Raw genomic sequence first — 144179 nt, forward strand, 5'->3', positions numbered from 1 at the left:
GCCTACTTCTCCAGGAAGTTTTCGCCCACTGAGAGTAACTATGATATTGGCAACCGCGAACTCTTAGCCATTAAATGGGCATTTGAAGAGTGGCGCCACTTCTTGGAGGGGGCTAGGCACCAGGTAACGGTCCTTACCAACCACAAGAATCTGGTTTTCCTAGATACTGCCCGGAGGCTAAACCCTAGACAAGCTCGATGGGCGTTGTTTTTTACCAGATTCAACTTTTTGGTCACCTATAGGGCTGGGTCTAAAAATATTAAGGCTGATGCACTGTCGCGTAGCTTCATGGCCAGCCCTCCTTCGGAGGAAGATCCTAGTTGCGTTTTGCCTCCAGGTATAATCATTTCCTCTATCGATTCTGATTTAGTCTCTGAAATTGCGACTGATCAAGGTTCAGCTCCCGGGAACCTTCCTGAGAACAAGCTGTTTGTTCCCTTGCAATTCCGGCTAAGGGTACTTAGGGAAAATCATGACTCCGCACTATCTGGTCATCCAGGCATCCTTGGTACCAAGCACCTCATTGCCAGAAACTATTGGTGGCCTGGGTTGCCTAAAGAGGTAAAGGCCTACGTCGCCACTTGTGAAGTTTGTGCTAGGTCCAAGACTCCCAGGTCCCGACCAGTGGGCTTACTACGTTCTTTGCCCATTCCCCAGAAACCTTGGACCCATATCTCCATGGATTTTATCACCGATTTGCCTCCATCTCAAGGCAAGTCGGTGGTGTGGGTTGTAGTAGACCGCTTCAGTAAGATGTGCCACTTTCTGCCCCTCAAGAAACTACCCAATGCTAAGACGTTAGCTACCTTGTTTGTCAAACACATCCTGCGTCTCCATGGGGTCCCTGTCAATATTGTTTCTGACAGAGGGGTACAATTTGTTTCATTGTTTTGGAGAGCCTTCTGTAAAAAGTTGGAGATTGATCTGTCCTTCTCCTCTGCCTTCCATCTTGAAACTAATGGCCAAACTGAGAGGACTAATCAGTCTCTAGAACAATATTTAAGGTGTTTTATCTCTGACTGTCAATATGATTGGGTCTCATTCATTCCCCTCGCCGAATTTTCCCTTAATAACCGGGTCAGTAACTCGTCAAGGGTCTCCCCCTTTTTCTGTAATTTTGGGTTTAATCCACGGTTCTCCTCCGTTTCACCTGGTAGTTCCAACAATCCCGAGGTAGAGGTCGTTCATCGGGAACTGTGCACGGTCTGGGCCCAGGTTCAGAAGAACCTAGAGGCGTCCCAGAGTATACAAAAAACTCAGGCAGATAGAAGACGTTCTGCTAACCCCTTGTTTATGGTCGGGATCTGGTGTGGCTATCGTCAAAAAATTTGCACTTTAAAGTCCCGTCCAAGAAGTTTGCTCCCCGGTTTATAGGGCCGTACAAGGTCATTGAAGTCCTCAATCCTGTCTCCTTCCGACTGGAGTTGCCCCCATCTTTTCGAGTACACGACGTGTTTCATGCCTCCCTCCTTAAACGCTGCTCCCCGTCCTTGGCTCCCTCGAGGAAACCTCCGGTCCCTGTTCTCACCCCTTAGGGGGTAGAATTCGAGGTGGCCAAGATTGTGGACAGCAAGATGGTCCAAGGCTCCCTCCAGTACCTGGTCCATTGGAGAGGATACGGGCCTGAGGAGAGGACTTGGGTACCCGCCCGAGATTTTTACGCTGGGGTAATGGTGACCTTCGTTACCCCAATAAACCAGGTCCACCTAGAAAGGGTCCGGTGGCCCCTCATAAAGGGGGGGTACTATAAAGGATCTGCCAGGCACAGCTTCTGTGTCAACGCCCATAGGTAATCAGTCTGCACCTGCTTCTATGTCTGTGAGACTGACTCCATCTTCCACCACTCAGGATGGCAGGCTTAGGAGTGGGAGAGCCTATCACAGCCTGGCCAGACGGAGCTAGCTCCCGCCCTCTGTCTATTTATACCTGCCTTTCCTGTTCCTCCTTGCTTGTGATTCTTCTCTGTTGGTTTCCTGGCCCTGCTGCAGCTTCTTGAACTACTTATCCTCTGCTTGTGATTGACCTTGGCTTTTCTGACCACTCTTCTGCTCTGCGTATTTGTACCTCGCTCATCTCCTGGTTTGACTCGGCTCGTTCACCTTGCTTGTTGCTCACGGTGTTCCGTGGGCAACGTCCCTATTTCCCTTGCTTCTTTGTACCCTTGTCTGTTTGTCTGTCGTGCACCTATTGAGTGTAGGGACCGTCGCCCAGTTGTACCCCGTCGCCTAGGGCGGGTCGTTGCAAGTAGGCAGGGACTGAGTGGCGGGTAGATTAGGGCTCACTTGTAGGTTTCCCTATCCCCATCATTACAGTAGTATTGTTATAGTAATGTAGTATTATTATAGTATTGTAGTATTATTGTTATAGTAATGTAGTATTATTATAGTAATTTAGTGTTATGGTAATGTAGTAGTGTTATTATAGTAATGTAGTATTGTAGTAATGTAGTATTGTTATAGTAATGTAGTATTATTATAGTAATGTAGTATTGTTATAGTAATGTAGTAATGTAGTATTATGGTAATGTAGTATTATTATAGTAATGTAGTATTGTTATAGTAATGTACTCTTTCTTGCCATGATTAAGAACGCAGACCGCGTTTGAAACGCGTAGGCTTGGGGCATATACCCTAACTACTTGCACTTTGGGACTGCGTCTCCCGTTCTATTTTTACTAAAATTTTCTCCAATAAACATGGGACTCTCATTTCCCTTTTAAACTAACATCAGCGCTGGATCACTTTTCCTCTACATTAATGTACTATTGTTATAGTAGTGTAGTATTATTACAATAATGTAGTATTATTATAGTAATGTAGTATTATTATAGTAATGTAGTATGTTTATGGTAATGTAGTATTATAGGTATGTAGTGTTATTATGGTAGTTCAAATGACTAATTGATTAACAATAATCTTGTATTGTATCAAATTTGAAAGTAATGCGGCCCGTCAACTTCACATTTTTTATATATGTGGCCCACTTACCCGGCCGAGTTTGAGACCCCTGATCTATGACAACCAGGATGGTATTCATTCCTTTGGAAGGAGATAGGTCAACCACAAAATCCATTGCAACTGACCCCCGTGGGTGAGATGAAATGGGGAGTGGCTTAGCAAACCTAAAGGAGAAGAGCGTAGAGTTCTTTTTTGAGCAGAAACGGCACATGAAGAAACATATTTTTGGACATCCTTTTTAAAGTTTGACCACCAACAGGAATGGAAAATAAGTTCTCGAGTCTATTAAATGCCTAAGGGTCCAGCCTGCTTAAAATCATGCACTAATTTTAGAACACCAAGTTGTGCTGTTACAGGTACATAGAAGAGAATATTAAAATGTATTGCTAACTATGACAATCACAGAATAAAACATCTGCAACTTACACAATGGAAAATGAAGAAGATCAAACAATCAAAACAGTACATACAAATAATGATGTCGCATCCAGAATCCATCTTTGTAGGATAGGTTGCCATTCCTTGGAGAATTATTGAGCAATGAGTCATGTTCATATGAATCCTTAAGTAGATTCAGTATTTCTTTTAAATTAGCAGCCCCTACGTAGTTATTTTCAGATATAATTTTGCTGTCATGCTTGTCTTTCTGTGTGGATTTGGCCTCAGCTTTACCATTCTTTGATCCAGGTCTATAAGTAATCACAAAATTTAATTGAGAAAATAATAAACACCATCTTACTTGTCTGGAGAATAATCTTCTGGCATCGCTCCTCCCTTTCTAAAGGCTTAGATATTGTGGTCGCTATTGACCGCGGCATCTAAGGGGTTAAACTAGCGGGATCCCGCTCGTTGCAGTGAAGTGTCGGCTGTAACATGTAGCGGACCCCTCCTAGTATGGAGCGTGCTGTATGGAGTGTACGTCAAATGTCAGCAAGGGGTTAATGGGCATAGCACCTGTGAAACCCACACTTCCAATCTCATCTCCTTAATTTAAAACACCTTTTGGCAATTAGTTCTTGGAGAAGTGATTAACACAGCATATTACTTATTTTCTCTTCCTGCACTGTGGATTTTTACCCAATGTCCTTAATAAAAGACATGAACAGTACAACTGTTTGTGTTATTAGTTTAGTTAGATTGTGTTTGTTATCTAAGTCACAATTATAGACAAACAGACCACATTTTATTAGTAATGGATCTAGGTAATGCCAAAGGGTTCACTGTGTTTTTCTTGCAACTGTAGAACCTAATGCTAATAGTGTGAATAAATATAATGTACACTATATGGCCAAAGATATGTGGAATACCCTCCTAATATTTAAGTCCATGTGTTTCAGCCACACCCATTGCAAATAGGTGCATAAAATCAAGCACACAGCTATTTAATCTCCATAGACAAATATTGCTAGTAGTATGGGTCATATCGAAGAGCTGAGGAACTTCAAAATAGGATCTGTCATATTATGGCACCTTTTTCCTAAGTCAGTTCATAAAATTTCTGATTTGCCCCCGCTCAACTATAAGTGCTTCTATTGTGAAGTGGAAGCATCAAGTACTAACAACAGCTCAGCCATGAAGAAGTAGCCTAGGAAAACTCACAGAGCGGGACACGGACTGCTAAAGCAAAAGCCTATCCTCTATTGCATGTATCCTCTGTATGCTGCAGCATACAAAGATATTCTGGTCAATTGTATGCGTTCAAGTTTGTGGTAACAGTTTAGGGAAAGACCTTTTGTATTCCAGCATGACTGTGCCACAGTGCACAAAGCAAGGCCCAAAAAGTCATGATTTGGCGAGTTTGGTGTGGAAGAACTTGAGTAGTCTACACAGAGCCTTGACAACATCCCCATCGAACACCTTTGGGGTGAATTGGAACGCCAAATGCAATTTAGTTGATGTCGCACACAATGCACGACGGGTCTTCAGAACTGTATATTTTTATGAAATGATAAATAACAAAACAATACTAAGAATGTGTAATATGTTTTATTTTACTTATTCAACTGTCATATATGATATATTAAATATGTTGCCGAATTGTGTGTGGTAACTTCAAAAGAGAGATGTCCATTGGAATGTTTGCTCATGCAGCTTTCCTATGGCATTTACACTGCTCCTTCCCCATGTGGACCCTATAGAAAACATTTGCCCTATTGCAATACAAAGAAAAGTATTACTATTATTGCACAAAAGTAGATTTGTATATGTTTAAGTTAGCACTCATAACGCCACAAATTCCTAACCACCTGATTGTAGGCAGATTTGCTCCTTTTCACATGCAAGATATACTTTCTTGTCACCAACATGCACATATTTTACCATGCAAAAGAGTAATGGGGCTTTAGATTTCAGGATTGAGCTCATTTTGGCCTTCAGGACCAGCCCCATTTTTTCAAATCTGACGTGTCATTTTATGTGGTAATAACTCTGGACTGCTTTTACCTATCCAAGCAATTCTGAGATTGTTCTCTTGTGACATATTGTACTTTATGTGAGTTGAAAAATGTGGTCAATATTCATTGCTTATTTGTGAAATTTGCAAAAATTATGATTTTTATCATTTTAAATGTATCTGCTTGTAAAATAGATAGTCATACCACACAAAATAGTTACTATTTCACATATTCCACATGTCTGCTTTATGCTTGCATCATTTTTTGAACATTCTGTTATTTTTCTAGGACGTTACAAGACTTAGAACTTTAGCAGCAATTTTTCACATTTTCAAGAAAATTTAAAAAGGCTATTTTTTCAAGGACCAGTTCAGTTCTGAAGTGGCTTTGAGGGCCTTATATATTAGATATACCCCATAAATCACCCCATTTTAAAAAACTCCACCCCTCAAAGTATTCAAAACAGCATTCAGAAAGTTTCTTAACCCTTTAGGCGTTTCACAGGAATTAAAGCAATGTAGAGGGGGAATTTACAAATGTAATTTTTTTTTCCCGTAATTAATTTGTAATACAGTTTTTTCTGTAACACAGAAAGTTTTACCAGAGAAACGCAACTAAATATTTATTGCCCAGATTCTTCAGTTTTTATAAATATCCGCCTTAATGCGCTAATGGACTGAAACACAGGCCTCAGAAGCAAAGGAGCACCAAGTGGATTTTGGGGCCTCCTTTTTTTAGAATATATTTTAGGCACCATGTGAGGTTTAAAGAGGTCTTGAGTGGTGCCAAAACAGTGGAAACTCCCCAAAAGTGACACTGTTTTGGAAACTACACCCCTCAAAGAATTTATCTAGGGGTATAGTTAGCATCTTGACCCCACAGGACTTTTGCAATATATATTGGAGTTAGTCTGTGACAATGCAAATTTCCTGTTTTTCTGAAAAAATATAGAAGTGTTGAATTTTTACAATGAATAAAGAAGAAAAAATTTGTAACGTAACTTCTCGTAATAACAGCAATACGCCATATGTGGTAATAAACTGCTGTTTGGACCCATGGCAAAGCTCAGAAGGGAAAGAGCGCTATTTGGCTTTTGCAGCTCAAATTTAGCTGGAATGGTTTTCGGGTGCCATTTTGCATTTGCAAAGCCCCTGAGGTACCAAAACAATGGAAACACTCCAAAACTGACCCCATTGAGGAAAGTACACCCCTAAAGGTAACCTGTCACCAGCATTTCACCTATTGAACTCTCCTCACCCCTCACTGGCCGCTGCTATCAAAAGTTCATTGCCGTTATCCCCTCTCCTAAACTCCTCCTCCAACTGTAAATAACGGTCTGCAAACATTTCGTGCCTTATATTGTAATAATCCAGTGTCCACCCAAGAAGAGGACATCAATGCCAAAGCGCAGGATTTTGTGTGCTGGGGGAAGGCGAGGAGATGTCACTCAAAAGTAAGGAGGCGGGGTAAACTGTGAAAGACTTGAGAAACGAAGATTTGACTCTTTTCAAATGAAGATCTGACTCTTTTATGCTCATTAGCCTACGTGTGGGAACACTAAAAAGCTGAATACTAAAGCTACAGAGCCGACTAAGAAGACAATTATAGGTTATATAGAAATGATTTTTCACCCACTATCACCAGGTATTGCTGGTTTAATAGGTGAAATGCTGGTGGCAGGTTCTCTTTAAGGAATGTTTCTAGGTGTATCGTGAGCATTTAGACCCCACAGGTCTTTTGCAGAATTTATTAGAATTAGATTTTCACGCGCCTTGCACGGACCTATGTTAGTCAATGGGGCCTTTCAGACAGTCAGTGATTTTTACGCACCGTGTGTCCGCTGCGTAAAACTCACGACATGTCCTATATTTGTGCGCTTTTCGCGCATCACGCACCCATTGAAGTCAATGGGTGCGTGAAAATCACGCGCAGCACACGGAAGCACTTCCGTGTGACGCGTGTGATTCGCGCAAGAGCAGTAAAAAGTATGAATGAAAACAGAAAAGCACCACATGCTTTTTTGTTTAGAAACATACAAACAGTGTCATTATGATGGCGGCTGCACGAAAATCACGCAGCCACGCATCATATGCTGCTGACACACGGACCTGTTAAGTGCCTTTTGCGCGTGCAAAACGACGCGTTTTTTTTTGTGCACAAAACGCAGACGCTCGTGTGAATCCGGCCTTAGGCCGTGAAAATTAATATCAAAACTTTTTCCACTAAAATGTTGCATTTTTTCATTTCACAAAGGATAAAGGAGAAAAAGCCCCCTGAACGTTTCATAAATGTTTTTTCATTAGAAATTAATTAACCCTGTCAGGACATTTTTTGCTTTTTCATTTTAGTTTTTCCCTCCCTGCTTTCCAAGAGCCATAAAGTTTTTACTTTTTCTGTCAATAGAGTGGTGTGAGGGCTTATTTTTTTGCGGGAGGAGTTGTAGTTTCTAGTGACACCATTTAAAGTACCATTTAATGTACTGGGAAACTGAAAATAAAATTCTTTGCAGGCTGAAATTGGGAAAAGCTGCGATACCTCCATTGTTTTTGGGTTTCGTTTTTACGGCTTTCACCATACGGTAAAAACGACAACTTAAATTTTAAAAGCTAAAGTGACCAAAAAAACTGCAATTTTGGCGTTTTCAATTCTTTGTTTTTTACGGCGTTCACTGTTAAATAATGGTATATTATAATAGTTTTCAGATGCTGCGATACCAATTGTGTTTATTTGTTTTAATTTTTACATCACTTTAGTGGAAAAATTGGAAAGTGTTTTTTTTTGGACTTTAAATATATCTAGTTTTTTTTTCACTAATAACTTTATTTACTTTTTTTTTCGCACATTTTATTAGTCCCCCTAGGGGACTTGAACCAGCGATCATTACTGGTATTTCAGTTTAGAATATGGGGGCGTATGTAAGCTGGGTGGAGTGCATCAGGGTATAATAAGAGGGTATAATAATGGGGTAAATAAATAATAATTCATAGATATGTGGCCGGTGTCGCACTGATAAATGGTGCCCAACCTTATCCGCTTTTGGAACGCTCACAATTTCTGTCGCTATATTCTGAGAGACAGAACTTTTTTCTTTTTTCTCCACCAGAGCTGTGTGAGTGCTTATTTTTTTCCGGACAATCTGTAGTTTTCATTGTTACAATTTTAGGGTACATGCGATTTTTTTTATCACTTTTTATTCCATTTTTTGGCAAGCAAGGTGATAAAAAAAACATCAATTCTGACAAGGATTTTTGTCCTTTTTTTTGTTTTTACAGTTTTCACCATGCACTATAAATGACATTTTATTTTATTCTGCAGGTCGGTACGATTACGGTGATACCATATGTATATAGTCTTTTTATGTTTTGTGGCATTTGCGCAATAAAATCACTTTTCTCTCAAATAATTTATGTTTTCTGCCAACATATTGAGAACAATAACTTTTTTATTTTTCAGTCAAAAAAGCTGTGTAAGGATTTGTTTTTTTGCGGGACAGGTTATAGTTTTTATTGGTACTATTTGGCTATGTTCACACGGAGTATTTTGGGGGAGGAATATCTGCCTCAAAGCTCCAAACGGAATTTTGAGGCAGATATTCCTCCCCCAAAATACTCCGTGTGAATAGCAATGATCGCGCCGTTTTTCGCCCGCGGCCATTGAGCGCCGCGGGCAGAAAACACGCTTTCTCCTGCCTCCCATTGAAGTCAATGGGAGGTCGGAGGCGGAAGCGCCCGAAGATAGGGCATGTCGCTTCTTTTTCCCGCGAGGCAGTTTTACTGCTCGCGGGAAAAAGACGCCGACGCCTCCCATTGAAATCAATGGGAGGCGTTCTCGGGCCGTTTCTGCCGAGTTTTGCGACGCGGTTTCCGCGTCAAAAAACTCGGCAAAAGACCCCGTGTGAACATAGCCTTTTAGTGTACATGTGACTTTTTGATCACTTTTTATTCTATATTTTGGGAGGAGTGGTGACCAAAAAACGAGTGATTCACACATTGTTTTTTACTTATTTTTCTTGCGGTGTTGACCGTGCGGGAAAAATAACTTTATATTTTGGGTCGTTACAAACGCGGTGATACAAAATACGTGTACTTTTTTTAACGTTTTTATTTTTTTCCTATAATAAAAGACTTATTATAGGAAAAAAAGGTCGTGTAATGTATTATAAACTGTCAGTGTGATGTGTCACTCTGATAGGAAGCCTATGAGGACCATTGCCTATGAGGCCATTTCCATGACAACCAACGGCAACACCCGCAATCGGTCCCCTGGAAAGTTTGTTATAGCAACTTTCCAGTTGCATGTGATCACAGGATCGGGACCTGAACCAATCAGGTCCCGATCATGTCTCCGGGACCATAGGCAGGTGTTAAGAGCGCGATCCGGGTGTCAGCGCTATTCTGAGACACTTGATTGCTCTGTTAACACCCACCATGAATTCACGTCAGAGCCCAGAAAATGCCGACGTGAATTTACAGTGAGCGGTCGGGAACCGTTTAAAGAGACACCGTCACCAGTTTATCAATTCCCTATCTCCTTAATATTCTAATAGGCGCTTTGTTACTAATAACTACAGTAAGATTTGTTTTAAAAAACGTCTATTCTTTGCCAAGTTATGAGCATTTTACCAAATATGCTAATGTGGCTCTAATAGCCAAATAGAAGGTGACTCTTTCTTTTCACTCTGGGCGGTGTAATCTTTTCTGTATGACGCTGACCAATCAGCTTCTCCCCCTTCCCTGCCCAGCAACACAGTGTGATCATATAGTATACAGCTTCCATTCCCGAATGTGTTTTCAACTGGCTATTTTTCCCGTTCTGTCACACCTAGAACTGCGATCCCGGTGTCATATGGCCTCTTTCATATACCACCAGAACCGCGGTTCTAGGTGGTCCACAGCCCGAGATATGGCTGTTTGAAGTGATCCCCCTTCCCTCTAGAATGTGTCTCATACTGTGTGAAGCAGCTTCATGCTGATAGGACAGCGTCAGAGGTTATGAGGAGGCTCCACCTCAGGGGAATCGCTGCTGTTACCTCCCACTTGTCTAAAAAAAAGGCTTATTTACATATTTAGAAAAATTCTCATAACTGCAAATAATAAACGTTTTATAAAACAAATCACACTGTAGTTCTCAGCAGCAAAGCGCCTATTAGGTTAGTAGCGGCTATTCGATTAGTTAGGAGATAGTGAATTGATAAACTGGTGAGAGTCTCATTCACATCTGCGCCAGGGTCCCTTTCCGACGTTCCATCTGAGTTTTCCGTCGGAACGGGACCCTGACTGACACAAACGGAAACCATAGGTTTCAATGGTGACGGATCTGGTGCCCAATGGTTTCTGTTTGTCTCCGTTGTGCAAGGCTTCCATCGTTTTGACAGAATCAATAAGCGGCCGGTGCAGCGAGCGCCGATCAGTGAGACATAGTTGATCGGCACTCATTTGCTCCTGTCACACGGAGCTATGGATGGGGACGAGCGGTTGTTACTCCGATCGCTCGTCCCCATACATTATTATTATGTCGGCAGCTATGGATGGGGACGAGCGGTCATTACTCCGATCGCTCGTCCCCACACATTATTATTATGTCGGCAGCGCGTCCCCTTGTTTACACAGGGAGATGTGCTGCTGACATCGATAATATTTAACTTTTTTAAAACGATAAAAACAGCAGATGATCGAGTGTTTGCTCGTTCATCTGCTGATCATTCCCCTGTTTACACAGGGCAATAATCGGTAACGAGTGTTATATTAACGCTACTCTGCCCGATAATCATCCTGTGTAAAAAACCCTTTACACTTTCTATCCTTCCAGAGATACGAAAGACATGCTGAACAGACATCAGCCCTACTGTGGCATCCTCTGCCCCACCACTAATTCCCCCAATTTTCCGCGATTTTGGATATCTCACTGGCCTTCTTTACGGCACAGGTAGCAGCCACCTGTGCGTGCCTGCGCTGTAGCACGTGGGTGCTACTTTCCTATAACTCCCAGGCTGCACCAGGTCTGTGATGCAGAGAGGAGCTGAGAGGTGGCGTGGCGATCTGGAGCCAGCTCTGTGCTGCAGCACAGGTGAAGACAGTGAGGCAGAGTGGAGATGGGAGTTCAGAGTAACAGGGAGGAATTAGATGCAGGGCACGTAGAGCTGTAGTTCTCTGGAAGTTGGGGATTGACTCCAAGTGAATACATTAACTGCAGCAGATATTGTGGAGTCAGAGTGCAGGGTCACATGACCTGTCAAGCAGAAAAGGATTACAGATTACAAAACCTGCAGGAAACAGAATACAAATAAAAACCGCTTTCCATAAATGTTAGTTAGGCTTCGTTCACATCTGCGTCAGGGCTCCGTTCCATATGAGCTTTCTGTCAGAATTGAGCCCTGACTGACACAAACGGAAACCATAGGTTTCTGTTTCCATCACCTTTGATATCAATGGTGACGGATCCGGTGCCAGTGGTTTCCATTTGTCCCCGTTGTGGAAGGGTTCCGTCGTTTTGAGGCCTAACAATGGCCTCCTGCTCTGCCATTACGGAAGCCGATTAGGCCCCATCCGGAGGCTAATCGGCTTTCTGTCAGTGAATGACTGACAGATCTAATACATTGCACTACTATCTTAAAGTCCCCCAGTGGGACTAAAAATAAAGTGTAAAAAAACATTTAAAAAAAATACAAAAAACGTTTCAAGTAATAAAATAAAACACAATCGCCCTTTTTCACTTATCAAGTCCTCTATTGTTGAAAAAAATAAATAAACCATACATATTTGGTATCACCGCGACTGTAACTGAACTATAACAATATTATGCTATTTATTCCACGCGGTGAGCGGCGTATAAAAAAAAAACAATGCCAGAATTTCTGTTTGTTTGGTCGCTTTGCCTTACAGAAATTGGAATAAAAAGTGATCAAAAAGTCGCATGTATCCATAACATGTAATTTATAACGCATGGTAAACGCAGTATAAAAGAAACCTAAGAAACTATGCCAGAATTGCTGTTTTTTAGTCACCTTGCCTCCCAAAAAATAGGATAAAACGTGATCAAAAAGTCGCATGTAACCCAAAATGGTACCAATAAAAACTACAGCTCGTCCCGCAAAAAAAACAGCCATCATACCACTACGTCTATGAAAAAATCAAATAAATTAAGGCTCCAATAAGTCAGGAAAAAAATGCAGTTGTGCATCCCTGAGGAGAAAGTTTTTTCTGTTTCAAGAGGCGAATTATCAATGTCCTAAAATTAGGGAACCAGGAAGGGTAGGGCCCAAACATACCTGCTGGAAGCGAGGGTGCCCGTATTATACCAGGACAACACTTCCCAGCAAAATTCCCCAAACTGCAAAGGTGCGGAGTGTGGACCAAAAGGGTGATAAGGAAGGACATTCATCAGTGCGACACTGGCCTGTGCAGAAAGGATTGCTTCACAGCGTAACACACATCTATGGATAATATTATTGTTTTTTTTACACCCCATTATTATACCACCAGACTATGCCTCTGATGTGCTCAGCCTGGTTTACATATGCCCCACATTATAAACTAAAATACCAGTAAAACTCCAAACAAAACTACTACCAAGCAATATCCACGCTCCAAAAGACAAATGGCGCTCGCTCCCTCCTGAGCCCCACAATGTGCCCAAACAGCTGTTTACTTCCACATATATGGCATCACCATACCCGGGAGAACAATTTTTGGTGTGATTGTCTCCAGTGGCACAAGCTGGGCACAACATATTTGCCACTGAAATGGCATATCTAGGGAAAAATTAAAATTTTTACTTTGCACCATCCGCAGTGCATTCACTTCACCTGTGGGGTGAAAATGCTCACAACTCCCCTTAATAAATGCCTTGAGGGGTGTAGTTTCCAAAATGGGGTCAATTCTCAGGGGTTTCTTTTATTATTTCACATCAGAGCCTCTACATTTGTGAACCAATACTTTGTAAATCGCCAAATTAGGCCTCAATTTCACATGGTACTCATTCAATCCTGAGCCCTGTCGATAGTCCAGGCAAAAGATTAGCACCACGTGTGGGGTGTTTCTAAAACAGGCAAACACAGCATAATAATTAGAGAGCTGCTTTGTTATGGTGGCACCAGCCGGGCACCACATATTGCTATATCTATGGAAAAATTCCCATTTTCACACTGCAACATTGAGTGCACACTAATTTCTGAAAAACACCTGCGGGGTTAACATGTTCACTACACCCCTAGGTGAATACCGTGAAGGGTGTAGTTTCCACAATGAGGTCACCTCTGGGGTGGTTTCCACTGTTTTGTTTGCACAGGGGCTCTGCAAATGCGACATAGGGCCCAGAAACTAATCCAGCAAAATCTGCACTCCAAAAGCCAAATGGCGCTCCTTCCCTTCTGAACCCTACTGTGTGCCCAAACAGCAGTTTATGAGCACATATGGGGTATTTCCGTACTCCGGAGAAGTTGCTTTACTAAAATTGGGGGCTTTTTATTCTTTATTCCTTGTGGACATTGTTGTTTTTAGTTTAGCTAAAACTACATCTTATTGGAAAAAAATTAAATGTTTCATTTTCACGTCTAAATTCTAATAAAATGTATGAAACCTGTGGGGTCAATATGCTCACTACACCCCTAGATGAATTCCTTGTGGGTGTAGTTTCCAAAATGGGGTATTTTTTGGGGTGTTTCCTTTGTTTTGGCATCGCAAGACCTCTTCTAACCTGACATGGTGCCTAAAATATAATTAATAAAAAGAAGGCCCCAAAATCCTCTCAATGCTCCTTTGCTTCCGTTGGCCTGTGATTCAGTCCATTACCACACTAAGGCCACATGTGGGATATTTCTAAGAACTGAAGAATCAGGGCAATAAATATTGAGTTGTGTTTCTCTGGTAAAACCTTCTGTGTTACAGATTCTTTTTTTATTAAATATGAATTTCTGCAAAAAGAATTAAATTTGTAAATTTCACCTCCACTTTGCTTTATTTCTTGTTAAACGCCTAAGGGTAAGGCCACACACTTTATTTCTTGTTAAACGCCTAAGGGTAAGGCCACACGGTGCGTCGTTGATGCGGTTTTGTTGCGTTTGAAAACCGCATGCGTCTCTGTAATGCTGCAGTGCTGTTGCGTTTTTAAAGGAAATAATGGATGGACATAGTTTTCACCCGTGTTGAAGTTTGTTAGGGACTTCCAGTATATAGTTCATTATAAAGCATTGCAGAACTGTTAGCAAAAACGCAAGCAGTTCAGCAACAACTTTGGCAGCGCGGTCATTAACTGCATGCGGTCGGACATTAACTGCACTAAAAACACATTGTAATATAATAGCAGCAGTCTGTCCATAACCAAATTTTCACCATTGACTTTTATTGAAAAATGACTTGCTGCAGTTTAAAAACGCAACATAAACGCACCGTCACCGCACCGTGTGGCCTTACCCTCAAGAGTTAAGAAACTTTCTAAATGCTGTTTTGAATACTTTGAGGGGTGCCGTTTGTATTGTATAGGCCCCTCAAAGCCACTTCACAATTGAACTGGTACCTGTAAAAATAGCCTTTTGACATTTTCTTGAAAATGTGAGAAATTGCTGCTAAAGTTCTAAGCCTTGTAATGGTCTAGAAAAAATAAATAAAAGGATGTTCAAAAAACGATACCAATCTAAAGTGCACATATGGGAAATGTTAATTAGCAACAATTTTGTGTGGTGTAATTGCCTGTCTTACAAGCAGATACATTGAAATTTAGAAAAATGCAAGTTTTTGAATTTTTTACAAAATTTTGCTGTTTTTCACAATTAAATACTGAATGTATCGACCAAATTTTACCACTAACTTAAAGTCCAAGGTGTCACGAGAAAACAATCTCAGAATAGTTTGGATAGGTAAAAACATTCCAAAGTTATTACCAGATAAAGTGACACATGTCAAATTTGAAAAATAAGGCTCTATCAGGAAGGTCAAAAGTGGCCAAAGTGGGAATGGGTTAAAGATCCTGCAATGAAATGACAACAAGTTACAGTGCAATATGAACAGCGGGCCGTCCTTCTGGTATGGAGTCTCAGGCAGTGCCCGAATGCCAGAGAAATCTCGAAATACCTTTTACATATAGTATCGGATTACATCTCAGAAGCCTGTAGTCAGTAGACTCAACCCATCAAGTAGGACACCTTTATGGCTTTAAAATGTTTGACTTCTCTTACAAAACAAAGCAGAATATGGCGGCACAACATCTAGCACCCTCTTCGGTCTTTCCCTTGTCTCTCTCTGGGTGTACTCCTTTCACCCCCCCCCCCCTAGAGCACTGTGCGTGCCTAATTAACCAATAAATACCCACAATTTACATAGACATACAAAATGTTTAGTGTATTCATATGTATGGTTTCCCTTCAGCAGGTGCTCTTCTCCCAGGAAAGCCTTTAGAGACAGGCCTACTGTGCCTATTGGTAAATTTGTTGCTGGTTACATCTATCAATTATTTTTAGTACTGCAAAGGTGAAATACCTACATATAATCTATTTAATAGGATATCATTTAAAAAGAATCACTACTGTACCAGGTTTATATCCCGAATAGTTAGGGAGGAGACCACTGTTGGTTCTGTATATCAATTTCCCTTGTCTTCTTTGTAGATAATCATTTGTATGAGGTAAATTTGTAGAAGGATTTTTTTCCGTCAGTTCTTCTCTAAGAATTTTTTTAATCTTTTCATTTTTGTAGGGAAGACCTGACATTTCACCTGTCTTTATAAAGAAAAACATATGCATGACTGACACAAGGATAATATATAACACACAGAACAACACATTGGTCCACATGTTTCAAAAGTGACTTCATTTTAGTCAAGTTAAAGAAATAAAAACACATTGGCCCAAAAATAGATATAGTCGCGCCATTTCAGCTTGGCTAATTTAATGTTGGCGACACATTTATGACTACATGTACTTTCTTTGATAAATTTGTCAAAAAATACGTCACTGCAGCCTTTTTCTTATTTGAAACTTTTTTGCAAGTTTTTAAAATGTCATTTTTTATAAATTCTGGACAAGCAGTAAGCTATGCCCACTTTTCACTACACAGTAACAAACTGACAGGAATGGTGCAAATCATACTCAATTCTGACGCAAATGATTAATAAATATGTCACACAGCAGATTAGACACATTTTGGAGCAAAATGTGCCAAAAAAAGTCGAAAATACATTGAGAATTGTGACCCAATATGTTTTTTGCCCACAGCATTTGGTTATCGTATTTTAAAGTCTAATTTTACGGATGCAATTCACATATGTTTGCAAATATTGCTCGAAATATAAAAGACTGTGTATACTAAGACTAAATCCACATGCTGCAGAATATTTCTGCCTCAGATTTCGCAAAAAATCAGCGTTGAAATACGCATGTTACACGTGGGTTTTGGTGCAGAATTCACCCTATGCATTGCAAAGAGGGAAATCCGCGGTGAAAATCCGCAACAAATCTGCAATAGAATTGACATGCTGCAGATTGGATGGGGATACAGTTGAATACTTCATCAGCTTCCTCTTTTACCATTCACTTTGCAGTTGGCGGGTCGGTGCACGCAGGCCGGCGCAGTGACATCATCACGCCTGCCTGCGCCAAACTGCAGACTACACAGGCTAGAAGAGGCCTGATACTGCTCTGCTCCGTTCGTTCGTTGTGGAAACGATGCTTAGGTGAGTATAAATTTTATTATTTGAAGGGGCACTAATGGGGCACCAATATTGTAAGTGGGACAATAAGGCCTTAGGCCTTATTTACTCAAGCATTGCGCATCTCGGACATGAAAAACTGCAGTTTTTCACGTCTGAGGTGCATCCGAGCTCTGCGCTGCGGGACGCGATGTCTCGCATCCCCCATAGATGAGAGTCTATGGAGGGATGCGTGAAGCGTGAAAAAATAGGACATGTCCTATTTTCTCACGGACCCTTCACATGGCCCGTTGAAACAATGGCTGTGTGAACGGCCACATTGAATTACAAAGGTCCGTGGGACGGCCGTTGTTTCAACGGCCATCACACGGAGGTTTAACACGCTCGTGTAAATAAGGCCTAAGGGTCATAATTACTGTGAGGGGCAATTATGGGGGCACTAATACAGTGTGGGGAGCACTTATTACAGTGGGGGCACTATTACTGTGTAGGGAGCACTATTACAGTGGGGTTCATTATTACATTGTGGGGGACACTAAAGGGAGCACTAAGTGGGGTACTATTACTAACTGGGTTATTATCAAGTTGTGACCAAAAGAAGTAGTCATGGCAGTATGGACCGACTGGAGAAGAAAAGGGAAACTAAAAGAATGCAAATTTTATTGAACAAATCTCCTAATGATAACAGATTTTTTTTTAGAAGTCAAAAACTCAAAATGCACTGTTTCAAATTATTATGCACAACAGAGATCAAAACATTTTAAAGGTTGTAAAGAGAACTAAAATGGTAATTTGTTGAATTTGCAGCATCAGGAGGTCATATTTACAGAAATCAAAAGCTCTTTCAATCAAAAAAAACTTAGCAGGCCAAGTTACATGTTAACATAGGACCCCTTCTTTGATATCACCTTCACAATTCTTGCATCCATTAAATTTGTGAGTATTTGGACAGTTTCTGCTTGAATATCTTTGCAGGATGTCAGAATAGCCTCCCAGAGCTTCTGTTTTGATGTGAACTGCCTCCCACCCTCATAGATATTTTGCTTGAGGATGCTCCAAAGGTTCTCAATAGGGTTGAGGTCAGGGGAACATGTGGGCCCACACCATGAGTTTCTCTCCTTTTATGCCCATAGCAGCCAATGACAAAGAGGTATTCTTTGCAGCATGAGATGATGCATTGTCATGCATGAAGATAATTTTGCTACGGAAGGCACGGTTCTTCTTTTTGTACCACTGAAGAAAGTGGTCAGTCATAAACTCTACGTACTTTGCAATGGTCATTTTCACACCGCCAGGGACCCTAAAGGGGCCTACCAGCTCTCTCCCCATGAATCCAGTCAAAAAGATGTCTCCGCCACCTCCTTGCTGATGTCGCAGCCTTGTTTGGACATGGTGGCGATTCACCAACCATCCACTACTCCATCCATCTGGACCATCCAGGGTTGCACGGCACTCATCAGTAAATAACACGGTTTGAAAATTGGTCTTCATGTATTTCTGAGCCCACTGCAGCCATTTCTGCTTGTTAGCATTGTTTAGGGGGGGCCGAATAATAGCTTTATGCACACTTGCAAACCTCTGGAGGATCCTACACCTTGAGGTTCGCGGGACTCCAGAGGCACCAGGGGCTTCAACTACCTGTTTGCTGCTTTGCAATGGCATTAGAGCAGCTGCTCTCCTAATCCTATTCATTTGTCTGGCAGAAACCTTCCTCATTATGCCTTTATCTGAACGAACCCGTCTGTGCTCTGAATCAGCCACAAATCTTTTCACAGTACGATGATCACGCTTAAGTTTTCTTGATATATCCAATCGTTTCATACCTTGTCCAAGGTATTTTCACTATTTCACGCTTTTCGGCAGCAGAGAGATCCTTTTTCTTTCCCATATTGCTTGAAACCTGTGGCCTGCTTAATAATGTGGAACGTCCTTCTTAAGTAGTTTTCCTTTGATTGGGCACACCTGGCAAACTAATTATCACAGGTGTCTGAGATTGATTACAATGATCCAAAGAGCCCTAAGGGCCTGTTCACATCACCGTTTATTTCTGTTCCGGGGTTCCGTCGGTGGGTTCCGTCGGGTGAACCCCGCAACGGAAAGTGAAACTGACAGCACAGCTTCCGTTTCAGTCACCATTGATCTCAATGGTGACGGAAACATCGCTAATGCTTTCCGTTCGTCACCATTCTGGCTGGTTTCCGGTTTTCTGACTGAATCAATAGCGTAGTCGACTATGAGTTTAATTGAAAAACTAATAATTAAATGTTTATGACACTTAAATCCAATGTGCATAATAATTTGGAACACGGTGTATAAAATACAGTAACTAATCACAGTACAGTATAAACACGGTATTACAATCATAATCTATACCACCACCCACTTATCTAAACATACATAGAAGTTACATTGCAATACAATACACATAAGTTACTTGTAATTCTCACACGCTCACTATCTCTGTTCCACTCCCTCCTAATATAACTGTCCCTGTACGCTAAGGGTTAATCAGGTAAAGGATTAACAGTGGGAAGGGTTAAACGTTTTAAGGGTTAACCAGGGATACAACAGGGGATGGACTCAGGGACAAACAGGGAGAGGGGGAGAGTTAAAGTGTAGCCGTGGCTACACTGATACTTATCGTTTTCGTTGGTGGAGCAGGGGAGCAGAGGCAGGAGCCGGAGCAAGAGCAGGTCATTGGTGGTGTGGTGAGGTCCCAGCTGGAGAGTTTCATTGGTGGTGTGGTGGCAGGTCCCAGCTAGCTTCAGCTTCTGAGCGTACAGACGCAGGGCTATTTAACCCTGTCGGTATGCTCGCAGCGGGAGACGAGTGGCGCTCACCCCCGGCTAACATGGGTCGGCATGGTGATAACATATCACCAGCCGACTCATGAGCACCCGTGCGTACTCCCGTGAGATCGCACGCGTGCGCGCGCCAGACCGTTCGTGCGCGCGGGAAATTTGAAATGGAGACAGGAGATCAAACAGTATCTCCTGTCCATGCTTTCCAAACAAAGCAGGGCAATACTAATTGTCCTGCTTTGTTTATACTGTATTCATAACCAGCCCTGGCTCATGAGACACATGTGTGTATATATATATGTATATATATATACACACACACATAAAATATATATATATATATATATATATATATATATATATATATATATATATATATATAGGGACACTTCCCTTTCCACTGTGTATAGGTGATAATTGTCGATTTTGTGAATACCCCTTTAACCCCTTAATGACCGCCGATACGTCTTTTCACAGCGGTCATTAAGGGGTCTTATTCTAGGCCACCACCTTTACACGGCGGCTTAATGAATGTCCTGGACGGATTTCCTGTGCAGGCTGGAGCAGGTCCTTGGCTGTCTCACTACCGTTGGACTATCCGGGCTCCTGGTCCAACGGTAGAGATCTAAGTTTTCTTCCATCGCGACTGTTTAACCCTCAGATGCCGTGGTCATTAGCGACCACTGCATCTAAGTAGGTTACAGAGGGAGGGAGCTCCCTCTGTCACCCATCGGCGGCCCGTAAATGTGATCGGGCGGCGATGTGTTGCCATGGCAGCCGGGGGCCTAACAAAGCTATATGCCTATTAACCCTTGCCAGAGGCATTACACTGACAGGCATGCTTTTGTATACAAAGTATACCAAAGCATTATATAAGCGATCAAAAGATCGCACAGTGAAGTCCCCTAGTAGGACTCACAAAATAATTAATGTGAAATAAAAATTCTTAATAAATGTACACAGAAAAAAAAAATATATTTTTTTTTTCATGAAAAAGTGTTTTTATTTAGTAAAAGTGTAAAAAATAAATAAAAACGACACATATATGGTATCGCCGCGAGCGTAATGACTAAACAATAAAGTTACCATATTATTTAAACCGCAATGTGAATGCCGTAAAAAAGAAACACAAAAAACAACAGCAAAATTACTATTTTTTCCCATTTCCCTCCCAAAAAATTAAATAATAAATGTTAATCAAGAAGTCCCATGTACCCCAAAATGGTAGAAATGAAGTCCCACGAAAAACAAGCCCTCATATGGCGACATCGACGAAAAAATAAAAAAGTTATGGCTCTTGGAAAGCGGCGATGCAAAATAAAATTATTCTAGTTCAAAAGTGTTTTTATTCTGCAAAAGTAGTTAAACATATAAAAACTATGCATATTTGGTATTGCCGTAATCGGATCGTCCCAGAGAATAAAGGTAGCATAAATTTAAAATGCATGTAACAATGGCTAAATTGTTGTTTTTTTTATATCCCCCCCAAAAGAAAAACAAGTTAATGAAAGTTAATAAAAAAATTCTATATACCCCAAAATGGTGCCATTCAAAAATACAAATCATCCCGCAAAAAACAAGTCCTCACACAGACATGACTACGGAAAAATAAAAAAATTATAGCACTTTGAATGTGACGATGGAAACATTTAAAATATTGCTTGGTCATTAAGGCCCAGAATGTATGCAGGGAGAAAGGGTTAATTATAAACCTGTATCCATATAGATACGCACATACAAAATAATTTTGTAAAATAATGCAAGAACAAACCTGTTCAGTTCTCCCATTACACCTTGGCCCCTCTCTGTTACCGTCTTTTAATGAAGCCCATCTGTCCATTTCAGATGAAGTACACTTTGCAGGTGAGCTCAGCTCATACTTTATTTCTTCTATTGCTTTTATTGCAGATGAGGTCTGAGGATTTCCGTCATAAGTGTGGTTTAGGCGAGTATAAAGATACTTCTCGCTGGATGGATGAAAGTGTCCTTGAAGTGAGAGAGAGATTTGTAAGTAACAATGACTGTGAGTTGTATTCATGATGTACTGTACAACAAATTATAGTCTGGTACCATGTCAGCCAGTAAAAAGTGATGTTATGTACTTTTGTGTCAAAAGAGAAAAATACTTCTAACTTTACTACCCAGAAAACTTATAATTAAAAGCTTTCAAAGCACAGATGCTTCTTCATCAGTAAACTTTACAAATGAATTACAGAGAAGAGCACATTTAACCCCTTTGCTTCCAGAAGTTTCTGGATATTTTGCACCTTTGCTAGGTGGGACAATTTTTTACACTTTTGAAATGTACAAATAAAACCAGAAATATAAAATAAAAAAATTCATACATATTGTTTGTGTTTATTCCTAGGCTGTGTTCTATTGCAACAATACGATTTGTTTTCATTTATAAGCTTTGCTTTTTGATGACAGTAGACTGTGTCTTTATTTATAAGCTATCCTTTATTGCGCTGAATGCACGAAAGCGTTTGTCTTTTATCCTAGGTTTTCTTCTATTTTGATGACGCCTATTTTGCTTTATTGTGATCATATCAAAATAGAGTCTATGTTTATTACTAGGCTGTGCGCTATTGATATGTCACAATAACCTATGTTCCATTTATAAGCTGTGTTCTATGTTGATGTTGTCACAATTGTCATTGTTTACTTTTATAAGCAGTGCTCTTTTGTGAATATGTTAACCCCTTGCCTCTTTGGCCACTTTTGACCTTTCTGACAGAGCCTCATTTTTCTTCGGAATGCTTTTACTTATCCAAGTGATTCTGAGATTTTCTCGTGACACATTGGACTTTATGTTACTGGCAAAATTTGCTCGATATATTCAGTATTTAATTGTGAAAAAACACCAAAATTTAGCGAAAAATAAAGAAAATTAGCATTTTTCTCAATTTAAATGTACCGTATTTTTCAGGCTATGAGACGCACCTGACTATAAGACGCACCCAGGTTTTAGACAACAGAAAATAGGAAAACATTTCATATTTTACTTCTTTTACAAAGAAAAAACTATTGGTTAAAAAAAATTATTTGTTCAGTTTTACTACATCTGAGAGCCATAACTTACATTTTTCCATCGTTTGAGCGATGTGAGGGCTTATTTTTTGCGGGACGAGCTGTAGTTTTTATTAGCACCAGTTTTTTGGCACATACGATTTTTTTATCGCTTTTTATTTCATTCTTTTTAGCGCTATGGTGACCAAAAGACAACGATTTTGGGGTTTTCAATTTTATTTTTTTTAAGTCGCTCACTGTGTGAGTCAAATAAATCTATATTGTAATAGTTTCAGAGTTTTACGGACGCAGCGATACCAATTTTTTAATTATTTTTTTTATTTTTACATTGTGCTTGGAGAAAAATGGGAAATGGTTTTTTATTCTATCTTTTAAAAAAAATTTACACTCCTGAAAATGTATCAAACTTTTTTTTTTTTACACATTTTATTAGTTCCCCTAGGGGACTTGAACGAGCGATCATTGGGTTGCTGGTACAATACACTGCAATACAAGGATGAGTTGCGGAAACAGCGTGACTCGCTGAGCTACGCTGTTTCTGTAACTCCCATAGTAGTGAATGGCAGTTACAGAAGCACCGTAACTACTATTCAGTTGCATGGGAGTTAGCGAAACTGCATAGCTCAACGAGTTACACTGTTTGCATGACTCGCCCTTGTAACCAGGAAGTGAAGTGGCCGGAAGACAGTGGTTTAGGGGGCCCCGTTCTAGAGATAGATGTGGGTCCCAGAGTTGGGACCCGCATCTATCTGACATTTATGAAATATCCTGTGGATATGTCATAAATGTCCTTCATGGGAAAACCACTATAAATGCTGCGGTCGCTATTGACCGCGGCATTTAACTAGTTAAACGACCAGGAACAGTGCGATCGCTGTTCCTGGCCATTAGGGCAGCGTGTCAGAAGCTGACACCTGCAGTGTATGGAGCGTGCTCATCGCGTGAGCCCCGTTACATACATCACAAAAAAGCAAATTGTGACCCTGGGCAGTCAGCAGGTACAATATATATAATCAAAAGAAGGAATGCCTGCAGGCAAACAGAACCCTTTTCCTGACTACCCAATTTAGAAATAGAAAATAAATTATAAACACTTTAACATTTTTATTAAGCTACGTATAGCAAGAAAACAGACCACATATATGGTTTAAAATTGTCACTGCCTAATGCCGATGTGAAGTGGATTCAAAAGCTGGCAGAGCACAGCATGATGTGCACGGCTAAAGGTAAATGCTGACTGACATCAACAGGACAGTCACAGAGCAATGCTAAATGGTCCCAGGCTATGCCCGGATTCTCAAAGCAGTGTGATCGGCTACAGCAGGAATTAAAAACAACTGTTAGATCCCCCCCGACATGTTTCGCTACCTAGTAGCGTCCTCAGGGGTACACGGGGCTAATGGCGGCGCGACGAAAATTCACTCCTCTTAAGGAGGTATAGAGTGACGTACATGAGAGGTAGGCGTGAGGTCAAACCGCCAATAGAGCGGAGCAACACACAGCAAGCGCCAGACAGAAAGAAACAGCCAATAAATGGCAACGTATCAAGCAGCCAGTAACAGACACCCAGCCGCGCAGGCGCCTAGTGAGGACTGCAGAGACAATGCAGAGTACGGGCGCCTGCGCAGCAGGGCAAATAAAGAACTTAGAGTAATGCCGAGTGACAGATCGGCGCAAGCGCCGTAGAAGTCACTTCGGACATAGTGCAGAAGCCAAAGGACCCAACACTGAAACAAGTCAGTGTGGCATCTGAGCCTGCATAGTGGGGCAATCAGACGGCCCAGGCTAACACTAGGTGGAATCAGGGGGAGAGAGAAAAGTGGACAGTAAAGGCACAACAGATCTAGACTCAATGCAGGGAATAGTATACATGTCCCATCATTATAAACCAGTAAGGCTACAGTCAACACTGCAGGAACATCCCAGAGCCAGAAAATGTGCCCAACGCCAGTAACAACAATGTCCCCCTAAGCTTGACTCCCAGAACGATATTAACTACCACTGCGGCAGGGACATAAACGCATGTATATGTCGCCAGCTGTATATACAGTCACACGCAAAAACCCAAAAACAATAATAATAAAACAAAAAGTATATGTTAACAGACATCAAATAATCATAATGGAAGCCGCCATACTAAAAGATAAATATATGGTCAGATATTAAATTAGTAGATGAAAGAAGTAGAGTATCAATGTAAAACCGCTCCGTTGGGAGAGGACATGACATGGTAAGTATAAGTAGAGACAATCAAACAGGCCAGAGAGCGACATATGAAAAATAGTAAAAATAAATATACAGTAAATTAAAAATGTCCACAGAATACGGGAAGAACGGGGGCAGAAAACCAAATCAATCACAAGAACGCACTATACGTGAAACCCTCATTGAGCCCCTGAGGGGTCATAGAGCCAAGACGGTGGATCCATCGTGCTTCCTCCTGTAGAAGTTTACAATCCAGATTACCAGCCCTAGGTCCCAATTTTAGCTGTACAATACCCCAAAATTGAAGCAATTTGGGATTATCGGAGTGAAACCTATGCATGTGTCTGGAGAGAGTGGTGTCTTCCTTGAGGTTGATGGTACTGAGATGTCTAGATACTCTCCTCCTCAATTCCTGCAGAGTCTTGCCCACATATAATTTTGGGCAAGGGCATCTGGCCAGATACACGACCCCACTACTCTGACAGTTGAGAAATTGTTTTATCTGATAGGATCTCCCGTCCAAAGGATTAGTAAAACTCTTAACCCTGGGCATAAGGGGGCAGAAGGAACACCTACCACAGGGGTGAAAACCCGTGACAGGTGACTTCAGCCAGGTGGATGAGGTTTTGGAAGGCGTCGTTGAATAATGGCTGTGTACCAAAAGATCACGTAGATTTTTCCCCCTGCGGTAGGTAATGGCGGGGTTGGCAGGAATGACATCTTTTAGATCAGGGTCGGCAGTAAGGATAGACCAGTGTTTTTTCAAAACACTAATCACCTGTGAAGAACATACATCGAAAGTACCAATGCAACGAATAACACTGGACGATGTTGGCATAGCAGACTCAATACCGCGGTCAGAGAGTAGATCAGATCTATGGGACGCCCTAGCCCTGGCATAGGCCCTATGTAGCCATTTTTTGGGGTATCCCCGTGCCCGAAATTTTAGATAGAGTCCATCACATTCTCTCTGAAAGGATGACTCGTCAGAGCAATTACGTTTGGCTCGCAAATATTGTCCGATGGGTATCCCTCGTTTAAGGGCAGGGGGATGATAGCTATCCCAGTGCAGAAAGCTATTGGTGGCTGTGGCTTTACGGAAAATGTCAGTTTGGACACCTCCACCAGGGTCCAGAGAGATCTTAAGGTCAAGAAAATCGATAACTCGGTCATTAATTTCATAAGTGAATTTCATACCAATGGTGTTGTTATTGAGCATGGACATGAAGTCAATAAATGTGTTGGCATCCCCATCCCACAGGATGAGAATGTCATCAATATATCTTCCCCAAAAGGAGATATGTGACGTGAAAAAGAGAAGGTCTTCAGTGAAGACAATGGTGTCTTCCCACCACCCAAGAAAAAGATTCGCGTAGGTAGGTGCACAAACAGTGCCCATGGCTGTGCCTTTTATCTGATGATAATATTTGGCATCAAAGGTGAAAAAATTATGAGTGAGTAGAAACCGTAATAGTGACAAAACAAAATTGTTATGCCGTTGAAATTGAGTGCCTTTTGTGCTCAGAAAATATTTGACTGCTGTGAGACCTAAATCGTGTTGGTTTTTCGAAGAGAATACCTACCCTACCAAAACAGCCCTCCACTGAATTTCTGAGTAGAAATAGACCATGTCCACCTGTGGTTTCCAATTCATCATCTATTTTGTCCATGCCTGTTCCTACTTATGCTCAAAATGCTATGGGAATGGTGGGCAATTCACAGCTGCCCACCCCAGGTGCTGTCCTGAGTGGCACGAATGGAACTACCAACACTGTTATGGGATCTTCCACTACTTTTCCTTTTTTAGGTCCACTCAATCTGCATTGGGGACAAAAGTCATAACCCCAAGTACACCAATAATTCCTAATGATAATATGCAGATATTTAATCTTTCTTCACATGTACTGAATCCCTATCAGCTTAATCTGCTACAAAGGGGACTCTCATACACCCCTGCACCTCCTTTTGACGAATTTACATGGGCGAAGGATATTAATCTTTTTGCCAGAAAACTGGCCCTACATAAACATTTTAGGGGCTCTATACAGGATGGCATTCGCCAAGATCATCAGGAACAAAATACCTTGAGGGCTCTTGAGAGTCTCCTTCATGAGAACCAATTTGGAGTCACTGAGGCAGTGGGTCCTTTTTCTTCGTTGCGTCCTAAGTCCAAACTTACTCCCCCCTTTTCCCAGTATGGGCATATTGATGTGTTTGTAAAAATGGTCTGTAAAGACCTTAAGAAGGTCAGAAGTGTCGAGCGTGTTCCATTTGGGAATCTCAACAATGAGGAAAAGTTGGCACTGGACGATCTGTGTGGCAATGCGGAGTTAGTACTTAAACCCTCCGATAAGGGGGGGAATATTGTAATCATGAACCGTGTGGACTATGTTGATATGGTCCATAGGTTATTGGATGATCATGCAACCTATGTCATTCTAAGAAGTAACCCTACCATCAGTTACCTGTCAGAACTATATGATCTTCTCACTGACGCTAAGAGTAATGATCTTATCACTTTGGACGAATTTAAACGTCTATATAATTCCACTCCTACTCTAGCCACTTTTTATGCACTACCAAAGGTGCATAAGAATAAACGCCCTATCCCTGGCAGACCCATAGTGTCGGGAAACGACAACCTCACACAGGGGATAAGCCTTTACGTTGATCAGATCTTGTCCCCCTTTGTCTCTGCTTTGTCGTCCCACCTTAGGGACACTAAGGACACCGTCACCAGGATCCAGGAGATCAATGTCACTTCTACCACTATGTTGGCGAGCATAGACGTGGAGTCACTCTACACCAATATCCAACACGATTTAGGTCTCACAGCAGTCAAATATTTTCTGAGCACAAAAGGCACTCAATTTCAACGGCATAACAATTTTGTTTTGTCACTATTACGGTTTCTACTCACTCATAATTTTTTCACCTTTGATGCCAAATATTATCATCAGATAAAAGGCACAGCCATGGGCACTGTTTGTGCACCTACCTACGCGAATCTTTTTCTTGGGTGGTGGGAAGACACCATTGTCTTCACTGAAGACCTTCTCTTTTTCACGTCACATATCTCCTTTTGGGGAAGATATATTGATGACATTCTCATCCTGTGGGATGGGGATGCCAACACATTTATTGACTTCATGTCCATGCTCAATAACAACACCATTGGTATGAAATTCACTTATGAAATTAATGACCGAGTTATCGATTTTCTTGACCTTAAGATCTCTCTGGACCCTGGTGGAGGTGTCCAAACTGACATTTTCCGTAAAGCCACAGCCACCAATAGCTTTCTGCACTGGGATAGCTATCATCCCCCTGCCCTTAAACGAGGGATACCCATCGGACAATATTTGCGAGCCAAACGTAATTGCTCTGACGAGTCATCCTTTCAGAGAGAATGTGATGGACTCTATCTAAAATTTCGGGCACGGGGATACCCCAAAAAATGGCTACATAGGGCCTATGCCAGGGCTAGGGCGTCCCATAGATCTGATCTACTCTCTGACCGCGGTATTGAGTCTGCTATGCCAACATCGTCCAGTGTTATTCGTTGCATTGGTACTTTCGATGTATGTTCTTCACAGGTGATTAGTGTTTTGAAAAAACACTGGTCTATCCTTACTGCCGACCCTGATCTAAAAGATGTCATTCCTGCCAACCCCGCCATTACCTACCGCAGGGGGAAAAATCTACGTGATCTTTTGGTACACAGCCATTATTCAACGACGCCTTCCAAAACCTCATCCACCTGGCTGAAGTCACCTGTCACGGGTTTTCACCCCTGTGGTAGGTGTTCCTTCTGCCCCCTTATGCCCAGGGTTAAGAGTTTTACTAATCCTTTGGACGGGAGATCCTATCAGATAAAACAATTTCTCAACTGTCAGAGTAGTGGGGTCGTGTATCTGGCCAGATGCCCTTGCCCAAAATTATATGTGGGCAAGACTCTGCAGGAATTGAGGAGGAGAGTATCTAGACATCTCAGTACCATCAACCTCAAGGAAGACACCACTCTCTCCAGACACATGCATAGGTTTCACTCCGATAATCCCAAGTTGCTTCAATTTTGGGGTATTGTACAGCTAAAATTGGGACCTAGGGCTGGTAATCTGGATTGTAAACTTCTACAGGAGGAAGCACGATGGATCCACCGTCTTGGCTCTATGACCCCTCAGGGGCTCAATGAGGGTTTCACGTATAGTGCGTTCTTGTGATTGATTTGGTTTTCTGCCCCCGTTCTTCCCGTATTCTGTGGACATTTTTAATTTACTGTATATTTATTTTTACTATTTTTCATATGTCGCTCTCTGGCCTGTTTGATTGTCTCTACTTATACTTACCATGTCATGTCCTCTCCCAACGGAGCGGTTTTACATTGATACTCTACTTCTTTCATCTACTAATTTAATATCTGACCATATATTTATCTTTTAGTATGGCGGCTTCCATTATGATTATTTGATGTCTGTTAACATATACTTTTTGTTTTATTATTATTGTTTTTGGGTTTTTGCGTGTGACTGTATACACAGCTGGCGACATATACATGCGTTTATGTCCCTGCCGCAGTGGTAGTTAATATCGTTCTGGGAGTCAAGCTTAGGGGGACATTGTTGTTACTGGCGTTGGGCACATTTTCTGGCTCTGGGCTGTTCCTGCAGTGTTGACTGTAGCCTTACTGGTTTATAATGATGGGACATGTATACTATTCCCTGCATTGAGTCTAGATCTGTTGTGCCTTTACTGTCCACTTTTCTCTCTCCCCCTGATTCCACCTAGTGTTAGCCTGGGCCGTCTGATTGCCCCACTATGCAGGCTCAGATGCCACACTGACTTGTTTCAGTGTTGGGTCCTTTGGCTTCTGCACTATGTCCGAAGTGACTTCTACGGCGCTTGCGCCGATCTGTCACTCGGCATTACTCTAAGTTCTTTATTTGCCCTGCTGCGCAGGCGCCCGTACTCTGCATTGTCTCTGCAGTCCTCACTAGGCGCCTGCGCGGCTGGGTGTCTGTTACTGGCTGCTTGATACGTTGCCATTTATTGGCTGTTTCTTTCTGTCTGGCGCTTGCTGTGTGTTGCTCCGCTCTATTGGCGGTTTGACCTCACGCCTACCTCTCATGTACGTCACTCTATACCTCCTTAAGAGGAGTGAATTTTCGTCGCGCCGCCATTAGCCCCGTGTACCCCTGAGGACGCTACTAGGTAGCGAAACATGTCGGGGGGGATCTAACAGTTGTTTTTAATTCCTGCTGTAGCCGATCACACTGCTTTGAGAATCCGGGCATAGCCTGGGACCATTTAGCATTGCTCTGTGACTGTCCTGTTGATGTCAGTCAGCATTTACCTTTAGCCGTGCACATCATGCTGTGCTCTGCCAGCTTTTGAATCCACTTCACATCGGCATTAGGCAGTGACAATTTTAAACCATATATGTGGTCTGTTTTCTTGCTATACGTAGCTTAATAAAAATGTTAAAGTGTTTATAATTTATTTTCTATTTCTAAATTGGGTAGTCAGGAAAAGGGTTCTGTTTGCCTGCAGGCATTCCTTCTTTTGACCGTTACATACATCATCCCCTCCCCGCTCCATGATGTGCCGGCACATCACGGGTGTCGGGTCCCTTGACTGCCAACTATAAGACGCAGGGACTTTTTAGCAAGATTTATTCTTGCTAAAAACTTCATCTTATAGTCCGAAATACAGTATCTGCTTGTAAGACAGGCAGTTATACTACACAAAATTTTTGCTAATTAACATCCCCCATGTGTCTACTTTAGATTGACGTTTTTTTAACAATCCTTTTAATTTTCTAGGACGTTACAAGGCTTAGAACTTTAGCAGCAATTTCTCACATTTTCAAGAAAATTTCAAAAGGCTATTTTTTCACAGACCAGTTCAGTAGTGAAGTGGCTTTGAGGGTCTTATATATTGGAAAACCCCAATAAGTCACCCGATTTTAAAAACTTCACCCCTCAAAGTATTCAAGACAGCATTTAGAAAGTTTCTTAACCCTTTAGACGTTTCACAGGAATTAGAGCAAAGTAGAGGAGAAATCTTTTTTTTGCAGAAATTCATTTTTAATCCATTTTTCTTGTAACACAAAGTTTTACCAGAGAAATGCAACTCAATATTTATTGCCCAGAGTCTGCAGTTTTAGGAAATATCCCACATGTGGCCCTAGTGTGGTAATGGACTGAAACACAGGCCTCAGAAGCAAAGGAGCACCTAGAGGATTTTGGGGCCTTCTTTTTATTAGAATATATTTTAGGCACCATGTCAGGTTTGTAGGGCTCTTGCGGTGCCAAAAGAGTGGAAATCCCCCAAAAGTGACCCCATTTGGGAAACTACACACCTCAAGGAAATTATCTAGGGGTATAGTGAGCATTTTGACTCCACAGGTTTATTGCAGAAATTATTGGAATTAGGTCGTAAAAATTTAAACCTACATTTTTTCAAAGAAAATGTAGGTTTAGCTAATTTTTTTTCATTTCCACAAGGACTAAAGGGGAAAAAGCACTACAACATATGTAAAGCAATTTCTCCCGAGTAAAACAATATCCCATATGTGGTCATAAACGGCTGTTTGGACACACGGCAGGGCTTAGATGGGAAAGAGCGCCATTTGGCTTTTGGTGCTCAAATTTAGTAGGAATATTTTGTGGAGGCCATATCACATTTGCAAAGCCCCTGAGGGGACAAAACAGTGGAAACCCCCACAAGTGACCCAATTTTGGAAACTACACCCATTGAGGAAATTTTCTAGGGGTATAGTGAGCATTTTGACCGCACAGGTTTTTTGCAGAAATTATTGGAATTAGGCCGTGAAAATTAAAAGAAAATGTTGGTTTAGCTAATTTTTAGCCTTTCAGCTATGACAGCACCCCCTGGAGAGACATCCCATTCGCTGGACAGGAAGCCTGACGATATAAAAAAGGACACACCTCTCCACACACCCAGTCAGGTTTCCTATCCTCCGGATGGGATTGTCCTGATGGCAAGACACTCTCTCCAGGATTGCAGACCCTCCAGCAGGTACTCACCTTTGTTCCTGGAGGTGTTCTGAGGGTATAAGTCTCTTAGGGAGCAACCCGTAGTCTGGGGCTGGTATCTCCCTCCTCTCCCGGTCAACGCTTCCCTCTACGGAGGTGGAAGATTCCTGCCGTGGGTGGGGTCTCCTCTGGGGGGAGACGCTTGCCTGGCTTCGGTACATGCGGTACTTTAAGGCGCAAGTTCTTAGACGATAGCCACACCAGATCCCCGACCATAAACAAGGGGTTAGCAGAACGTCTTCTATCTGCCTGAGTTTTTTGTATGCTCTGGGACGCCTCTAGGTTCTTCTGAACCTGGGCCCAGACTGTGCACAGTTCCCGATGAACGACCTCTACCTCGGGATTGTTGGAACTACCAGGTGAAACGGAGGAGAACCGTGGATTAAACCCAAAATTACAGAAAAAGGGGGAGACCCCTGACGAGTTACTGACCCGGTTATTAAGGGAAAATTCGGTGAGGGGAATGAATGAGACCCAATCATATTGACAGTCAGAGATAAAACACCTTAAATATTGTTCTAGAGACTGATTAGTCCTCTCAGTTTGGCCATTAGTTTCAGGATGGAAAGCAAAGGAGGACAGATCAATCTCCAACTTTTTACAGAAGGCTCTCCAAAACAAAAAAACAAATTGTATCCCTCTGTCAGAAACAATATTGACAGGGACCCCATGGAGACGCAGGATGTGTTTGACAAACAAGGTAGCTAACGTCTTAGCATTGGGTAGTTTCTTGAGGGGCACAAAGTGGCACATCTTACTGAAGCGGTCTACTACAACCCACACCACCGACTTGCCTTGAGATGGAGGCAAATCGGTGATAAAATCCATGGAGATGGGGGCATGGCCTGATGAGCATGGAGTAAGACGTGTTTGCCTTAGCTCCATTACACCAGGCATCAAAGCGGCTCTAATTTACACTTTCCAGGACGATATTTTAGTCCAGGAGTAGTACAAGCTTTGCAGGATCAAAGTTTATCACAGTTTATAATGAGGAAGGCAAAGAAGAAAGAGAGCTCAGCGAGACTCACTGAGTTCTTCCCGTCCACGAGGTCACAAGATGGCGCCGGCACCAGACGAGATACAGAGTCAGGAGACAGATTTACTCCGTCGCCTGCATCTTCACTGACCAGTGCACCTGGCTGCAATCAATCTCCCCACATGTCCTCCTCCACGCTTGACAGAGAGACTTTCAGTAGCAATGTGAGTAACTGTGTGGGGATTCCTCATATGTCTCCCACGCTGCAGTTAGATAACGGGACGCCATGTGCTTCACAGTCCCTGCTTCCTGCTTCTCGGCCGTTTCAGCCTGTTACAGAAGACATGATCAAAGGTATGTTGGAAAGTCTGAGATCTTCTTTGCAGAAGGACATACAGTCAGCTTTTATGAATATTCAAGCTGAATTTAATGCATTGGGGGAACGTACGTCCCACATGGAGACAAAAATGGCGGAATTTTCTGGCGCCCATAATGAGTCGGTAGACCTTAACTCCTCCCTGGAAGAAGAAGTGGGGCTCATGCGGTTAAAAATCGCAGATATGGAAGATCGTTCTAGGCGCAACAACGTTAGGTTCAGAGGTATTCCTGAATCTATTAAACCTGAACAGTTGGGGGAGTTTCTCACTGACTTCTTCGTTGCTTTACTGCCTGATTCACCTGCACCGGATCTACTTCTTGATAGAGTTCACCATATTCCGAAACCTAAAGAGCTTTCTGCCGCCATTCCCAGAGATGTGATAGCTCGGCTGCACTTTTTTCACTTTAAAGAAAAGATGATGCAAGCTGCCAGAAATCCAGTGGATTTACCTTAAAGATTTCAAGAGGTGTCAGTTTTCACTGACCTATCTGCAGTAACTTTGGCTAAAAGAAAGGAATTTCAAGAAGTTGCAAAGATCCTGAGAATGCACAATGTCCGCCAGGAAAAGTGATGCAATTACTTAAAGAATGGCAGTTACTCCCGTCTGCTTCTTCAAGTTATTCTCCGAGACAGAAATCTACACCTCGGCTGGAAGAAGAGTGGGTAACTAAATCTTCACATTGACTGAACTGTGATGGCTCTGCTGCAAAGATATGATGGTATAGGGTCTGCTTGGCAGGCCTTGGAAGTTATGTCATGTTCCTGGACTACTTCTGTTGTTTATTTCTGAAGATGGAGCTACATGTGTATGCCTTGGTACGGTTCATGCTGAAACACTGCAAGTGATGTGTTTATTTTTCCCCCCTTTGCATCCTCCAGATGGATGTGAAGTTTCACTGGTTTGTAACTTGTTCACTGACTGTTTGTCAGCTGTAATTTCTGTTCTGTTTTTTGGTCTATATCAGGCGTATCTACATTGCTATGTATTTCATATTGTCATGGCTTTTCATTTGTCAGTGGGATGTCTAACTGTTGGGAAGTTAGCGGGCAGTAACTGTGCACTAAGATGGTGATACAATTAGTTTCCATTAATGTGAAGGGTCTTAACAGTCCCTTTAAAAGATCTATGCTGTGGAAAGAAGCCCTTAGGTGTCATGTGGATATTATCTGTGTTCAAGAAGCGCATTTAAATCAGGCGGATATATGTAGATTACATCACAAGCAATTTCCACATATCTTTGTCTCTCCTGCCCTGAATAAGAAGAGGGGAGTGGCTATTGCAATTTAAAAATCGGTGGCCTTCACGCTACGATCGTCTCATATAGATCCGTATGGGCGCTATGTTATGCTGATCTGCGATATTAATAATGTTACTTATACTTTGGTGTCCATTTATGCTCCGAACCAGAAGCAGACCAAATTTTTCCAGTCCATTTTTAAAATCATTACCAAACATAAACTGGGCTCAGTATTGATTCTAGGGGATTTTAAAAAAGTGATGTGGTCCTCGTTGGATACTACGGGTCCTGGTGGGGCCGATAGACCCTCTGAGCTATTTAACCTTACTCATAAGGAGGCCTTAGTGGATGTATGGAGGTTGCAACACCCATCAGAACGAGATTATACTTTCTTCTCCCATCCACACAAGACTTACTCTTGTATAGATTTGATCCTTACTGATGCTGTGTTGTTCCAACGTGTTTTGTCATCTGGTATTGGAAATATAGATTGGTCCGATCACGCTCCAATATGTATTTCTATAGCGGAACAATATAATTCTACGCCAACATCCTTGTGGCGTCTAAATAATTATTTCTTACAGTCCACTAAACATGGAGATAGCCTGGAAAAGTTATTACATACCTTTTATTCGGAGAATAACACTGGGGATGTCACTCATAATACATTGTGGTGTGCGCATAAAGCGTATATGAGAGGTCACTTTATTAAGATTCCATCCAGGGATAAGAGACAGAGGGCTGAGATGCGTTTTCATTTATCCTCTACCATTACTCAACTCAGTGGGGATAATAAACGGGTTTATTGTCCTTTGAGGGCAGATATGATTAAGAACTTGCAGCATCAGTTACATCAACTGGACTTATACAAATATGAACAAGCCTTGAGGAAGGTTAGAGCGAGATACTATGGCTATAATAATAAAGCTAGTGCGTTGTTAGCATCACACCTTAAACAGCGTTCCTCCTAATCCAGAATCCCTTTTTTGTATAACACTAAAAATGAGAGAGTTTTTAATCCCCAAGATATAGCTAATGTGATGGCGGACTATTATGCTGATTTATACAATCTTAAAAATCAAGTGGGGTTCGTTAAAGGCAGGCTGTCCTCGGATGGCACTAGGAGACTCGTGAACTTATTGTGTTCAATTGAGGAGGATCGGACGCCTTCTCTGCTTCTTTCCCTTGATGCAGAGAAGGCTTTCGACAGGGTTCATTGGGGTTATTTGGGTGAAATCTTAACTAAATTCGGTATTACTGGGATGGCTCATCATAGTATTATGGCCCTATACACTTTTCCATCAGCAATGGTATATACGTCTGGATGCTCATCTTTGCGTTTTGGGATTACTAGCTATGAAGAGGTGAGCAGAAGCCTAGACAGAGGGGCCGCTGTGGATTTAGTGTTTTTGGACTTTGCAAAGGCATTTGACCCTGTCCCCCATAGACGCCTAATGGGTAAATTAAGGACTATAGGTTTAGAAAATATAGTTTGTAATTGGATTGAGAATTGGCTCAAGGACCGTATCCAGAGAGTTGTGGTCAATGATTCCTACTCTGAATGGTCCCCGGTAATAAGTGGTGTACCCCAGGGTTCAGTGCTGGGACCACTATTATTCAACTTATTTATTAATGATATAGAAGATGGGATTAATAGCACTATTTCTATTTTTGCAGATGACACCAAGCTATGTAATATAGTTCAGTCTATGGAAGATGTTCATGAATTGCAGGCAGATTTAAACAAACTAAGTGTTTGGGCGTCCACTTGGCAGATGTAGTTTAATGTAGATAAATGTAAAGTTATGCATCTGGGTACCAACACCCTGCATGCATCATATGACCTAGGGGGAGCTACACTGGCGGATTCACTTGTTGAGAAGGATCTGGGTGTACTTGTAAATCATAAACTCAATAACAGCATGCAGTGTCAATCAGCTGCTTCAAAGGCCAGCAGGATATTGTCGTGTATTAAAAGAGGCATGGACTCACGGGACAGGGATGTAATATTGCCATTTTACAAAGCATTAGTGAGGCCTCATCTAGAATATGCAGTTCAGTTCTGGGCTCCAGTTTATAGAAAGGATGCCCTGGAGTTGGAAAAAATACAAAGAAGAGCAACGAAGCTAATTAGGGGCATGGAGAATTTAAGTTATGAGGAAAGATTAAAAGAATTAAACCTATTTAGCCTTGAAAAAAGACGACTAAGGGGGGACATGATTAACTTATATAAATATATTGATGGCACATACAAAAAAAATTGTGAAATCCTGTTCCTTGTAAAACCCCCTCAAAAAACAAGGGGGCACTCCCTCCGTCTGGAGAAAAAAAGGTTCAACCTGCAGAGGCGACAAGCCTTCTTTACCGTGAGAACTGTGAATCTATGGAATAGCCTACCGCAGGAGCTGGTCACAGCAGGGACAGTAGATGGCTTTAAAAAAGGGTTAGATAATTTCCTAGAACAAAAAAGTATTAACTCCTGTGTGTAGAAATTTTTCCTTCCCTTTTCCCGTCCCTTGGTTGAACTTGATGGACATGTGTCTTTTTTCAGCCGTACTAACTATGTAACTATGTAACTATGTAACAAATGAAACTAGGCAGGGGTGTCCCCTATCCCCACTTATCTTTACTTTAGTCATGGAACCCCTAGCAGCCTTAATTCGTTCCTGTCCAGAGATCAGTGGTATTAAAGTTGGGAACACGGAACACAAGACTGGTTTATTCGCGGACAATGTGATTATTGCGATATCTAATCCCACGGTCTCAGTATCTGCAGTTGCTAAGATTTTGGAACAGTTTAGTCAGGTTTCCTATTACAAGCTGAATGTGAGTAAGTCTGTAATACTAGGTATGAATCTATCACATGAACTTAAGATGTCTTTGCAAAACGCATATTCCTTTGTATGGGCAGTTGACTCTATTCCATACTTGGGTATACAGCTGACTTATCCTACTTCCCTTTTCCATAAATATAATTACCTTCTACTATTACAACAGGTTGAGAAAGAATTAGCTACTTATGTAATGATGGGGGTAGGGAAACGGACAAGTGAGCCCTAATCTACCCGCCACTCTGTCCCTGCCTACTTGCAACGACCCGCCCTAGGCGACGGGGTACAACTGGGCGGCGGTCCCTACGCTCAGTAAGTGCACGAGACAAACAGACAAGGGTACACAAAGCTAAGGGAAAGGGGCAGTTGCCCACGGCAACACCGTGAGCAACAAGAGTGGTGAACGAGCCGAGTCAAACCAGGAGTGAACTAGGTACCAAACGCAGGGCAGGAGAGTAGTCAGTATGCCAGGGTCAGTATGGAGCAGGATCAAATAGATAGAAGCTGTAGCTGGGCCAGGAAACCACACGAGAAGAATCACAAGCAAAGGAGGAACAGGAAAGGCAGGTATAAATAGACAGAGGGCGGGAGCTAGCTCCGTCTGACCAGGCTGCGATAGGCTCTCCCACTCCTAAGCCTGCCATCCTGAGTGGTGGAAGATGGAGTCAGTCTCAGAGACATAGACTCAGGTGCAGACTGATTACCTATGGGCGTATACACAGAAGTTGTGCCTGGCAGATCCTTTACAGTACCCCCCTTTTATGAGGGGCCACCGGACACTTTCTAAGTGGACCTGGTTTATTGGGGAAACGAAGGTGGAACTTCCTGATCAATACCCCAGCGTGAACATCCCGGGCGGGTACCCAAGTCCTCTCCTCAGGCCCGTATCCTCTCCAATGGACCAGGTACTGGAGGGAGCCTTGGACCATCTTGCTGTCCACAATCTTGGCCACCTCGAATTCCACCCCCTCAGGGGTGAGAACGGGAACAGGAGGTTTCGAGGGAGCCAAGGACGGGGAGCAGCGTTTAAGGAGGGAGGCATGAAACACATCGTGTATTCGAAAAGATGGGGGCAACTCCAGTCAGAAGGAGACAGGATTGAGGACTTCAATGACCTTATACGGCCCAGTAAACCGGGGAGCAAACTGCTTGGACGGGACCTCAAGGCGCAAGTTCCTAGACGATAACCACACCAGATCCCCGACCATAAACAAGGGGTTAGCAGAACGTCTTCTATCAGCCTGAGTTTTTTGTACGCTCTGGGACGCCTCTAGGTTCTTCTGAACCTGGGCCCAGACTGTGCACAGTTCCCGATGAACGACCTCTACCTCGGGATTGTTGGAACTACCAGGTGAAACGGAGGAGAACCGTGGATTAAACCCAAAATTACAGAAAAAGGGGGAGACCCCTGATGAGTTACTGACCCGGTTATTAAGGGAAAATTCGGCGAGGGGAATGAATGAGACCCAATCATATTGACAGTCAGAGATAAAACACCTTAAATATTGTTCTAGAGATTGATTAGTCCTCTCAGTTTGGCCATTAGTTTCAGGATGGAAGGCAGAGGAGAAGGACAGATCAATCTCCAACTTTTTACAGAAGGCTCTCCAAAACAATGAAACAAATTGTACCCCTCTGTCCGAAACAATATTGACAGGGACCCCATGGAGACGCAGGATGTGTTTGACAAACAAGGTAGCTAACGTCTTGGCATTGGGTAGTTTCTTGAGGGGCACAAAGTGGCACATCTTACTGAAGCGGTCTACTACAACCCACACCACTGACTTGCCTTGAGATGGAGGCAAATCGGTGATAAAATCCATGGAGATATGGGTCCAAGGTCTCTGGGGAATGGGCAAAGAACATAGTAAGCCCGCTGATCGGGACCTGGGAGTCTTGGACCTAGCACAAACCTCACAAGCGGCGACGTAGGCCTTAATGTCTTTAGGCAACCCAGGCCACCAATAGTTTCTGGCAATGAAGTGTTTGGTACCCAGGACGCCTGGATGACCAGATAGTGCGGAGTCATGATTTTCCCTAAGTACCCTTAGCTGGAATTGCAGGGGAACAAACAGCTTGTCCTCAGGAAGGTTCCCGGGAGCTGAACCTTGATCAGCCGCAATTTCAGAGACTAAATCAGAATCAATAGAAGAAATGATTATACCAGGAGGCAAAATACAAGCAGGATCTTCCTCCGAAGGAGGGCTGGCCATGAAGCTACGCGACAGTGCATCGGCCTTAATATTTTTAGACCCAGCCCTATAGGTAACCAAAAAGTTGAATCTGGTAAAAAATAGCGCCCATCGAGCTTGTCTCGGGTTTAGCCTCCGGGCAGATTCTAGGAAAACCAGATTCTTGTGGTCGGTAAGGACCGTTACCTGGTGCCTAGCCCCCTCCAGGAAGTGGCGTCACTCTTCAAATGCCCATTTAATGGCTAAGAGTTCGCGGTTGCCAATATCATAGTTACTCTCAGTGGGCGAAAACTTCCTGGAGAAGTAGGCACAGGGACGGAGATGGGTGAGGGAACTGGTACCCTGGGACAAGACAGCCCCTACTACCACCTCGGACGCGTCAACCTCCACGACAAATGGCTCCATTTGGTTGGGGTGAACCAGCACCGGGGCCGAGATAAAGCACTTCTTAAGGACCTCAAAAGCCTGGACAGCCTCAGGAGGCCAGTGGAGGAGATCAGCACCTTTGCGAGTGAGGTCCGTAAGAGGCTTAGCGATGACCGAGAAGTTAGCAATAAATCTCCTGTAATAATTAGCGAACCCCAAGAAGCACTGTAACGCCTTCAGGGAGGCAGGTTGGACCCATTCCGCCACAGCCTGGACCTTGGCGGGGTCCATGCGGAATTCATGAGGAGTGAGGATTTGACCCAAAAATGGTATCTCCTGCACCCCAAACACACATTTTTCGGTCTTCGCAAACAGTTTGTTTTCCCGAAGGACCTGGAGCACCTTCCTGACATGCTCAATGTGGGAGGACCAGTCCTTGGAAAACACAAGTATGTCATCAAGTTACACTACAAGAAATACCCCCAGGTAATGTCTTAAAATCTCATTTATGAAATTCTGGAAGACCGCGGGAGCATTACACAACCCAAAGGGCATGACGAGGTATTCGAAATGACCTTCGGGCGTGTTAAACGCAGTCTTCCACTCATCCCCCTCTTTGATGCGGATAAGGTTATACGCCCCCCGTAGATCAAACTTAGAGAACCATTGGGCCCCCTGAACTTGATTAAAGAGATCAGGAATCAAAGGAAGGGGATACTGGTTCCTTACAGTGACCTTATTCAAGTTATGGTAGTAAATGCATGGCCTAAGACCACCATCCTTCTTCCCTACGAAGAAGAAGCCAGCACCTACCGGAGAAGTAGAGGGGCGAATGTAACCCTTGGCCAGGCATTCCTGGATATACTCTCTCATGGCTTCACGTTCGGGACAAGAGAGATTAAATATCCTACCCTTAGGGAGCTTAGCTCCTGGTACAAAATCGATGGAGCAATCGTATTCTCTATGAGGAGGTAACACCTCGGAGGCCGCCTTAGAGAAAACATCAGCGAAGTCCTGAACAAACTCAGGTAGCGTGTTCACCTCCTCAGGGGGAGAAATAGAATTAACAGAAAAACATGACGTCAAGCATCCATTACCCCATTTGGTAAGCTCCCCAGTATTCCAGTCAAACGTGGGATTATGCAACTGCAACCAGGGAAGGCCTAAAACCAAATCGGACGATAATCCCTGCATCAACAGTACAGAGCACTGCTCCAAATTCATGGAGCCAACAAGGAGTTCAAAAACAGGGGTATGCTGTGTAAAATAACCATTAGCAAGAGGAGTGGAGTCGATACCCACTACCGGGACAGGTTTAGGCAAATCAAACAAAGGCATAGCTAGAGACATAGCAAATTCCACAGACATGATATTAGCAGAAGACCCTGAATCCACGAAGGCACTGCCGGTAGCAGACCTACCACCAAAAGAGACCTGAAAAGGAAGCAAGATTTTATTACGTTTCATATTTACGGGAAATACCTGTGCGCCCAAGTGACCTCCCCGATGATCACTTAGGCGCAGAAGTTTTCCGGCTGCTTATTCTTACGCCTAGGACAGGTGTTCACTTGATGCTTGTCATCCCCACAATAGAAGCAGAGACCATTCTTCCTGCGGAACTCTCTACGTTGTCGGGGGGACGCGGAGGCCCCGAGTTGCATAGGTACCTCCGAGTCTTCCGTGGAAGAGCGAAGCAACGGAACCTCGGGAGGCATCATGGGGGAGTCAGAGGGGAAAACACAAAAACGTTCAAGTTGTCGTTCCCTGAGACGTCGGTCAAGTCGTACCGCTAAAGCCATAGCCTGGTCTAGGGAGTCAGAAGAGGGATAACTAACTAGCAGGTCTTTCAGGGCGTTCGACAGACCCCACCTAAACTGGCACCTTAAGGCAGGATCATTCCACCGAGAAGCTACGCACCACTTCCTAAAGTCAGAACAATACTCCTCCACTGGTCTCTTACCCTGACGTAAGGTCACCAGCTGACTCTCGGCAAAGGCAGTCCTGTCAGTCTCGTTATAAATGAGTCCGAGAGCAGAAAAGAAAAGATCAACGGAGGAAAGTTCCGGGGCGTCAGGAGCCAAGGAGAAGGCCCATTCTTGGGGCCCTTCCTGGAGCCAGGATATAATTATACCCACCCGCTGGCTCTCAGAACCTGAGGAGTGGGGCTTTAAGCGAAAATAGAGCCTACAACTCTCCCGAAAGGAGAAAAAAGTCTTCCGGTCCCCTGAGAACCGGTCAGGCAACTTGAGGTGGGGTTCAAGAGGTGAGGTGAGGGGCACTACCATGGTAGCATCAGGCTGGTTGACCCTCTGAGCCAGGGCCTGGACCTGTAGGGAGAGACCCTGCATTTGCTGAGCCAGGGTCTCAAGGGGGTCCATAGTAGTGTGAGGGACCAGGGTAGACTAGGTAAAGGGCTTGTGATTATGTAATGATGGGGGTAGGGAAACAGACAGGTGAGCCCTAATCTACCCGCCACTCAGTCCCTGCCTACTTGCAACGACCCGCCCTAGGCGACGGGGTACAACTGGGCGACGGTCCCTACGCTCAATAAGTGCACGACAGACAAACAGACAAGGTTACACAGAAGCAAAGGGAAATGGGGCAGTTGCCCACTTCAACACCGTGAACAACAAGAGTGGTGAACGAGCCGAGTCAAACCAGGAGTGTACGAGGTACAAAACGCAGAGCAGGAGAGTAGTGAACAAGCCGAGTCAAACCAGGAGTGTACGACGTACCAAACGCAGAGCAGGAGAGTAGTCAGTAAGCCAGGGTCATATGAAGCAGGGTCAAATAGTACAGAAGCTACAGCAGGGCTAGGAAACCAAACAGAAGAATCACAAGCAAGGAGGAACAGGAAAGGCAGGTATAAATAGACAGAGGGCAGGAGCTAGCTCCGTCTGGCCAGGCTGTGATAGGCTCTCCCACTCCTAAGCCTGCCATCCTGAGTGGTGGAAGATGGAGTCAGTCTCACAGACATAGAAGCAGGTGCAGACTGATTACCTATGGGCGTATACACAGAAGCTGTGCCTGGCAGATCCTTAACATAGGACAGACCTTTTATTCATATTATTAACTCTGTCCTTCCTTGTGTATTGCATGTTTTCCTAGGTCAGAGAGGGTCCCAGGAAGAGAGTGGACAAGGCTCGCAACAAAGAATGTGCCGTGTGTAGTAGGAAGCTGGCAGCCTCTTATCAAAAACGGTTATGCCAACCTTGTTTGGATAAGATCCTGGCAGAAGAATCCCCTAGCCTTGCATCTAGCATAAGGGATATAGTACCTACAGAGGTTAAGAGCTCCCTTAGATCCCTCAGAAGGAATCATGATCGTCCTAGCGCCTCGTCTGGCAAGACTCGGCAGGTTCTAGATGTTTCTAATTCCTCTAGCAAGGAGGCATTTGAGGAGGAAGGGGAGCTGGGCTCCTCTGAGTTTTAAGGAATTAGAAACATCTAGAACCATTTTTGATAAGAGGCTGCCAGCTTCCTACTACACATGGCATATTCTTTGTTTGCGAGCCTTGTCCACTCTCTTCCTGGGACCCTCTCTGATCAATTTAGAGGATGGGGGAGGGAAGAACTTGTTCCCAGCAGAGGACGTGGACCAACTCCTTAAGGCAATACGGGCCACGATGAATATCGATGACCACAAGGAACCCCGGTCTGTTCAGGACATTATGTTTGAGGGCCTGGGTCCCAGGAAACAGAGGACTTTTCCTGTTCACGGGAATATATCCAGCCTCATTAAGAGGGAATGGAAGAACCCTGACAGGAAATTAGGCATTCCCAAGATCTTAAAGAGAAAATATCCCTTTGAGGAGGGCTTAAGTAAGGACTGGGATAGTTTTCCCAGACTGGATGCTCCAGTAGTGAAGATATCCAGGAAGAATGCCTTACTGTTTGAGGATCTGGGGTCTCTCCCTGATCCTATGGACAGGAAGGCGGACTATTACCTTAAGAGAACCTGGGAAGCCCCTGTGTGGGCCTTTAAGCCGGGTATTGCGGCTATGTGTGTAGCCAGGTCTTTAAAGGTCTGGATAGCCCAGTTGGAGCTTCATCTCAGGGACAAAACTCCTAGGGATCAGATATTGGCTTTCCTTCCGGTTTTGTCTAAAGCCACAGATTTTTTGGCTGATGCCTCAGTGGACTCAGTCCGTCTGGCAGCCAGATCCGCAGCCTTATTCAATTCAGCCAGAAGGGCAATATGGCTGAAAACATGGAAAGGTGATGCAGGCTCCAAAGGGAGACTTTGTTCTATCCCTTGTTCAGGTGATTTTTTTTTGTTTGGGGCCCCACTGGATGATCTCCTGGACAAAGCATCCGATAGGAGGAAGGGGTTTCCTACCCAGGGCAAACCAGACTCCTTTTGTCCCAGGAAATTTAATAGAAAACCCATTTCCAAAAGACAGGATTTTAGATCCTCTAAGTTCCCTAGGAAGAACAGGGGTTTCCTGTTTAAGCCTCAGGGTGATCCCAAAAACAAGGATCACCAACAATGATGCCAGGGGGAGCAGGGTAAAAGGTCGCTTATCCCCTTTCTATCAAGAATGGGAAGGGATCTCCTCAAACAAGTGGGTTCTAGATATCATAAAAACTGGGTACAAGCTAGAATTCATGTCCCCTCCTCCAGACAGATTCCTCCCCACAAAGAGGCAGAAGGATTCAGAAAAACAGCAGGCCCTAGAGTCGGAAGTTATTGCTCTTATCAGGAAAGGGGTTCTGGTACCAGTCCTGAGACCAGAGATAGGGAAGGAGTACCATTCCCCCCTTTCTCTGGTAAAGAAGCAGGAGGGCTGATTCAGGGTCATAATAAATTGAAAGCAGCTAAACTCCTTCCTGATTTACAAATCTTCTTTTCGATTGTATGATGGCATCTATAGACCTGGAGGATGCTTATTACCATGTCCCTGTTTGCATCACTCACCAGAAGTATCTAAGGGTGGCAGTAGTTTTAAACGACTCCCTAGTCTACCTCCAATACAGAGCGCTCCTGTTTGGTATCTCTCAGGCACCGAGAGTCTTTACCAAACTTATATCAGAAATGATGTCATACATACAGACAAAGGACATTCTGATCATTCCCTACCAGGACGACTTTCTGATAGTGGCAGACACCGCCCAGACCTTGACACACCATCTACGGTCAGTACATTCGACTTTCATAGATCTGGGTTGGAATATAAACATGAACAAGTCAGTCTTAACCCCATCAAAAAGATGCATTTTTTTGGGGATCCTTCTAGACTCCTCCAAACAGATGTCCTTTCTCCCTCAGGGAAAGATCAAGCCTTTGATAGAAAGAGTCTCTGTCCTCTTTTTAGATCGTTTGACTTCCTTCAGAAAGGCTATGTCTGTCCTGGGCCTTTTGACCTCCTGTATCCCGGCCATAATGTGGGCTCAGTTCAGGTCCAGATCTTTGCAGAGGGACATACTAGAAAAGTGGGACAAGAACAAGCGCTCTCTAGATCACTCCTTGATCCTTTCCTCAGTAGCCAGACTCTCGCTCAGGTGGTGGATGAAAGTACAGAACGTCAGGGAGGGTGTTTCATGGGAAATGTCCACAACCCTGAACATCACAGCAGATGCCAGCCCCTGGGGATGGGGTGCCCATGGCGAATCCTTCTGCCTACAGGGTCAGTGGGATGCCCAGACCTCCATAAGGTCTTCCAATTACAGGGAGCTGGAGGCAGTACTTCAGTCAATAAGGAGCACAATCCCTATACTTTCTGGAAAGAGAGTGAAGGTTTTTTCAGATAACACGACTGCAGTAGCATACATAAACCATCAGGGAGGTACAAAATCAGGGCTTCTGATGAAGTTAGCTACAGAGATCTTTTCCCTAGCCGAGCTGCATCTATCCTCCCTTTCAGCTGTCCATCTAAGGGGAAGGGACAATCAGGTAGTAGACTTCGTGAGCAGAAGACAGTTGCTGCAGTCGGAGTGGTTCCTGAATTGGGAAGTCTTCCAGATGATAGTGGCCAGGTGGGGGAATCCTTCCATAGACCTGTTCGCTACCAGGGAGAACAGGAAGGTGCCCAGATTATTTTCCCTAGATCCCCGGCAAGATCCAGTAGCAGTAGATGCTCTTTCTCTCAGAGTTGGAGCCTGGAACTAGGTTATGCCTCTTCCCCTCGCTGTCTACTTCCGAGGGTTTTAAAAAAGATCAGAGAAGACAGCCTAGGTGATCCGGATCGCTCCATTTTGGCTAAAGAGGCCGTGGTTCACCTGGTTGAGGAAGTTGTCCGTAACCTGACCATGGATCCTTCCAGACAGCCTAGATCTCCTGTCCCAGGGCCCAGTAGTTCATCCAGACATCTCCAGGCTGCATCTTACAGCATGGAGACTGAGACGGTAATCCTCAGGAAAAGAGTTATCTCTGAGACGGTCATCTCTACTTTAATGTCAAGTAGGAAGCAGGTTACCTCTAAGATATATTAATGGGTCTGGAAAGCCTTTCTCTCCTTTTCTGGCATTGATATAGATTCATTAACAGATTCAGATATTTCCCTGATTTTAGACTTTCTTCAGGCAGGGCTAGACAAAGGCCTCAAGCCCAGTACATTAAACGTACAGGTTTCTGCCATAAGCTCCTTTTATGATTCCAGATTAGCAGAACACCCCTGGATTAGAATTTTCCTGATTGCGGCCTCCAGGATAAGACCCCAAGTAAGGTCTTCAGTCCCACCTTGGGACTTAAAGTTAGTCCTTAATGCTTTGATGGGCTCATCCTTTGAGCCTTTGGACTCCCTGTCCATTAAGTTTCTCACTCTAAAATTTACTTTGATACTAGCAGTTACCACCGCACGAAGGGTAAGTGAAATTCAGGCCTTTTCTCCTTACACTTTAATATTGAACGATAGGGTGATCATGAAAACCTTACTAGGTTTTTTGCCGAAGGTAATTTCCCCTTTTCATGACTCCCCGAAAAATCCAAGGGAACAGGAGTTTAATTGTTTAGATGTAAGGAGATGCTTAGTGCACTACCTGGAGGTCACGAAGGACTGGAAGTCTTCAGAGAATCTCCTTGTTCAGTTCCAGGGTCTAAATAGAGGGTCGGCAGCTAGCAGACCAACAATAGCAAGGTGGATTAAACAGGCCATACACTTGGCCTATCTGGGCCAGAACACTAATCCCACAGAGTTCTTAGGAGCTCATTCCACCAGAACTGTAGCTACTTCTTGGCCTGAAAGAGCCAACGCATCTCTAGACCATATTTGCAAGGCGGCTACACGGAGTTCACCCCACACCTTTATTAAGCATTATAGATTACAGTTGCATTCAGTCACTGACTTAGCCTTCGGTAGGAAAGTTCTACAAGCTGTAGTCCCACCCTAAAACTGGGGTTCTATTTTACATCTATTTTACATCTCCTATGCTGACATAGGTGAAAGGGTAAAAGATGGATTACTTACCGGTAATCTGTTTTTCATGAACCTATGACAGCACACCCTAGTTTCCCCCCCTTCAGTAGACTTTCTTGATATCTGTTGTATATAGTATATATATATGTGTTTAAATATATATTTATGGTGTGGGGTGTCTTTTCACTAAGGTGGCGCAAAAATAAATAAAAATAAAATAAAAAATTAAATAAATATGAGTAATAAAAGCGGCTGTGTGTCCATACTCATACAGTGTATATATGAATAAAAGATAACTAATTCTCATCCTGAGTACTTTCTAAAGACTGGGTGTGTGGAGAGGTGTGTCCTTTTTTATATCGTCAGGCTTCCTGTCCAGCGAATGGGATGTCTCTCCAGGGGTGCTGTCATAGGTTCATGAAAAACAGATTACCGGTAAGTAATCCATCTTTTTTTCACTTCCACAATGACTAAAGGGGAAGAACTACCACAAAATGTGTAAAGCAATTTCTCCCGAGTAAAACAATACCCCACATGTGGTCATAAACGGCTGTCTGGACACACGGCAGGGCTCAGAAGGGAAAGAGCGCTACTTGGCTTTTGGAGATCCCATTTAGCAGGAATGGTTTGCAGAGGCCATGTTCGATTGAAGAGCCCCTGAGGGGACAAAACAATGAAAACGCCCAAAAAGTGACTCTATTTAGGAAACTACACCCCTTGAGTAATTTATCCAGGGGTGTAGTGAGCATTTTGACCCCACAGGTGTTTCATAGAATTTATTAGAATTGGGCAGTGAAAATAAAAACAATACCTTTTCTTCAATAAGACGTAGGTTTAGCTCAAAATTTTTCATTTTCTCAACAAATAAAGGATAAAAATAACCCCAGCATTTGTAAAGCAATTTCTCCTGAGTACGGCAATACCCCACACATGGTCATAAACTGCTGTTTGGGCAGACGGCAGGGAAGGCTTTTGGAGTGCAAATTTTGCTGAATTGGTTTATGGTCGCTATGTCGCATTTGCAAAGCCCCTGTGGGACCAAAACAGTGGAAAACCCCATTTTGGAAACTACACCCCTCAAGGTATTCAACTAGGGGTGTAGTGGGCATGTTAACCCCGCAGGTGTTTTGCAGAAATTAGTGTGCCTTCGATGTTGCAGAGTGAAAATGAGATTTTTTTCCATAGATATGCCAATATGTGGTGCCCAGCTTGTGCCACCATAACAAGACAGCTCTCTAACTATTATGCTGTGTTTCCCGATTTTAGAAACACCCTAGACGTGGCCCTAATACCATGTAACATTGAGGCCTAATTTGGCGATTTACAAACTATTGGTTCACAATTGCAGAGGCTCTGATGTGAAATAATAAAAGAAACCCCTGAGAAGTGATCCCATTTTGGAAACTACACCCCTCCATGCATTTATTGAGGGGTGTAGTGAGCATTTTCACCCTACAGGACTTTTCCATAAATGATTGCGCTGCGGATGGTGCAAAGTCAAAATTAAAATTTATCCCTAGGTATGCTATTTCAGTGGCAAATATGTCGTGCCCAGCTAGTGCCACTGGAGACACACATCCCAAAATTTTTTAAAAGGGTTCTCCCGGGTATGGCGATGCCATATATGTGGAAGTAAACAGCTGTTTGGACACGCTGTAGGGTTCAGAGAGGAGGGAGCACCATTTGGCTTTTGGAGTGTGGATTTGCTTGGTAGTAATTTTGTTTGAGTATTGCTGGTGTTTCCGTTTATAATGTGGGGGATATGTAAGCTGGGCAGAGTACATCAGGGGCATAGTCAGGTGGTATAATAATTGGGTTAAAAAAAACCTGTAAAATAATCCATAGATGTGTGCTACGCTGTGAAGCAATCCTTTCTGCACAGGCCAGTGTCGTGCTGATAAATGTCCTTCCTTATCCCCCTTCTGGTCTACACTTCGCACCTTTGCAGATAGGGGGAATTTTGCTGGGAAGTGTTGTCCTGGTATATTACGGGCACTCTCGCTTCCAGCAGATATGTTTGGGCCCTACCCTTCCTGGTTCCTTAATTTTAAGGCCTTGATAATTCGCCTCTTGAAACAGAAAAAACGTTCTCCTCAGGGATGCACAACTGCATTTTTTTTTTCTGACTTATTGGAGCCTTAATTTATTTAATTTTTTCATAGACATAGTGGCATGAGGGTTGTTTTTTTGCGGGACAAGCTGTAGTTATTATTGGTACCATTTTGGGTTATATGCGACTTTTTGATCACGTTTTACACTCTCGCTTCCAGCAGATATGTTTGGGCCCTCCCTTTCCTGGTTCCCTAATTTTAGGGCATTGATAAACCGCCTCTTGAAACAGAAGAAATGTTCCCCTCGGGCTGCACAACTGCATATTTTTTATTTCCTGACTTATGGAAGCCTTAACTAATTTAATTTTTTCATAGACGTAGTGGTATGAGGGCTGTTTTTTTGTGAGACGAGCTGTAGTTTTTATTGGTACCATTTTGGGGTACATGCAACTTTTTGATTTTATCCTATTTTTTGGGAGGCAAGGTGACCAAAAAACTGCAATTCTGGCATCGTTTTTTTGGTTTTTTTTATACAGCGTCCACCATGCGTTATAAACTACATGTTAACTTCATTCTGCGGGTCAGTCTAATTCCGGCGATACCTAATTTATAGCACTTTTTTATGTTTTACAACTTTAAAATTACAATAAAATTACTTTTGTAAAAAGAATGTATATTTTCTGTCACAAGTTTTGAGTACCATAACGTTTTAATTTTTTTGTCGACAGAGCTGTATGAGGGCTTGTTTTTTGCAAGACGAGCTATAGTTTATATAGTTACCATTTTTGGATACATGCGACTTTTTGATCACTTTTTATTCCAATATTTGTAGGGCAAAGTGACCAAAAAACTGAAATTCTGGCATCGTTGTTTACGAGGTTATTTTTTTTTTACGCCGTTCACCGCGTGGAATAAATAACATAATATTTTTATAGCTCAGGCCATTACCGACACGGCAATACCAAATATTTATGGTTTATTTCGTTTTTTTCAATAATAAAGGACTTCATAAGTGAACAGGGCGATTGTGTTTTATTTTATTACTTGAAACTTTTATTATTCAAGTCCCACTAGGGGACTTGAAGGTCCAACTATCAGATTTTTTTTTTCTAATACATTGCACTACCGGCTTCCGTAATGGCAGAGCAGGAGGCCATTGTTAGGTCTCCTGTTGCCATAGCAGCAATCGCCAGTCCTGATTGCATGGCAGGGCAGGCAATCTGCAAGTAACCTTTAAGATGCAGCGATCGCTTCCGATCGCTGCATCTCAGAGGTTAATGGCAGGGATCGGAGCTAGCTCCGGTTCCTGCCGTTACAGGGGTATGTCAGCTGTAACATACAGCGTACATCCACCGCTGATGACGCCGGCTCAGCTCCTGAGCCGGCGCCATCTTGCCGTCGGCTACGGAAGCCTTCTGTCCTCGGGCGGGTCCTGGAAGGCTTCCGTGTTAAGAATACCGGGAGGCAAGTATTAGGCCTCCGGTTGCCATTGCAGCCACCGGGACTCCTGCAGGGGTTCCAATGAGCTGCAAACAACTTAAATGCAGCGATCGCTTTTGACAGCTGCATTTAAGGGGATCGGAGCAAACTTCGGCCCTCGCCATTACCCCAGGGTGTCAGCTATAAGATGCATCCGAAACCCGGGGATGGTGGCACCGACTCAGCTTCTGAGCCGGTGTTCACCATTTGTCGTATGGATACGGCAAAATGCGGGAAGCACTAGCTTTCCATGACGTATCCATATGACAAATGTTGGGAAGGGGTTAACATAATGTTTGCATTTTACCCAGGCTATGTTGTGATGATCTCACAATAGTATTTGTCTTATTCAAAGGCGATTTTCTATGGTGATGCTGACAGAATAGTGTTTGTCTTTACTTCTAGACTGTGCGACATTGTGGTGATGAGTGTTTTTTTTTCACAATGGTGACAAACGGAAACCTTTAGCAACATTTCCGTCACCATGGAGATCAATTGTGAGGAAAACGGAAGCTGAGGTTTCAGTTTGGCTTTCCGTTGAGGGGTTACCCAATGGAAAACTCTGACGGAAGGGCAGCGGTGATGTGAACAGGCCCTTACTAATGTTATTTTTTTTGTGTTTGTGTTTTTTTAAAGGTTCGGTCGTTGGACTACGTTGGATTCAAGAACTACTTCGATGACTGCTTTTTTTATTATCAATAAAATGGTTAATGAGGGATGTGTGTTTTTTTTTTATTTCAATAAACCTGTTTTTTCTGTCTTTGTATTTTTTTTTAAATTTTATTACTACTGCCTTATTAATAGCTGCTGGCTGATTGACAGCATCTATTACTAAGGTGGGGCCTAGTATTAGCCGGTGCAGAGGCTAACACTAACCCCCATTATTACCCCCGAACCCACCGCCACCAGGGGTGCCGGGAAGAGCCGGGTACGATCCAATACCCGACTATCTGTAGTGATGGTCGGGCACTGGGGCGGCCGCAGGCTGGTAGTATGAGGCTGGGAAAGGCCAAACACAGTGGCTATCTGGCTATTTATGAAAAACGGGGGGACCCCACGTCATCTTTTAAAAAAAATAAAATAATAATAATTGGAAAGAACGATGTGGGGTTCCCCCATATTTATAACCAGCCAGATACAATATGGCAGCAGCAGACAGAAAAAGTATTTTATTGAAATAAAAATCCCACATAATCCTCGTTATCCATTTTATTTAGAATAAAAAAACGCAGTTATCGAAGTAGTCCTCGAATCTGAAGTAGTCCAACAACCGAACTTGTAAAATAACACAAACACTCAAAAATAATTAGTAACACCTAAAAAAGCAAAACTATTATTATTCTTAACTTTCCTGGGTCCAGCGCTGGAGCCGCAATGTCAGCGAGCTGAGCCCTATATCTAATCCTATCATGTGTGATACTGTCTGCTGAACCACTGTATCTAATCCCATCATGTGTTATACTGTCTGCTGGGCCTTATATCTAATCCTATCATGTGTGATACTGTCTGCTGGGCCTTATATCTAATCCTATCATGTGTGATACTGTCTGCTGAGCCACTGTATCTAATCCTATCATGTGTGATACTGTCTGCTGGGCCACTGTATCTAATTCCATAATGTGTGATACTGTCTTCGGAGCCACTGTATCTAATCCTATCATGTGTGATACTGTCTGCTGGGACTTATATCTAATCCTATCATGTGTGATACTGTCTGCTGAGCTATAGATATGCTGTCTCCTATATACACATATACATACACGTACACACATTTTTTGGGGGTGCACATATGTATTGGGTCTATTTCCCCTGGCATTTCAAGAACTCAGAGACGCCCCTGGCTGCTAGTTTGTGGGGGGGGCCAAAGAGGAACCTTTGCATCGGGCCCATGGGCCTTTAGCTACGCTCCTGGGTGGCACCAATGCATTTAATTAAAAATATAACATCTTTTCTATCCCTGGAAATATCCAGTATTGAAGCCTGCTCCTTAAAATTCTGAATAGATGCAACTATTTACCTTGTAAGTCATATGTAATTCTAAGGTTTCTAGCAAGGTGTGTAAGTACTCGTTTCTGCACTTGTTCCGTTACTGTCTTTTTCATAATGTTATTTGAAGAAAAAAAATAAGAAATTAGATATTTATAAGGCCTGATTTACACGAGCGTGTGCGTTTTGCGCACGCAAAAATCGCGGCGTTTTGCGTGTGCAAAAGGCACTTAACAGCTGGGAGTGTCATCAGTTTATGATGCGCGGCTGCATGATTTTCGCGCAGCCGCCATCATTATGACACTCCGTTTGGGTGTTTGTAAACAGAAAAGCACGTGGTGCTTTTCTGTTTACATTCAGAGTTTGACAGCTGTTGCGCGAATCACGCAGTTCGCACGGAAGTGCTTCCGTGCGGAATGCGTGGTTTTCACGCACCCATTGACTTCAATGGGTGCGTGATGCGCGAACAGCGCACAAAGATAGGACATGTCGTGAGTTTTACGCAACGCACTCGCGCTGCGCAAAATTCACGCAGTGTCTGCACTGCCCCATAGACTAATATAGGTGCGTACGACACGCGTGAAAAGCACGCGCGTATATTACGCTCGTGTAAATGATGCCATAATGTGAAGTTCCGGAGTATACCATACTTTTACTAGCTGAATCTCTCCTATCGAAGTGGTTTGAACACAAGGATATAGGGCAGCTGCAAGAAATGTATAATCCCCAAAGTTGTTAATAATATCTATCAACAAACGAAAATTTGCACTATTTTCACTTTTATCTGTGTTTAAAAAAAATGTGTCTTAAAATATGTCCCCTTGGAGACGATACCCACTTTTCTCATAACTTTGAAAATTTGGTGAGTGATGAGAAAATTCTGAAATGTTATCACAAATTTGTCACAAGTCACTGTTTGTAATTTTTTTATGCATAGTTTACTCCAACTGTTTAGTAAATGTTGGCCGTTGTGTTTATGAACTTTCATAAAAATCTATGGTTTGTTTTATGGGTTTCAGCAAAGCTGGTTTCCCCACTGCTTATCTACTATAGATTCAAAATTTCCAAAAATATACCTGATGTATAAATAACATCAATTCACAATAAAGTAACAAAATGTAAATCTTTATTATCCCTTTAGGGAGAAATTACCCACAGAATACATACAGTTAAAACACGAAAAATTAAAAACACCCCGGATTGGAATGTCCACCATAATCCATAATAATAACCATGTGATAACATGTAAATTGTTACAGAGTAATGTAAGTTATCATCTAAAGATCAGGAGTCTAGAATATGATCTACTAAATATGGCATAAGTACATTGCATGACACATGTGTAAAGACATAAAGATATAGAGTATTGCAAATCGCATAATTACCTATAAGCAGGGGCGTAACTAGGAAAGACTGGGCCCCATAGCAAACTTTTGACTGGGGCCCCCCTCCCCTGGGTGTCACACAACCCCCCCCCTTGTAGATAGTGCCTTTTTTACAGCCCCCCCTGTAGATAGCGCCATACAGTCCCCCCTGTAGATAACTCCATACAGCCCCCTCTGTAGATATCTACAAAGGGGGCTGTATGGCGCTATCTACAGAGGGGGCTGTATGGCGCTATCTACAGAGGGGGCTGTATGGCGCTATCTACAAAGGGGGCTGTATGGCGTTATCTACAGGGGGCTGTATGGCGCTATCTACAGAGGGGGCTGTATGGCGTTATCTACAGGGGGGCTGTATGGCGCTATCTACAGAGGGGGCTGTATGGCGCTATCTACAGAGGGGGCTTTATGGCGCTATCTACAGGGGGGGCTGTATGGCGTTATCTACAGGGGGCTGTATGGCACTATCTACAGAGGGGGCTGTATGGCGTTATCTACAGGGGGGCTGTATGGCGCTATCTACAGGGGGGTCTGTATGGCGTTATCTACAGGGGGCTGTATGGCGCTATCTACAGAGGGGGCTGTATGGCGTTATCTACAGGGGGGCTGTACGGTGCTATCTACAGAGGGGGCTGTATGGCACTATCTACAGGGGGGGCTATATGGCGTTATCTACAGGGGGCTGTATGGCACTATCTACAGAGGGGGCTGTATGGCGTTATCTACAGAGGGGGCTGTATGGCGTTATCTACAGGGGGGGCTGTATGGCGCTATCTACAGGGGGCTGTATGGCGTTATCTACAGGGGGCTGTATGGCGTTATCTACAGGGGGCTGTATGGCGTTATCTACAGGGGGTCTGTATGGCGTTGCCTACAGGGGGGTCTGTAGGGAACGCCATACAGCCCCCCCTGTAGGGAACACCATACAGCCCCCTGTAGGGAACGCCATACAGCCCCCCTGTAGGGAACGCCCTACAGCCCCCCCTGTAGGGAACGCCATACAGCCCCCCCCTGTAGGGAACGCCATACAGCCCCCCTGTAGGGAACGCCATACAGCCCCCCCTGTAGGTAACGCCTTACAGCCCCCCCCTGAAGGGAATGCCATACAGCCCCCCCTGTAGGGAACGCCATACAGCCCCCCTGTAGGGAACGCCATACAGCCCCCCCTGTAGGGAACGCTATACAGCCCCCCTGTAGGGAAAGCCATACAGCCCCCCCTGTAGGGAACGCTATACAGCCCCCCTGTAGGGAACGCCATACAGCCCCCCCTGTAGGGAACGCTATACAGCCCCCCACTGTAGGGAACGCCATACGGCGTCCCCAACCCCCCCAAAAAAATTTGACCTACACTGTGAAAAGACAAAAGACATGTATCCCCTATCCACAGGGGATACATGTGTGATCGCTGGCAGGGAAAGTCCCCCCAAGTTCTCCATGACTAACCTCTGACTTCCGGCGTCTACGCAGCTCAATAAAAATGAAAGGAGCGCTGGTCACGCATGCGCACAAGCGTGACCGGCGCTCCATTCATTTCTACGGAGCTGCCGACACAGACCCCGGAAGTCCGAGGTTTGTGATGGAGAACTTCAGGGGACTTTCAGTCCCCCGTTCTCCCTATCAGTGCCAGCGATCACACATGTATCCCCTATCCTGTGGATAGGGGATACATGTCTTTTGTTTAATGGCAGAGCGGGGAGATTCCTCCCTGCTCTGCCGTAATGTTCAATGGCGTCACGCTGTAGCAGCCATAGCGGCTGCTAGAGGAGCCTCCGGCCATGCTGGGGGCCTGTGCCGGCGGGCGACACGGGCCCCCTCATGCCGCGGGCCCCGTAGCAGCCGCTATGGCTGCTATAGCGGTAGTTATAAGGGTATAAGGTGCCTATAAGGGTAGAAAACAGGGGAGAAAACAGCTCCGTAATTTCAGACGTAATTGCTCGTCCTCGCATTCTGCAAGGCGTCTTTGACAGCCGTAATTTAGAGCTGAATTCAATGAAAAACGGCTCAAATTACGTCCAAAGAAATGTCCTGCACTTCTTTGACGAGCAGTCATTTTACGCGTCGTCGTTTGACAGCTGTCAAACGACCACACGTAAATGACAGGTCGTCGGCACAGTACGTCGGCAAACCCATTCAAATGAATGGGCAGATGTTTTCCGACGTATTGGAGCCGTATTTTCAGGCGTAAATCGAGGCATAATACGGCTCGTTTACGCCTGAAAATAGGTCGTGTGAACCCAGCCTAATGATTTTTTATTTATTTATTTACCTGTGGTGGACATGAGGACATATACCCGATCCGAGGATCACCTCAAGTGGCGGAACAGAGGAGAGATACTGGCGCAACACTCACACAATGCGCTAGGATTAATATATCTCCCCCATTATGTCATCTTAAGACTGGAGCTACACTCCTATAGGTGACTGTCATCTGATTTTTTTTCTAGATACACGTTGACAGGATACTTCAACTATTTGAAAATGTTGTAGAATTTTCTTAACCTTTTAGAGTAACATGAAAAAGTCTAGTAGATAATAGTTTAATACTGCTACTGCTCAACAAGACAATTATTTTCTATAGAAAAGAAGGAAGAAAGACTGGATGTTAAAACGGTGCTACAAGATGTAATTTAAAAGTGAAACTGTATACATGCATACATAATGCTCCCACTAAGCCCCCCCCCCCCCCACAAATGCAGTTTACAACTAACTAGCACACAATGTGAACACTTTCATTGTATAATGATGGCGTATAGTTAACTACAGAAGTAAACATACCATGCTTATTGTTCCACTTTTCAGTATCTCCTCTTGCAATATTAGAAACTTTTTCACCCAACTCTATATTAAAAGGATGAATGTGATCGCTACCACATCTCTGGAGGCCAGGTTCATAGTTGGCTGATCTTAAAGTAGCATTTCCATATATTTTACCTTGTTCACTTCGGAGCTTTGGAGCGTAGCCTGTGTAACTAAAGGAAAACATTAAATATGAATAAATATTTATTATACGAAAGGGGGAAGGAGTTCACATTTCTTATAGATTTCATGTCAGAGCATCAGCAGAAACTGTTGTTTAACAGTCTTTGTCTGAAGAGTCATAGGCAGAATATAGTTGTATATATCTGTTTGTATTTTCTGTAGTCTCATTTTTCTGGGGTAGAATTGGAACTTATAGTGGGCCTTTGTTTGGGTTTATTATTTGGCAAGTATGATGAATTCCCTAATGCTGAATAGTAAAACACAGTAAAAAATTAGGATTGTGGGACCTGTCACTAAATAGTGCTGCCCGCCGTTACGCCTCATGCACACGACCAAGTGTGCCGTCCGAGTCCCGTCAGTGATCCGAGGAAAGATAGGACATGTTCTATCTTTCCTCGGATCGGAGACTCGGACCATTTTTCATGGACCCGATTCACCCGCTAAAGTCAATAGGTCCGTGAAGACTATCGGGTGCCACTCGGATGCCGTCAAAAATGGCCTGAGTGGCACAACGGTCGTGTGCATGAGGCATTAGGTCAACATGTTCTTAATGACAGGTTCTCGTTAAAATGTTGGCAGTTACATACAGTATAAAGAGCAGCTCGTGTTATTCTAAAATGTAGTTTGGAACCAGTTTTAAGCCTCTGCTGCATTTTTTTTTTTTTTAATGCAACGTAGTTGTCATGTCCCTCTTTTACACAGTTGGTCTTCCATCGGGTAATCGTCGCACAGAAAGAAGAAGATTTAAAAAAGCATCATGCGACCCAACTAAAAATATGAAAAAGAGCCAGCAGTTTGGTTGTCTAGGAAACTGCTCAACTCTCAAAGGCTCTCTCCCCCCGCTGTCCCTTTTAAACCTTTGTTGGGAGGCGCTGCATCAGTCATAACTGAAAGTGCACTTTATGATGCCTTTCATGTATGTGAATAGTGTTTCATTTTGATATGAACTGGACTTATGATGTGGATACAACAAAGTATTTGGTTGTGCCTGCCTTTTATCTGGCTCCCCTACTTGTTTTAGTTTTCTAGAAATTGGCTTCCAGTCCAAATTTGAACATAATAGATGAATATAACTAATCTAAGGTTACCATAAATATAGAATAACTGTTTGCCAAATAATCCCTTAGCTGGCCATACACCTAAGGCCTCAAGCACACATCCGTGGCAATTTATACGGCCACAAATGACAGATCCGCAAAACACAGACCGCACACGGGTGGCTTCCGTGTGCTGTCCGTAGTTTTAAAGGACCAATGAATAGAATGGCCGAGATTCATCCGCAAAAACAGACTGGAAGAGGACCTATTCTATTTTTTGCGGAACGTCATACACGTTAAATTCTTACCAGCATTAATCAAATGAGTCTAATAATGGGTCCATTTAATAGGCTAGTGACAAAGTGTCCCCCTGCAGGGACCCCAGTGATCAGTTGTAATCTATAGGGAAACCTGGCAGTAAGTGTTACAAATAAAACTCTTTGGTTCTAAGGCTATGTTCACACGGAGTATTTTGGGGGAGGAATATCTGCCTCAAAATTCCGTTTGGAACTTTGAGTCAGATATTCCTCTCCCTGCACGCCGATTTTCGCGGCGATTATCGCGCCGTTTTTCGCCCGCGGCCATTGAGCGCCGCGGGCATAAAACAGCGAGAAATACCCTTTCTCCTGCCTCCCATTGAAGTCAATGGGAGGTCAGAGGCGGAAGCGCCCGAAGATAGGGCATGTCGCTTCTTTTTCCCGCGAGGCAGTTTTACTGCTCGCGGGAAAAAGACGCCGACGCCTCCCATTGAAATCAATGGGAGGCGTTCTCGGGCCGTTTTTGCCGAGTTTTGCGACGCGGTTTCCGCGTCAAAAAACTCTGCAAAATACCCCGTGTGAACATAGCCTTACTGTGGTTTTTCAAGGTGACAGCTATATTTGTACATACTGTGCTGTGCTTACCTTATTACCTTGTGCTATGAATTAGTTTTTCTACTAATTTATTTAGTTTGCTTCTTTTCAAATCTTTCTTAGAGCGTAGATTTAGTCTCATCTTGCCAGTTAAATTGCCACATGCCAGTTAACTTCTGGTACTTTTTGCTGTATTTTTAAAAGACTACTAAACACTATAAATAAATATGCATAGATGCTGAATCTACTTACAATAGTGAGATTCTTAGCTCGCATTTTGATCAAATTGTGTGAGCCCACCCGCCACGACAAGGCAACCTCTATAAGGTGGGTCCCTACACTGCACATACACCCAGAGCCAGAAAAAAAGCTGGATGTTGGAGAGGTGTAACGTTTTTAATTTTTTCTCTTCTTACTTCATATTACTTTAAAGGGGTTATCTTTTTTGGATAATTCCTACTTGTTAAAAGGGTCCCTTAACATGAAGTTGCTCACAAAGTGTCCCACTCTTGGGACCCAAAGTGATGAGCTGTTATTTCCCTGCAGCGCCATCACAGGGGAAATTAAGCATTACATAGTGCCCATTCATATCAATGGGTTGTCTGCGAAATGCAGGAGAGGTCCTGCAGAGAGAGACGCTCTTTGTAACCGCTGTCCACTTTGTCCTAGAAATGAGGAACCTGAACAGAGGACACCTTTCTTAGCTCAGAATTCCCTAATGGGGTATATAAAACTGGGTTTTCTAAACTAGACAACCCCTTTAATATGCCTATTTGGCTGGCCTGTGATTTTGCCAGGATCCACCATGAAAAAATCGAATGGCTACAGATAGCTAATGATGGTTATTTATAAAAAACGAATAAACTATGAACAGTGGTTTTGCTCAAAACAACATTTCAGGTTCTAACTGCTATTATACAAGTCAAGGTTGTAAAATAAAGGCAAACATTGAACTGGTTGCCATAAGCAACACATTTGTCATTTTCTACTAGAGTTTTCCTTAGAATGCCTTTGTGCTTTTTATACGTACAATAATCTTGCTTTCACCTACGAATCATGTTTATATAGCCATTTAATTAATGTAGCTTGTCTATGAGGTCAAACCACAGAAAAACCTTTATCATAATAATAACTACACATAGTATGCCGAGACATAAGGTAATCAAATAGAGTAAACTATCTGTACATGCTGCTTCTACAATTTTAGTCTTAATGAAGTGAGTAGTCAGAAAACAGAACTGAAAATAATACACAGAAACACTGCGCAGCAGAAATGAGTAATTTCTTAATACATAATATAGAATTTGTGCATTACTGCATTTTCCACCAATAATATCAAGAGAGAAGGGCTTTGCTATTTGCATCACAGGAAATCTCTGAAACACCATATTAAATGGCCATTCACATCAATGATGTTTTTCTTAGCGTGTCAGAAATTTCCTATAAAAGTTATCGCTATGCAGGTTCAATCTCTATAGAGCACCACAGCCCATTTGTTTTTGAATCAGAGGTGGTCAAGGACTCTACCAATGTGGACTTTTTTTACATGTTCAGAGTGACATGTCAGAAGTTTTGATCGTTGTGGGCATGAGTACTGAGACCCCCACTAATCACTAATATGAAGAGGTAGAAGCGCTCGAGTGAGCGCTGAGCCGCTTAGTTTCTGATCGGCTTTTCTCGGAAAGCCGAGGTAAGGGTGTACAGACTCAATTGAAAGTCTTTGGGCCTGTACACCAACTGCTCGGCTACCCAAGGGCTACCACCACTTCGTTTTAATGATCGGTTGCGGTCTCAGTACTCAGACCCCACTGATCAAAACTTCTGACATGTCATTATGAAATGTCAGAAGTTTTTCTACTAATTTATTTAGTTTGCTTCTTTTCAAATCTTTCTTAGAGCGTAGATTTAGTCTCATCTTGCCAGTTAAATTGCCACATGCCAGTTAACTTCTGGTACTTTTTGCTGTATTTTTAAAAGACTACTAAACACTATAAATAAATATGCATAGATGCTGAATCTACTTACAATAGTGAGATTCTTAGCTCGCATTTTGATCAAATTGTGTGAGCCCACCCGCCACGACAAGGCAACCTCTATAAGGTGGGTCCCTACACTGCACATACACCCAGAGCCAGAAAAAAAGCTGGATGTTGGAGAGGTGTAACGTTTTTAATTTTTTCTCTTCTTACTTCATATTACTTTAAAGGGGTTATCTTTTTTGGATAATTCCTACTTGTTAAAAGGGTCCCTTAACATGAAGTTGCTCACAAAGTGTCCCACTCTTGGGACCCAAAGTGATGAGCTGTTATTTCCCTGCAGCGCCATCACAGGGGAAATTAAGCATTACATAGTGCCCATTCATATCAATGGGTTGTCTGCGAAATGCAGGAGAGGTCCTGCAGAGAGAGACGCTCTTTGTAACCGCTGTCCACTTTGTCCTAGAAATGAGGAACCTGAACAGAGGACACCTTTCTTAGCTCAGAATTCCCTAATGGGGTATATAAAACTGGGTTTTCTAAACTAGACAACCCCTTTAATATGCCTATTTGGCTGGCCTGTGATTTTGCCAGGATCCACCATGAAAAAATCGAATGGCTACAGATAGCTAATGATGGTTATTTATAAAAAACGAATAAACTATGAACAGTGGTTTTGCTCAAAACAACATTTCAGGTTCTAACTGCTATTATACAAGTCAAGGTTGTAAAATAAAGGCAAACATTGAACTGGTTGCCATAAGCAACACATTTGTCATTTTCTACTAGAGTTTTCCTTAGAATGCCTTTGTGCTTTTTATACGTACAATAATCTTGCTTTCACCTACGAATCATGTTTATATAGCCATTTAATTAATGTAGCTTGTCTATGAGGTCAAACCACAGAAAAACCTTTATCATAATAATAACTACACATAGTATGCCGAGACATAAGGTAATCAAATAGAGTAAACTATCTGTACATGCTGCTTCTACAATTTTAGTCTTAATGAAGTGAGTAGTCAGAAAACAGAACTGAAAATAATACACAGAAACACTGCGCAGCAGAAATGAGTAATTTCTTAATACATAATATAGAATTTGTGCATTACTGCATTTTCCACCAATAATATCAAGAGAGAAGGGCTTTGCTATTTGCATCACAGGAAATCTCTGAAACACCATATTAAATGGCCATTCACATCAATGATGTTTTTCTTAGCGTGTCAGAAATTTCCTATAAAAGTTATCGCTATGCAGGTTCAATCTCTATAGAGCACCACAGCCCATTTGTTTTTGAATCAGAGGTGGTCAAGGACTCTACCAATGTGGACTTTTTTTACATGTTCAGAGTGACATGTCAGAAGTTTTGATCGTTGTGGGCATGAGTACTGAGACCCCCACTAATCACTAATATGAAGAGGTAGAAGCGCTCGAGTGAGCGCTGAGCCGCTTAGTTTCTGATCGGCTTTTCTCGGAAAGCCGAGGTAAGGGTGTACAGACTCAATTGAAAGTCTTTGGGCCTGTACACCAACTGCTCGGCTACCCAAGGGCTACCACCACTTCGTTTTAATGATCGGTTGCGGTCTCAGTACTCAGACCCCACTGATCAAAACTTCTGACATGTCATTATGAAATGTCAGAAGTTTTCTGAAAGCTTAGTTACCCTTTAAACATATACTTTTTGGGAGTCTATGGGCGACGGATCAGATCCATCAGAGTCATTTGTAGGTCATTCAATGCCCATAAACTCCAATGTTAAAAAATCGTATACTTTTAACGTATCTAGGCACGAGATTGTATTGAATTTGGCTCATAACAAATTGTATAACAACACAATTCAAGAAAAAGTAAGGGTATGTGCACACGTAGTGACCAAAAACTTCTGAAAATACGGAGCTGTTTTCAAGGGAAAACAGCCCCTGATTTTCAGACGTTTTTTTAGCAACTCGCATTCTTCGCTGCGTTTTCGCGGCATTTTTTACGTCCGTTTTTGGAGCTGTTTTCATTGGAGTCTATGAGAAAACGGCTCAAAAAACGTCCAAAGAAGTGTCCTGCACTTCTTTGACGAGGCAGTCATTTTAAGCGTCGTCATTTGACAGCTGTCAAACGATGACGCGTAAATTACAGGTCGTCGGCACAGTACGTCGGCAAACCCATTCAAATGAATGGGCAGATGTTTGCCGACATATTGTAGCCTTATTTTCAGACGTAAAACGAGGCATAATACGCCTCGTTTACGTCTGAAAATAGGTCGTGTGAACCCAGCCTAAGGGTGGACACATCTATATTACATGTCAGAAATTTTTTTATGGCTACATTTTCCCTTTGAGGATACAGAAAATTCGGCCTTTGAGACCAATTACTTATTATACCCTATCAGGGCAAATGGATGTCGTAGACTGGGTTTCCCACTACCCTCTCTGGCAGACTTGAGACATTCATGTATCACATAGACGGACATTTCCTTTGAATGGTTGCTTTGAAATTCTACATTTACCCTACAGGGACCAAAACGTCTGGCTGGCCACTGCAGGGGGAATATTTGGCTGACTGCAGCTTTACCAAATATAGTACAAGTTTGCCAAATATGTGTACAAGTCTTTTATTTTTTTCTATTTTACTCTTAGCATAAATTGAAACAGTATATTTTTGGATAAAAAAAGTTTACCTTCTTTGTATGGTCCAATATTATGTGAACTGAACTGTAATAGGGCTGCCATAGAGGTGCGTAAGGCCTTTACTTTAACTTCTTATGACTTCGATTTCATACACAAAAATCCTGGCATGGTGCATCGAGCTCTGTATGTAGGTATAGATTCTAGAGGAGGTCTCTGTTCATAGAGCACTTGGCCCAGCCTGTATAGAACCCGTACTAAGGATCCGTAGAGTGCACTGTATGGCTCTTCCGTGTTCATCAGCCCTTAATAGTATGGCATACATTCATATGGACACAGATAGGTCTCTCTTAATCTTATTTTTTTAAGACCTGGCCACCCCTGGCACTGTTGCAGTGTCACATATGTAACAACATATATAAATATAAATACTAATATCGCTTCAACTTACCCTGGTACATATTTTGGGTCATAGCTGGAAAATAGAGACTCTGATAGCTGTGGTAAAGTGATAGGCATTGTTGCAGACAGTGTTAATAAAGCACAGAACTCACGATATAGATTATGGAGAACCTGCTGTAGTTTGCCTGGTAACAGTAGCTGGAGAGACAGAGGAATTTGTCATCACAACCAGCTACTCTAATAGGCAGTGTGTCTATGTGACCTGAGAATGTCCCTATGTACAGCCTTTCTAATACATTTATATTAACAGGTTTCAGTCATTGACTATGTTTTGTTATTAATTGATATTCATAAAAATTATACTTCTATTTAAAACAAAAAATAACCTAATAATTAATTATTAGAAGAGTTGGCAGTTAGAATAAAAGTAACACGTCTATATTTTCAATCGAGTGATGAAATTTAATTATGTCTGCTTAAAAAAAAATGTGTGTCTGTATATGAATCCTGCATTCATTCTGTGTATGTGTGGTTGCGATAGTAACAGTAGAGCAGATCTCTTCAAAACAAAATGCAACACTAGGGCCCTCTAGTGCCCAAGTAGCTGCCTCTTGAATTGCTATTACACTAGGCCATAATTCTTATATTTACTATTTAGTTATTTAGAACTCATTAGGTCTGTTCATCTCTCTGTCCGTCGGTCCCATATCTATTTATTTATTTATCTCATATCGTCTATCTATCTTATAGCTATCTGTACATCTATCTTATTATTTATCTTATACAGTATCTATCTATCCATCCATCTATCTATCTATCTATCTATCCCATATCTATCTATCTATCTATCTATCTATCTATCTATCTATCTATCTATCTATCTATCTATCTATCTATCTATCTATCTATCTATCTATCTATCATCTATCTATCTTATTATTTATCGTATAGCTATCTATACATCTATCTTATTATTTATCTTATACAGAATCTATCTATCTATCTATCTATCTATCTATCTATCTATCTATCTATCTATCTATCTATCTATCTATCTATCTATCTATCTATCTATCTATCTATCTTATTATTTATCTTAAGGTGTGTTCACATCAGCATTGTCTTTCCGTTGAGGGGTTCAGTCAACTGCGCTATAGATTCCTTCCCAAAAACAGAATCCTTTCACAACGGTGACAAACGGAACCTTTAGCAAAGTATCCGTCACCATTAAGATCAACGGTGATGCAAACGGAAGCTATGGTTTCCGTTTGCCTTTCCGTTGAGTGGGTCCCCCGACGGAAAGCTTAGACAGAATGCCTCAACGGAAAGACAACGCTGATGTGAACAGGCCCTTATATGGTATCTGTCTATCTATCTTATTATTTATATTATACAGTGTCTACCTATCTTTTATTTATCTTATAGCTATCTATACATCTATCTTATTATTTATCTTATACAGTATTGTGAAGGATGATTTATTTGCTTATATTCTCTGTATGAAATTACATTGTGAATTATCAAGCAGGAGGCCGAATTACTAAGATATGTAATATGTGAAAGTGATGATAATGTTTAAATGATTTAGTTTCGTGCAGCAGCCATCTTGTCTGGAGTTCCCATTTTGGTTTTATTGTAGTGAATAGGAAAGTCATTGTTCCTTTAATACAAGTAATGTTGATTTCGTATGTTTTATCTTTGACCTTGGTTCCCATGCGAAGATGGACAGGGAGGGAGATGGGAGGGTGGCAAGTATGCGTGAGGGAAGGTCTCCCCCATCTCCACGAGAATATTGTGTCCAAAAGAGATAAGACACCTGCAAAAACGTAATGTGTGAAGAATTATAATGATGTATCTGGGATGTATTTTATTGTATGCTTTTTACTGAATAACAAATATTGTTACATTGTCTCTGATTGGTTTACCTCAAGCCTACACCCCTTCTGAATTTCAGTTTAACAGTTTGAGTCTGATAATAAATCCTTCAGAGGAGCATTTTGAACATATCAGAGTGTCTGTGTGTTTTCTTCTCCTCTCTCGATATATATCGGTGAAATATCCTAATTAGGATACTGACTAATGGAGTCTGGCCTTGAGAGTCTGTTTGTACTTGTATAAATTTCAGTCTAATATATTTTGAGCGATGGATTTCCACGACAGTATCTATCTATCTTATTATTTATCGTATAGCTAGCTATACATCTATCTTATTATTTATCTTATACAGTATCTATCTATCTTATTAGACAAAAACAAGAGAGAGAGGCAGCACTCTAAAATGAATTTAAAAAAATCTGGATTATTCTCTCATAAGTGCATGAGCAGCTGAAATGTTGCATTTTTCTGCACTTATGGGAGAATAAACCAGATTTTTTTATATTCATTTTGTAGTGCTGCCTCTCTCTCTCTCTCTCTCTCTCTCTCTCTCTCTCTCTTGTTCTTGTCTGTTATTTTGGGGATCTTCAAGTCAAATTCCTGGAAGCTGGCACACGTTGTGCCCTGGAGGTCTAGTTCTGCTGTGCTGCCCATATCTTCACCATTTGGCTGTATACAGGCATAGATTTTGACAAGAAGTGTGACTGTATCAGTGATGATTGTTTGATGTGAGATGTTTTTCTCAATCCAGATTGAGAACATTTTGTTTATCTACTGAACTAATTAAATTGTTAGTTATTTTAGAATGTGTAAAAAAGCCCTAGAACACTGAAGTACAAGGTTGTGTAAATAGGCTGGCTTTTTAACGTACCTTATCTATACGATTTGTATAACTAAAGTTAGCTGTGTAAAGTCAGGTTTTAGAATTATAAATACAGCATAGTCTTAGTTTCTTTCAGCATTTTGTCTTGCTGAGATTCATGGTTCTACAAGAATGGGTCTAAGAGGAGGGGGGTTGTGATAAACAAGAGGCAGCTGATTACAGTATTTGTGAGTGTCAGAAGGAATGTAAAATGTTTTTTTTTTGCAAGACACAACGCTAATTGAGTCTTACCTCCACACTGCTGTTCTTAGTGCTGCCCTTAGTAACATACTATGCAGAGAGGTGCTCTCTCACGCTGATAGTGAAATATTACAACAAGCTCAGACCAAGTATTTGTCTGCATAAAGATAGATTACATTATGTGGACTGCTCTAAATGTAGTGCCAGGGATGAGGTGTCTTCACCAGTGTTGGCGCTAGACTAGACTCACTAAGTATGAAGTCTCACTCTTTGCATTTTCACATGTTATTATCTACCGTTTTAGTGTCTTGAACCCTGCTACATTGTTCCGCTGGGTCCAAAAGAATGGGCAGAAGAGAACTAAAATACAGATATTGAAAATTCTGACCCACCCCATGATTGATTACAGTAACACACACAGCTTGTTACTTTACAGTAAATGACTTAGCAGACGCTTTATTCTCTGTTCTGCTAGATGAAGAATTACAGTTGCGTTTTGTTTTTACACAGGCAGGCAAGCAATACTGTTGGGTGGTGCTACCCCACGGCGCGGCCAACAGCCCCACCCAATTCAGTACGGCCCTTGCTGCAGTATTACAAGACTGCACCCCGCCTGCTTCTGGAACTCAGTTGCTGCAGTATGTTTATGACCTACTTCTGGCCTTTGAGTCAGAACAAGGCTGCCTAGATTTCACCCTGGGTCTCCTGGTTGGTTTTTTTTTGGCAGTAAACAGCTGTGAGGCATCTAAAGATGCAATTTTGTTAGGAGAAAGTCACTTTTCTAGGCCATTGCATATCCCATGCAAAACATTTGTTCCCAGATAGAGTGGTAGCAATACGAGACACTCCTGTCTCAGCCATTCCCAGACAACTCTGTGCTTTTCAGAGACTGGTGGGATACAATACAGAGTGGATACCAGGGGCATCCAGCCTCCTACAGACACCAGGTCCAGACCAAATGCCTGTCTGCAGCCCACCTCACCAAGTATGAAGTGGCCTTGCTCACACCACCCAACCTCACTGGTAGTTCAGTTTTGAACCCTGCTACATTACTTCCACAGGGTCCAAAATAGGGGAGTAGTGACGAGACTGATCAGTTACATCTCAGTGAGATACCACACAATTCTGTTGAATTAATGAACTCAGAGCTAGGAGGTCTACAAAATGTGTATGGGACACCCATTTAGAGCTAGGAGGCCTACAAAATGTGTATGAGCTTTTTGTAGATGTTCCAGATTCCACCATAAAGGCACCTACAAGACAGGATACGCGGTAGTCACGATGCACGAGGTAATCATCCAGAAACCACTCCCACCTTCTTGTTCTGCCCAAGAAGCGGAGCTGGAGGCACTCGCTGAGGCTTGTAAACTGGCAAAAGGTAAGACGGCCAACATTTACACAAACTCTAGGTACGCTTTTGCCATTGCTCACGATTATGGGCCCATCGGTAGTAGGAACTTTGTTGAATCATCGGTTAAGCTTAATTAAGAATGCAAGAGCAGTAGCCAAAGTATTACAGGCCCTGTTAGTTATGTCTTCCCAGGTCTCTATACCCAATGATGACACACCTGGCGCAGCCAGGTATCAGCAAATTGGGTTTTCCCTGGATTCAATAATGCCGCCACTAGGTTTGTAGCAGCCTGCATGATATGCGCATTGCATAACATAGGTCAAACAGCAAAGGTACGTATATAAAGTTCACCCCGACCTGGTTTCTGCGACTTCAGATCGACTACATAAAAGTAACCAAGGTAAGTGTGTATGAATATGTGCTTCTATGCGTATACCTGCTCTCCGGGTGGCCCGAAGTCTGGCCAGTATCTTCCCCCAATGCAAAGAACACGGGCAAAAAAATTCTCAGTGAAGTTGTATGTAGATATGGGGTCCCTGAGACCATAGAAAGTGACAGGGGTACCCGTTTTACTGGGGAAAATTATGAAGGAGTTCATGGGATATCTGTCAAATGTATGCCTTACCCTGCAGTTTCTGTTGCAGAAGAAGAGCTGTTTACAGCTTGGTGCTGGGACATGAACAAATTGCATTTGAAGAGGAACTATGCTAAAACTTTAGTGGCACTGTCTGTAGCAGGATGGGTAGAGGACGCATGGTGGCAAGTTAACTTGACAAAAAGGGTTGTAAATTGGTTTGATTTCAAAGATGTAAATGGGAAATGGGTTATTATACCCTTAAACTCAATGCAAGTTGGAGGGTGGATTAACAATAAGCCGTTTTTCTGCTTAAGGTTGAAATGCACTGGGAAATAGGGTATGTAATTATGGATCCTGTTCCCTGCGACATATCCATAATTCCATGTTGTCTAAGATATCCAAATGTTTGCCAAGTAATGAAATGTAATGTAAATTTATGGGGGCTTACATGCAGAGTAAGGCAGAAAGTGAAGAGGAGGAAAATTGTGAACTATTCCATTATTATAGCTCCCTGGCTCACAATACAAATGACTCTTGGTGTTTCTTTAATGATTCTATTCTTTTGATGCATATAGTAGATGTTTTAACTAATGGTATACCTAATGGCATATATGTAGTGTTTGGGGATAGTGCATATCGATGGATCCCTCAGGGAGCTGAGGGAACGTGTGCTTTGGCCAGAATAGAGCCTGCCACTTGGGTATGGGAAGATAAATACTTCCACATGGTAACCTTCTAAAGCAAATGCTGTTTAAATGAAAAGCTAAGCCGGAAAAAGCAAAGTCATTAATACATGTGCCGTGGCAGGAAAAGTTTGGGTTACATTAGTAGGCTTATCAATAAAGAATGCACATAATATAGAAAAATTAGCTGCTAAAGATATGTGTAAGGGAAACATGATGAAGTTTATATAGAAAGAAGAAAAATCAGTTTGCATATATCCCATTAAGTATACTGCTCAACGTTAATGTTTAACTTAAAGTTGTAATATTTTTTATGTTTTACTTCAATTGAACTACCTAATGAAGATCAATTAATGATTATGCAATGAAAAGATTGTTCTCCACAGGATGTATCCAACTGGGAGAAGGAGGCGTGATAACCAGATTCCTATGGAATGTGGGAGGATAAGGAAGGCAAACCGGTAGCACCTAAGGCACTCTTGATGGCATTTGAATTGATGGTGTGTGGCCTCACATATGCCTCCAAGATCGATGTGGTAAGATCTAATTGGAATGCCCCAGGTTTTACAGCTGTTGCTGCTAAATTCTGTTAGAGCTGTTTGGTTTGCCTACAGAATAGTCCTGGCAAACCGGGCCAACCTTACCAACAATGGGAGGAATGCCTCCATTTTTACAATATTGACAGTATCTATTACCTTAGATAATTTAGAGTAAATGGTGTCTGAATTCTTCTAGGAGGAATACCTCCAGTTGCACTGAAACGAACAGACACCTATTAGTATATCTTTTTCCATATCTTTATTATATAGTGACTACCTCTCGCCATTGAAATGGGCTGTTATTCCTCCCAATTGGAGAACTAGCTTTAATTATACAAACAAACATATGTAAACACTTTCTCCTCTATAAGCTAAATCTAATGTTCAGCAGATTCAAAATATAATATTCATATTTTCAAAAATTTTAACTCACTTTTGTATGTCCTTGATAGGGTTTAGTTATAATTCTTTTAATGTATACGAATAAAAATTGATAATCAATTCTCCTGTTAAATATGGAATAATTGCACAGTTAGGCCTCATTCACACAAGCGTGAATCTCGTCCGTGTGCTGTGCGTTAAAACAACGCACAGCATACGGCCCCATTGATATGGCCGCATAGTTTTGACGCAGTGAGTGTCCGTTGCGTGAAACTCACTGCATGTCCTATATTGGTGCGTTTTCACGCAGCTAGCCGCCTATTGAAGTGAAAAAGTGCGTTAAAACCATGGACAGCACACGGATGCACATGTGTTTCACGCATCAATTTCATTGAAAAACTAATTTCATTTGTAAATGCCTGAAGAAGGAGCCTCTGTGCTCTGAAAGCTTGCATATAGAACTTTTATGGTTAGCCAATAAAGGTATCATAGCTTCTATACTTTTGTCTTTTTTGACAGAAAGGTATTATTTAACATTGCATATTGAAAAAAAAAAGAAGTGTTTGCGAGTGCGTGAAAAACACATGCCACTCGCAAAGCACAGTGATGCTATTTTTCAATGCTGCCATCTTCAGGGCTTCCAGAATGGGTCAGCGGCTTGTAAACAACCAGCTTGCTCTCCCTGAACCTCGTCTACCGCCCGGATTTTCTGGACCCCCCCCCACGCAACATTTGTGATAGTGGCAGATGAGGCCTTTGGACTCTCCGCCCATGTTATGCGCCCCTTTCTTAGACGTGGCTTGGACAACCAGAGCCGCATTTACAATTATCGGCTTACCAGGGCTCCTCGGTATGTAGAGTGCGCCTGTGGCATACTGGCAAATAAATGGAGTGTGTTCATGTCTACAATCCAAATGGATGCGGACAATGTCAACCACGTAATCAAGGCCTGTGTCATTCTGCACAATTTCACCAGGATGTACGATTTTGCAGGTGATGTTGATGTGTAACATGCCATGGCCACTGGAGCCTTGACTTTGGACGAATACGTGAATTATATGCAGATTTTTTTGTCAGCTCTTAGGGAGCAGTGCCCTGGCAGCAGGACGCTATATGCCAGAAATTCCATGTGTGGAGTTATTCTAGTTAGTTCTGTTATTACTTTGTTTATAGTTTTGTTAGGTTAATGTATGGACTCGCAATACAATGAGGACCCTTGATGCGGGTTGTGGGATTTTGTATTTAGGTCAAAAAATTTATATGTTACTTTATTTTCAAATACTATTTTAGAATTAATTACAAAGAAAAGTAACATTAATATTTTGACCAGAATATAAACTAATACTTCATTTTTGTATTCTTGGTAAGTATATATATTTTTTAAAATATAACTTTGTGATAAAATGATGTGATCTGTAGTTTGTAGTGTGTTTTTGTACATGACCCATTCATGCCCACCCACCACCGAATATGAATATTAAAGTATTGAAACGTTTTTATGTTAAACTTTTTAAAACTATAAAACACAAAATTTTCTTTTATCAAAAAAATATGAAACACATCAGTGCATAAAACCTGTAGAACTGAGGCTTTACATAACTCAAACATAAATAAACATAAATAAATTACATTTAAATAAACTTATGGGCTTGCTGGAGTGGACTCCTGTCTCTCAGAGGAAGATTACGATGAAGGTTGTCATGGCGCCGGATTGCCATAATAAGGCTCCTACTGGCTGTAGTAAGCCCCCCCTATAACCACTTGGGTGGTCTTGAGGCATTTGCCTCAGGAAATATTGCCGTTGATGCGGCATTGGAGGAGGTGGAGTGCTAAACCTCTGTGATGCTTGAGCCTGAGGCATAATGTGCCCAAACAAGCGCCAGTGCTCTAGTGCTGTAAAGCACTCCCTGGGATCATAAGGTGGTGTAGCAGCTTGCAGGAAAATCAAAATAGATGAATGGGTGCGTAGGCGTTGCTCGGCCGGTACCATTCATAAATATGGACCCAGGCTACGGGTGAAAGTGTCCACCTCATCCGTTGGTTGGTTCCTATTCAGATTCTCCAGAACACGAGTGTCCACCTGGCTGGTCGGGGAGGGTTCATTTGTTCTCCTCCTGGTTAACGCATGAGAGCGAACCATAATGTTCGGAGGGGTAGCGCTGCATGGACTGGGTCCAAAAGTTGTACCAGGATCCAGTTCTGCAGTTGGAAGAGCGGTATCTTGCTCCTCTCTACTCTTCACCACTCTACTCTCCTCTTCCTCTACATTCTCCTCCAGGTTGTCTTCGGAGCTAAATTTGGATAAAAAATTAACAAATCAATATATATTACATGTATTTTGCATCATAGAAATGAATGATATATCCACACGTTACATTTTTAAGATATCTTGTTGACATATCATAAATTTCCATGAGGAGAAAACCACTAGAAAGTTAATTTATTTTTATTTTTTTGGGGATATTTACGGACGAAGATAAAATATGGGCCTCAGGAAAGACAGCTGTTTGGTAAATATGTATGCCCTTTTCTTTGAGGGCGCAGAACCACTCTTCCATTTTTGGCTCAGCTCCTTTCGGTACTGGTCCCTCGTACTATGCCAACAGATTTTTACGTCATCCACTGTTAAAAAATAAAATATATACATCTATATGAATATGAGTATTTAACATTGTGGCCAGTATACTAAACATGTAGTACTAGTCCAACATGAAATGAATTGTTCATTTTAGCAGTGACCATGTATCTATCAGCGCCACATGGCATATATTACTTCAATATTTTATTACTTCAAAAGTGAAAATAAAAAAGCCCAAATAATGTCAAATAATCACATTTCTGATAATAAAAGTGAAACATTTAAAGGCAAGTTAAAGGAACAGTGTCATCACAAATAATTTTTTGATATGTTAAAGATGTTAGTGCTTTAATAAAAACGTTTATATTCATTTGTGTGTTTGTGTTTTACTGTTTCTTATTTTTACACTTTTTCTTCCCTATGGGGGCTGCCATTTTTTGTTCCATTTCTGTGTGTGTCGATTAACGACACACACAGACATGGAGTACGGCAGCCACAGTCCCATAGGGACTGTGAACGGCTCCCGTCCCATTCACGTCCGTGTACGGCGTCTGTGTGGGAACTGCGCATGTGCCGCTCCCACACAGTCCTATTCGAAATTTGCGCCGTCCGGCGCCATTTTCCTGTGGACCGGAAGTCGCGGCCGGACAGTAATATTACTACTTCCGGTCGCGGCTTCCGGACTTGTGCACATGGAACAGCGGCAGCAAAGGGAGCGGACGGGCCGGAGGGAGCCGCGGCGGCAGGAGCAGGTAAGAGATTTCAATGTATGTTAGTGTTTGTGTGTGTTTACTACTGTATGTAAACCTACTACACTGTGGGTTACCTCAAAAAATGGCGACACACAGTGTAGGAGGTTAAACCTTTCAAACCCCTCGTTTATCCCGGCACTAGCCAGGATAAAGGAGGGGGGGATGCTGAGAGCTCACTAGAGCGAGAGCTTTTAACCCAATGTTGCAATGCTGCAATTTTGGGAACTAGCTCCATCTAGTGACCAAAAATGGGTAGTATTATAAATTAGAAAAAATTTATAATATTTCCTGACTCGCGAAAAAAATAAAAAAAATTTGAACAATGTTTAATCACCCACACACTAAATGTTTAAATTTTAAAAAAAAAACATGTTTTTCCGGCAACACCATGCCTTTAAAGTGTATGTTCACAAATGCAAGAAGTCTAGCAAGCAAAATTGGAGAGCTGGAGGTCTTGGTACTGGAAGAAAATATAGATATAGTTGGTGTTGCTGAAATATGGTTAGACTCTTCTCGTGACTGGGCTGTAAATCTACAGGGTTTTACACTTTTTCGGAAAGACAGGACAAATAGGAAAGGTGTTGGTGTATGTCTGTATGTGAGAAGCGATATGAAGGCGAGTGTGAATGAGACATTAGAGGGTGAAAATTGTGAGGAGGTTGAAACCTTGTGGGTGGAACTAGAAAGGAAGGGAAACACTGAAAAAATTACTTTTGGTGCAATCTATAGACCCCCGAATATAACTGAGGAGATGGAAGGTCAGCTATATAAACAGATGGAGCAGGCTGCACAGGCGGGTACTGTAGTGATAATGGGAGATTTTAGTTACCGGGATATTAATTGGTGTCATGGTTCGGCTTCAACTGCAAAGGGGAGATATTTCCTCAACCTGTTGCAGGAAAATTTTATGGGCCAGTTTGTGGAAGACCCGACTAGAGGTGATGGATCTGGTCATTTCTAATAATGCAGAGCTTGTTGGGAATGTCAATGTTCGTGAAAACCTCCGTAACAGTGATCACAATATAGTTAAATTTTACCTATACTGTAAAAAACAAACACAGGCTGGGAGGGCAAAAACACTTAATTTTAAGAAGGCCAATTTCCCCAAGATGAGGGCTGCAATTCAGGATACAGACTGGGAAGAACTAATGTCAAATAATAGTACAAATGATAAATGGGAGATTTTAAAATCTACTTTGGGTAATTATACTGCAAATTTTATTCCTATAGGTAACGACTAAATAAACGACTAAAATTAAACCCCACATGGCTTACACCTTCTGTAAAAAGGGCAATACATGACAAAAAAGGGCATTTGAAAAATACAAATCTGTGGGTACAGCTGTAGCCTTTGTAAAATATAAAGAGCTTAATAAAATCTGTAAAAAGGTAATAAAATCAGCAAAAATACAAAATGAAAGGCAGGTGGCCAAGGATAGTAAAACAAATCCCAAAAAATTCTTCAAGCATATAAATGCAAAAAAGCCAAGGTCTGAACATGTAGTACCCCTAGATAGTGGTAATGGGGAGTTGGTCACAGGGGATCAAGAGAAGGCAGAGTTACTAAATGGGTTCTTCCGCTCTGTATATACAACAGAAGAAAGAGACAGTGCTGTTAATATATAAGTTGATATACTGAATTGGAAGAATGTAGATATGGTGCAAGCTAAATAAAATAAAATAAACGTACACAAGGCCCCGGGACAAGATGGGTTACACCCTAGAGTTCTTAAGGAACTTAGTTCAGTTATTTCTGTCCCCCTCTTCATAATATTTAGAGATTCTCTCGAGACTGATATAGTGCCAAGGGACTGGCGCAGGACAAATGTGGGGAGTCACTTGTTGAGAAGGATCTGGGTGTACTTGTAAATCATAAACTAAATAACAGCATGCAATGTCAATCAGCTGCTTCAAAGGCCAGCAAGATATTGTCGTGTATTAAAAGAGGCATGGACTCGCGGGACAGGGATGTAATATTACCACTTTACAAAGCATTAGTGAGGCCTCATCTAGAATATGCAGTTCAGTTCTGGGCTCCAGTTCATAGAAGGGATGCCCTGGAGTTGGAAAAAATACAAAGAAGAGCAACGAAGCTAATAAGGGGCATGGAGATTCTAAGTTATGAGGAATGATTAAAAAAACTTAACCTATTTAGCCTTGAAAAAAGACGACTATGGGGGGACATGATTAACTTATATAAATATATGAATGGCACATACAAAAAATATGATGAAATCCTGTTCCATGTAAAACCCCTCAAAAAACAAGGGGGCACTCCCTCCGTCTGGAAAAAGAAAGGTTCAACCTGCAGAGGCGACAAGCAGGAGCTGGTCACAGCAGGGACAGTAGATGGCTTTAAAAAAGGCTTAGATAATTTCCTAGAACAAAAAATATTAGCTCCTATGTGTAGAATTTTTTTACTTCCCCTTTCCCATCCCTTGGTTGAACTTAATGGACGTGTCTTTTTTCAACCGTACAAACTATGTAACTATGTAAAGTTGCGCAAACACTTGATCAACATGGACACAAGGCATCTACAGTGAAGGAAATAAGTATTTGATCCATTGCTGATTTTGTAAGTTTGCCCACTGTCAAAGACATGAACAGTCTAGAATTTTTAGGCTAGGTTAATTTTACCAGTGAGAAATAGATTATATTTTTTTAAAAAAACTGAAAATCACATAGTCAAAATTATATATATTTATTTGCATTGTGCACAGAGAAATAAGTATTTGATCCCTTTGGCAAACAAGACTTAATACTTGGTGGCAAAACCCTTGTTGGCAAGCACAGCAGTCAGACGTTTTTTGTAGTTGATGATGAGGTTTGCACACATGTTAGATGGAATTTTGGCCCACTCCTCTTTGCGATCATCAGTAAATCATTAAGATTTCGAGGCTGTCGCTTGGCAACTCGGATCTTCAGCTCCCTCCATAAGTTTTCGATGGGATTAAGGTCCGGAGACTGGCTAGGCCACTCCATGACCTTAATGTGCTTCTTTTTGAGCCACTCCTTTGTTGCCTTGGCTGTATGTTTCGGGTCATTTTCGTGCTTTAAGACCCAGCCACAAGCCATTTTTAATGTCCTGGTGGAGGGAAGGAGGTTGTCACTCAGGATTTGACGGTACATGGCTCCATCCATTCTCCCATTGATGCGGTGAAGTAGTCCTGTGCCCTTAGCAGAGAAACACCCCCAAAACATAATGTTGCCATCTGATCACAGATCAAAAGTTGCGCAAACACTTGATCAAAATGTGCACAACAATGCAGGCTATATTATGCTTCCACTTACCAAATTTGGTTCTGTCACTAGGTGTCGCACTACTCCACTCATTTGAGAACATCACTTTAGCTATTGCCTCTCACGCATTGTCTTTGCGGTGCCTGTCGTGGTAGGCATCCGACCTCGTGTCCCACAATTCCGGCCTCTCCTGCACCAGTGTGATAATCCTCTCCACATTTGCAGCCAGAGACATGATGTCTGGCTACACACAGGACTGTCTGGGTGTTGTTCTTATAGCTGGCCACGCTGCTCTACAAACACTTCCTGCTTTTATTTTTTTCAATACTCAATACACTTTGCAACTGTGTGTGAAAAACGCACAGTTCATGCGTGTTGTAAGTGTGCTGTGCATTGTTTTCACGCACCCATTGACTTCAATGGGCGACTGCGATGCGTGAATACGCATCAATGTATGACATGCTGTGAGTTTTACGCAACGGACTCACGCTGCGTGAAAAACAACGCTTGTGTGAATGGCTCCATTAATATCAATGGGACCGTATTCTGTGCGTGATTTTTACGCACAGCACACGGACAAGTTTTACACTCATCTGAATGAGCCCTAAGATTTCATCCACACTTCCATCCCCGTTTTCACGACCGTTCCTCAAGGATCCGCGTGTCCGTGATTTTATCAGTGTGGTTCCTATGTGTACTCCGTGTACACTTCCGTGTTTACGTTTCCGAGAGGAAACTAATTCCAATTCACACTATGCACCCAATATCAATGCGGGCACAGTGTTTAATTGTGAGTAGCGGTACACAGCATGGACAGCGACACGGTCCTGAAATATTAGAAATCTATATTGTGAGCGCCGCGCATGGTACTCGCTGTCCAGCTGTAGTCACTGTCCAGGGTGCTGAAAGAGCTACGATTAGTGCTGGATAGCGACAAGAGGCTGCTAATCAGCGCTGGATAGAGTGAAGAGACTGCTGGTCAGTGCTGGATAGAGAGAAGGGGCTGCACTGATCGGCAGTAACTCTTTCAGCACCCTGGACGGTGACTACCGCTGGACAGTGAGTACCATGCGCGGCGCTCACAATATAGATTTCTAATGTTTCCTTCAAAAACCCGCAACAATAGTCAAGTGCAGCGACTTCCGCTGTAAATATCACACTTTATTCATTGATTTTTTGGATGTATTGCTGATACGCCATTAGAAAATGTTGAAGAATTATTATGGCAATGTTGTTTCTCTTTTAAAAAAAACATCTCATGCAATATATTTCTACCTGTATTTTAATCACTATGTTAATTCTTGTCATAATCCCACCTACAAGGGTGTGTTTAAAAGTCTGCGATTCACTTGTATTCTGATGCCTGACAAAGGCTGCATTGAGCAGCTGAAACGTTGCACTGGTTTGTGTACTGACGGGAGAATAAATCTACCTTTCTTCTGACATCTGCTTGGAGTGCCGTCTCTCCTTTTTACTTTTCGTTTATGTATATATATATATATATATATATATAGTACATGTATATATTTTTATATATATATATATATATATATATATATATATATATATATATATATATATATATATAATGAGAAAAAGAATAAAGCAGCACAGCAACAGCAGTGGGTGCAGGCCTCCTAGGTTGAGGCTAGGAACCCTTGTTAATGAAATCCCCAAAAAATGAAGAGGCAGCGATCCAAGGAAATTGGTGAAAAAAAGTGGTGTGTTTATTCACCCCAGGCAGGCAACGTTTCAATCCGTCTCTATGGGATCTTTGACAAAGATCCCATAGAGACGGATCGAAACGTTGCTTGCCCGGGGTGAATAAACACGCCACTTTTTTTCACCAATTTCCTTGGAGTGCTGCCTCTTCATTTTTTGGGGGATTTTATATATATATATATATATATATATATATACATAGTCTTATGTGGTGCAGTGTAGAAGGCATGATATAGATCAAGCTAAGAAAATAAAGGAAGAGTTCAGGAAAGCTAATTCCGAAGGTGATTGGAACCTGGAGTGGCCAGATTGGTTGTCATGGCTAAACCCCTCTAACTGGTTTAAGAGTATTGGGGGATGGATAATGGGTTTGCTCCAGGGTCTTCTGCAGGTTGGTTTATTATGTATCGCACTATATGTGCTTCTACTCCTCATATTATGAGGCCTGCCAAAACTTTTTCAATGCTTCGCAGGAAAGGCTACAATGATTACCCACCACTCTAGGTCCTTTGATCAGGCATATCCCAGGAGCGAAATGAGTATGGGGAGGAATTTTGTTGACATGACCTGGGAATAAGCTCCTCTTAAGTACCTGGCTTGGTGTGTTTATGTGACTCCATTTTGTATGAAGACTCCATTTCATAGTATGAAGTATCTGTTTCTCTGTAAACTGAAACTTATGCTGGGGCTCTCTGAGAAATCATGTGTTGACTTTGCATATCTAAGTTTCTCATGAGAACAAAAAGACGTGTTGACCTTGAATTGCTGTAAGTTTGTCATGGGAACCTTATTTTACTCAAGATTGGCTCAGCTTGAGCCAACACCCTACTTGTGGGATATAATGTAACTGCGTACTAACAATAAACTAGAGAAGGATTTTTGGTATACAAAGCATTATCTCTGTGTCTCTTACTTCTCTCTGATATATCGATATAACTAATGGATTTGGATCTGAGCAAGTCACTGAAGGGTGTCTGTTGACACACCCATCTAAACCTTCAATCTAATATATTTGAACTAGATTGTGTCAACTGAAATAAAACTCGCTGTGAATTATGGCAGTGTAGTATTAATCACACATTTAGTGTCTGCAAGTTACCATTCTGGCAGTTTACATTGATCCTTTTAACAATTGTGTGGTGTGTGAGTGTTATTGAATAAAGGTTACATTTTAATAAAACATTGCTACATACAGTGAAGGAAATAAGTATTTTATCCCTTGCTGATTTTGTAAGTTTGCCCACTGTCAAAGACATGAACAGTCTAGAATTTTTAGGCTAGGTTAATTTTACCAGTGAGAGATAGATTATATTTAAAAAAAAACTGAAAATCACATAGTCAAAATTATATATATTTATGTGCATTGTGCACAGAGAAATAAGTATTTGATCCCCTACCAACCATTAAGAGTTCAGCCTCCTCCAGACCAGTTACACGCTCCAAATCAACTTGGTGCCTGCATTAAAGACAGCTGTCTTAAATGGTCACCTGTATAAATAAAAGACTCCTGTCCACAGATTCAATTAATCAGTCTGACTCTAACCTCTACAACATGGGCAAGACCAAAGAGCTTTCTAAGGATGTCAGGGACAAGATCATAGACCTGCACAAGGCTGGAATGGGCTACAAAACCATAAGTAAGACGCTGGGTGAGAAGGAGACAACTGTTGGTGCAATAGTAAGAAAATGGAAGACATACAAAATGACTGTCAATCGACATCGATCTGGGGCTCCATGCAAAATCTCACCTCGTGGGGTATCCTTGATCCTGAGGAAGGTGAGAGCCCAGCCGAAAACTACACAGGGGGAACTTGTTAATGATCTCAAGGCAGCTGGGACCACAGTCACCAAGAAAACCATTGGTAACACATTACGCCGTAATGGATTAAAATCCTGCAGTGCCCGCAAGGTCCCCTTGCTCAAGAAGGCACATGTACAGGCCCGTCTGAAGTTTGTAAATGAACATCTGGATGATTCTGAGAGTGATTGGGAGAAGGTGCTGTGGTCAGATGAGACTAAAATTGAGCTCTTTGGCATTAACTCAACTCGCCGTGTTTGGAGGAAGAGAAATGCTGCCTATGACCCAAAGAACACCGTCCTCACTGTCAAGCATGGAGGTGGAAACATTATGTTTTGGGGGTGTTTCTCTGCTAAGGGCACAGGACTACTTCACCGCATCAATGGAAGAATGGATGGAGCCATGTACCGTCAAATCCTGAGTGACAACCTCCTTCCCTCCACCAGGACATTAAAAATGGCTCGTGGCTGGGTCTTCCAGCACGACAATGACCCGAAACATACAGCCAAGACAACAAAGGAGTGGCTCAAAAAGAAGCACATTAAGGTCATGGAGTGGCCTAGCCAGTCTCCAGACCTTAATCCCATCAAAAACTTATGGAGGGAGCTGAAGATCCGAGTTGCCAAGCGACAGCCTCGAAATCTTAATGAATTACAGATGATCTGCAAAGAGGAGTGGGCCAAAATTCCATCTAACATGTGTGCAAACCTCATCATCAACTACAAAAAAATGTCTGACTGCTGTGCTTGCCAACAAGGGTTTTGCCACCAAGTATTAAGTCTTGTTTGGCAAAGGGATCAAATACTTATTTCTCTGTGCACAATGCAAATAAATATATATAATTTTGACTATGTGATTTTCTGTTTTTTTTTTTTATATAATCTATCTCTCACTGGTAAAATTAACCTAGCCTAAAAATTCTAGACTGTTCATGTCTTTGACAGTGGGCAAACTTACAAAATCAGCAAGGGATCAAATACTTATTTCCTTCACTGTAGCTGGTAGTTGGGAAATAGGCTTTTTTTTTGCCTTTTTTCAATTAGATATTATAAGTTTGAATTGCAGTGGACACCGCATCAAGGAGGCAAACGGGAAATCATTCCCACAGCTTCTAGAGTGGCCCATAGTTTCATGTAAGGTTGATGGGATATGTCTAGTAGACAGGCTAGTAGAGCTGCTTTAGGATACAGGAAGAAATCTTTAAAGAAACTTTAAAGTGTAGCTAAACATTCGACAAACTTCTGACATGTCATAGTGACATGTCAGAAGTTTGGATTGGTGGGGGTACAAGCACGGAGACCCCACCAATCGCTAGAACGAAGCAGCTGAAGTGCTTGTGTGAGCGGTCAGCTGCTTCGTTTCTGTTCGGCTTTTTCCAGGAAGCCGATGTATCGGTGTACGGGCTTATAGACTTTCTATTGAGTCCGTACACGATACATTTATTTCCGGAAAAAGCCGATCAGACACGAAGTAGCTGAGCGCTCACAAGAACGCTTCAGCTGCTTCATTCTACCGATTGGTGGGGGTCTCCGTGCTTGGACCCCCACCAATCCAAACTTCTGACATGTCACTATGACATGTCAGAAGTTTGACAAACGTTTAGCTACACTTTAAAGTTACTGAGGTCTCAAACATGTGAAAATTTGGTTAGTATACTTGATAGGTTATTTCTAGGAGCTGTAACATACAGTAGTACGTCATCTGCAAAGAAAGACATCTTGTGAATAGAGGAGCCTAGATTTATTCCCTGGGAGGAATGGTTAGCCCTCAAGTCATTAGCCAATGATTCCATCACTAAAATAATAATAATAATCTTTATATAAAGCCAACATATTATGTACAGACAATATCTGACATTACATATTGACAAAACTAATATCCAATTCAAACGAGGAGTGAGGCCCCTGCTCGCAAGAGCTTACAATCTATGAGGAAATAAGAGGAGATACAAGAGGAGTGAGGACCCTGCTCACAAGAGCTTACAATCTATGAGGAGATAGTAAGACATACAAGAGGAGTGAGGACCCTGCTCACAAGAGCTTACAATCTATGAGGAAATAGTAAGAGATACAAGAGGAGTGGGTTCCTGCTCACAAGTGCTTACAATCCATGAGGAAATAGTAATAGATACAAGAGGAGTGAGGACCCTGCTCACAACAGCTTACAATCTATGAGGAAATAGTAAGAGATACAAGAGGAGTGGGGTCCTGCTCACAAGAGCTTACAATCTATGAGTAAATAGGATCTACAAGAGGAGTGAGGACACTGCTCACAAGAGCTTACAATCTATGAGGAAATAGGATCTACAAGAGGAATGAGGACCCTGCTTACAAGAGCTTACAATCTATGAGGAAATAGGAGATACCAGAGGAGTGAGGACCCTGCTCACAAGACAGTCTATATGAAAGTCAATAGTAGATAGTAACGCTTGGGTACCTGAACTAGTCCAGACGGTGGCTGTGGCTTCAGCACAGATGGAGGCCGGTGCAGCAGGTAGCGCCAGACGTGGCGGGCAGTATCCAATGTAGCAGAAGACACTGGACGTGGCAGAAGACACTGGACGTGGAAAAACGACACTGGACATGGCAAACTACACTGGACGTGGCAGAAGACACTGGACGTGGCAAATGACAGCAGGTGCAGTAGACACGACTCCAACACTGGTAGGCACAGGAACAAGAACAGTACGGGACACAGGAACAGGTAACAGGGCACGGGTAACAACTTGAACGGGAAACACTAAGGGACCATTTGCAAGACAGAATGGGATAAACTAACAACGCTCAGGCAAGGATCAGAAGGCTTGGGGCCTTCTTATAGACCAGGAAATCATGGCAGTTGATGATGATGACGATTTCCTTTGTGCGCAGCAGAACGGAGCGGAAGTGAGCGCTGGCATCTCCTAGGAAGGAGATGGGGACCAGCGCTCACGGATCCATGGCTACAGGCGTGGGGAGGTAAGTAAACCCGACGGCCCGTGGCCACGGATGCTACAGTATCCCCCCTTTCAGGGGCCAGAGCGAGAGAGGAACTTTTTAATAAGAGCAGGAGCACTGAGGTTCACTTCTGGCTCCCAGGACCTTTCCTCGGGACCAAACCCTCTCCAGTCCACCAAATAGAAAGTCCTTCCTCCTACCCTTTTGCAGTCCAGGATCTCCCTTACCTCGAATACATCAGAAGGACCGCTGGGAGCAACTGTGGAACTAGAAGTCTTGCTGTAGCGGTTCAGGACCACTGGTTTCAGGAGGGACACATGGAAGGAGTTGGGGATTCTGAGGGTAGGAAGCAGCCACAGCTTATAGGAGACAGGGTTGATCTGTTGCAGAATCTCGAAAGGACCAAGGAACCTAGGAGCAAACTTGTATGAGGGTACCTTGTATGAGGGTACGATCTGGACAGGGCATCGGCCCTCAGATTCTTGTCAGCGGGTAGTGGAGCAGAAACTGAAAACGGGTGAAAAATAGCGACCACCTGGCTTGACCAGGATTCAGTCTTTAAGCGGACTGAAGGTAGGTAAGGTTCTTGTGGTCGGTGTAGATCAAGATGGGGTGAGCTGCGCCCTCTAGAAGATGTCTCCACTCCTCCAGAGCCAATTTGATGGCCAGTAGCTCCCGATCTCCAATAGAGTAATTAAGTTTCTCAGGGTCCATCTTAAGACCTTGATCCGAGATGACGTAGCCCAGGAAGGGCAAAGAGTTCTTTTCAAAGACGCACTTCTCCAATTTGGCATATAAGCAGAAAAACTTGATGGACATGCCTCCGATGGGTCATCAGATCTGGGGAGAAAATCAAAAATATCATCGAGATAAACTACAACACACATATAGAGGAGATCTCGGAAAATATCATCGACGAATTCATGAAATACTGCGGGAGCGTTACACAGTCCGAAGGGCATCACTAGGTATTCATAGTACTCATCGCGGGTGTAAAATGCCGTCTTCCATTCGTCACCCTGGCGAATCCGGATTAGGTTATAAGTCCCCCGCAGATCTAGCTTAGAAAAAATTTGGGCTCCTCGTATGCGATCAAACAGCTCGGATATAAGTGGCAACGGGTATTTGTTCTTGACTGTGATCTGGTTGAGACCACGGTAGTCAATGCAGGGTCGAAGACATCCATCTCTCTTCTTAACGAAGAAGAAGCCGGCCCCAGCCGGGGAGGAAGATTTTCGAATAAAACCCCTCTCCAAATTCTCCTTGATATAGGCTGACATAGATAAAGTCTCTGGCAAGGAGAGAGGATATACTCGTCCATGGGGAAGAGAAGCATTAGGAACCAGTTCAATGGGATAGTCATAATTCCGATATGGAGGCAACATCTCAGCCTCTCGTTTGCAGAAGACATCCGCAAAACTGGCATACTGAGATGGTAGACCGGAGAGTGACTGAGGCAGAGGGGGCATAACAGGACGGACTTGTGACAGGCAATGGCTTTGGCATCTGAAACCCCATTGAAGAACTTCTCCGGAACTCCAGTCAAGAACCGGAGCGTGTAAGCGGAGCCGTGGAAGACCCAGCAGGATAGGATTGATAGCCTTAGGTAATACCAGGAGAATGATCTGTTCTGAGTGAAGAGCTCTGACCCGTAGTGTCAACGGCTCCGTGATGAGCATAATCGGATCGGGCAATGGTAGACCATTTATAGAGGCAACAGCCAGGGGTCTCTCCAGACGGACTGTGGGTAGACGTAAATGATCCACTAGATCCTGCTGGATGAAATTAGCAGCCGCTCCAGAGTCAAGATAGGCGGAGGAAGGATGTGACGTCTCTCCGGAGACGATGGCCACAGGAATCGATAATTTGGGAGAGGTTTTAACGTTTGGAGACGTTCCACCTAGAGTTGCCTCTCCAACCAACCCTAGGTACTGGAGTTTCCCGGTTTCTGTGGGCATTGGCGCACAAAATGACCTTTAAGGCCACAATACATACATAGTCCAGAGGAGTGTCTGCGCTGCTTCTCCTGTTCAGACAACCGGACTCTGTCTACCTGCATGGGTTCTTCAGGTAGCGCACTAGGGGAAGGCAATAGTGGTCTCTGGAGCGAGGGTGCTGGTCTGTGGACCCGGCTCTCCTGTCGATCTTCTTAAGTGCGCTCCCGGATTCTCATATCAACCCGGGTGGCTAACAGGATGAGGTCATCCAAGTTAGAAGGAAGGTCGCGGGCTGCCAGTTCGTCCTTGATGTGAGAGGACAGACCCTGCCAGAAGGTCGCCACCAGTGCCTCATTGTTCCATGCCAGCTCGGCTCCTAGGGTACGGAAGGAGATAGCATACTCTCCTACTGTGGAACCCTCTTGCTTGAGGGTCAACAGAGTGGCTGCGGCAGAGGTTGTTCGACCCAGCTCTTCGAACACGGCACAAAAGGACTGCAGGAACAAGGCTAGGTCTGAGGACACAGGTCCTTGTTGCTCCAAGATTGGGTTCGCCCATACGAGGGCCTTGCCAGCGAGGAGGGAGATAATAAACGCCACTTTAGCCTCCTCGGAGGGGAAGAGATGAGCCTGTAGCCTAAAATGAACCGTGCATTGGTTAATAAATCTTCTACATGTTCTGGGATCACCGTCGCAGCGAGGAGGAAGAGGCAGAGGAACTGTGGATCCAGAACAAACAGGAGGAGCAACGGGCAGTGGTACAGCAACAGCTTCAGGAGGAAGAACCGGAGGTGGAACAGTAAGTAGATCCAGACGGACCAGGATAGAATTCACAGCCTCAAGGAGTTGATCCTGACGTGTGCGTAGGTCATGCATCTCCGTCTGTATCTTCTCGACTGCGGTCTTGGGCTGGCCAGCGGGTTCCATGGCCTGAGCGTACTGTCACGGTCACAGGGTATGTTGACCCACTAGGCCGCTCCGCCATAGCGGAGAGGCAGCTGACCAGGTTAGAGTCTATATGACAGTCAATAGTAGATAGTAACACTTGGGTACCTGAACTAGTCCAGACTTTGGCTGTGGCTTCAGCACGGATGGAGGCCGGTGCAGCAGGCAGCGCCAGACGTGGCGGTCAGTATCCGATGTGGCAGAAGACACTGGACGTGGCAGAAGACACTGGACGTGTCAAAACGACACTGGAAGTGGCAAACTACACTGGATGTGGCAGAAGACACTGGACGTGGAAAAGGACAGCAGGTGCAGTAGACACGACTCCAACACTGGTAGGCACAGGAACAAGAACAGTACGGGACACAGGAACAGGTAACAGGGCACGGGTAACAACTGGAACGGGAAACACTAAGGGACCATTTGCAAGACAGACTGGGATAAACTAACAACGCTCAGGCAAGGATCAGAAGGCCTGGAGCCTTCTTATAGACCAGGAAATCATGGCAGTTGATGATGATGACGATTTCCTTTGTGCACGTGTTGGCCCTTTAAGGCCGGGCACGAGCGTGCGCGCGCGCACTACGGGAAACAGCAGAACGGAGCGGAAGTGAGCGCTGGCATCTCCTAGGAAGGAGATGGGGTCCAGCGCTTACGGATCCATGGCTGCGGGCGTCGGGAGGTGAGTAAACCCGACGGCCCGTGCCCATGGACGCTACAGTGTATAAGGCCAGAATTTGTGCTACCATATGGGGTGCAGAACCAGGGTCGTGCCCAGGAACTCCCAATGGACTCTATGAAGGCTTTTTCGGCATTTACAGACAGGAGACATAGGGGGATCTCTGGGTGCAAGCCATGAGAGACCAACGATATCGTCTTGATTGTATCATACCTAGCCTCTCTCCCAGTGACAAAACCAGATTGTTCTCCTTGAATAAAAGAATCGATTATAGGTTGGACACGTAAAGCTGTCAACTTAGGCTACATTCAGTTGAGCGTCGGCAACCTCGGACGTGAAAAAATGACGTTTTTGACGTCCGAGGTGCACGTGTGCGGGACGCGTTGTCATGGACCCCCTATAGACTAGAGTCTATGAAGAGATGCGAGACATGAAGCTCCGAGGATATTATCCCCCTCACTTTCTCACACCAGGACTCCACTACTTGGACTTCTTTTAACTAGGACCATTAAACTTGGAACTTGCTTCCATTTTACGAACCACAGCGCTGGACCCATCTTGCTTTTCTCCTGTATTCCTCTATCGTGTGCCGACACGAGGATCCGGGCGCTATCTACGACACGCTCCACAGTGTCAGGTGAGCTGGAGGATTCCTCCCTACCTCTGGTTTTTGCTAAAATAGGACATGTCCTATTTTTTCACGGACCCTTCACAAAAAAAACGGTCGTGTGAATGGCCCCTTTGAAATGAATCTGTGTGAAGGCTGTCGTTTTAACGGCCGTCACACGGACGAGATACGCGCTCATCTGAATGAGCCCTTAGAATGGACCTTAATATCTACCTTGATAAGTGAAATGGGTCTAAAATTGTTACAATGCAGCTTGTCTTTACCCGGTTTGGGCATAGCTTAATGTGGAAAATGACTAGGGTTAGATACTACAGTTTAAAGCATTAATGGTGAAAAGCAATCAGCAAATACAGGTGGTTTTCATTTGCATTTTAAAACACTTGCAGTTTTATCCTTTGATGCACTTATTTATGGTGTTTTTACTTGCATCTTAAGCCAGATCCACACACGCAGTTATGATGCAGTTTGTGGTGCAGTTTTTGCTCAGTTTTTTGAGCCACAGACAGAAGTGGATCTGCAAGAAAGAAAAGCTATAAGGAAAATACTGATGTATATCCTTTCCTTGGTGCCCACTCCTGTGATTGGCTGAAAAAAAAGGCAAAAATTGCCTCAAAACTGTGTGTATGATTAATACACAGATGCTTCATCTTAAAACTAAAATGTGTATAGACATTCTCAGAATTTATAGATTCCCAGCAAAAATTTGCCCACAGAGTTTAAAACGAAAAAAAAACCCAACAAAACAGCAGAAAAAAAACCTAAGAAAACTGGGTAAATCGGCAGATCCTATGGGAATAAAATTAATGACGAGGTGCATTCGTTTGCACAGTCTTTAGTTTCTGAAATATCAGCTTTTTATTGGATCTGTGATTCTTTGTTTTTTGGGGAGTTTTCTTATCATTAAGTTCAATGGGTGACAAAAAATGAAGCGAATTGATGCAAACTGATGTCAAATTGTCAATCAGCTTAGACCAGGAGTATCTATTATATAACCGAGAAGGACGTGGTGTCCGAAGCGCACACAGAGCTCCGCCCACCTAGAGCTCCGCCCACAGCCCAACTACCAGTTAGCTCCGCCCACAGCCAGAAGACTGAGGAAGGAGATTTGAGTGATTAGTAGCGTAGCTATAATGCTCCCCCTCCCATACACAGTATAATGCCCCCATCTCCCTCCCATACACAGTACGATGCCCCCATATGTACGGACCTAATAGAAAAATAATAACATACATATTTACCTATCCCCGTTCCCCCACCGGGTGGAGGATCCTTCTCCTCCTCCTCCGGTCTGTGCGATGTGAGTGACTCAGTGCAGACAGGCCTTCGCCGAGCTGCTCACAGCACACTGAGAAGAGTATAGAGGAGGCAAAGGATCCTCCACCCGTCGTGGGAACGGGGATGGATAAGTATGTATGTTATTATTTTTCTATTTGGTCCATACATATGGGGGCATTATACTGTGTATGGGAGGGAGAGGGGCATTATACTGTGTATGGGAGGGAGGGGGCATTATACTGTGTATGGGAGGGAGGGGGGGCATTATACTGTGTATGGGGGGAGGGGGGCATTATACTGTGTATGGGAGGGAGGAGGGCATTATACTGTGTATGGAAGGGAGGGGGGGCATTATACTGTGTATGGGAGGGAGGGGGGCATTATACTGTGTATGGGAGGGAGGGGGGCATTATACTGTGTATGGGAGGGAATTATACTGTGTATGGGAGTGAATTATACTGTGTATGGGAGGTAGGGGGGCATTATACTGTGTATGGGAGGGAGGGGGCATTATACTGTGTATGGGAGGGAGGGGGGCATTATACTGTGTATGGGAGGGAGGGGGGCATTATACTGTGTATGGGAGGGAATTATACTGTGTATGGGAGTGAATTATACTGTGTATGGGAGGGAGAGGGGCATTATACTGTGTATGGGAGGGAGGGGGCATTATACTGTGTATGGGAGGGAGGGGGGCATTATACTGTGTATGGGAGGGAGGGGGGCATTATACTGTGTATGGGAGGGAGAGGGGCATTATACTGTGTATGGGAGGGAGGGGGCATTATACTGTGTATGGGAGGGAGGGGGGCATTATACTGTGTATGGGAGGGAGGGGGGCATTATACTGTGTATGGGAGGGAGGGGGGCATTATACTGTGTATGGGAGGGAGGGGGGGCATTATACTGTGTATGGGAGGGAGGGGGGTATTATACTGTGTATGGGAGGGAGGGGGGCATTATACTGTGTATGGGAGGGAATTATACTGTGTATGGGAGTTAATTATACTGTGTATGGGAGGGAGGGGGGCATTATACTGTGTATGGGAGGGAGGGGGCATTATACTGTGTATGGGAGGGAGGGGGCATTATACTGTGTATGGGAGGGAGGGGGGCATTATACTGTGTATGGGAGGGAGGGGGGCATTATACTGTGTATGGGAGGGAATTATACTATGTATGGGAGTGAATTATACTGTGTATGGGAGGGAGGGGGGGCATTATACTGTGTATGGGAGGGAGGGGGCAATATACTGTGTATGGGAGGGAGGGGGCATTATACTGTGTATGGGAGGGAGGGGGGGCATTATACTGTGTATGGGAGGGAGGGGGGCATTATACTGTGTATGGGAGAGAGAGGGGCATTATACTGAGTATGGGAGGGAAGGGGCATTATACTGTGTATGGGAAGGAGGGGGGCATTATACTGTGTATGGGAGGGAGGGGGGCATTATACTGTGTATGGGAGAGAGGGGGGCATTATACTGTGTATGGGAGGGAGGGGGGCATTATACTGTGTATTGGAGGGAGGGGGGCATTATATTGTGTATGGGAGGGAGGGGGGCATTATACTGTGTATGGGAGGGAGGGGGGGCATTATACTGTGTATGGGAGGGAGGGGGGCATTATACTGTGTACGGGATGGAGGGGGGCATTATACTGTGTACGGGAGGGAGGGGGGCATTATACTGTGTACGGGAGGGAGGGGGGCATTATACTGTGTACGGGAGGGAGGGGGGCATTATACTGTGTACGGGAGGGAGGGGGGCATTATACTGTGTACGGGAGGGAGGGGGGCATTATACTGTGTATGGGAGGGAGGGGGCATTATACTGTGTATGGGAGGGAGGGGGGCATTATACTGTGTATGGGAGGGAGGGGGGCATTATACTGTGTATGGGAGGGAATTATACTATGTATGGGAGTGAATTATACTGTGTATGGGAGGGAGGGGGGGGCATTATACTGTGTACGGGAGGGAGGGGGGCATTATACTGTGTACGGGAGGGAGGGGGGCATTATACTGTGTACGGGAGGGAGGGGGCATTATACTGTGTACGGGAGGGAGGGGGGCATTATACTGTGTATGGGAGGGAGGGGGGCATTATACTGTGTATGGGAGGGAGGGGGGCATTATACTGTGTATGGGAGGGAGGGGGCATTATACTGTGTATGGGAGGGAGGGGGGCATTATACTGTGTATGGGAGGGAGGGGGGCATTATACTGTGTATGGGAGGGAATTATACTATGTATGGGAGTGAATTATACTGTGTATGGGAGGGAGGGGGGCATTATACTGTGTATGGGAGGGAGGGGGCATTATACTGTGTATGGGAGGGAGGGGGGCATTATACTGTGTATGGGAGGGAGGGGGGGCATTATACTGTGTATGGGAGGGAGGGGGGCATTATACTGTGTATGGGAGGGAGGGGGCGTTATACTGTGTATGGGAGGGAGGGGGGCATTATACTGTGTACGGGAGGGAGGGGGGCATTATACTGTGTATGGGAGGGAGGGGGCGTTATACTGTGTATGGGAGGGAGGGGGCATTATACTGTGTATGGGAGGGAGGGGGGCATTATACTGTGTATGGGAGGGAGGGGGCATTATACTGTGTATGGGAGGGGGCATTATACTGTGTATGGGAGGGAATTATACTGTGTATGGGAGTGAATTATACTGTGTATGGGAGGGGGGGCATTATACTGTGTATGGGAGGGAGGGGGCATTATACTGTGTATGGGAGGGAGGGGGGCATTATACTGTGTATGGGAGGGAGGGGGGGGGCATTATACTGTGTATGGGAGGGAGGGGGGGCATTATACTGTGTATGGGAAGGAGGGGGGCATTATACTGTGTATGGGAGGGAGGGGGCGTTATACTGTGTATGGGAGGGAGGGGGCGTTATACTGTGTATGGGAGGGAGGGGGGCATTATACTGTGTATGAGAGGGAGGGGTTCATTATACTGTGTATGGGAGGGAGGGGGCATTATACTGTGTATGGGAGGGAGGGGGCATTATACTGTGTATAGGAGGAAGGGGGGCATTATACTGTGTATGGGAGGGAGGGGGGCATTATACTGTGTATGGGAGGGAGGGGGGCATTATACTGTGTATGGGAGGGAGGAGGGCATTATACTGTGTATGGGAGGGAGGGGGCATTATACTGTGTATGGGAGGGAGGGGGCATTATACTGTGTATGGGAGGGAAGGGGCATTATACTGTGTATGGGAGGGAGGGGGCATTATACTGTGTATGGGAGGGAGGGGGCATTATACTGTGTATGGGAGGGAGGGGGGGCATTATACTGTGTATGGGAGGGAGGGGGGGCATTATACTGTGTATGGGAGGGAGGGGGGCATTATACTGTGTATGGGAGGGAGGGGGCATTATACTGTGTATGGGAGGGAGGGGGCATTATACTGTGTATGGGAGGGAGGGGGGGCATTATACTGTGTATGGGAGGGAGGGGGGCATTATACTGTGTATGGGAGGGAGGGGGGCATTATACGGTGTATGGCAGGGAGGGGGCATTATACGGTGTATGGGAGGGAGGGGGCATTATACTGTGTATGGGAGGGAGGGGGCATTATACTGTGTATGGGAGGGAGGGGGCATTATACTGTGTATGGGAGGGAGGGGGCATTATACTGTGTATGGGAGGGAGGGGGGGCATTATACTGTGTATGGGAGGGAGGGGGGCATTATACTGTGTATGGGAGGGAGGGGGCATTATACGGTGTATGGCAGGGAGGGGGCATTATACTGTGTATGGGAGGGAGGGGGGCATTATACTGTGTATGGGAGGGAGGGGTTATTATACTGTGTATGGGAGGGAGGGGGCATTATACTGTGTATGGGAGGGAGGGGGGCATTATACTGTGTATGGGAGGGAGGGGGGCATTATACTGTGTATGGGAGGGAGGGGGCATTATACTGTGTATGGGAGGGAGGGGGGCATTATACTGTTTTTTGAGCAACAGACAGAAGTGGATCTGCAAGAAAGAAAAGGTATAAGGAAAATACTGATGTATATCCTTTCCTTGGTGTCCACTCCTGTGATTGGCTGAAAAAAGAGCCAAAATTTGCCTCAAAACTGTGTGTATGATTAATACACAGATGCTTCATCTTAAAACTAAAATCCTGTGTGTATAGACATTCTCATAATTTATAGATTCTTATAGTCTTTAGTTTCTGAAATATCAGCTTTTTATTGGATCTGTGATTTTTTGTTGTTTGGGGAGTCTTCTTATCGTTGAGTTCAATGGGTGACAAAAAATGAAGTGAATTGGTGCAAACTGATGTCAAATTGTCAATCAGCTTAGACCAGGAGTATCTATTATATAACCGAGAAGGACGTGGAGGGGGCATTATACTGTGGTGGGCAGCTATGGGGAGCATTATGCTGTGTGGGGGCATCTATGGGGGGCATTATATGGTGAGGGGGAAGCTATACGGGGCATTATGCTGTGTGGGGGCAGCTATGAGTGGGCAATTAAACTGTGGGGCAGCTATGGGGGGCATTATACTATGGGGGCAGCTATGGGGGCATTATACTGTGTGGGGGAAGCTATGGGGGGCATTATACTGTGTCCGAAATAGGCTGTGTGAACTTTGTTTTCATTGGAGTCAATGAAAAACGGCTCCAATTACGTCCCAAGAAGTGACATGCACTTCTTTGAGTTCTTTGAGGCGGGCGTCTTTTTACACGCCGTCTTTTGACAGCGGTGTGTAAAAAAAAAGGTTTGGAGCCGTTTTTTCGGGTGTAATTCGAGGCGTAAAACGCCTGAATTACGTCCGTAAATAGGGCGTGTGAACATACCCTTAAAGAGACTCTGTCACCACATTATAAGTGACATATCTCCTACATCTATTTTTACCACTTTATGAGCGATATTTTGCTTTATGCTAATTAGTTTCTTAATGCCAAAGTGGGCGTGTTTTTACTTTAGACCAAGTGGGCGTTGTACAGAGGAGTGCATGCCGCTGACCAATCAGCGTCATACACTTCTCTCCATTCATTTACACTGCAGATAGCGATATAGCTGTATCGCTATGTGCAGCCACATACACAAACACTAACATTACATTAACATTCTGAATACGCATCCCGTCCTGGCTGGAGGTAATGTATATTCATTATCAGGACACTGCAGTAATGTTAGTGTTTGTGTATGTGGCTGCACATAGCGATATAACTATATCGCTAGTGCAGTGTAAATGAATGGGGAGAAGTGTATGACGCTGATTGGTCACTGATTGGTCAGCGGCATACACTCCTCTGTACAACGCCCACTTGGTCTAAAGTAAAAACACGCCCACTTGGGCATTAAGAAACTCATTAGCATAAAGCTAAAAATCGCTCATAAAGTGGTAAAAATAGATTGTTTTTCTAAATAAAAAGCACTACATTATAGCGCCCATCTCCTTATGTAGCAGATAGGGCACTTATAATGTGGTGAAAGAGTCTCTTTAAGGTTACTTTTAAATTAGGCAATATACTGGATGTACACTAGAGGACAGGCTTTGGTCATTAAAAGGATGAACAATTTACTGGACTGCAATAGAATATGGAAAGTAGGAATATGTCACTGTCTTACTGACTCCATCGCTATTCTATATAGAATGATCACATTTTCAGGCATGAATAGTTCATTACTGCATTGAATTAAAATGTACCTCTAATTGTATAGAAATAAAATTATATTGCAGGATTTTGCGAAATAATAATTTTTTTGAATAGCTTGTTTAATGGATTTTGCTTTTGAATACCAGCATAGACCAGTCACAATCTGTGCTGTGCACTGCTCATAACTGTGCAGTAGCCTAAGCTTCGTCTCCAGTATTGGAGCTAGCATTGTATAATATAATGTGATCCTACAGTGCTGGCTACGGAAGTGGAGATGTGAGCCTATAAGCCTTGTCTCCTACTGTAGAGTTAAGAGCCGCTAACAGCATGAACCGCGGCCAGTCCTTTCTACAGTTTAGAAGCAGAATCCTCTAAATAAGCTATATAGAAAAATAATTATTTCGCAAAATTCTACTAATTGGAGGTTCGATTCTGTCTGTGATGGAAGTCTCATTTTGCAGTTGCAGATTTTACTTGACTCAAATAAGTAGAGTCGTGTACCCTTATATGTATCCTACCTTTTAGTAAAGCACACACCGAAACAGAGTTGGATTTTAATGGCCACAGCAGCCGTTTATTTTTTTAATAGCAAATTAAAACAACCTTGAATTCCCACAAAGGAATTCTTCATATAAATAAATAACAAACCGCGATCCTATCAGGGTCATAACATTAACATTTAACAAACAGAATGACAGGGGCAAGTCCTTGAAGCCACCGATATTTTAGTCACTAGTCATATGCCCACCAATACCTTACCCCCAGCCGTAACCCGGCTCGGGGGCACCGATTACCTTTTTGCAGATGACCTACACAATATATATCCCAGCCTTCAAAAGGGGTAACACTCTAAGAAGCCGTCTTCCAACTAATTGGGGGGTGCATCCCGAGATGCATTCCCCCCACCACTTTTTACGACCTACTTCAAGGACTCCCCCCCCCCCCCCCCCCGCCAAAGCGAAATAGGCCTTGACCGCCTCAAGCCTGTGAGGTTCTCCACACAGACACGCCTGTTCAATTTCATCCATTAAAGCCAGACTCCACATATCCATTCCCACATCATTCAGGTGCACTCCATCCTCCCTCCAAAAATTCCCTGTCCCAGATTACAAGTCCCAATGTTGTACCGCAACACCGCGGTTGCATTCCACAAAGCTAGATATAGCCCGGTTGGCCTCAATATGGGCCTTATTGACCCTTGCTACGGAGTGAGCTATACGCCAACTCATCTTCGGGACCATTTCTGACCAAACATTAACCAGATTGGAATGCAATGACCACAAGCAAAGCAGGTCGTGCTTGATGTCCCGCACCAGTTCCCGAAAAGGGTGCAAGCCAAAATCATTACCCCCGATGGGCAGTACCAGAACGTCTGGTGCCCTGTCTAACAGCATGTAATTATGAAACTCAGGCAACACCCGACTCCAGGTCATTCCACGGAAACCCATCCAATGCAGGACTGCTGTGTCCCGAGGAATCCGGAGCTGTCGACCGTCTGGCCGTACGTCCTCCCGAAGGGCACCCCAGTACACATACGAATGCCCCATAATCCCCACCTCACCACTTCCGTCGCAGCCCCAATACGAAACGAGTGGGACGAGTATTGTTCCGCACGCACGTGACATGCCACCAAACATTTCTTAAAGACAGAAACAAACTGAAATCATGACAAAAATGTACCGTCCGAATGTCTCAACAACGGGGAATCCGAGAGGCTAACTCCCACTAAAAATTCCCGGAGGCAAAAAAACGGACATACTAAGTTCCCGGGTATCGGTAACAACACCACCCTTCTGCCCCTGCCGGTCTGATCAGTTTTTGAACGACAGAGAACTGTCTCCACCCTATCCGCATATATATCCACATTGTCCTGCATCAACCCACCTGTTTGAGACGAACTAGGCAAAACCAATTCCCCAATCCGGAAAGCCCCAAAGAAAGCCAGCGAGAAAGACAAACAAAACAGCTTGCACTCATAAGGCGAACAACACACCCGCCACAAAACATCTCCCATGGAACACAACAACTGGAATGACACTGGACGCCTCTGGTCCCTCACAACCACACCCCGTCTCAGTTCCTGCAATGCCTGGCCCACCAGGAAATGCTTTGTGATGTCCCCAAACCCCGGAGTTTAAAACCGAAAGCAATGGCCGCCACAAAGCAATTGACCTTGGCAACCAGCAGAAAAAGCTTCCCCCAACCAAAACAATAAAGCAATCATCCTGTCATCATCAGACACAACATCACCAAGAGATCTCACACAATCCTCCCATTGATGCCATCCAGCAGAGTATGCCGCCCACGTCGTGCTGGCCAGCGATCGTTCGATCAGGGCGCCTGCTTCCCGGATATCAGTTCCCCAAGATGACTGGGACAGTCCACACCTGTTAACTCCGTGTCCGGAACTAGCTGATGAAAACGATTCCACTGCGAGTGAGAAAGTGCCTCAGCAATACAATTCTCCGCCCCTGGAACATGCACCGCCACCACCCACGTACTCAACTTCAGACAAGCGAGCACTAACTGACGCAACAAACAAACTACAGGAGGAGAAGATGCCGAAACTTTATTTATTGCCATCACTACCCCCAGATTATCACAATGGAAGCGAACTTTCTTGTCCCGAAACCTGTTGCTCCAAATGGTAACTGCTACCATGATGGGAAACAGCTCGAGCAGGGCCAAGTTGCGCATAAGACCCGACTCCACCCAAGAGGCCGGCCAAAAACCTGAGCATCACTGACCTGTAGAAAAAGCGCCTAAACCCACCGCCCCCGACGCATCCATAAACAACTCTAGATTAAAACTTTCCAACGCCTGAGAAATCCAGACTAAGCGGCCATTATACATAGCCAGGAAATTAAGCCAAACTCGCAAATCCTCCCGATGATCGGCAACTCAACAAATAAAGTGATGTGGTTCACGAATCCCTGCCATCGCTGCTGCCAAACAACGGCAAAATACCCTGCCCATTGACATGATGCGGCAAGCAAAATTCAGTTTTCCTAGCAGGGACTGTAACTCACGTAGCATAATTTTCCGAAGATGACAGGCCCTGTCAACTTCCAAACGCAAAGCAACAAGCTTGTCGTCCGGTAATCTGCACTTCATGGCCTCCGATTAGACCGTAATACCCAAAAAACAAATAGACGTCGACGGGCCTTCAGTTTTTTCTGAAGCCAACGGGACGCCGAAATCCCGCGAGACCCATGTAACTGTTTCCATGAGATTCGCACAAACTCCGGAACCCCCCAGAACGACGCACAAAAAATCATCGAGATAGTGGATGACAGAATCCACCCCGGTGAAAACCCTAATTACCCATTCCAAAAACTAACTAAAAACGTTGAAGTAAGCACACGAAATAGAACAGCCCATAGGTAGGCAACGATCAACATAATAACCCAGTAAAAGCCCAACAGCCGCTTGCTGTCCGGGTGAACCGGCAGTAATCGAAAGGCCGCCTCAATGTCAGTCTTCGCCATCAGGGACCCCTTCCTGTTATCGCGCACCAGCGCCACCGCAGCATCAAACGACTACGGAGCACAATTCTGGATCTATACCGTCATTAACAGACACCCCTTTCGGAAACGACAAATGGTGTATGAGATGGAACTTGTTAAGTTAGGGACCACCCCCATGGGAGATACAACCAAACCCGGCACTGGTACCGTCAGAAAAGGGTCCGCCATTCTACCCAACTCAACCTCCTTCTTAAGTTTCTCCGACACCGCCCCTGCATGCTGATATGCAGACCGAAGGTTGCGCTGGGTAAAAGGGACCCGTGCCCATGGGATCACCTCCGGACTCAGCCGGACGAGCGGGCGTGAGCACCGCATACTGCGCGTCAACCCAGAAGTGCAGGCCTCATCCGGCGTAACCGGGGAGACGGGATCTCCTCGCCCCGCACCCGTCGGCTCCGGTAGTGAGGGAGCAGGCATTGCGGGAGAGTGCTCTTGGCCCGAACCCTGGACCACCGACAACTACTGGCTGAGATGAGACGATTGGCCTGCAATCAGCGCCGCTACCTGGACACTTAGCCATCCAGGGCCCATGGAGGCGCCAGCGGCCCTCAACTGCTGCAGAAGATCTTCCTCGGACGCCATCGGTGAGGAGGAGAGGAAGGACATGTTCCTACTTCAGCGTCCTGGCGAAAAGAGGGAGAGAGACAAGAGGGAAGAAAGTACAGCCCCTAAACACCCCACCCCTTATCCCACTAGCCCTGCTACTATCCCTGTCCTAAACTCCCATAGGCCAAACAACTCGCTACCCCTCCCATCTATTTTAGTCATGGAGACCTCCCCTTATTTAGTTTTTTGTCTGCAGTGCGGCCTCTTCTATTGCGAGGGGAAGGTGGCTGCCAGTGGCACAAGTTCCCAGGCGAGCGATGCTGACTATGGTGGAGCTGAGAGCCTTTTGTTCTCTGTACTGCCACTTATTCTAGTAAGCCGCAGGCTGTTGTAGGCATGGAGGACAACAGCGTCCCTTCTCAGGCACACCAGAGTTACTGCTTATAAGTAGAGATGAGCGAACTTATGAAAAGTTCGGTTCGGCTGGTTCGCCGAATTTCATGAAAAAGTTCGATTCGGACCGAACTAGTTCTGACCGAACCTGTAATACAAGAAAGCCCCCAAAAATCGTGTATAACACTGTTTCAAAGCCCTAGAAGCCCTGTATAACACTCTTAGGTCACCCATGAGTGTATCCAAGTACTTTTGAGCTGTCTTTAAGGCAAAGTTAGTGTCAAAGTTACGCCAACATGTATGGCTATAGGAAAACGAATGGGACACGGTGATAACTAACAGAAACCACTGCACTTGTGCATGTTGTATGCTTAATGCATTGTTAAAAAGGTACAAACATTAACCATTTTTGGCGGCAGATGCCTGCCAGGGTTCATACATATAAGGTGGTAAAAGAAGAAGCAATGGCTTTTGACAAGCCCTCAAAAAATTTACCCTTTATGGTGGCAGATGCCTGCCGGGATTCATCCATACATGGATGTAAAAGCAACAAGCAATGGCTTTTGACAAACCCTCCAAAAATTTACCCTTTTTATTGGCAGATGCTTGCCGGGGTTCATCCATACATGGATGTAATGTAAAAGCAACAAGCAATGGCTTTTGAGTGCAAGCCCTTCAAAAATGTACCCTTTTTATTGGCAGATGCCTGCCGGGGTTCATCTATACATGGATGATGTAAAAGCAACAAGCAATGGCTTTTGACAAGCCCTCCAAAAATGTACCCTTTTTATTGGCAGATGCCTGCCGGGGTTCATCCATACATGGATGTAAAAGCAACAAGCAATGGCTTTTCACAAGCTCTCCAGGCCTGCTTGTAGCAGATGGCAGTGGAGGTGTATTGGTGGTAGTAGAGGTAGCCAGCGGACAGCAAGGGTGCTGGTAGTAGTAGTAGTAGTAGTAGTAGTAGCAGCACATTAAAAGAGACTGGACAGTCACAGGACAAAGCCCTGTGGTGGGGCAGGCCTCAGGCCTGCTTGTAGCAGACGGCAGTGGAGGTGTATTGGTGGTAGTAGAGGTAGCCAACAGACAGCAAGGGTGGTAGTAGTAGTAGTAGCAGCACATTAAAAGAGACTGGACAGTCACAGGACAAAGCCCTGTGGTGGGGCAGGCCTCAGGCCTGCTTGTAGCAGACGGCAGTGGAGGTGTATTGGTGGTAGTAGAGGTAGCCAGCGGACAGCAAGGGTGGTAGTAGTAGTAGTAGTAGCAGCACATTAAAAGAGACTGGACAGTCACAGGACAAAGCCCTGTGGTGGGGCAGGCCTCAGGCCTGCTTGTAGCAGACGGCAGTGGAGGTGTATTGGTGGTAGTAGAGGTAGCCAGCGGACAGCAAGGGTGGTGGTAGTAGTAGTAGTAGTAGTAGTAGCAGCACATTAAAAGAGACTGGACAGTCACAGGACAAAGCCCTGTGGTGGGGCAGGCCTCAGGCCTGCTTGTAGCAGACGGCAATGGAGGTGTATTGGTGGTAGTAGAGGTAGCCAACACAGACAGCAAGGGTGGTAGTAGTAGTAGCAGCACATTAAAAGAGACTGGACAGTCACAGGACAAAGCCCTGTGGTGGGGCAGGCCTGCTTGTAGCAGACGGCACTGGGGGTGGATTGGTGATAGAAGTAGTAGCAGCACCAACAGCGGCACATTAAAAAAAGAGTGGACAGGACAGAATCCCGTAGTAGCAGGCGGCAGTAGCAGGCGGCAGCGGCAACAGCAATGTCAGATCTAATCAGTGGCATCAGGCACAGGGGTTTTAAAATCCTCACCGATCCACGCTTGATTCATTTTCAGAAACGTGAGATTTTCCAAGCTGTTGGCGGACAATCTTGTTCACTTAGGGTTGACGAAGCCCCCTGCCGCGCTAAATACCCTCTCTGACGCTACACTGGAGGGTGGACAAGACAGTACACCCATGGCAAACTGGGCCAGTTCTTGCCAATGATCCAATCTGCTGACCAGTGGCGTAACTACCGCGGTAGCAGCAGTAGCGGCTGCTACGGGGCCCGGGGCTTGAGGGGGCCCGGTGGCGCCGCTAGCAGCCGTTATGGCTACTACAGCGGTAGCGTCGCTACTGTGGGGCCCGCGACGCCGAGCCTTACACAGGCCCTCTCATGCCTGTAGGTGTCGCTAGCACCGGAGGAGGCCCCAGTGCTAGCGGCAGCCAAATACATGTATTAGCACTGAATGGCCGGGCATGTTCCGTGCCTGACCATCCAGTGCCTTACAATGATACTGATTGGCTAGCGGCGCGATGACATCATCGCGCCGCTTCCATGCTTAGAAGGTGCTGATTGGCGGGGCAAGTCATTCTGCCCCGCCAATCAGCGTCATTGGAGGACGCTCGTTCAGCTCCTGCAGACATGCTCAGAAGAGAGCATGTCTGCATCGCCAGTGAACAGCGTGGGAACCGGAGAATGTGAGTATGTCAAGTTTTTGTTTTTTTCCCCTCATAAAAATGCGAATGGCATTATCTATAGTGGGGGGGGGGGTCATCTTTATGTGGGCTATTATATATAGGGTTCTATATGTGGGGCAGTAGCTACAGGGGGGTCTATATGTGGGGCAGTAGCTACAGGGGGGTCTATATGTGGGGGTGTGGGCCACTATATACAGGGGGTCTATATGTGGGCCACTATATACAGGGGGCTCTATATGTGAGCCATTATATACAGGGGGCTCTATATGTGGGCCACTATATACAGGGGGGGTCTATATGTGGGCCACTATATACAGGGGGGTCTATATGTGGGCCACTATATACAGGGGGGTCTATATGTGGGCCACTATATACAGGGGTGGGTTACCTGTGGGGCACTAGCAACAGGGTGGCTATATGTAGTGCACAGTCTACAGGGGTGGGCTATATGTGGGACACTATATACAGGGGGAGCTATATGTGAGACACTATGTACAGAGGTGGGCTATACGTGGAGCAATAACTATAGGGGAAGCTATATGTAGGGCAGCACGGTGGCTCAGTGGTTAGCACTATTGCCTTGCAGCTCTGGAGTCCATATGTGGGCACTATCTATAGGGGCTTCTATGTAGGTCACTATCTACAGGGGGCATGTTGTGTGTTTGTGACAGTTATATTTAGATGTGTTGAGAATTTTAACTTTGTTTATAGGTGCAGAAATGTTTTAAAAGTGAGAAGCTGAAGACATCTGAACGGAAAACTGCAGAAATGGGTCATGGCCGGTAGAAATCCATCATAGATGTCTGAGCCGGAGGGAGAAGAAAAGAACTAGAATCTGAGACGTCACCGGTGAGTCACTTAATGTAAATGTTTATTCTGCCTCTAATCAGTAATGTAGTCACTGTATGATCTGCAGCGAGATGATGGTGATAGGATTTTTTTTGTGAAACCGCATCTCCCAGCATATCCTTATCATTGTTCAGGCCATGCTGGGAGCTGTAGTTATACGCCGTACAAACCTATACGCAGTGGCGTAACTACCGCTATAGCAGCCGTAGCGACTTCTACAGGGCCTGCAGCATGAGGGGGCCCGTGCCACCCGCCGGCACGGCCCCCTCCCATGGCCGCAGGCTCCGCTAGCAGCCGCTATGGCTGCTACAGCGCGACGCCACTGAAGGGGTTGTTCCTACATAAGACATGTATCCCCTAATCACAGGATAGGGGATACATGTGTGATCGCTGGCAGCGATGAGGAGAACGGGGGACCGAAAGTCCCCCCTAAGTTCTCCATGACAAACCTCGGACTTCCGGGGTCTGTGTCGGCAGCTCCGTAGAAATGAATGGAGCGCCGGTCGCGCTTGTGCGCATGCGTGACTAGCGCTCCTTTCATTTTTATTGAACTGCGCAGACGCCGGAAGTCCGAGGTTAGTCATGGAGAACTTCGGGGGACTTTCGGTCCCCCATTCTCCTTATCGCTGCCAGCGATCACACATGTATCCCCTATCCTGTGGATAGGGGATGCATGTCTTTTGTAGGACAAACTATAGGCCGTTTTTTTTTTGGGGGGGGGCTATATGGCGTTATCTACAGAGGGGTTCTGTATGGCATTATCTACAGGGGGGGCTGTATGGCATTCTCTACAGGGGGGACTGTATGGCATTCTCTACAGGGGGGGCTGTATGGCGTTATCTGCAGGGGGCTGTGTATGGTGCTATCTATAGGGGGGCGCTGTGTGGTGGAATCTATAGGGAGGCACTATCTATAAAGGGGGGGGGGGTTGCGTGATACCCAGCAGAGGGGGGGCCCTAGTCAAAAGTTTGCTATGGGGCCCAGTCTTTCCTAGTTACGCCCCTGCTGCTGACCCAGAAGTCCATGGGGTCTGGGATCAGCATTTCTGACGGAGAAAGGGCACAGTCCAGGTACGAGTGAACCTGGTTGTTTAGGTGCTGCACCTGGTGATGGTGAACATCCCTTTGGTGACTACGATGTGTGTCAGGTCGGGATATTGGATGTAAAAATGTTGTCATCATATTTTCCAAACTGAATTGGCTGCTGCTGCTGCTGCTGCTGCTGCTGCTGCTGCTGCTGCCGCTGCCGCCTATTGCAGAGGTAGCTCTGCCAGAGGCGGTGGAACGATGAGACAGTGGGGAGCGGAGAGTGGCCCCCCGGTCAGACATGCTTGCAGCAGGTGTTTGCCGTTTGAAAGCCGTGACAAGCTGGCTGCATAGGTATGCATTTAAGCACGACCTCCTGGACTTGCAGCGTCAAAACAATCTCCCAGAACACAGCCTAATTTGCCACGTTCCAACGCGCTGGAATTCCACCCTGCACATGTTGGACCGTCTGTACGAACAGCGGAAAGCCGTGAATGATTTCCTGATGCAGCAGACGGGCAGCGTTTGGAGCCAGTGTAATTTCGAGCTCAGGCACTGGCAGCTGGTTAGAGACGCATGTCGCGTTTTGAGGCCCTTTGAAGAGGCCACACGATTTGTGAGCCGTGACGCTAGCGGAATGAACGATGTTATGCCGCTGATATTCATTATGGAGCAAACGCTCACAGCGATGATTCAGCAAAGCATGGAGGAAGGATCACATCTGGCTATGGATGTTGAGGAGGAGGATGAGGATGAGGAAACAGGACCTGAAGAGGAGCTGGATTTGGAGATGGAATCACAGGAAGGGATAGGGGACGAGGCAGCCGCACAACATGACAGTGATGGTGATGACGAGTCTGACGACGACCTTGATGATGGACAACCATGGCAGTATGGGGCGGAGATGGAACCAACTGGGCCCTCTGAAACGCTGGCCAGGATGGCGAGCTGTATGCTTCGTTACTTGCGCGCTGACTGTCGTATTGTTAGCATGAAGCAAAGAGATGAGTACTGTATATGGGTGACAAAAGCTTTCACCCTTCAAGGCATTGTTGCCGTTACAGCAATTTAAACAGGGGAAAGTCCCATTTTTAAAAAGGCACAGAACTGACTATCTTTTACATTCTTACTTCCTACATCTAATTTCACCAATGAATCTTTAATATTCGGTAGGACATAATGAGGGGCACATTTAAGATGTCGAGTTTACTATGGCCCTTCGTGATAATCGGCCAGTTCTTACGTATGATGATCGTAATACGGCCACTCAAGCGTCTATAGGAAGGAATAAATGGCACCCGTGCAATTCTTTTAATCGCCTGTTCCCTAATACTTGATTCCGGTGCAAGTCTATTCATGTGTTTCTGAATCAGATATCTGGGATAACCCCTCTTGGTAAATTTGTTACACTTTTGCTTCACTGTAATTTGTTTCTGTGCTTTCCGATCGATTCTCAATAGTTGAGTCCATGGAAGGAATTCAACCATTTTCCTCGGATGATTGCTTTTAAACAAGAGTAGATTATTTCTATCCGTCAGTTTGATGAATAGATCTGTTGTAATCACCCCATTGTTTAATTTTACCAGTGTGTCCAGGAACTGCAGCTCACAATTGGATTGAACTGCAGCGCTGAGACACAACAGTTGAGTTCCAAAAATTATTTTTCTAAAATCATATTGTCTCCGTCCCATATGACAAAAATATCATCTATATATCTCCACCAGCAGGGGATGTGACCCATATTAGATGAAGTGTAGACAAACCTAGTCCTCAAAGGTGGACATGAAGATGTTAGCATATGTAGGGGCCACATTGGACCCCATCGCTGTGCCTCTGAGATGCAAATAGAATTGGTCACTGAAGAGAAAATTATTTCAACTCAAGCAGCTTGAGGACGAACCGTCCACACTCTGGGTCACATCCGGTGCTGACGATACAATTGCGTACCGCTTTTAGACCTCTATCATGTTCGATACTTGTGTAAAGAGACACAATATGAAAAGATACTAACATTAGTGAATCACTAGAATCAATTTCTCTCAGCTTCTCAAGAAAATCTGAGGCATCTTTAATATAAAAATATAAAAATGGAACATTCACGGCAAAGTCCCTCAAAATCTTATCTAGGAAGATAGCAATATTATTGAAAAGGGAGTCCCTCCCAGATACGATAGGTCTCCCTGGTGCGGTATTGAGTTTTATTGAATTTTAAGAAGTGTATATAATAATTGGCGTGACTGGATTATCCACCTTGAGGATCTCCCCTAACTTATAGTTGATAATGTTTTGTTCCAAAGCCCTTCCTATTAATTCTTCAATTTCCCTAATCAGATCAAACTGCGGGGCCCTGGGTAGTCTACAGTATACCTGTGTATCTGCTAATTGTATATTTATTTCAGACTCATATTTTAGGGTGTCCATAATAACTATGGCACCACCCTCGTCGGCCTGTTTTATTTTAATAATCTCATTGGTCATGAGTTCTTTAAGAGCTCTACGTTCCTTAACGGGTAAGTTGGAATTAACCCTTTGAGTATTTCTAGTGTGTTCCTTTAATGATCTAATTTCATTTAGTACAATTTTAGAAAAAGTGTCAACAACTGGCTTTTAAATTGAGTCTTCTGAAGAAACTCCTTAAAGGGAACCTGTCACCAGCATTTTAGCTATAAAGCCAGCAATACCTGGTGAAAGTGGGTGAAAAATCATTGTCATCTAAGCTATAAATATGTTCTAAGTAAGCTCTGTAGCTTTAGTATTCCGTTTTTCAGTGGTCCCACGCCGTATGCAAATGAGCAGAAAAGAGTCAAATCTTCATCTGAAAAGAGTCAGATTTTCATTCCTCCAGCATCACAGAGTGGACTCCACCTCCTTCTTTTTGATTGACAGCTCCTTAGCCAGTCAGGGCCAGACAGGTGGCAACGGTGGGCGGGGTTAAGAAGCTGCATCCCAGTGGGAAAAATAATTACCATAAAAGGCGGGAAGAGTTTAAACGACGATATTTACAGACAGAGGAGGACTTCAGGAAAGAAGAGAACAGGAACGCACTCTGGACAGCTGTGGCCATTGAGGGGTCAGGCGAGTTTGACAGGTAAGATGTTGATGACAGGATCCCTTTAAGTCCAAATCTAGTTGCAAAGAGTCCATATCTGTATCTGGGCAGAAAGAAAGTCCCTTATGAAGAACTCGCAAATGGTCATCTGATAAAAAAAAAAGTTACATACATTTTTAGTAGTGTAAAAAAAAAAAATAATTATTAAAAGTTAAAAAAGAAAACCTTTTCCCATTTTTCCTAAAGCACAATGTAAAAAAAAAAAAAAAAAAAAATTGGTATCGCTATGTCCGTAAAAGTCCAAACTATTACAGTATACAATTCTTTAACTCGCACGGTGAACAGCGTAAAAAAAAAACCAATGTAAAACACCAGAATCTTTGTTTTTTGGTCACCTTAGCGCGAAAAAAATAATAAAAAAAATAAATTATCAATAAAAATTACAGAGCTGTTTTCAGAAATAACGGCCTCTGATTTTCAGTAGTTTTTGAAGCTGAAAATGAAGCTTCTTTAAGGGTATGTTCACACGCAGTGACCAATAACATTTGAAAATACGGAGCTGTTTTCAGGCGAAAACAGCTCCTGAATTTCAGACGTTTTTGTAGCAACTCGCGTTTTTTGCAGCGTATTTTACGGCCGTTATTGGAGATGTTTTCCAATGGAGTCAATAAAAAACGGCTCTAAAAACGGCCCAAGTAGTGACATGCACTTCTTTTTCACGGGCGTCATTTTACGCGCCGTATTTTGACAGCTGTTTGTAGGCGTATTAGAGGCGTTTTTTCAGGTGTAATTTGAGGCGTAAAATGCCCGAATTACTTTGGAAAACACTGCGTGTGAACATACCCTTAATTTGAAGCTTCTATTGAGGCATTTTTTGAGGCGTTTTTTGAGCAGTCAAAAACGTCTGAAAATACAGAGCTGTTTTCAAGAGAAAACAGCTGCCGAATTTCAGACGTTTTTTAAGCCACTCGCGCTATTCGCTGCGTTTTTTACGGCCGTTTTTGGAGCTGTTTTCAATAGAATCTATGAAAAACAGCTCCAAAAAGTCCCAAGAAGTGACCTCCACTTATTTTTCATGGGCGTTTTTTTACGCGGCCGTTTCTCAAAAAACGGGCCGTCGGAACAGAACGCTGTTTTTCCCATTGAAATCAATCGGCAGATGTTTGCAGGCATTCTGCTTCCGGTTTTTCCGCCGTTTTTCGGGCATTTATGGCCAAAAAAACGGACGAAAATAGGCCGTGTGAACATACCCTCATTGGAAAATCAGCTCCAAAAACGCCTCAAGAAGTGACATGCTACTTCTTTTTACGAGGCGTTTTTTGAATTCAGCAGCGTAAGGGTATGTTCACACAGAGTTTTTTGACACGTTTTTTGACGCAGAAACCGCTCCGCAAAACTCGCCAAAAAACCGCCAAAAATGCGTCCCATTGATTTCAATGGGAGGCGGGGGTGGTTTTCTCCCGCTAGCGGTAAAACCGTCTCGCGGGAGAAAGAAGGGACATGCCCTATCTTCGAGCGATTACGCCTCTGACCTCCCATTGACATTAATGGGAGGTAGAGAAAGTGTATTTCGCGGCGTTTTATGCCCGTGGCTCTCAATGGCCGCGGGCGAAAATTGCCGCGAAAAACGCCTAAGGCTGGGTTCACGCATAGTATTTTGCAGGCAGAAAATCTGCCTCAAAATCCCGTTTGGAACTTTGAGACAGATTTTGCTCTGCCTGCACGCCGATTGTCGCTGCGTTTTTCGCGCCGTTTTTCGCTCGCGGCCAAAAAATGCAGCGAAATACGCTTCTTCTGCCTCACATTGATGTCAATGGGAGGTCAGAAGCGTAAACGCCCGAAGATAGGGCATGTCCCTTCTTTTTCGCGCGAGCCGGTTTTTCCGCTCAGAGGGAAAAAAACGCCTTAGTCTCCCACTGAAATCAATGGGAGGCATTTTCGGGCGTTTTTTGCCGCATTTTCCGACGCAGTTTCCGCGTCAAAAAAATTGTCAAAAAACTCTGTGTGAACTGCACACAAAATGAAAAACGTCTCAAAATATGGAGCTATTTTAAAGGGAAAACAGCTCCTGACTTTCAGAAGTTTTTTAATCAAAGTCGCGTTTTTCGCTGCGTTTTTAACGGCCATTTTTTAAGCTGTTTTTCTATATAGTCTATTTTGAAAAACGGCTGCGTAAAAAACGCCCCGTCAGAACAGAAGGCCATTTTTCCCATTGAAATCAATGGGCAGATGTTTGGAGGCGTTCTGCTTCTGATTTTTCAGCCATTTTTCGGGACGTTTACGGCCCATAAAACGGCTGAAAACACTCCGTGTGAATATACCCTTAGGGTATGTTCACACACAAACTCAAAAACTTCTGAATTTCCGGAACTGTTTTCAAGGGAAACAGCTCCTGATTTTCAGAAGTTTTTTATTCAATGTCGCGTTTTTCGCTGCGTTTTTACGGACGTTTTTGGAAGAGTCAATGAAAAAACGGCTCCAAAAACGTTTCAAGAAGTGACATGCACTTCTTTTTCGCGGCCGTTTTTTAAAAATCAGGTTAGCATGAACTATATTAGCATACCGCTTGTTCAAAACAAAGTTCTGGTGACAGACTACCTTTAATGCCTAAAATAGGCTGGTCACTAAGGGCGCCTGCTCAGACCCGCCACACATTGCCTGAGCAACAAGGTTCTTTGGGTCTATTCGCATATGATTTTCACATACATTTTTATGGTACGAACACACACGGCGTGTTATGGGCGGATACGCTGCGTCAAGCTGCGCAGCAAATCCGCCCTGAACACTGCAGGGAATGCTGTCTGAAAAAACGCACCATGCTGTGGTGCGTTTTTCTGGCGGAATGACAGCTGCGTAAAGCAGCGCTGGAAAAATAAAAAAAATGTTCATACTTACCCCCTCCCTCTTCTCTTTGCGCAGTCCGGCCTCCTGGGATGACGTGGATGTCCAGGCCTTTTGGAGTTCACGAGATCACCAGTGCGTTCTTTTTTTTCAAGAATGTACCAAACTGTTGATTTGGCCACTCCTAACATTTGTGCTATCTCTCTGATGGATTTCTTCATTTTTTTCAGCCTAACGATGCTCTGTTTCACTTGCATTGAGAGCACCTTTGACCTCATGTTGTGGGGTCACAGCAACAGCTTCTAAATGCAAATGCCACACCTGGAATCAACTCCAGACTTTTCACCTTCTTAATTGATGATGGATTAACGAGGAAATAGCCCATGCAGCCCATTAAATAGCTTTTGAGATAATTGTCCAATTACCTTTGGTCCCTTAAAAAATAGGCAGCTACATATTAAAGAGCTGTAATTCCTAAACCCTTCCTCAAACTAGGATGTTAAATTAAAGCTGAGAGTCTGCGTTTTAAGCCCATATTGATTATATAGCTGTATATTCAAAATGTTTTGGTAAACCGCTAAAATGCCAAAACTTGTGTCACTGTCCAAATAATTCTGGACCTAACTGTAGGTCATGCTCCTGTTTTGACGCCAGACCATGACATGACTCTGCTAATTTTATCCCTATCATACTGCAATGCTAACAAGTGAGCTACAGAAAACTTTTTTTTATTCAAAATTTCTGAAAATATATTCCCTTTACGCTGATCATAGGCAGAAAATAATTGTTCACCAAAAGATCATACACATATTAACCCCTTAACGCTCATTGACGTACTATTACGTCATGGTAAGCGCCCTGTTCGCGCTCCATGACGGAATAGTACGTCTCGGAAGTAACGGCCGTTTCGGCCGTCCTCCCGACACATACAGGAGCTGTAACAGCTGCTGTCTCGTACAGCAGCTGTCACAGCTCCTACAGCGGGGACCGATCGCTGTGTCCCCGCTGATTAACCCCTGAAAAGCCGTGTTCAATAGCGATCACGGCTTTTTAGGGGTTAAGCTGCCATCGCCGGCCTGCTACACGATAGCGGCCGGCGATGGTGACTATGGCAACCGGACACCAAGCAATGGCGTCCGGCTATGCCATAGACGGAAGCCTAGTGGGTCCTGATGAAGTCAGGACCCACTATGCTTGCTGTCGGTGAGTAGCTGACAGTTCTAATACACTGCACTACGCATGTAGTGCAGTGTATTAGAATAGCGATCAGGGCCTCCTGCCCTCATGTCCCCTAGTGGGACAAAGTAAAAAAGTTAAAAAAAAGTTAAAAAAAGATGTGTAAAAATAAGAAAATAAAAGATTTAAAAGTAAAAATCACCCCTTTTCCCTTATCAGTCCTTTATTATTAATAAAAATATATAAACAAACAAATAAACTATATATAATTGGTATCGCCGCGTCCGTAACGGCCTGAACTACAAAATTATTTTATTATTTATCCCGCGCGGTGAACGCCGTAAAATAAAATAATAATAAACCGTCCCAGAATCACAATTCTTTGGTCACTTCACTTCGCAAAAAATGGAATAAAAAGAGATCAAAAAGTCGCATGTACCTAAAAATGGTATTGATGGACACTACAGTTCGTTACGCAAAAAATAAGTTCTCGCACGGCTTTATTGATGGAAAAATAAAACGTTATGGCTCTTAGAATATGATAACACAAAAAGTGAATGATTTTTTACAAAACGTATTTTATTGTGCAAACGCCATAAAACATAAAAAAAAACTATAAACATCTGGTATCGCCGTAATCGTATCGCCCCGCAGAATAAAGTGAATATGTCATTTATAGCGCACGGTGAACGCTGTAAAAAAAATAAAATAAAAAACAATAGTAGAATTGCTGTTTTTTAGTCACCGCGCCACTTAAAAATAGAATAAAAACTGATCAAAAAGCCGCATGCACCCCAAGAAAACGACAATGAATTCCTCAAGGGGTCTAGTTTCCAAAATGGGGTCACTTTTGGGGGGTTTCCACTGTTTTGGCACCACAAGACCTCTTCAAACCGGACATGGTGCCTAATAAAAAGGAGGGCTCAAAATCCACTAGGTGATCCTTTGCTTCGGAGGCCGGTGCTTCAGTCCATTACCACACTAGGGCCACATGTGGGATATTTCTCAAAACTGAAGAATCTGGGCAATAAATATTGAGTTGCGTTTCTCTGATAAAACCTTTTGTGTTATAAAAAAAGTGGTATAAAAAGGATTTTCTGACAAAAAAAAAAGTAGATTTCACCTCTACTTTGCTCAAAATTCCTGTGAAACACCTAAAGGGTTCATAAACTTTCTAAATGCTGTTGTGAATACTTTGAGGGGTCTAGTTTCTAAAATGGGGTGTTTGATTGGGGTTTCTAATATATGGGCCCCTCAAAGCAACTTCAGAACTGACCTGGAACCTAAAAAAATAAATAAATTAGGCAATACTTCGCTTCTTACATTATACTGATAATGAGCCGTGCCCACCCCGAGATGACCCCAGTTTTGGCCGTTTGTATAAATGGAGACCCCTATTAGACCGTTTCAGTGCCCGGTTTTCCCAAGCATACACCCCCGAGAAGTGTATTTCTATTGATGAGTCCTTGGTACATTTTAAAGGGAGGGTTCAATTCCGCCAGTACCTGCCTGGTAAGAGGGCAAGGTATGGCGTAAAGATGTATAAGCTGTGCGAGAGTGCATCAGGGTATACCTACAAATTTAGGATATATGAAGGGAAGGACACCAGTATTCAGCCCCCAGAATGCCCCCCCCCCCCCCTTACTGGGAGTTAATGCAAAAATTGTGTGGGATTTGGTGCACCCACTGCTGGACCAGGGTTACCACCTCTACCTGGATAATGTTTATACCAGCGTCCCACTCTTCAAGTGCCTCGCTTCCAGAAGTCCTGCGGCATGCGGCACTGCTAGAAGAAATCTGAGAGGCCTCCCTAAGACTCTGCAGGGCAAACGCTCAGAAGGGGTGAGAGCAGGGCACAATCTAGCAGCAATATATTGTGTTTCAAGTACAAGGACAAGAGAGATGTCACACCAGTACCCATGTACCTGTACGAGGTACCAGTACAGAGACCCCCAAACCAGACTGCATCCTGGACTACTATAGGTACATGAGAGGGGTGGACTTGTCAGATCAAGCCCTGAAGCCCTACAGCGCTATGCGGTGTGGTATAAGAAGCTGGCCGGGCACATCATACAGATGGCATTGTACAACGCGTACGTGCTACATCGATGTACAGGCCAGACGGGAACTTTCCTGGAATTTCAAGAGGTGGTTATCAAGAAACTAATTTTTATGGACCAAGAAGGGGGGGGGGGCACCCAGTACTTCTGGAGGCGAGGCCACACGCATTGTACCAGGGCAACACTTTCCAGGAGAAGTTCCCCAAACTGGCAAGAAAGAAAAAAGTCAAAAGAGGTACAAAGTCTGCTATAAGAGGGGGATAAGGAAGGACACAATATATCAATGTGACACATGTCCCGAAAAACTAAGGCTCCGTATGAAAGAGTGCTTCAAAATTTATCATACATACATACATACATACATGATTTTTAATCTACCCCAGTTTTACTTACCCTGATGCACTCCGCACAGCTTATCCCCCCTTGTCTTTCCCCTTTGAGCCCTGCTGCGTGCCTAGGCAGCTGATTACAGCCACATGTAGGGTATTGACGTACCCGTGAGAACCCACATTACAGTTTATGGGGTGTATGTCTCCGGTCAAAATGCTCACTACACCTCTAGATGAATGCCTCAAGGGTGTAGTTTTTAAAACGGGGTCACTTCTTGGGGGTTTCAACTGTACTGGTACCTCAGGGGCTACTGCATACATGACTTTGCACTAGAAAATCCCCAGTAGGCCAAATGGTGGTCCTTTCCTTCTGAGCCCTCCCATGGGCCCAAACGGCAGTTTATCACCACAAATGGGGTACTGCCGCACTCAGGACAAATTGGGCAACAGAATGGGGTATTTTATTTCTTGTCAAAATTAGAAATTTTCAGCCAAAACTACATATTATTGGAAAAAATAATTTTGTTTTAATTCCCAGGCCAATTCAAATAAGTTCTGTGAAAAAACTGTGGGGTCAAAATGGTCACAACACCCATAAATGAATTCCTTGAGGGGTGTAGTTTCCAAAATGGGGTCACTTCTGGTGGGTTTCCATTGCTTTGATACCTCTGGGGCTCTGCAAATGCGACATTGCACCCGAAAACCAATCCAGCAAAATCTGGACTCCAACAAACACATAGCACTCCTTTGCTTCTGAGCCCTCCCATGGGCCCAAATGGCAGTTTATCACCACAAATGGGGTATTGCCGCACTAAGGACAAATTGGGCAACAAAATGGGGTATTTTGTTCCCTGTGAAAATAAGACATTTTGATAAAAAATGCCATCTTATTGGAAAAAATGTCATTTTTTTTATTTCACAGACCAATTCAAATAGGTTCTGTAAAAAAACTGTGGGGTCAAAATGATAACCACAACCATGAATGAATTCCTTGAGGGGTGTAGTTTCCAAAATGGGGTCACTTCTCGTGGGTTTCCATTGCTTTGATACCTCTGGGGCTCTGCAAATGCGACATGGCACCCGAAAGCCAATCCAGCAAAATCTGGACTCCAAAGAACAAATAGCGCTCCTTTCTTTCTGAGCCCTCCCTTGGGCCCAAATGGCAGTTTATCACCACAAATGGGGTATTGCTGCACTCAGGACAAATTGGGAAACAAAATGGAGTATTTTATTTCTTGTGAAAATAAGAAATTTTTAGCTAAAACTACATATTATTGGAAAAAATTATTTTTTTTTAAATTCCCAGCCCAATTCAAATAAGTTCTGTGAAGAAACTATGGGGTCTAAATAGTCACATTACCCATAAATGAATTGTTTGAAGGGTGTAGTTTCCAAAATGGGGTTACTTCTGGTGGGTTTCCATTGCTTTGATACCTCTGGGACTCTGCAAATGCGACATGGCACCCGAAAACCAATCCAGCAAAATCTGGACTCCAACAAACACATAGCGCTCCTTTCCTTCTGAGCCCTCCCATGGGCCCAAACGGCAGTTTATCGCCACAAATGGGGTATTGCCGCACTCAGGACAAATTTGGCAACAAAATTGGGTATTTTGTTCCCTGTGAAAATAGGAAATTTTGATCATAAATTACATCTTATTGGAAAAAAAAACATTTTTTTAATTTCACAGCCCAATTAAAATAGGTGCTGTGAAAAAACTGTGTGGTCAAAATGATAACAACAGCTATAAATTAATTCCTTGAGGGGTGTAGTTTCCAAAATTGGGTCACTATTGGGGCATTCCTACTGTTTTGGCACCTCAACACCTCTTCAAACCTGGCATGCTGCCTAAAATATATTCTAATAAAAAAGGGGCCTCAAAATGCACTAGGTGCTTCTTTGCTTCTAGGGCTTGTGTTTTAGTCCACAAGCGCACTAGAGCCACATGTGGGACATTTCTAAAAACTGCAGAATCTGGACAATACATATTTAGTAGTGTTTCTCTGGTAAAACCTTCCGTGTTACACAAAAAAAATTGAATAAAATTGAAATTCAGCAAGAAAAATGAAAATTGCAAATTTCACCTCCACTTTGCTTTAATTCCTGTGAAATGCCTGAAGGGTTAAAAAACTTTCTAAATGCTTTTTTGAATACTTTGAGGGGTCTAGTTTTTAAAATGGGGTGTTTATCAGGGTTTCTAATACATAGGCCCCTCAAAGCCACTTCAGAACTGAAGAGGTACCTTAAAAAAAAGGCTTTTGAAATTTTCTTAAAAAAAAGAGAAATTACTGTTTATGTTCTAAGCCTTGTAAAGTCCAAGAAAAATAAAATAATGTTCAAAAAACGATGCCAATCTAAAGTAGACATATGGGAAATGTGAACTAGTAACTATTTTGGGTGGTATAACCGTCAGTTTTACAAGCAGATGCATTTAAATTCTGAAAAATGCTATTTTTTATAAATTTTCCCTAAATTTTGCAATTTTTCACCAATAAACACTAAATATATCGTCCAAATTTTACCACTAACATAAATCCCAATGTATCACGAGAAAACAATCTCAGAATTGCTTGGATAGGTTTAAGCATTCCGACGTTATTACCACATAAAGTGAAATATGTCAGATTTGAAAAATGGGCTCTGAGCCTTAAGGCCAAAACAAGACTGCGTCCTTAAGGGGTTAAGGAGTTTCTATACTATATGGTAATTGTGCCCAAATTATTTATTATGCTATGCCTCCCATTTCTGCCTCTGCAGAGAAAAAAACGCTGCTACACACTCTATTACATCTCACTCAGAATAAGGGGGGATTCACACGAGCGTGTATTCGGTCCGTGCGGGCCGCGTGGTTTTCACGCGGCACGCATGGACCAATACAAGTCTATGGGGCAGTACAGACAGTCCGTGCTTTTTGCGCAGCGTTTGTCTGCTGCGCAAAAAGCACGACAGGTTCAATAACTCTGCGTATTTCGCGCATCACGCACCCATTGAAGTCAATGGGTGCGTGAAAACCACGCAGGTTGCACGGAAGCACTTCCGTGCGAACCGACTGAAACAGCGCACCAGCTGTCAAAAGGATGAATGTAAACAGAAAAGCACCACGTGCTTTTCTGTTTCCGAACATCCAAACGGAGTGTCTTTGCGATGAGCGAAGCCGGACAAGCGAACCGAACTTCACCGGGTTCGGCCGAACTCGTTTTGGCCGAACCCCTCAAAAAAATTATCGGTACGCGACGTCAGGAGATAGTCACTGTCCATGGTGCTGAAAGAGTTAAACTGTTTCAGCACCATGGACAGTGACTACCGATCCCAAAAAACATGAACCTGTAAAAAAAAACGAAGTTCTGACTTACCGATAACTCCCGGCGTCTTCCTCCAGTCTGACCTCCCGGGATGACAATTCAGTCCAAGTGACCGCTCCAGCCAATCACAGGCCAAGCACAGGCTGCAGCGGTCACATGGACTGCCGCGTCATCCAGGGAGGTGGGGCCCGATGTCGAGAGGCGCGTCACCAAGGACGCGTCACCAAGGACGCGTCACCAAGGCAACGGCCGGGAAGTTCTCGGTAAGTACGAACTTTTTCTTTTTTTTGAACAGGTTTTTCGATATTGTGTTCGGCATTCACTGTCGAGGGTGCTGAAAGAGTTAGCTCTTTCAGCACCTTGGACAGTGACGGGCGTCGACTAGCCTCATCTCTATGATGGCGGCTGCGCGAAAATCACGCAGCCGCGCATCAGACACGGATGACACACGCAGCTGTCAAATGATTTTTGCAAAAACGCAACGTCCGTCTGTATCTCCCCTAAAGAAGCGCCTATGTTATAAGACAGGCACTACTGTGTTCATTGGAGTTCATTTCCCTCTTCTATTTCATTTGATCTATTCAAATTGAAAGTGTTATGAATCATGGATAATGATAAGATGACCCGTGTTAGTAAATATGTCCAAGGCAAATTGGGAAGACTTGGACATCATGGATTATTTACCTTCAAGGCAGTCCATAATAGGTCAAGTAATGCAGAGGTACCCAGGTATGGATCAAAAATTTTCCCTTCACTTCCTTTCCCCCTTTTTCTTCAAACCTTTCCACTGTTTTCTTGCTTTATCTTTTCTTGTGTGCTCTGTTAAATTTTAGGATACAATACTACTATTTTGTTTTCCAGACTATAGTGACAGAATGCCTATATGTAATGCTTACATTTATTAATATAGGGAATTACAGAGCTAATTGTCAAAATTCACCAAGACTTACATATCTTACACCAGTATTCTTAAAGGAGATACTGTAGTTGGTGTGATTTACACCAGATTTATTTAAAAAAATGCACACTTACTAATAAATTTGATGCATTTTTTTGCGTCTTTCGCCATATGCTTTTTAATATAATTCCTAAAATGGAAAGAAACCCTTGTACAAAAATACACTATTTAAAAAAAATATAAGAAAAATGCATGTAAAAACGCTTTAGAAACGTAAAAAAACCAAACAACAAACCTATGTGAACCCGGCCTAATTGTCTTATTTACTTTGCAATATCTGTTTGTGCTACAGGGAACAGATTTTGTGACTGCATTGCGAAGAATGAAGTTGTATGGAGACTGCACTCTTTGCAGGTAATACAGTATGCTTAACTATACCATCTATTTAGGCTGTGTTCACATCTGTCACAGGCAAATCTGGTAAAAAATGTCAGAGGAATTAGTGCAGCAGGCTGCACGATTTTTTCCGGTAAAACGATGGATACCATGACCCAAAACCTGACAAACCCCCTTAGAGTCAATGGCTCTGTTGTGGTCCATCATGTGACGGATCTGTCACTGCAGTTATTTTCCATTGTTCTGCTTCTATGACTGAGTGGAATAATAGAAATAATGAATGCAGATATGAAAGAGCCTAAAATATACTTTAGAGAATAAAGATTTTTCTTGTGCTGCACCATTTCTCTGGAATGCACTACCCCAGACAATAAGATTAATTCTCAACACCCACAGTTTGAAGAGTGCACTGAAAACACATATTTTTAGACAGGCCTATAACATTCCCTAATCTGACTGCTTTCCTTGGTCACCCTTTTGCATAAGTCTTTAGAAACTGTAAGGCATGCCTTAGATCGCTGACCGCTGGCATATCCCACCTACCGGCAGCCGCAGGTCTCTGGATACTGGCCGGAATCTCCTTCACAGAGACGCCGGCACACACTGCCCTCTCCTCCTGCTGTTGCCTGTAGGGTGCGCGCTTGTCCCTGGTCTTAATGGGCCAGCACACGCACCAGGAAGTTCACTCCAAGCCAATCCAAGCATAGCCAGGGTTTTAAAAGGTGACCGTTCAAAAATGAGCTGGAGGCCCGAGATCTTACATCTTCCTTGGATGCCTTAATTCTTCTGGCTACACGGATCGACATAAGGTTCCAAGAATGCACCCAGGAAGTTCGTAGGGAAAAAAGGTCCTACAGACTGGCGCCTAGGTTCCAGAGACCTCTGCTACATCCTTCGGTTGTTGTCCCTGAAGAGCCAATGCAGGTGGACAGACTCAGGCTGTCTGACCATGTCTGTACTGTGGCCATAAGGATCATTTTGTGCATCAATGCCCCAGAAGCCAGGAAACTCCAGCACCTAGGTTTGGTAGGAGAGACTACCCTAGGTGGATCGATGCCAACTGCAAAATTCTCTCCCAAGCTATCAATTCTTGGGACAATCTCCACTAGTGAAGAATCACACTGTATTCCTGCTTATCTCGATTCTGGAGCAGCTGCGAATTTCATCCAAACAGTCCTTAGCAGACCATCTCCACTTGCCCACAATTCTTCTGGCGAAACCTCTGGTGGTCGCTTCTGTGAATGGTCAACCTCTGCCTGATCCAATTCTTTCCGTCACCAAACCTCTGAAGTTGTAAGTGGGAGTTCTTCACTCAGAACAAATAGCTTTTTATGTCCTGCCAAAAGCTATTAACCCTGTCGTGCTGGGACTGCCATAGCTTCGCCAACACGCTCCTGTCCTCGACTGGAATTTCAGAGAGATTCTCCCAATGTCTTCACCGCTGCATATCTCAGGTTCGTCCTGTCCTGTCACAGATGCCTCAGTCACTCTCTGGACTGCCTCCACAGTATGTCTGTTTTGCGGATGTCTTCAGCAAGAAAGAGGCTGAGGTCCTTCCTCCCCATCGTCCCTACGATTGTCCAATTGAATTGCTCCCTTAAGCTTTACCTGCTCGTGGACTGGTTTATCCTCTATCCTTGCCTGAAACCCAGGCCATGTCGACAAATGTCAAGGAGAACCAAAAGAGGGGCTTTATCAGGGAGTCTACTTCTCCAGCCGGAGCCGGATTCTTTTTTGTAGAAAAAAAGGATAGATCTCTACGACCATGAATCGCCTACCGTGGTTTAAACCAAATCACTGTCAAGAACAAATACCCCTTGCCGCTAATCTCTGAGCTCTTCGACAGAATTCGTGGGGCCAAAATTTTCACAAAGCTGGATCTACGCTTATAACTTAATCCCTATCCGCAAGGGTGACGAATGGAAAACCGCATTCAACACCCGAGACGGTCACTATGAATATCTTGTAAATGCCCTTTGGACTGTGTAAAGCTCCTACTGTGTTCCAGGAATTCGTAAACTACATCTTCCGGGATCTACTGTATGTCTGTGTGGTGGCATATCTGGAAGACATCTTGATTTACTCACCAGATCTGACGATACATCGGAAGCATATTCGCCAAGTCCTGTCGCGGTTCAGGTGGAATAGCCTCTACGCCAAACTCAAAGTGCGTATTCGAAAATAAATCCTTGCCCCTTCTGAGCTATATAATCTCAGATCTTGGACTCCAGATGGATCCGGAAAAAGTGAAGTCTGTCTTAGAGTGGCCACGTCCTCAAGGTCTCTGTGCCATACAGAGATTTTGTGGGTTCACAAATTTCAATTTGGATTCAATTCATCCCAAACTTCTCGTCTTGTACTGCTCCAATCTCAGCTCTCACCAAGAAGGGAGTGAACGCTAAAGTCTGGACCCCTGAGGCAGAGTCGGAATTCACCAACCTCAAGAGAGCCTTAACTTTACCTTCCGTTCTTCACCATCCTGTTGTGTCTCGGCAGTTTTCGTTGGAGGTTGACGCTTCTTCCATTGGTACTGGAGCACTTCTCTTTCAAAGAAACTCCAAGGGTAAGGCAGTATCCTGTGGCTTCTTCTCTAAACTCTTCTCTCCTGCAGAACGCAACTAATCTATTGGGGACCGTGAGTTACTGGCCGTCAAATTAGCCTTAGAATAGTGGAGGCACCTGCTAGAGGGGGCTGCTCATCCTACTATCATCTACACCGATCACAAGAATCTCACTTATTTACAGTATGCACAACAACTGAACCCTCGTCAAGCCAGATGGTCACTGTTCTATGCCAGATTCAAGTTCCTACTTCACTCCCGTCCTGCTCATAAAAATATAAAGGCCAATGCCCTGTCTCGGTCGTTTGAAACAGACGACTCAGAGGAGGACCCTCAACATATCATTGAGATTCTTCTAGGATTATTTCTGTTAAACCTCTGCAGATTAGGGGCATTCCCCCTGGAAAAATGTTTGTTCATCCTGCTGACAGGAAAAAATATCCTCATCTGGGGTTATAATTCCAAGTTGGTTGGGCACTCTGGTGTCCGTAAGACTCAGGAGTTTGTTTCTCGTCAATACTGTTGGCCCCTGCTGCCTAAAGATGTTGTGAACTATGTATCTTCTAGTACCAACTGTGCCCAAAACACGGCTACCCATTCCAGGCCTGCTAGACTGCTCCAACCTCTGCCTGTTCCTGATGGTTCCTGGCAACACATTGCCATGGATTTTATTACCGACCTTCCTCCTTCTGCTGGATATACCACTGTCTGGTCAGTGGTGCATCGTTTTTCTAAGATGGCACATTTCATCCTTCTGACTGGCCTCCCCTCAGCTCCACGTTTGGCAAATTTATTTATTCAACATATCTTTCGTCTGCACGGACTACCCCTCCAGTTCGTGTCTCATCGGGGTGTACAGTTTATGTCTAAATTCTGGAGAGTCCCGTGTAAACTTTTGGATGTGAAATTAGACTTTTCTTATGCTCATCACCCACAATTTAAAGGCCAAGTTAAAAGGACTAATCAAGTACTGGAAAATTATCTTCATCATTTTATATCTGTTCAACACAACAATTAGGTGTATTTTCTTCCATGGGCCGAATCCTCTTACAAAAATCACACGAGTGAGTCTACTGCTTCTTCTTCATTCTTTATTGTTTACAGCCAACATTCAGGTGTTGCTCGGCCTGTATAGGCTACATCTCAAGTGCCTGCAGAAAAATTCTTCTTTCAGAGGCTTTCTTCACATATGGGAGCAAACCAAGTCCATGATCCTGCAGGCAGTGGATCGCATGAAGAAATATGCCAATAGGAAGAGAAGAACTCCTTCCCAATTTCTTCCCAGAGTCAAAGTCTGGTTGTCTTCACAAAAATATTCGTCTGAAAATCCCCTTCTACAAATTTGTTCCCAGATTCCTTGGTCCCTTTGAGATTCTACAACAAATCAAACCTGTGTCTTATAAGCTACGGCTTCACCCTACTCTCAAGATTCCCAACTCGTTCCATGTGTCCCTCCTGAAGCCTGTGGTCCTGAACCGATACAGTAAATCTCCTGGCTCTGCAATTTTTCCCAGTGGTGCTTCCGAAGTCTTCGATGTAAATGAGATCCTGGAGTATAAGACGGTAGGTGGTAGGAACCTCTACCGGGTAGATTGGAAGGGTTTTGGTCCTGAGAAGAGGTGGCGGGGGAATATAATGTGGATGCCCCAGCTATCATCAAAAAATTCTTCCTACACTCTGGATTTAAGAAAAGGGGGCATAAGGGGAGGGTACTGTTTTGCCCGCCGTCGCTGACCGCCGGCATATCCAACCTAATGGCAGCCGCGACCTCAGGCCTCTGGATCCTGGCCAGCGTCTCCTCCCACAGAGATGCTGGCACACATTGCTCTCTCTTCCTGCTGTTGCCTGTTGCGCACCAAGAAATTCACCCCAAACCAATCCCTGCATACCCGGGACTTTAAAAGGAACCCTGCCCACTTCCACTTTGCCTGAGCAATGTTATGTTTTGCCAGTCTTTGTCATGCAAATGGTTCCTTAGCTGTATCCTGTATCCCGTATCCAGTATCTGAGTCCATTGTCCGAGACGACTACTGTGATCATGTCCATTTTTTCCGAGACGACTTCTGTGTTAAAGTCCATTTGTCCGACACGACTTCTGTGTGCAAGTCCATTTATCCAAAACAACTTCTGTGTTCATGTCTATTTGTCCGAGACGACTTCTGAGTTCAAGTCATGTGTCCGAAACGACTTCACCATCTGTGTCTGGTGTCCTTGCCATGTTCATTGTTCGAGACGACTTCAGTGTTCAAGTCCATTTGTCCATTAACATCAGTGTCCATATATGGAAAGTGATGTCAGGGGCTTGCTCAGAGCTGGAGTCCCGGAGCAGAGCCGCTTCTACCACTCTGCCTGGGATTCCAGCTCTGCACCTGACATCACTGTCCATATATGGACATGGATGTCAGGGGCAACCCCAGAGCTGGAGTCCCGGGCAGAGCGCTAGTAGGCTCTTCCTGGGACTCAAACTGTGCTCCTGACATCACTGGGGCTCCTGCTCTGGGGAAGCCCCTAACATGACTGTGGATGTATGGAGAGCGATGTCAGGGGCTTCCCCAGAGCAGAGCCTATAGTAGCGCTCTGCACGGGAAGCCAGCTCTGGGGAAGCCCCAGACTTCGCTGTCCATATGTGGACAGCGATGTCAGAAGATTCCACAGAGTCCCGGAGCAGAGCAAATACTAGCGCTCTGCCCGGGACTCCGCTCTGTGGAAGACCCTGACTACACTGTCCGTACATGGACACCGATGTCAGGGAATTCCACAGAGTCCCGGAGCAGAGCCGATACTATCGCTCTGCCCGGGACTCCGCTCTGGGGAAGACCCTGACACACTGTCCATATATGGACAGCGATGTCAGGGAATTCCACAGAGTCCCGGAGCAGAGCCGATACTAGCGCTCTGCCCGGGACTCCGCTCTGGTGAAGACCCTGACACACTGTCCATATATGGACAAACGATGTCAGGGAATTCCACAGAGTCCCGGAGCAGAGTCTATACTAGCGCTCTGCCCGGGACTCCGCTCTGGGGAAGACCCTGACAGACTGTCCATATATGGACAGCGATGTCAGGGAATTCCACAGAGTCCCGGAGCAGAGCCTATACCAGCGCTCTGCACAGGACTCCGGCTCTAGGGAAGCCCCAGACATCGCTGTCCATATGTGGACAGCGATGTCAGGGAATTGCAGAGTCCCGGAGCAGAGTCTGTACTATAGGCTCTGTGTCCCGCGGGCCGCAGATGACAGCCCCAGGGGTCGCATGGTGCCCACGGGCCGCATGCTTAAGAACCTCTGGTATAAAAGATGGCAGGACCATTGAACGTAACAAGCACTTTTTACTTTTTGTGTCCTCCCTATTTCCTCATAGACTGTAAGCTCTTGCAAGCACGGTCATCACTTCTCTTGTTTGAATTGTTAACTAGTTTTGTCACTAGGTAATGTCTGATATTGTCTGTACATGTTCCCTCTAAATTGTAAAGTGCTGCAGAATATATGGACAGTGACGTCGGCAGCCGTGCTGGAGTCCCCGAGCAGAGCATCAGCTGATGCTTTGCTCGGGTAATCCAGCAATTGGAAACTCCTGACGTCGCTGACCATAAATAGACAGTAACGTCGGGAGCAGTGCTCGGGGACTTCAGCGATATGCAATGTGCTAGCCCCTTGTAGTCATGTGCTTAATAACACACCGTCATCACTTCACCGGGTTTGAACTGAACGATTCAGTACAGAATTAAAAATGTAAGTAGATTTTCAAGTGACTTCTTTTCAAATAAAATTATAAATCCCAAGCAATTTTTGGTGCCCGGATAACCCCTAAAGATTATTATTATTATTATATTTAGCTACATATTTGAGGTTAATATGCGTCTATAACATAAACACACTTAAGATCAAAGAAGGGTTTTTAAAAGCTGATAATTTGAACAGAAGTAAGAAATTACTATTTGCTGTCACAATGTACTGAATGTTCTTTCACTGAAGAGGACCAGAGGCTAGTGGGAGAAGTCAGTGATAGGCAGCTGCTACGCCTGCAGGAGTAAGAGAAGCAGCTTACAAATAATGCATTGTACACTATCAGGGCATTCAGTTTGCATGATGTAATTTATGTTTTCATTATAAGAGTAACCCCTTAACGCATTATCACGTAACTGTACGTGATAAGGGTTAAGGGGAAGTATTGAGCGCGCTCACGGGTTGAGCACGCTCCATACAACGCCCCCCCGCAGAATGACCGGCTGGTTACAACAGTTGTTATGGCAACATGGGGGCCTAATAAAGTCCCCCAGGTCTGCCATCTTTGTACTCCTTTGAAGCTCTGCCTCCGTCAGAATCACAATATACTGCAATACGTTAGTATTGCAGCATATCATGCAAGCGATCCAATGATCGCTGCTTCAAGTCCCCTAGGGAGATAAATTTTTTTTAAAAACTGTTAAATAAAGGTTTTTTTTTATGTTCCAAAAAAAAAAGTATTAAAAGTAAAAAAAAAAACCTTTTCACATTTTTTTCCTAAATCAATTAAAAAAATAAATAAAAGTTAACATAACTGGTATCGCCGCGTCCGTAAATGTCCGAACTATCACAATAGCACACCTTAAAATTAAATTAAAAATGATCAAAAAGACGCATATACCCCATACACTTCTCTTCATTCATGTCCAGCTGTACTCACAGCACAGCGTGATCTCGCAAGATCACTATGTGCTTTCACCTACTCCCACATTAACTTTACCGGCATGTCGGGAGAATGAAAAGACATTCATTCTCCCGACACTCTGGTAAAGTTACTATGGGAGTGACAGCACAGTGTGATCTCGCGAGATCACACTGTGATGTCACTTACTCCCACATTAACTTTACCGGAGTGTCGGGAGAATGAAAAGACATTGCCTCCTGGCTGGGAGGACATGAATGAAGAGAACATGAATGAAAGATGGACATGAATAAAACAACACATTACTTATCTACATTAAAGAGCCTATTAGATTAGGTAGAAGATAGGGCAGTTATAAACTGGTGACAGAGCCTCTTTAAAAGAATCAGATCAATCCAATGCAAAAATGTTCCTATGGGGATGTTGGCTATTGAGCCAGAAGCAAAGGCATCTGACAATAATTAAGGACTATTTTCGCGAACAATGAGCTCAACAAGTAACAATAAGGAAACACAAAGGACCTTGACTAGACTGCTCTTCTGAGCTTATTATGGTTAGACAGACCACCAACTTCTGCCTCTCACCCAAGCCACAAGTTAACAGTTCTTCCTAGGTAATCTTTTTTGACTGTTAGTCCTTCCTTCAAGCTATGAATGGGGAAAATCCATGCATTTCTTGGTATCATTACATTATCTTATTTTTCCAGGCAATGTTATAATAAGCTTCCAGCAAGCCTTGTTTTTTGGTTTTTTTCAATTCTTTGTTTATAAACAGAAGCAGAATGTCACAGAGAGAGCTGGTCCCCAACAATGTGAGAACCAAATATATCAGGGTACAAATATACCATCAAAATTAGAACAATAGACAGTCATAATAAGTCCCAATATACACAAAAAGAGCAGCATAGTATATAGGCCCCCTGGGTTTTTAACCCCTTCAGGACTGAGCCTGTTTTGGCCTTCAGGACGAAGCAGATTTTTCAAAACTGACATGTGTCACTTTATGTGGTAATAACTCCGGAATGCTTTTACTTATCCAAGTGATTCTGAGATTGTTTTCTCGTGACATATTGTACTTTATGTTAGTGAAAAAATTTGGTTGATAAATTCAATATCTATTTGTAAAAAACACCAAGATTTGGAGAAAATTTGCAAAAATTTGCATTTTTCTAAATTTAAATGTATCTTCTTGTAAAACAGATAGTTATTAGTTATACCACACAAAATAGTTACTAGTTAACATTTTCCATATGTCTACTTTATGTTTGCATTGTTTTTTGAACATTCTTTTATTTTTCTAGGACGTTACAAGGCTTAGAACTTTAGCAGCGATTTCTCATATTTTCAAGAAAATTTCAAAAGGCCATTTTTACAAGGACCAGTTCAGGTCTGAAGTGGCTTTGAGGGCCTTATATATTAGAAAGTCCCCATAAATCACCCCATTTTGAAACCTGCACCCCTCAAAGTATTCAAAACAGCATTCAGAAAGTGTTTTAACCCTTTAGGCGTTTCACAGGAATTAACGCAATGTAGGGGTGAAATTTACAAATTTCATTTTTTTTTTACAAAATTCATTTGTAATACATACATTTTTTTCTATACCACAGAAAGTCTTACCCAAGAAATGTAACTCATTATTTATTGCCCAGATTCTGCAGTTTTTAGAAATATCCCACATGTGGCCCTAGTGCGCTAAGTTACTGAAATACAGGCCTCAGAAGCAAAGGAGCACCTAGTGAATTTTGGGGCCTCCTTTTTTTTAGCATATATTTTAGGCACCATGTCAGGTTTCAAGAGGTCTTGTGGGGACAAAACAATAAAGACCCCCAAAAGTGACCTCATTTTGGAAACTACACCCCTCAGGGCATTTATCTAGGGGTATAGTTAGCATTTTGAACCCACAGTTTCTCAGAAGGGAAGGAGCCTCATTTGGATTTTGAAATTCTGATTTTGCAGGAATAGTTTTCAGTGCCATGTCGCGTTTGCAATGCACTGGAGGGAACAAAATAGTGGAAACCCCCGGAAAGTGACCCCATTTTGGAAACTACACTCATCAAGGAATTTTTCTAGGGGTAAAGTTAGCATTTGTTTTGCTGAATTCATTGGAATTATTCTGTAAAGGTAAAAATCTACTTTTTTTCTGAAAAAAGGTAGCCATTTTTAATTTTTACAAGGAATAAAGGAGAAAAAGCACCCCAACATTTGTAAAACAATTTCTCCCGATTACGGAAATATGCCAAATGTAGTAATAAACTGCTATTTGGACCCACAGCAGTGCTTAGAAGGGAAGGAGCGCTATTTGGCATTTGGAGCTCAAATTTAACTGAAATGGTTTTTGGGTGCCATGTCGCATTTGCAAAGCCTCTGAGAGGCCAAAACAGTGAAAACCCCCAAAAGTGACCCCCATTTTGGAAATTACACCTCTTAAAGAGGCTCTGTCACCAGATTTTGCAACCCCTATCTGCTATTGCAGCAGATAGGCGCTGCAATGTAGATTACAGTAACGTTTTTATTTTAAAAAAACGAGCATTTTTGGCCAAGTTATGACCATTTTTGTAGTTATGCAAATGAGGCTTGCAAAAGTCCAAGTGGGTGTGTTTAAAAGTAAAAGTCCAAGTGGGCGTGTATTATGTGCGTACATCGGGGCGTTTTTAATACTTTTACTAGCTGGGCGCTGTGAAGAGAAGTAACATCCTCTTCTCTTCAGAACGCCCAGCTTGTGACAGTGCAGATCTGTGACGTCACTCACAGGTCCTGCATCGTGACGGCCACATCGGCACCAGAGGCTACAGTTGATTCTGCAGCAGCATCAGCGTTTGCAGGTAAGTCGATCTTACCTGCAAACGCTGATGCTGCTGCAGAATCAACTGTAGCCTCTGCTGCCGATGTGGCCGTCACGATGCAGGACCTGTGAGTGACGTCACAGATCTGCACTGTCAGAAGCTGGGCGTTCTGAAGAGAAGAGGATGTTACTTCTCTTCACAGCGCCCAGCTAGTAAAAGTATTAAAAACGCCCCGATGTACGCACATAATACACACCCACTTGGACTTTTACTTTTAAACACACCCACTTGGACTTTTGCAAGCCTCATTTGCATAATTACAAAAATGGTCATAACTTGGCCAAAAATGCTCGTTTTTAAAAAATAAAAACGTTACTGTTATCTACATTGCAGCGCCGATCTGCTGCAATAGCAGATAGGGGCTGCAAAATCTGGTGACAGAGCCTCTTTAAAGAATCTATCTAGGGGTATTGTGGGCATTTACACCCCACAAGTCTTTTGCAGGATTTATTAGAATTAGACCGTGAAAATAAATATCAACATTTCTTCCACTAAAATGTTGCATTTTTTCAATTTCACAAAGGATAAAGGAGGTAAAAGCTGCCCAACATGTGTAAAGCAATTTCTCCCCAGTACGGCAATACCCCACATGTGGTTATAAATGGTTTTTCATTAGAAAGTAATTAACCCTTTCCGGACTGATCCATGTTTTTCTTTTCCTTTTTAGTTTTTTCCTCCCCGCTTTCCAAGAGCCATAACTTTTTTATTTTTTTATTTTTCAGTCAATAGAGCGGTGTGAGGGCTTATTTATTGAGGGACGAGCAGTAGTTTTTATTGGTACCATTTTTTGGTACATTCAATTTTTTGAACACTTTTTATTACATTTTTTGGTAGAGCCAAGGTGACCAAAAATCAGCGATTTTGCAGTTTTAAATTCTTTATTTTTTACGTGAGACGCGCCATACATCACCCCCCCCCCCCCACACACACTACGATATGCTATGTCGTGGTGCGCGAAGGGGTTAATGTGCAGCGGATGGTGCAAAGTGAAAATTACAATTTTACACTCATATGCCATTTTAGTGCACTATATGTTATGCCCAGTTTGTGCCACTGAAGACAAATACCTCATAAAATATTAACCGGATTCTCCCGGGTATGGCGATGCCATATCTGTGATCGTAAACTGGTGTTTAGGCACGCTGCAGGGCTCAGAAGGGAGGGCGCGCCATTTGGCTTTTGGGGCGCAGATGTAGTTTGGTAGTTGTTCTGTTTGGCGTTTTGCTGGTATTTCAGTTTATAATATGGGGGCATATGTTATCTGTGTGGGGTACATCAGGGTATAATAAGAGGGTATAATAATGCAGTAAATAAATAATAATTCATAGATATGTGGCCGGTGTCGCACTGATAAATGGCGCCCGATCTTATCCGCTTTTGGACACTGCACATTTTGCATCGCCATATTCTGAGAGCCAGAACTTTTTTATTTTTTCTCCACCAGAGCTGTGTGAGGGTGTATTCTTTGCAGAACAATCTGTAGTTTTCATTGGTACCATTTTGGGGTACTAGAAATTTCTTTGATCACGTTTTATTCCATTTTTTGGCAAGCAAGGTGACCAAAAACCATCAATTCTGACAATGTTTTTTATTCTTTTTTTTTATGGCCTTCACCCTGGGCTATAAATGACCATTTTACTTTATTCTGCGGGTCGATATGATTACGGCGATACCATATGTATATAATTTTTTTATATTTTGCAGCGTTTGTGCAATAAAATCACTTATTTATAAAATAAATTATTTTTTGTGTCACCATATTCTGAGAGCGCTAACTTTTTTATTTTTCAGTTAAAAAAGCGGTGTAAGGGCTTATTTTTTGCGGGACGGATTGTAGTTTGTATTGGTACCATTTTGGCGTTCATGCGACTTTTTGAACACTTTTTATTGTATATTTTCTGAGGGGTGGTAACCAAAAAATTGAAATTCAGGCACGGTTTTTCATTTATTTTTTTCGCAGTGTTCACCATGCGGGAAAAATAATATTACAGTTTTATAGTTGGGGTCGTTACGAATGCGGTGATACCAAATATGTGTACTTTTTTTAACGTGTTAATTTTTTTCCTATAATAAAAGACTTATTATGGGGAAAAAGCATTTTTTGTTTATGTCGCTTCTAACTTTTATTTTTAGACTTTTTAAAAACATTTTTATTATCCTTTTTCACTTTTTTTACTAGTCCCACTAGGGGACACTTAGACTTGCAGCTCCGATCGCTGCTGGAACACATTACACTGCCTACGTAGTGTAATGCATTCCAACTGTCATTGTGACGTAACAGTCACTCTGACAGGAAGCCTCAGAGAACCGGCCGAGGCTGCTCCTCCGAGGCTTCCGTACATGGCAACTCGGAGGCCACTGTCTGGCCTCTGGTTGCCGTTAAAAGGATCGCCAGCCACCGCAAATGCATGTGGGGGGCTGCCGATCTGCTCTAAACCTCTTCAATGTGGTGATCGCAATCGACCATAGCATCGAAGGGGTTAATTGCTGATTTCAACGGCGACAGACCGCTGATCGGCAATGGGGAGAGCAGGGCAGACACCCTGCACAGTTAACCGCCGCTGCGGTGTAGCGCCGCGCGGCGGTTAACTGTTAAAGCGCGGACGTAACTGCACTCCCAGGTGCGCAAAGTTACTGCTCACCTGGACGTGCATGTACACCAAGGTGCGGGAAGGGGTTAATGGTATATGAAATAAGGCTAACAAAAAGAGTGATCCTATCGGGAGAATGAAGAAAAGAGAGAAAAAAAAGAAAATGGGATGGGAGAAGGAGGGGGAAGAAGGGACATGTACGTCCAGGGGTAAGATTTAGATTTTTAACAACAGGTTCACTGTTTTTCGGACGAAGACATACGCGCCGCGCGGGGGGGGGGTCACTGTGTTTTGCGGATTGAAAATGATTCTAATACTAAAATAAAACAATTACGGTATTCCAAATACCCCCTACATTAAAGTGGACTCTAAATAAAGACATTCCCTGTCCAGAATGCTTTAGTGTGGATTGCCACACTATGTATATAATTACATAAGCGTACAGACCTACCCACACATTATATTAATCTCACCCATTACGTATAGGCCTATGTGCGCACATTCAATATCCTAACCGTGCTCAGCCCATTTAGTTAAGCTGTGCACATGAGAAGGGTGGAGGACAGTGCGGAGTGTGCAGTAAGCCGCTACAACTCTCCCAGCTAATGCACAGATACAGTGCCAGGAGAAAGCTCAGTACATATATACAGCACCAGAACAAAGCTCAGTACAAATATACAACACCAGAACCAAGCTCAGTACATAAGTACAATACCAGAACTAAGCTCAGAACATAAATACAACACTAAAACCAATCTCAGTACATAAATACAACACCAGAACACAGCTCAGTACATAAATACAGCACCAGAACGAAGCTCAGTACATAAATACAGCACCAGAACAAAGCTCAGTACATAAATACAGCACCAGAATGAAGCTCAGTACATAAATACAGCACCAGAACAAAGCTCAGTACATAAATACAGCACCAGAACAAAGATTAGCACATATATACAGCACCAGAACCAAGCTCAGTACATATATACAGCACCAGAACAAAGCTCAGTACATATATACAACACCAAAACCAAGCTTAATACCTAAATACAACACCAGAGCAAAGTTCAGTACATATATACAGCACTAGAGCAAAGCTAGGAACTTATATACAGCACCAGAACAAAGTTCAGTACATATATACAGCACCAGAACAAAGCTCACCACATATATACAGCACCAGAGATCTATAGGGTATTGTCAAGAGGAATATGAGACACGAGCTGAAGGCCGCTATCATACAACCTGGGCTTCCATAACAGCTCAACAGTGCCACAGGCTGATCGCCTCCATGCCACGCCGCATTGATAACCCTTCAGGAGTGCCACAGGCTGATCGCCTCCATGCCACGCTGCATTGATAACACCTCAGCCGTGCCACAGGCTGATCGCCTCTATGCCACGCCGCATTGATGCAGTATTTCATGCAGAGTCGGAGCCCCGACCAAGTAATGAGGGCAGATACTGTACATGCTTTTCAGTAGGTTGACATTTCGGTATTAAAAATCATTTTTGAAATTGGGCTTATATAATATTCCAACATTCTGAGACACTAAGTTTTGGGTTTTCATTAACTGTTCCCATAATCATCAACATTAAAAGAAAAAAATGCTGGAAATAGATCCCTCTGTGTGTAATGAATCTATAGAATATATGAGTTTCACTTTTTGAATTGAATTATATGTTTTGAGCTTGGTTGTTCTGATATATATGTACTGAACTTGGTTCTGGTGCTGTATTTATATACTGAGCTTGGTTCTGGTGGGTATATATATATACTGAGCTTTGTTCTGGTGCTGTATTTATGTACTGAGCTTGTTTCTGGTGTTGTATTTATGTACTGAGCTTGTTCTGGTGTTGTATTTATGTACTGAGTTTGGTTCTGGTGTTGTATATGTGTATGATCTTGGTTCTGTTGCTGTATATATGTACTGAGTTTGGTTCTAGTGTAGTATATGTGTATGAGCTTAGTTCTGTTGCTGTATATATGTACTGAGCTTGGCTCTGATGTTGTATATATGTACTAAGCTTGGTTCTGGTGATGTACTTATGTACTAAGCTTTGTTGTGGTGCTGTATTTATGTACTGAGCTTGGTTCTGATGCTGTACATATGTACTGACCTTTGTTCTGGTGCTGTATATATGTTCTGAGCTTCTCTTTGGCGCTGTATATATGTATTGAGCTTGGTTCTGGAGTTGTATATATGTTCTGAGCTTCTCTTTGGTGCTGTATATATGTATTGTGCTTGGTTGTTATGATGAATATAACTCCAGAACCAAGCTCAGTACATATATACAGAACCAGTACAAATAAAGCTCAGTACAGAGATAATTTGCAAATTTAGTTTAACCCCTGCCATATAAGTTTGTAAGGAATAAAATACAGCTCCCAGTATAGCCAGAACGATGGTAAGGATATGCTGGGAGTTGCGGTTTCACAAAAAAGAACGATACACACATCATCTCGCTGCAGATCATACAGTGACTACAGTACTGAGCAGTCACAGGGAGAATAAACATTTACATTTAGTGACTCACCGGTGATGACTTCTTAGATTCATTCTTTTTCTCTTTACTTTTCCATCTGGTCCAGAACTCTATGATGCCTAGGAAATGGGTCAATTTGCTCAATCAGATGTCTTCGGAAGCTCAATTTTTCAGCATTTCTGCACCTATAAACGAAGAACAAATTCTTATGGTGCCACACTCTATGCCACTAAATATAATAGTTTCATACACTGTGTCCCCGAATATAATAGTGCTACACACTGTGCCCCTGAATATAATAGTACCATAGACTTTAACCCTGATTATAATAGTACCATACACTGTACCCCTAATTATAATAGTACCATACACTATGCCCATGAATAAAATTGTGTCAAACACTGTAAAGTAATGCACCACACACTGTGCCCCCTGTAGATAGTGCCCCTCATAGAGCCCCCTGTAGATAATGCCCCTCATAGAGCCCCCTTTAGATGGTGCCCTTCATAGAGCCCTCTGTAGATATTGCTCCCAGTAGAGCCCTCTATAGATAGTTCTCCACATAGAGCCCTCTGTAGCTAGTGCTCCCCATAGAGCAGGGGTCTCAAGCACGTGGCCTGCAGGCCACATGCGGCCCCTGGGGCAGTCATCTGCGGCCCGCGGGACACAGAGCCACTAGTACAGACTCTGCTCCGGGACACTGCAATTGCCTGACATCGCTGTCCACATATGGACAGCGATGTCTGGGGCTTCCCCAGAGCGGAGTCCCGGGCAGAGCGCTAGTATAGGCTCTGCTCCGGGACTCTGTGGAATTCTCTGACATCGCTGTCCATATATGGACAGTGTGTCAGGGTCTTCCCCAGAGTGGAGTCCCGGGCAGAGCGCTAGTATCGGCTCTGCTCCGAGACTCTGTGGAATTCACTGATATCGGTGTCCATGTTTGGACACAAGATGTCTGGGGCTTCCCCAGAGCGGAGTCCCGGGCAGAGCGCTAGTATAGGCTCTGCTCCGGGACTCTGTGGAATCTTCTGACATCGCTGTCTACATATGGACAGCGATGTCTGGGGCTTCCCCAGAGCTGGAGTCCCGGGCAGAGCGCTAGTATAGTCTCTGCTCTGGGACTCTGGGGAAGCCTCTGACATCGCTGTCCATACATCGACAGTGATGTCAGGGGCTTCCCCAGAGCAGGAGTCCCAGTGATGTCAGGAGCACAACTGGAGTCCCAGGAAGAGCCTGCTAGCGCTCTGCCCGGGACTCCAGGTCTGGGGTTGCCCCTGACATCCATGTCCATATATGGAAAGTGATGTCAGGAGCAGAGCTGGAATCCCAGGCAGAGTGCTAGAAGCAGCTCTGCTCCGGGACTCCAGCTCTCGGCAAGCCCCTGACATCACTGTCCATATATGGTCACTGATGTTAATGGCTTCCCCAGAGTTCCGGCGCAGAGCCTGCTAGCGCTCTGCCCGGGACTCCAGCTCTGGGGTTGCCCCTGACATCCATGTCCATATATGGACAGTGATGTCAGGAGCAGAGCTGGAATCCCAGGCAGAGTGCTAGAAGCGGCTCTGCTCCGGGACTCCAGCTCTCGGCAAGCCCCTGACATCACTGTCCATATATGGACACTGATGTTAATGGCTTCCCCAGAGTTCCGGCGCAGAGCCTATGTTAGTGCTCTGCTCGGGGACTCCGGCTCCGGGGTTGCTCCTGATATCACATTCCAGTCCAGGAGGATCCCCTCACATCAATGTGTATGGACAGTGACGTCAGGGGCTCCAACAGTAGACTGTCTGTAAAAATTGGCAAATCCCATAAATCGCTGTATGGCCCTCAAGCCTTGAGGATGTGGCCATTCCAGGTCGGACTTTACCTTTTCAGGATCCATCTTGAGACCTCGATTCGAGACGATGTAGCCCAGGAAGGGTAGAGAATCTTTCTCAAACACGCACTTCTCCAACTTGGCATACAGATGATTCTCCCTTAACCGCAGCAAAACTTGACGGACATGTCTCTGATGAGTTATAGGATCTGGAGAAAAAATTAAGGTGTCTTCAAGATAGAACACTACAAAAACATAGAGGAGGTCAAGGAAAATGTCATTAACGAACTCCTGGAAGACCGCAGGAGCATTACACAAGCCCTAAGGCATTACTAGATACTTATAGTGTCCGTCACAGGTGTTAAAGGCAGTCTTCCATTCGTCACCCCAGCGAATCCGGATTAGATTGTAAGCCCCACGCAGGTTTGGAAAAAATCTTGGCACCACATATACGATCAAACAGTTCTGAGATCAGTGGCAACGGATACTTATTTTTCACCGTGATCTGGTTGAGACCCCGGTAGTCAATACAAGGACGCAGGGAACCATCCTTCTTCTTGACGAAGAAGAACCCGGCTCCTGCCAGGGAAGAAGACTTCCATATGAAGCCCCTCTCCAAGTTTTCTTTAACATAGGTGGACATGGACAGAGTCTCTGGCAAGGAGAGAGGATATACCCTACCATGGGGAAGGGATGCACCAGGAATCAGCTCGATAGAACAATCATATGCCCGGTGAGGGGGCAGCGTCTCCGCTAAGGTAGGCCCAGCAGCATGGGGTTAATGGCCTTGGACAAGACAAAGAACGATAGAAGCTCGGAGTGGAGAGCTCCCACTTGGAGCCTCAGCGGCTTGGTAACAGCTGTAACTGGGTCTGGCAGAGGTAGTCCATTTACCGATGCAACAATCAATGGCCTCTCCAGAGGGGAAGTGAGTAATTGGAGAAGATCAACCAGGTCTCTACAAATGAAATTAGCAGCTGATCCAGAGTCCAGATACGCAGAGACCCGATGCGTTTTCTCGCCGGACACTATGGTCACGGGTATGGACAATTTAGATGGAAGTCCTTCTTTACCCAAGGTTGTCTCTCCTACCAACTCTAGGCTTTGGGGCTTTTGGGGACACAGATGCACAAGATGGCCTCCGAGGCCACAATATAGACAGAGTCCCAAAATGCGTCTGCGTTGTCTCTCCTGGGTAGATTCCTTAAACTGGTCCATCCTCACAGACTCCTTAAGAGGATCGAAATCAGAGGACAGCAGGGGTTGCTGCAAAGTGGGGACCGGACTAGGGAGGCCTCCTTCCCGACAAGCTTCTTGGAGCCGTTCTCGGATCCTTATATCAATCCGTGCGGCCAGAAGGATGAGGTCATCCAGGGTAGACGGTAGATCTCGAGCTGCAAGCTTGTCCTTAATCTTAGGAGACAGTCCCTGCCAGAATATAGCCACCAGGGTCTTATTGTTCCATAACAGTTCTCCGGCCAGAGTGCGGAAGTGGAAGGCGTACTCGCCCACGGAGGTGTCTCCTTGGTGTAGGTTCAGCAAGGTGGCTGCTGCAGACGAGACTCGTCCAGGCTCCTCAAACACTGTGTGAAATGTCCGGAGGAACCCCTTGAAGTCACTGGTCTCTGGTCCTTGTCTTTCCCAGATTGGATTCGCCCATACAAGGGACCTGCCTGTGAGGAGAGAGATGATGAAAGCGACCCTTGCTCCATCAGATGAAAATGCCCTTGCATACAGAGTGAAGTGGATCTGGCTCTGGTTCAAAAATCCATGACAGGTCCCTGCGTCTCCATCATAGCGGTCAGGAAGTGGCAAAGAAAATCGATGATCCACACTGCCAGGAGGTGTAGTCTGACGATCAACACTGCCAGGAGGTGTAGTAGGAGGAATGACAGCTTGTACCTCTGCCGACGTGCGAGAATGTTTAAGGCCTGGAGGAGTTGGTCCTGTCGAGACCGGAGGTCCAGCATATCGTCCGCATCTCTTGTGACGTCATCTTGGTCTTGGATCGACCAGCGGGGTCCATGGCCTGAGCGTACTGTCACGTTGGGTGCGTGGACCCACTGGGCCGTACCACCCTGACGTTATGGCAGCTAGTCTACAGGACGCAGGTCACAGTCTATAGTTCATATAGTGTACCTGTGGCAGCTCGGACAGTAGCAAGGACAGGCCCGGCTGGAACTTAGGCAGCAGCCAGACGTCAGGCATGGTGTAGCAGGACAGGCGTGGAATACAGCACAGCACGACTACAGCTCAGCACGGCAATTGACCAGGTAGCACATAGGTAAGGTTCTTGTGGTCGGTGTAGACCAAGATGGGGTGAGCTGCGCCCTCTAGAAGATGTCTCCACTCCTCCAGAGCCAATTTGATGGCCAGTAGCGTAATTGCGCTCTGCAGAAGAAAAAAAGTCTCGAGTAATAGCCACATACTACTGCCTTTCCTTTGGAGCGCCTCTGGAAATGAAGTGCACCTGCACCAACAGAAGAAGCGTCCACCTTCAATGAAAACTGCTGAGATACGTCTGGATGATGGAGGATCGAGGCTGAAGTGAAGGCATTCTTGAGGTTAATAAATGCGGACTTTGCCTCAGGAGTCCACACCTTGGCGTTCACACCCTTTTTGGTAAGGGTAGAGATGAGAGCCGTCAGAGATGAGAATATTGTAATAAACTGCCGGTGCAAATTGGCGGATCCCAGGAACCGCTGTATGGCCCTCAGGCTTTGAGGACGTGGCCATTCCAGGTCAGACTTTACCTTTTCAGGATCCATCTTGAGACCTCGATTCGAGATGATGCAGCCCAGGAAGGGTAGAGCATCTTTCTTTAACACGCACTTCTCCAACTTGGCGTACAGACGATTCTCCCTTAACCGCAGCAAAACTTGACGGACATGTCTCTGATGAGTTATAGGATCTGGAGAAAAAATCAAGGTGTCATCAAGATAGAACACTACAAAAACATAGAGGAGGTCCAGGAAAATGTCATTAACGCACTCCTGTAGGACCGCAGGAGCATTGGCCATTCCAGGACAGACTTTAGTTTCTCAGGATCCATCTTAAGACCTTGATCCGAGATGATGTAGCCCAGAAAGGGCAAAGACTTATTTTCAAAGGCGCACTTCTCCATCTTGGCATATAAGCGATTCTCCCTTAGTCGCAGTAGAACCTGACGGACATGCCTCCGATGGGTCATCAGATCTGGGGAGAAAATCAAAATATCATCGAGATAAACCACAACACTGATATAGAGGAGTTCTCGGAAGATATCATTGACGTATTCCTGAAAGACTGTGGGAGCGTTACACAGTCCGAAGGGCATCACTAGGTATTCGTAGTGCCCATCACGGGTGTTAAATGACGTCTTCCATTCGTCACCCCACGAATCCGGATTAGGTTATAAGCCCCCCTGCAGGTCTAGTTTACAAATAATTTTGGCTCCTCGTATGCGATCAAACAGCTTGGATATAAGTGATCTGGTTGAGACCACGGTAGTGAATGCAGGTTCGAGAGATCCGTCTCTCTTCTTAACGAAGAAGAAGCCGGCCCTGGCCGGGGAGGAAGATTTTCGTATAGAACCCCTCTCCAAATTCTCCTTGATATAATCTGACATGGATAAAGTCTCTGGCTAGGAGAGAGGATATACCCGTCCACGGGGAAGAGAAGCATTTGGAACCAGTTCAATGGGACAGTCATAATTCCGATGTGGAGGCAACGTCTCAGCCTCTCGCTTGCTGAAGACATCCGCAAAACTGGCATACTGAGATGGTAGATTGGAGAGTGACTGAGGCAGAGGGGGCATAACAGGACGAACTTGTGACAGGCAATGGCTATGGCATCTGGGACCCCATTGAAGAATTTCTCCGGAACTCCAGTCAAGAACCGGGGCGTGTAGGCGAAGCCATGGAAGACCCAGCAGGATAGGATTGATAGCCTTAGGTATCGGGCAATGGTAGACCATTCACAGAGGCAACAGCCAGGGGTCTCTCCAGAAGAACTGTGGGTAGCTGTAAACGATCCACTAGATCCTGCTGGATGAAATTAGCAGCTGCTCTGTAGTCAAGATAGGCAGAGGAGGGATGTGTCGTCTCTCCGGAGATGATGGCCACAGGAATCGATAATTTGGAAGAGATTTTAACATTTAGAGACGTCCCACCTAGAGTTGCCTCTCCAACCAACCCTAGGTGCTAGAGTTTCCCAGTTTCTGTGGGCATTGGCTCACAAAATTACCCTTAAGGCCACAATACATACATAGTCCAGAGGAGCGTCTGCGCTGCTTCTATTGTTCAGACAACCTGACTCGGTCTACCTGAATGGGTTCTTCAGGTAGCGCACTAGGGGAAGGCAATAGTGGTCTCTGGACCGAGAGTGCTGGTCTGTGGCCCCGGCTCTCCTGTCGAACCTCTTGTGTGCGCTCCCAGATTCTTATGTCAACCTGAGTGAATAACAGGATGAGGGCATCCAAGGTAGAAGAAAGGTCGCGGGCCACCGGTTCAACCTTGATGTGAGAGGACAGTCCCTAATAGAAGGTCGCCACCAGAGCCTCATTGTTCCATGCCAACTCTGCTGCCAGGCTACGGAAGGAGATAGCATACTCCCCTACTGTGGAACCTTCTTGCGTGAGGGTCAACAGAGTGGCTGCGGCAGAGGAAGTTCGGCCCGGCTCCTCGAACACAGCACGAAAGGACTGCAGGTACAAGGCTAGGTCTGAGGATACAGGTCCTTGGTGCTCCAAGATTGGGTTCGCCCATACGAGGGCCTTGCCAGCGAGAAGGGAGATTATAAATGCTACTTTGGCCTCCTCAAAGGGGAAGAGATGAGCCCGCAGCCTAAAATGAACCATGCATTGGTTAATAAATCCTCTACAAGCTCTGGGATCACCGTCATAGCGAGGAGGAAGAAGCAGAGGAACTGTGGATCCGGAACAAACAGGAGGAGCAACGGGCAGTGGCACAGCAACAGCCTCAGGAGGAGGAAACGGAGGAGGAACAGTGAGTTGATCAAGACGGACCATGATAGTATTTACCACCTCCAGGAGTTGATCCTGACGAGTGCGTAGGTCATGCATCTCCGAGTGTATCTTTTGAGCTGTGGTCTTGGGCTGGCCAGCAGGTTCCATGGCCTGAGCGTACTGTTATGATCACAGCGTATGTGGACCCACTAGGCCGCTCCGTCGTAGCGGAGAGGCAGCTGGCCTAGTCACAGTCTATACAAGAGTCTATAGCAGTTCGTAACACACTGTTACCTGAACTAGTCCAGACAGTGGCTGTGGCTTCAGCACAGATGGAGGTAGGTGCAGCAGGTTGCGCCAGACTTGGCGGACAATAGAAGACGTGGCAGAAGACACTGGACGTGGCAGAAGACACTGGACGTGGCAGAAGACACTGAATGTGTCAGAAGACACTGGCCGTGGCAAACGACAGCAGGTGCAGTAGACACGACTCCAACACTAGTAGGCACAGGAACAAAAACACAGCATGGGTGTAATGACGGGGTAGGGAGACAGACAGGTGAGCCCTAATCTACCTGCCACTCAGTCCCTGCCTACTTGCAACGGCCCGTCCTAGGCGACGGCGTACAACTGGGTGACGGTCCCTACGCTCAATAAGTGCACGACAGACAAACAGACAAGGGTACACAGAAGCTAAGGGAAATGGGGCACTTGCCCACGGCAACACAGTGAGCAACAAGAGTAGTGAACGAGCCGAGTCAAACCAGGAGTGCACGAGGTAAAAATCGCAGAGCAGGAGCGTAGTCAGTAAAGCCAGGGTCAAAAATGAAGCAAGGTCAATAATCATAGCAGGAGCAGCAGAGCCAGGAAACAGAAAAGAATCACAGGCAAAGGAGGAACAGGAAATGCAGGTATAAATAGACAGCGGGCGGGAGCTAGCTCCGTCTGGCCAGGCTGTGATAGGCTCTCCCACTCCTCAGCCTCCCAGCCTGACTGGTAGAAGATCGTGTCAATCTCTCAGACTTAGGAGCAGGTGCAGACTGATTACCCACGGGCGTCGACACAGAAGCTGTGTCTAGCAGATCCTTTACAGTACCCCCCCCCCTTTTAAGAGGGGCCACTGGACCCTTTCTAGGTGGACCTGGCTTATTGGGGAAGCGAAGATGGAACCTCCTGAGCAATACCCCAGCGTGAACATCCCGGGCGGGTACCCAAGTCCTCTCCTCAGGCCCGTATCCTCTCCAATGGACCAGGTACTGGAGGGAGCCTTGGACCATCCTGCTGTCCACAATCTTGGCCACCTCGAATTCTACCCCTTCAGGGGTGAGAACAGGGACCGGAGGTTTCCACGAGGGAGCCAAGGACGGGGAGCAGCGTTTAAGGAGGGAGGCATGAAACACGTCGTGTACTCGAAAAGACGGCGGTATCTCCAGTCGGAAGGAGACAGGGTTAAGGACTTCAATGACCTTGTACGGCCCTATATATCAGGGAGCAAATTTTTGGGACTGGACTTTAAAGCGCAAATTTTTAGAAGATAGCCACACCAGATCCCCGACCACAAAGAAGGGGTTAGCAGAAAGTCTTCTATCTGCATGAGTCTTTTGTATGCTCTGGGACGCCTCTAGGTTCTTCTGAACCTGGGCCCAGACTGTGCACAGTTCCTGATGAACGACATCTACCTCGAGATTGTTGGAACTACCAGGTGAAACGGAGGAGAACCGTGGATTAAACCCAAAATTACAGAAAAAGGGGGAGACCCCTGACGAGTTACTGAACCGGTTATTAAGGTAAAATTCGGCGAGGGGAATGAAGGAGACCCAATCATATTGACAGTCAGAGATAAAACACCTTAAATAATGTTCTAGAGACTGATTAGTCCTCTCAGTTTGGCCATTAGTTTCAGGATGGAAGGCCGAGGAGAAGGACAGATCAATCTCCAACTTTTTACAGAAGGCTCTCCAAAACAATGAAACAAATTGTACCCCTCTGTCAGAAACAATATTGACAGGAACCCCATGGAGACGCAGGATGTGTTTGACAAACAAGGTAGCTAACGTCTTAGCATTGGGTAGTTTCTTGAAGGGCACAAAGTGGCACATCTTACTGAAACGGTCTACTACAACCCACACCACCAACTTGCCTTGAGATGGAGGCAAATCGGTGATAAAATCCATGGAGATATGGGTCCAAGGTCTCTGGGGAATGGGCAAAGAACATAGTAAGCCCGCTGGTCGGGACCTGGGAGTCTTGGACCTAGTACTATTTTCACAAGCGGCGACGTAGGCCTTAACGTCTTTAAGCAACCCAGGCCACCAATAGTTTCTGGCAATGAGATGCTTGGTACCCAGGATGCCTGGATGGCCAGATAGTGCAGAGTCATGATTTTCCCTGAGTACCCTTAGCCGGAATTGCAGGGGAACAAACAGCTTGTTCTCAAGAAGGTTCCCGGGAGCTGAACCTTGATCAGCCGCAATTTCAGAGACTAAGTCAGAATCAACAGAGGAATTGATTATACCTGGAGGCAAAACACATGCAGGATCTTCCTCCGAAGGAGGACTGGCCATGAAGCTACGCGACAGTGCATCAGCCTTAATATTTTTAGACCCAGCCCTATAGGTGACCAAAAAGTTGAATCTAGCAAAAAATAACGCCCATCGAGCTTGTCTCGGGTTTAGCCTCCGGGCAGATTATTAGAAAACCAGATTCTTGTGGTCGGTGAGGACCGTTACCTGGTTCCTAGCCCCCTCCAGGAAGTGGCGCCACTCTTCAAATGCCCATTTAATGGCTAAGAGTTCGCGGTTGCCAATATCATAGTTACTCTCAGTGGGCGAGAACTTCCTGGAGAAGTAGGCACAGGGACGGAGATGGGTAAGGGACCTGGTACCCTGGGACAAGACAGCACCCACTCCCACCTCGGAGGCGTCAACCTCCACGATGAATGGCTCCATTTGGTTATGCTGAATCAGCACAGGGGCCGAGATAAAGCACTTCTTAAGGACCTCAAAAGCCTGGACCGCCTCTGGAGGCCAGTGGAGGAGGTCAGCCCCTTTGCGAGTAAGATCCGTAAGAGGCTTAGCGATAACCGAGAAGTTAGCAATAAATCTCCTGTAATAATTAGCAAACCCCAGGAAGCACTGTAACGCCTTCAGGGAGGCAGGTTGGACCCATTCACCCACAGCCTGAACCTTGGCAGGGTCCATGCGGAATTCATGAGGAGTGAGGATTTGACCCAAAAATGGTATCTCCTGCACCCCAAACACACATTTTTAGGTTTTAGCAAACAGTTTGTTTTCCCGAAGGGCCTGGAGCACCTTCCTGACATGCTCAAAGTGGGAGGACCAGTCCTTTGAAAACACAAGTATGTCATCAAGGTACACTACAAGAAATACCCCCAGGTAGTCTCTTAAAATCTCATTTATGAAATTCAGGAAGACCGCGGGAGCATTACACAACCCAAAGGGCATGACGAGGTATTCGAAATGACCTTCGGGCGTGTTAAACGCAGTCTTCCACTCATCCCCCTCTTTGATGCGGATAAGGTTATAAGCCCCCCGTAGATCAAACTTAGAGAACCATTGGGCCCCCTGAACCTGATTGAAGAGATCAGGAATCAAAGGAAGGGGATACTGGTTCCTTACAGTGACCTTATTCAAGTTTCGGTAGTCAATGCACGGCCTAAGACCACCATCCTTCTTCCCTACAAAGAAGAAGCCAACACCTACCGGAGAAGTAGAGGGGCGAATCTAACCCTTGGCCAGACATTCCTGGATATACTCTCTCATGGCTTCACGTTCGGGACAAGAGAGATTAAATATCCTACCCTTAGGGAGCTTAGCTCCTGGTACCAAATCGATTGCACAATCGAATTCTCTATGAGGAGGTAACACTTCGGAGGCCTTTTTAGAAAAAACATCAGCGAAGTCCTGAATAAACTCAGGTAGAGTGTTCATCTCCTCAGGGAGAGAAATAAAATTAACAGAAAAACATGACGTCATGCATTCATTACCCAATTTGTTAAGATCCCCAGTATTCCAGTTAAATGTGGGATTATGCATCTGCAACCAGGGAAGGCCTAAAACCAAATCAGATGATAATCCCTGCATCACCAGTACAGAGCACTGCTCCAAATGCATGGAGCTAACAAGGAGTTCAAAAACAGGGGTATGCTGTGTAAAATAACCATTAGCAAGAGGAGTGGAGTCGATACCCACTACCGGGACAGGTTTAGGCAAGTCAATCAATGGCATAGCTAGAGACATAGCAAATTCCACAGACATAATATTAGCAGAAGACCCTGAATCCACGAAGGCACTGCCGGTGGCAGACCTACCCTCAAAAGAGACCTGAAAGGGAAGCAAGATCTTATTAGGTTTCATATATACGGGAAATACCTGTGCGCCCAAATGACCTCCCCGATGGTCACTTAGGGAGCTTAGCTCCTGGTACCAAATCGATTGCGCAATCGAATTCTCTATGAGGAGGTAACACTTCGGAGGCCTTTTTAGAAAAAACATCAGCGAAGTCCTGAATAAACTCAGGTAGAGTGTTCACCTCCTCAGGGAGAAAGATAAAATTAACAGAAAAACATGACGTCATGCATTCATTACCCCATTTGGTAAGATCCCCAGTATTCCAGTTAAACGTGGGATTATGCATCTGCAACCAGGG

General features: G+C 44.1%; 1 protein-coding gene across 1 annotated transcript; it reads right to left on the reverse strand.

Moving 5' to 3' along the window:
- Positions 1 to 5009: 5009 nt before the first annotated feature.
- Positions 5010 to 64298, reverse strand: LOC142741983 (ciliary microtubule inner protein 2B-like). The gene is made up of 6 exons (XM_075851320.1): positions 64231 to 64298; positions 57094 to 57287; positions 37657 to 37662; positions 21563 to 21777; positions 15875 to 16061; positions 5010 to 5107 (listed from the first exon to the last, which is right to left on the reverse strand). Exons 1-6 carry the CDS (start codon positions 64296 to 64298, stop codon positions 5010 to 5012), a joined length of 768 nt encoding a protein of 255 aa, XP_075707435.1.
- Positions 64299 to 144179: the final 79881 nt, after the last annotated feature.

Source organism: Rhinoderma darwinii, chromosome 1 (assembly GCF_050947455.1).
Source record: "Rhinoderma darwinii isolate aRhiDar2 chromosome 1, aRhiDar2.hap1, whole genome shotgun sequence".
NCBI classification, from domain to species: domain Eukaryota; kingdom Metazoa; phylum Chordata; class Amphibia; order Anura; family Rhinodermatidae; genus Rhinoderma; species Rhinoderma darwinii.

What these genes read in the sequence shown, in the direction of transcription:
- LOC142741983 (XM_075851320.1), bottom strand. Translation starts at nt 64,298, where the DNA reads ATGCCTATCACTTTACCACAGCTATCAGAGTCTCTATTTTCCAGCTAT. An exon ending in GACCCAAAATATGTACCAGG is followed by an intron (nt 57,288 to 64,230) that starts GTAAGTTGAAGC and finishes GTTTTCCTTTAG; the next exon opens with TTACACAGGCTACGCTCCAA. An exon ending in GTAATGGGAGAACTGAACAG is followed by an intron (nt 16,062 to 21,562) that starts GTTTGTTCTTGC and finishes TTCTTTATAAAG; the next exon opens with ACAGGTGAAATGTCAGGTCT.